Below are 144,179 nucleotides of genomic sequence, written 5' to 3'. Positions count from 1 at the left end.
ATTGATACTGTTATTGGAGGGATTCTGTACAGAGTTATTCATATGGTACCTAAGGAAACACGCCATTACCTCCCTGCACCTATTTCCTATCTGGGAAAGCTCTTTCTATTATACACAAAATCAACCAACTTGTCTAGATAGAAGCAGCTTGAATCCTTCATTTGCATAATTAATCCAAACCACAATCACCAGCTGAAACTTTCCCTGACTCAGAAGTTCAGTCTGGATGTAGGCTGATCACTGTTTGTCAAATATGGAACTGAAATTTAGTCATAGTCCGGCTTAGAAAAGCTAATTGTTTATTTAAGCTGTTGTTACACTTTGCACACAGGCATATAAGTGATATAAAGTGTCAGGTATACATAGTACCTACTCAAAAAGTCTGGGTTTTGGGGAGGAAAGATGTTTTTTTTATGTTCTGTTTCCTTTTATGTTGTATGTCAGAGGCATTCTGAGAATTTCTGGGCTGGCTACTCCCATCAGCTAATCTCTGTAATCAGTGACTAACAACTAGCACCTTTATCAGCACTGCAAACACCAGTTTGGTGTTCACTCTCCAGGTGAAAACCCAGAAGCTGTGACAGGAGGACAATTCTGCTAAGGCTTGCTCCTTATGTTATTAAAAAGATCCCCTCTTCCTGGTATATTTCCAAGATTAAAAGAGCTCTGGAGCAGGCTGCAAGGTATGATTAGATGAGAGAAAGGGACATTGCTGAGACTGAGTTGGTGCTTTCCATCGAAGTCGTCACAAAACACAGGGTGTGTTGGTGAGTGCTAGCTGCACAAGAGGGCACATGACAGGGCAGGGCACTCCAGGATCCTGGCTGAGGTGGTGCAATGCACTGACCAGCAGCACCCCCAGGGAGCCTGTGAGAATTGCACGTAAGAGCTTAAAACCACTGGTGTCTGCTTATCTCTGATGTAATATTGTGGATGGTGATCCACAAGATTGGTATGAGAAGCAGCTGAAGTAGGGAGTCTTGTAGCAGCAAGGCGGCCTTGTTTTGTCTAGAGAATGAAAAATAAAGAGATAGACGGTTTCTACAAAGACTCTTGAAGGCCACGGTGCCCGGAGCATGACCTATTGCTTCATTATCTGTGAAATTAATATTAAAGTTGACACCCCTAATTATGGTAATGAGCTGAAAGAAGTCCATGCTAAACATATATGACTGTAGTGCCCAACTCTCCACCTAAATCATGCTAAACGTCATCCTGGGGAGGGGAACAGCTAAGACTGGGGTATAAAGGGTACTGAAGAAGTCACCCCTGGAGTTAGGGAAGAGATTGAAGAAGAAGAGGCAGTCGATGCGCTGTGCTCCTTCTCCTCCACCCAAGATAGCGACACGTCCTTGGTAAGTATTGCATCTTCACCTTTCATTGAACAATGCCTGGGACAGCATTTTGCAGGCATAATAATCATGTATTAGCACTACTGCAGTAAACATATTTATCAACAGCAAACCTGAACTTGTTATACCTGTTGCTTTAATCAAAACTTCCTCATTGAAAGTCCTTAAGGGGGCTGTGACAGGCAAATGGTGACTCTGATATGTGGCTACATATAATCCTTCAGACATAAACCATTGACCAAGTCTGGGACTAAGACTGGACCTGGCTTCACCTAGGCTCTTCTCTGTGAAGGAGTTTAGAAAGCAAGGGGGTCCTTTGTGAACCTTGTTACTCAAGAGGAGGGCCGAATCAGACTCTTACCCTTCATGTGACAGAGCCCCTGCTGCTCCTAGCCCTGCTCCATCCTGCATTGAGCCCCGACATTACTGCTCAGTGTCATCCAGATTTCATTTTGCTGAAGCACACATCGAAAAGTGCACTAGTGTAATTGCAAGAACAAATTAAACTACTCTGGCCAAACATCAGGAAGTGTATAATCCCAAGCAGAACTAACATGTGGCCAAGCAATGCTTATAAATATGATTCTAAACTTGTAAAAAATTCAATAAAGTAGAAATTGGTATTGCCTATTTATTGCCAGGATTTTGTCTCCTACTCTCATTGAAAGACACTTTAATAACAAAACCAGGAGACCCTGGTAACATTTTATATCGTTTATACTTTTTAACATTTAAACAGGAACAGGTGAGATTGCAAAATCTGACAGTAATCTGAAATGAGAAAAGTTTCCAACAAGCCCCTCTTCTCATTCTTGCCCTCTGCCACTGAATCCACTTTTCTGTGCTTTGTGATTAATTTGTAAGTATCTGTAATCTTAAAGTCCAAGCAGAATCTGGAACTTCCAAAAATTTATAGACAGTAACCTTTTCTTGTTATTTAATTTTTTTACAAATCAAAGTCCAAAGAACAGCAGCAGGTTTTTTCACTGGCTATTGCAGAAGTCAAGACTGCTGCATCACTTGCATGTTCTTTCAAAACCATTAATTTTTCATGCATATACCAGACAAAATGTCAGCCTTGGAATGCATAGACATACTTGAAAAGTGCAGTAAGGAAGACAGGATCTTTTGGACATGCCATAGCAATAAGAATCTATTTTTAGAGTCTTGTGTGCATCAGCATTTCAGAAACCATTTCCATGATGCATTATCACATTCTACAAATCATCTGTTATCACTGATAATCTTTTATTAGGCAATTTCCATTTCAAAGACTCAGTGTTAATTTTTCAGCTTCCTCTTATCCCACCCATATATCCTTCACAGAGAAAAGTTAGAGGACATTCATTCTTAAAGAAAAGATGAAGTGACTCAGTGCTGCTTTTCATAACGCACTTCCATATACAAGAAGTCAGATGGACAAAAATTTAATCAGCATAATTTGTAAAAGTCATAGATTCATTTCTCATAAAGATAGCTTTATTTTTGTTACAGTTCAGTTCTGGAATCAACTGAATGTTTTGCTGCAATGTGTTACATAATGCATCAAAGAACATCCAGTCTTTACAGATATTTCTGATTGTGGGACAGATTTTGGTGTCATATACCACTTTTTACACTAGTGCATTCTGCTTTTCTCTGTGCTGCTTTTTCTAGCTTACATTGTGTTCCACAGACTAGAAACTTCACAGAACCTTATGACATCTTACAGTGATGCCTTTTTTTCACAAGGAGAGCTATGTTTGAAAAAGGATTATACGCTTAGTTTTCTTTAGAAATGTCTAAGCCCCAAATTTAGATATCCAGGACCTCTCTGCTTAGTTTCCTCTTAGCCTGCAGACACTGCAGCTTTTAGCATTCTCCAGTCACCAAACCTCTGTGCAGACAGTGTTCAGCTGTGTAGGTGCCTCCTTTACTTAAGCCCCTTTGGGTGCTTCTTGCATCAGTGTCTTCGAAAACAAGGAAAAAGCTGGTGGCCTGCTATCATTAAGCACCTCTCCCTGGAAAGTCTTAATTTTCCCCATGAAATGATTTCACCCCAGATCTCTTACCATGTTGCTTTGCCTCCTACATGACAATATATTCTGGTGCAACAGTTCTTGTTCACTCCTATTGAAGCTGATCCTTTCAATGCCCAGCCTGCAGCAGGATCTCTATTCGCTCTAGAGCATCTCTAGAAGAGCTGTTGTGATAACAGTGCTCTGTATATGAGTGACAGATTCATTGGGCTTGGACAGGCCTCTGAGGTCCTTCTCAAGGGTATGTTCAAATTTCATCTAATAGTTGGTATTCCTGCTTGTACCCTAGTTGATATTCCTTCTGTTTAGCTTACTGTCATTTCAGCTTATAATGCCTGAAGTAGCATTAGTGGCTTATTCTATTTAATCTTCACTAGCTTTCACCTAACAGAGTTATTTAGCGATAAAGATTTTTGTTACTTTTCTTGTTGAGGTTAGAAATGTCTGTGAGCAACTGAGAGTGAGACTTTGTTATGCTGGATCTGAAAAATAACCGATCTAAATACTTTAGTCCTCCCAAAAACGGGGAGAGACAACTCATAGGCAGAGTTTGTCTGTAGTCTGGAGATGGTTTGGGTAGCTTTCTCACTGGTTTTTCTCTTTTGGATTTTCCATCTGGCCTCTCCCTCCATTTCCTTCCTCCTGAGGCACTGTGGGTGCTTGTGAATTTGAGTCAGAAGGTACCATCAAGCCTCAGGCAGGAGACCCATGCACACTTGTGCTCTGGCTTACAACAGTGACCCTTTTGTTTTTCCTCCCAGGGCAGCTGTTGCTGCTATAGTTGCTTCTATAATTTCTTATCCACCAGACTGTTGCAACACCCTCCATCCCACTTCACAACATGATGCACATTTCTCCTTGAAGTTCTTTGTTCCTTGTAAAAGGGCAATGTAACATCACATGGTTAGGATGGATGTGTGGACAGGACAATCTACAGGCTGTAGTGCCAGAGTACTTCATAGTCCATTCATGAACTGGTGATGCCACAGAAAGTACCGAGGCTGACACAGGACAAATCCACTTACATGTTCAGCTCACTTGATCCAACAGTTTACAAACAACTTAGAATTTCATTAACTACTTGGAAGTTTTCTTTTTCTTTATTTAAAATGTACAAATGAAAGAGCTGATCCCTACAACAGTGATGGATGGTGATTTTGTGATGTAGTTGCATACACAAACTCTACAGCAGAAAATGAGGATGTACAGATTTAAGCATCCAGTGGGAGCATATAGCACAAATACTGATCAAAGCTGATGTGTTGGGTTTGTTTTTTGTTTGTTTGCTTGCTTTTTAAGCAAATGAATTCCAGAACGATTAATCAAAAGGAAGCAAGTGTTCTTCATCAGTGTATCAATTCTGAAAAGGTACTCAAAACTAAAGTAAAAGAAAGCTGAATAATAAACCATAGACATTTTGAAAAGTCATGGCTTGGTTTTTCAGGAATAATTTGCTTAGGGAAAAACTGTTTAAAACAGAAACAATGTTCTTGTTTCTACTGGTTGGAAACTGAACTGTGGTGTTATTACCCCTTGTTTTCTGTCAGTGAGCCACTTCAAGTCAAAATAGTCTGTGCAGGCAAAGGTTTGGGTTGCCTACAGTTCAGTAACTCGGATGAGTTCCTCTGTTCATTTAAGTCTTCTTTCATTTTAACTAGAACAATGGAGATGAGGATTAGCAGACTTCTATTATCTGTTGGTTTACAGAGAATCAAGTACTGAAGTGCATGCACCTGGTTCCTCAGCTTCACTACTTTTTCCACACTCCATGTGGGACTGACAGGACTGCTAACAGTTTTCCTTGCTTTGCCCAAGTCCTTTCACATTTTTTGTTTCCTGAGGAAGGCTGAGTAGACCATTGTATTTCTGTTGTTTCTTAGTCAGCTTCACTTTCCTGAAATCCGTCAAGTGAAACATGCTTTTCTATCTACAGGGGTCTCTTAATTGGGCAAAAATTACATTGATGAAAAACCTGAAGTTCCACCTCAAGCGACCCAAGATAGCACATGGCATTCAAAGAATCCTTAGTGTCTATCTGTCTCCAGAGACCTGCACTAGGGGCAGAGCCATCCCATGTTCAGCACCATCCACACACAGAAATGTCCCTTGTCCAGAATTACTTAGGTATGGTCTGAAGAAATGAGTAGATAAAATAAGCAAGAGAAAGGATATGCAACAACAGTGGAATAAAATTGGTTGGTAAAATTAAACAATGGTCAAAGCACACCATCTGCTTTTCTGCAGAGCCTACAAATCACTGAACAATGGCTGAAGTGAGTTTAAAAGTGTTTGAGGAAAAATAATTACTACTGCTATGGTTTCTGAGCATTTGGGAAAGAATGGGTTCCAATTGTATCTGCATCTTTTTCAGTAACTCACAGGGTATTGCAGTCCAAGGCTATTTTATCCAAAAGTGTTTATATTTTTGAACCAAATTTCTGATGGCCAAAGCAGCAGCTATGTTTACAATTCAGAGGCACAGCTCTGTTGTCAAAGCTCCAGGAAAAGCAGCTGTGTTGGAAAACTTTCTATGAGCCAATGGCAATTTCTTTCTTGTCTGAAGAAGCATGACTCAGAGCTGCTGTGACTTGTGATTTTGCTATTCTTTCCCAAAACACAAGGAAAAATTGCTACCTTCAAGCAGGTGGTCATATATTAAATCAAGGAATGTTCAGTGAGAGGCTCACTGAGAAATTTACCTGCATGAGAATAATGTGCCTCTCTGCTGCTTCTGGCAGGTTCAGTGGGAGTAGGATTTGGATCAGATAAAGAATCAGTTCTGCCATTTGCTAATGGAAAAATATTTTTTTTAATAGTAAGAGGTATGATAATATGACAGGTACTATAAGGTACTTCCTTTGTTCCCAAATGTTTTAACGGCTCTGAACTTGAATGCAAAATAATGTTCTTTAATTCTGTGTCAGATACTTCAATGAAATTGTCACTGTGGTTGGTTACCAAGATCTGCCACAATATTATCACGATGATGCCAAAATCTACAGTGTCTTGTATGTATTTGATGTAATCAGCTCGCTCTGATCCCTGAGCCTAGCGGCACATATGTTTTCCCCCGCTGGGTTTTCATGCTATGAACACTAGGAAATGGCAGTCCTGCCAACTTGTTATTGTCACTAAGGGCAAGGCACTTGTACTGATCCTATATTCTTATATGGGAGGGATTTTGATCACTAGTAAACCACTTTTGTCACATGTATGATTCTAAGTTACGAATGCACGTATGTCACGTATAACTCAAAGTTACAAGTGAACTCAAGAGTGTGATTTTCTGCTGTTTCCTTCCTGATGCTCCATGTTTGGGTACCACTGAGCTTAAGTGATTGTGTTCTTTATCTCCATCCATCCCCTCTAGCCCTATTGTAAGTGCATTTCTTCAGTCATCTGGAAAAAAACCTCTCTTGTTTATTTTCTAGGCTTCTTAAAATGAAAGATTGTCATAATCAAAATACTTGAAAGCTACTATATATCCCACGGACAGAATTGTAACAGAGGAAAGCAGGAGTATGCAGAAATGCTGAGGATTTAGGGCATTCAGCCCAGGAAGCCAAGTTTTGTTCTCTAACCTTTGTCAAACTGTAAATCTTCAGACTGGATTATAGTAGATATTGCAGCTAATAATCATCAAGGGACCAGTTTAAATTTTGCCTACCTGCTTTTGCAGTGTATCAGCAAATATTTGGTTATTCAGTAATCTTTTGTGGGTTTTCTTGTCATTAGTTTGGTAGGTTTTACTGCCAAATTAGATCCCAAGGGATCATCTGCTTATCAGTTTTCCCAGTAGTTAGCAGGTGTAGTCCATGGATGATGTGCTGTTACGCCATTAGCTCTGTAAGAATCTCCTATTTTGTCACTTCTGATGTAGTTTAATGAGTTGCAAGGCTCTTACTTTTCTGTAACAATTTATCACTCTACAGAGAGCGTACTATTAAAACAAATACAGTTTTCTTGCACAAACACAGTTCACAAGGGCCACATTCCCACCCTTTACTAGCATCTTTTATTGCAGTATACCTCAGATGATGACTTGAGACTTGCAGGAGATGTTAAAAAAGGTAATTTATATGGAACTTGTTACAGTTATTATGTTTTATAAAAATTTTGATGCAATAAGAGGTGAATAAAATTTCCAGTGTGATTGTTCTCTTCTAGGGTGCCTAAAATTTATGACATCAGTAAAGTGTTAACATGGTAAAGTTTGCTTTTGCTTTTCATAAGTCTGAAACACTGATTTTTATATATACATATATATAAACATATATATATACATACATGTAATAGATATGTTTACTTATTCTAATTAGGAGGATGAGAAGAAAATCATTGTGGAGAGGGAAAGATGGCTTCTGCAAAAATATTGAATACTGGCATATAAGCTAGTTATGAAAGAAGAATAAAATTGTGTTCTGAGGTTCTTTTTTTCTCTGAAACAATGGTCACAGTTTACTCTCCAAGCTCTTTGGAGAAAAAGAAAATGGTTTTGTACATAACAGTTCACTTGGGCTGGGGAGAAGTCCAAGACTTTTCGACACTCCCCGCCCTGCTTCTACCCCCATTGTGTGGCATAACTCAATAGGGTAGATAAAAGGCGAGGAGAACTCTAAGAAAAATTCTTAACACTTAAATTTAACCTGGATTCAAGTGCAGTTCCTACCAATTACTCTTAAGTCCTTGACCTTATTTTTCCTACGCTGCAGACATATGCAAGAACTTCTTCAGTTGAACGTGTATGTGTTTTGTATAGCATTCATCCTGGATTTACAGGAATTTTCACGGCTGTTGTCTGATGTCCTTTGTGAACTTATTTTAATTTATCTTACTGTGGAAAGGAAATTGTGAGAGTTCTTAGTCAGCAAGAAGAGAAAAACTGTAATTTCTATTGGAAATAACAGCCATTAAGAATTTTTCACACAGGAAGGCTAGTTAAGCACTAGTCCATGCACTACAGTTTCTGCAGCCTTGCAGGGGCTGTCATGATTTGGAAGCTTAATTGCTCTGCCACTCCTTAAGGCTGTTGGAATTAAAAGTGCATCCAACTTTCATCAGAAAACCCTGTAGCCTGGTTTAATTTAATGTGTTACTTTAGGAAAAAAACCCTCTAATAAACTGAACAGTTCTTTCCATGCAACTCTAGCAGCCCTGGAACAAAAATCACTGAACAGTTTTCTCAAAAGTGCAGAGTGAGATAAATACATTGAATGTGTGAGTAATGAAGAAATTAGTTCCCATAGTAACGCTAACTGCTTGACAGTCCTTAAACTTAGCGTCCTACAGGATCTGTAAAAATTATCAGCATTATTTCTATTGTTATTTTTTGTATTTTTGTATTGCTACTGCACTATCCTAGCCCAAGATAAGAGCTCCACTCTGCTGATAATGTAGAAACATATAGCTGTAGCTCTTTGGGACACATACAGTTTTCTGAATTGAGGAAAAGCTAAAATGAATATGATGAGCAATAGGAGGGCTTCATAGATAGCAACGCACACAGTGGGATGAGCATTTATCATAACTCTTGTGGGTATTTTCCTCTCTGTCAAATCATAATACTGGTGCTCTCTTAGCATTTCTTTCAGCTCCCACTGTGGCTGCAAGTACCTGCAAATTTTGACTCTGTTTTTTCCTGTCATCCGTTTTGCTACTTCAGTTTGGTGGCATTTAAAAGACAAACAAAAATCCAGCAACTTGTCTTGCAATTCTATTGCATAAAAGGTTTCTACTTTCCACAGGGTGCCTTCAGGCACCTTTGTGTTCATGGTAGCTGATGTGCTGCCTGGCTAGCTGTGTCCAGATTTGGGCTACACGACATCTTTACCATCCATGAAATAAAGGACTAGGTAATGAAAACAACCTATACAAAATGAACAAACCAACCGACAAAGAAACAAATACTGAAACCGACCAGGCTTTTTGTATAGACAAGACTTGTGTGTATTTGTTGATAAAATTCCCATATACATCTCCTGTATATTATTATCTTTGCTGGAGATGTGCAGGACTTTTTCAGACACATCCCTTGATCTTGCAGACTGCTTCCCAACTCAAAATAAAAATAGATTTTTTTAAAAAAATCTATATATTTATTTATGTATGTATCTATCTAATAACCTATATATTTATTTATGTTTGTATCTATCTTTCGAGAGCACACTTTACACAAGTTAGGCCCAGTCTCCAATCAGATCAATCCAGAAGTTAAATCAACTTGGGCTCTTTCCTATTTAAAGAGAAAAATCAAATTAATTTCAGCAGAATTCCTCAAACTAGTGCATATATATTTTACCATTATTTTTAATTGACTAGTAACTATTAGAAGGATTTTTATGAATCACTTAACTCACAGATTAAAAATGTCTGTGTTTTGGGACCCTCTTTGAACTACAACCATAGTTAAAAAAAAAAAAGTCCAAAATAAAGCATGTTAACCTACTACATGAGAACAGTAACATGATTAAAAGCTGCTCAAAATCCACGCAGTTTTCCTCTTGCCTTTGATAACTGTCTCTTATTTGGGACTTTCAAAATATGTTCTTGGATTTTTTTGACTTTGGCTAGCCAGTTGATTTTGCTGCAATAACTTCATAAAAACATTTTAAATATATTTTTAATAGACATATTTACTTCCATTGATCTAACTCTGACTCTTAATAAACCACAAACTAATCTTGAAGATTCAACTTTTTCATTTTTGTGGCCAGTCAAGCTTTTTCCCTGTGGTGTTTTGGCCCTGGCCAGAGGGCAGATGCCCACCAAAGTCACTCCATCGCTCCCCTCTTCAGCTGGACAAGGGAGAATATATACATATATTGAGAGACTTAGGAGTCGAGATCAGGACAGGGAGAGATCATTCCACAATCAGCATCATGGGCAAAACAGATTCAACACAGAATAAAGGAAAGAAACCTCTCCCATTTATTGCACTGCACTGCACACTCAGTGACACCTGAGTCAGGTAACGAGAAGTGGGACCAGATCTTAAAGCACCTCCCCCCACCCCTCCCTTCTTAGCAGATTTTATTCATTATTTCTGTCCCTTCTTGCCCCCACTGTATTGTGGCACAGGGAAGGGCAGGAAATGGGGAATTGGGTTTCAGTCAGTTCCTCACAAGCTGTTTTCCATCTCCAGATCTTAAAACACCTCTATTTCTCCAGTCCTCTCTTCTTAACAGACTTGACTTTAGTCATAATTTCGCTTCCGTCTTCCCCTATCGTTGTGGCACGGGGAGGGGGAGGGAATGTGGGAATGGGTGTTTCCATTAACTCCTCCCAAGTTGACTTCCTCCTTAGCTGGGTGGGGCCCTTCCCCTGCTGCACTGTGGGGTCCCACCCACAGGAGACAGTACTCCATGAACGTCTCCGTGAGTCCTTTCTGTCAGGGCATCATCTTACTGGCTGCCTCAGCATGGCTCCCTTCCATGGGGGTGCTGACCTTCAGGCCCAGACTGTTCTAGCCTGGTACCCCACAGAGTCATAAGTTCCCCAGCAAACCTGCTCTGGCGTGGGTTGGTATCTCCACAGGCTGCAGGTTTCACTGCCAGGAGCTTGCTCCAATGTAGGCTTCCTACAGGGTCACAGTGTCCTTCAGCTGTTTCCACCCATTTTGGTCTGGGGTCGTCCACAGGCTGCAGATGGGATCTCTGTGCCCCCATCATCATCCATAGGCTGCAGGGGGACAGACTGCTTCAGTCTTCTCCATGGGCTGCAAAGGAATCTCTTTCTCTGGCACCTGGAGTGCCTCATCTCCACCCCCGCTCAACCTTCTTCATTGACCTTGGTGTCTGCACGGTTTCTTGCATCTTCTCACTGCCTTCTCTGGTGGCAAAAAGTGGCTGCTTGAGGGGTATTTTTCTCCTAAATGTGATTTCCAGAGGTGCTGTGACTGTCACTGATGAGCTCGGCCTTGGTCAGCAATGTCTTGGGCCTTGAATCGGCTGTTATTTACTCCCTTGGGCCTGCAGAGAGCTTCTAGCTTCTTCTTGCAGAAGACAACCCTGCAGCCCTCCTTCTTCACCAGGACCCAGCAACGCAAAACTGTGACATTCTCCCTAACTTTTTAAAAACTTATTTCTCCCATCATTAAGATTAACTCATGTTTTTCCAGGCTCTTTTTGCAATAAAACACTATTATATCTCCATTTCCATTAGTACTGTTGTGAAACAAACTGGTTCGGTAGCCATAATTGAAGTTTAATTTGCCCACAGTTCAGAGTTGAGATGTAACAATGTGGGAGCAGTCAGATTCTTTCGGTTCCAACTGGACATTTACCTGTAGGACCTGCCCAAAAGTCCTACAGTTTCAGCAGGTGGCCACATCCTTAGAAGGTTATCAACAAATACTTCCTGTACAGGGCCTGTGTACAGCTAGCCACTGCACCGCTGTGGTATGTGTGCCCAGTAATATCAGTGCCTTTTTTTGTGGCTTTTGCCATGTCACAGAATCACAGAATCACAAGGTTGGAAAAGACCTTTGAAGATCATCAAGTCCAACCATTCCCATTCTATGCTAAACCATATCCCTAAGTACCTCATCTACCCTTTTTTTGAACACAGCCAGGGAAGGTGACTCAACCACATCCCTGGGCAGCCTGTTCCAGGCCCTGACAACTCTTTCTGTAAAAATTTTTTTTCTAATATCCAATCTAAACCTGCCCTGGTGCAGCTTCATGCCATTTCTTCTTGTCCTGTCTCCTGTCACCTGGATGAAGAGACCATCGCCCACCTCTCTACAACCTCCCTTTAGGTAGTTGTAGGTGGTGATAAGGTCTCCCCTCAGCCTCCTCTTCTCCAAGCTAAACAGCCCAGGCTCCCTCAGCCACTCCTCATAGGATTTGCCCTCCAGCCCTTTCACCATCCTGGTTGCCCTTCTCTGCACTTGCTCGAGGATCTCAATGTTCTTCTTATGGTGAGGAGCCCAGAAATGGACACAGCACTCGAGGTGTGGCCTCACCAATGCTGAGTACAGGGGCACAATTACTTCCCCAGACCTACTGGCCACACTGGTTTTGATACAAACCAAGATGTCATTGGCCTTCTTGGCCACCTGGGCACACTGCTGGCTCATATTCAGCCTGCAGTGAACCAACACCCCCAGGTCCTTCTCTGCCTGACAGCTCTCCAGCCAGTCTCCCCCAAGCCTGTAGCGCTGCATGGGGTTGTTATGTCCCATGTGCAGCACTCTACACTTGGCCATGTTAAACTTCCTCCCGTTGGTCTCAGCCCATCGGTCCAGTCTGTTCAGATCCCTCTGAAGAGCCTTCCTATCCTCAGGCAGATCAACATTTCCTCCTAGTTTAGCATCATCTGCAAACTTACTGAGGGAGCATTCAATCCCTTCATCGAGGTCATTGATAAAGATGTTGAACAAGACTGGACCCAGACTGCCAGTGTCTACCCTTTTAAAAAGTCGATTCCCCTGCTGTTTATGAACTACCTTCAGGTACTGGAAGGCTGCAGTGAGGTCCCCCCATGGCCTTCTCTTCTCTAGGCTGAACAATCCCATCTCCTTAATTTGGTAAAAAAAAAAAAAGAATAAAAAAAGAAGAGAGGCATTATGATCCAAAAGGAAACAGCGCTTTCTGCTCATTACAAAGAGGAAGTATTTTCAAAGCACCTAACATCTCACTCAGGGGGGTTGAAAATAAATAAAGAAAATTTTTGGCAGAGATATTTCAGTTCTGTCTTGAAACTTCTCAAGTATGACATCCACATACAGAAACCCCAAATTTAAAAAGAATTCATGCTTTGCAGATATGCAAATTTTAAGCATGCGTATAAGTATAATAATATAGCTTAAAGTAGCTACCATGCATTGTAATATTGCCAGTGACTGTTGGATCAAAGACAATGTAAAAATTTCATGATGTGTATCACGTTGTGATAATGAATCTATTAATTAGCACTCGCTTTTGTGTGCCAACACGTTCATAGATTATGCAGCTCGCAGGAGAGTCACAAGAGGTCTGGAACACTGGTGTATGTTCAGGATTTGGTTTTGAATTACTGAATAAGCAGTTGCCCAGAGTGTTAATCTGCATTAGGAAATTTCTAAAACAACTGGCACCTAGGCAATAGCCTAGCAAACTGGATTTACAGGTCAAGAATGTCTGGTGGATTGTAAGAAGCTTTCATCTTTTCTTCTGTGCTTGATACAGAAGAATCTTTCTGAGTGAGATTGTATAGTGTATGTCTTTTTCTTTTCCCCTTCCATGGTTATGGTCAGGAAAACTTCTACAGAGAAAATGCTTCAGTGTGGCAAGAGTGAACTGACCTCTTCTAGAAATTCAACCCATGAGGGCCTCAAAGAGAAGTATTTTTCTCTCAGCTTCTGGCTTGTTTCAGCTGTGGGTTTTGTTGTGCTTCAGAAGAATGCAGTGGTCTTGAAGGACTCCTGGCGAGGGATGTGCCTCTGGAGTAAGCATGGCTTTGAAAATGAAAATAAACTAGAGCACTGCGTGGACAAACTGAGACAGATTTTTGGCATGTCACAAGACAACCAAAATATTTGTATGTTTTTATTTGTTCTTAGATGTGCATGCTTTTCACATATAAGTTTTACCACAGTCCTGGGTGGACAAGGTATGTAGCAAGATTGCTGCAACCAGGTTCTGCTCTTTCTGGTGAGCTAGAGATATAAAGGTGCAGTTGTGTCATTAGTATCACTCCATCATTTTGATTTAGTCATCTGTTAATTTTCATTCCACTTTAGTAAATTAAGACAATTTGGGATGTGTATGTAAGATTGTGTTCCAGTCAGATTTTTGAGGTGAACTGACCTCTGATACCTCTTACTCCAGACTTGCATGGCACAGAGATTGTGCCTCAAGCTCTTTTCAGATGCCTGAATTTAGTCTTGGTTACTTTTTAAATGTTTTTCTGAAGAAGTGAGGTTGACAATTCGGAGTAACTGGAGAAATTTCTGTATCTGGCATTGCTATGAATATCAGAGAGCATGGCAAGTATGAGACTTGGGACAAGTTTGCCAGTGGTGGATGCTCTCATTACCTCAGAGTATGAACCATTCTTGTAAACCAAGACCAGAACTTGTACACATAAATGTTACACAATTTCCTATGGATGATAAAAATGAAATTAAATTTAGAAAAAAATAATTGAAGATAATTCTGTGATGATAGCAGGGAGAGAGGAAAATTTAGGTGTTTTTTTAATCAGATAGATTACCTACACCATATTTAAAGCATTTGTGTCTTAAAGCTGATTTTTGTAGTAATAAGAAAAGAAAGGGCGAACATGCAGCTTTGTTTTCTGTGGGTATCAGTCCAACTCAATTACCAGAACTAACTATAGTTGAAATAAGTAAAAACCATTTGTTACTCTAAATTAGAAACAGAAAAAAAAATCTATTGTTCTGATACACTGATGCATTTGGCTCAAGGACTTATGGCCATCATCAGACAAAAGCTGACACATGGCATTGTTTTGCACTGCATATTGTGCTCCAATATGCATACGAACACAGTCTTGCCCACATTTGCATCACATGGTGCTGGCATAACACCAGAGTCCTGAAATGTTAAGTAAGGAGAACTGTCTGGTTTTGTGCACTAGTAGATGGAAAATGAAATTGTGTCACCACTGCAGAGCTGCTGAGGGAAAAAAAATCCTATGGCTAGAGCATCACTGGAAGTTTTTAAATATAAATCTTAATTAAAAGGATTTGGAAAAGGAATCTGCCATCCAGTAATGTGTCAGGGAGACAAACACAAGGTAGTTCAGGAAATAGAGTCTTTTGATGGCAGTGCTGGAGAGGTCAGTGAGAGACTGCCGTATTGACTATGGTGAGAATGGCGTGAATTGTGTAGATGAGGTCTCCAGAAGGAAATTAATGATCTAAGCTGGTGAGCCATGGTATACATTGGGCCAAGAATATGTCATGAGCTTTTCTAAAACTAGCTGTCAGCAGGAGCTGAATGCTCAGCTCTTATAGATAGAACAACAAAGAATATGGCTAGAAGGGATCTTTTAAGATTATATAGCTCATTTCCAATGTCAGCCTGAAAGTTTCCTAACAAATGTGGGTTTTTTTCTAGGAGATGCTATAATCTTTCTTAGATAATCCATTCTTGTCCTTAACCATCCACACCACAAAAGACGTCTTAGTCTATAAGCAATTCAGGAGTATTGCATCTCCTCCCTGCTCCAGGATACACAGGGAAATATTAATTTCATCACTGCAGTGTAGACAAAATAAATATTCTTGTCATCTCTGACTCTCCCACTCCCCTTGCCCCTTATGTTTCCAGCTGTTGTTACTCTTCTCCAGAGCTTTCCACTAACACAGTAGTTTCTAAACTGTGGTACTCTGAGTATTTCCATTAGTAAGGCTTTTACTCATGTGTGCTCCTTAGTCACTCTTGACTACTGATAGTCCTATTAATACCTCAGATGATGCTATATTGCAAAAGTATGAGTTGGTAAAGCCTCTTTGTTCTGTGAGTCATTCCATCCCCAGTTCCTTTCCCCCAAAGCTGCTGCATAGATGTTCTTCAGGTTGAACTTCTGTAGCTGATTATTCCCACAGAAACATCATATGGTACACAGATTATTTCCTTGATGTGTCAACCCCATGTTTAAATGCTATCTGCCAAAGTGAGTGCAATCTTTTCCACTTCATACACATGCTGACTTATTCAGTGCACCATCTCCTCAAGGTTTTGGGTCATTAGTGTGAAAACCCAATTGATATATTTTTAGTTTGATGGTGAAACATTAAGAACTACACTGACTGTAATTTTTCTAATCACTTCTATATTTGTTTCATGGTACCTCCCACCTGGACTGTATTTCTGCAATACACTTACAGAAAGGTTGTAAGAAACGGTCAACACCCTCCCCAAAGTAACAGATACTGCATCTACTGTCTTTTTGTCTATCTAAAAAGCTTGCTAAGATTTTTGTAGCGTTTGAGAAGATTGTCTTGGAGAGTGATGTATTTTCCTTACTTGAGGCTTTTAGGTTAGACAAGCTGGTGTCAGGAATGCCAGAAGAGGATTGGCTATGGGAATTGACTGGATGACATCTTGAGGTCTATTTCATCTCAGTTTTCTGTGATAGAAAGCCAGTGCTGGCTAGATTGTTATTTGGCATTCTGCTAGCTTTATATAAGCCTGGTGAATCCAGCCTACAGAGACTTATCACATAAACCTCAACTATATGTGTTTCAGGAAAGAGCGGGAAATAGGAAATATACTGTGTTATTAATAAAAAAATATTTTGAGGAATGGAAGGAGGTTATTTAGGAATACATCTCATTCTTAGGAATTGATCCTGTAGTGAAATCTTCATGGAGCCTCTGCTTTTGTATCTTCTTGGTAGCTGTATATTTTATGCTCTGCCAATATAAATAACTTGTCAGTTTGCACTGGACTCCCTTAGTTCCCATCTGCTCTGCTGTCATTTTTCTACTTGCAAAGCCACCAACAAGTTTCAAGGGACTTTAACACTGGAGTTTTGAAACCAATAGAGCTTAAAGCAGCCTACATGGAGTTACAGGAGTTGCTTGCACATCCTAGGCTCAGGCCCAAGATTGTGTCCACCTCCCTCTGCAGAGCTGAGGTGTGATACAATTCTGTGCATCATTTCATAAGGAACAATGTGCTGAGAGGGAGAGCTGTGAGCCATGTTTTAAAGCCAAGTCCTTTGCGATGCATTGAAAAGAGTTGTATTAGCTGTTTCTGTTCACAGCTGTCAGGGTGCTGGGAAAGAAGTACAGAGGGGATAAACAGGTTTTCTTTTACTTTTTACCTGTGTATGATAACTTGCTGTTGATGTCAGATTGGTCTCCAGCTTCAGTCATGGTTTGTATCCATCTAGACCTTGTTGTGATTAATATCCTGGTATTACAAGAGCTTAGTCCTACAGTGGCTTAGTACTACTTAATACATGCAGTTTAGAAGATGGACTTTTGTTTTGACCAAAGTCCAGGTTTTCATCAAGTTATATAACTGCACTTTTTAAATCTGACCCTTCCACAGTACTGATGGTGATGCCTAACCCCTTATTTCTATGTTTCCCGTTACACAAACACATTGAATGTGTATGCAAAAACTACTGGACAGTTATCTTAATATTTCCATGAGACCTAGACAGTAAGGCTGGATTGCACAGAAGATGGGCAGAGGCAGAAACTGCTGTCCTGAAAGCTTAGTGTATTCTTAACCATGTATTGTCAACCCTAGTTTCTTAATTTATATCTCTTTTTAATGGGGAAATGACAATTCTTACATTTCAGTAAATGTAAATTATAGATTCTTTTATGCTATTTCCTGATGTAATCAACAAACAAAATAATAAGCCAGATTGTTTTGACTTAATGGATGTTCTGGAATAATCTTAAGAAGATGACTTTTTTGTTCTTTGCAATGTTGCTTTGTTGCCCAAACGGTCTGTTATGTTTGTCCAGTTTCCTCAAAAACTTTGGTCTTATGAGAAAGGCATTCTGGGTTCTGTCAGGAATATTACAATAAATTGAGCTTTGGTTTGGAAAACAAATTGTAATCTCTTATCCCTTACTCTGTAGATGCGAATACAAGTACTAAAAACATCTGGGATATAGATGTGAGCATTCAAATGCTTGTGATTAACAGCACAAGTATTGGCAAGTGAGTAAACTCACTGTGGACAACTGTCAAGCTTTACCTCAGACAGTAACTGAGCACTATGCAGCTCCTTGCTCACCCCTCAGGAGGACAGTATGAAACAAACCCAAACCTTGTAAGATGAGGCTAAGTTTAATTGAATAACGAAGAAAATTATAAGCAGCAGCAGCATCAGTAGTAAGAGCAATAGCAATAATAATAAAAACAAGTGATGCGCAAATGCAATTACTCACCATGTGCAGAAAAAACCCCAACAACCTGATGCCCATTGTGTTTCCAAGCAGCGATCCCATCTCCCACCTAGCTTCCTCAGTTGCATTTGGAGCATGATGTTCTATAGGCAGGAACATCCCTTTGGCCAGCCTCTGTCTTTTGATATAATACACATAGATATCATTCCTTCAGTCAACAGGGTATCCCTCTCAACCATCCGTTGAGTTAATTTAATCCATGACATTTGGGCTCCTCTGGCATGACAGTCACTCAGAGCAGGAGAGGTGGTATGTGACTGTTGCATGCTGCATCAGTGCTCACAGCCTGCAGGTTAATGATGTCAATCTTGATGAAGTTGCTGGGCGCTTGTTGTTGACGCCAGTTTTGGTTTCATGAGCTTTGCACCTTGACTGGTTTCAACATAGTTCATTCTTCATTAGTCTGGAAGATTCTTACTCTAATACCATTGTTATGGTATATAGTAATCATAGTAGTAATGACATGCAGTATTATGTAGCAATCAATATCATAAAATCTAAACAATGTGCTCCTGACCAAACTCAAATCCTCTTTATGGGAATCAAGTGTAGTAACTACAGGTTGCATCACTGCTATAGGGTACACCTACTTGAGAAATTTCTCAGAATATCATTTGAAAGGCAGTGCATGTGTAATGGTAATGGTTAGAGTCTTGCTACTATGATGGCTATGTAGTCAACCATGTTGTCATGTAAGGTGGCTATACTTCCATTCTATGTTAGCACTTATGTCACTTATTTATCAACAGATAATATGCAGATTTCCCTAGCTTCTTGTGTGCTTGCATTTAATGCTTCATATGGCTGAATGGAGAGTGACAGGGCAAATGACAGTAGAGTAATAAATAATGAAATCTGAGCCACATGCTATATAAATGCAGGAGCCATAGATATCTGAGAAAGCAGGATGCTGCCCCTTAAAAATTAGATCTTTAATTGTACAAAGTGCATCCGTCAGCTCAGGGTGCACTTCTGGAAGCTTGCTATGGTGCTACCTGCTCGGAGAAGAGAACTTGATATGCAAAGAAGTTTTGACTTTTTGCTTCTGATCAGGCATAACCTAATTATGTTGAGTATCAAACGAATTATAGCTGTTGAGCCCCATGTTTGTCTATTTGGAGAGATTTATTCTTTTCACTGTGATGTAAATTAAATTCCAAACCATGATAGTTTCATTTTAGAAGGATGCCAGAAATTAACTAAGGGGCAAAAATGTTTCATTTTTATCACTTCACAATGATTTAGGGGAATGGTAGACCGCAATTACAAATCCCATCTTTAAATATTTATCTATCTTGGGGTGTACAGCTTGGACGATACCGAATTTAATCTATTTACAATTGATTCTATTTTTAGAGGCAAATATTTAGGGTCAAATCCACCCTTATTCATTAAAGGTACAGAATTCAATAGCTTAAATCAATGAGAACTATGAATACTGATTATATCAAGAAGTAATTAATTATTCCTTCAAGTGTTTAGCCCTTCTAGAGGTTTAGTTTATAATGTGATTAATCACATAGGTATGACAAGCAGGATTTCAAACATAATACTCTCACTAACATCTCTTAGCACGCGCAAATAGTGATGAAAAAGAAACAGGCTCTTTTCAGGCTGAAAAGCATCTTCTTGACCTTCAATAACTTTGTCACTCTGGAGTTTACTGGAGTGTAAGAAGAGGTGTAGACAAGTTCTGCTTTCTGATGTGCTAAGGTTCTGTGTTGCATGAGGAACAAGCCACCCAAGTCTTGAGAGATGAGCAGTGTTAACTGTGGTGCTTTCATGGCTTGCAGACTAAACCATCCTGATACTGGGAGGTGGGGTGGGACTGGCCCACATACAGAAAGAGGCTTGGCTGTGCTAATGTAGCTAAAGGGAAAATGGACACTGCAACTCTCTTACAGCAGGGTGTAGAAACACCTCCATCTTCATGAATCGAGGGGGACAGTGGCTGAGAAGAAATGAGTGTTTCCGTAGAACAGCAGGGGAAGGTCCGTGGCCTGGTGACACACAGCACACATCTCTCTTTCTCACTGTGTGGTGGGGGCAGAGGTTCTTTCTTTAGGAGATCTGGCACAGAGAGAAGCACTGGGAAATTGCAGGATAAGGATGCACAGGAAAGCGTAATTCTGAATACATGTAAATCTTCCCTTTAAGCTTGCCTAGGGCATGCCAGAAAACGCAGAAGATACAAGCAGAAATAACAAAATCACCCTTGCTCAAAGATATATAGAGATGAGAAATGTCACCTCAGCAGCTTCTGTCTTACTGTCCAGCAAAATTTCTCTTGCTAGATCACATCACTGACATGCAAGTCTCTGTTGTAACAACTGCTACACTACCATCTCCTATGCATTGTAAGTGTCTGCATTTCTAGACTTTGTTCAGCAGCTCTATTGCTCGCTGGTGTTTCATGCAAAGAACTACACAAACAAAATAGCCAGTTGATGCTCCAACTTCTTACATACTTCTGCTTGTCTCTACTGCTTTAAGTAAACATTTGCTTTGACTTCCACATATTTATAGTTAGACATATCTGCCTGTGGTAGTGGCACCCCTGTCAAAAACTTTTCAGAAGTCAGGAAAACTATAAAGAAAACAGGAAATATCACTCTGGCAATGATGACAGGAAAAAATGTGATTTCTACAGCTGAAAATATATGGTATTTGTACAGTAAATTGCATTAATCACTAATACCTGTATTCAATCTGGTACTCATTTACTGAAAAATTTAAATGCATTTGCTGTAATTGCCTATAAAGGAAAAAAACCTTGAGGCAATCTTAATTCATTTTGGCCCAGGGAATTATGCTTTCTTTATAATCTATGGCTTAGTTTCAGCAGGAAAGCCTGAGGGTGCTGTTTCCCCAAGCTCAAACTGAAGCAGGGTGACCTGGGCTCTCCCAAGAAAAAAAAGTTCCAAGCTGCATTTCTATCTATTCTTGTCAGCTTCTTTTTTTTTTTTTTTTTTTTTTTTTTTTTTTTTTTTTTTTCACAAAAGGAGAAAGGATTCTACCTCAGAAAGACAACTCCAGACCATGAACCATGAATCAAGTGACTGGAAAAGGGTACTCTATTAAGAAAGAAGCCTTGGAGAACATCGAGACAGGGCATTTTTTTACACTAATGGGGTCAGACAGACTTGGGCTTGCTTTCTTCTACTGCCTAACACAAGCACAGGCAACAAGGCTGTGAGACATACCTGACCTGGCTGGACAAGCAATTTGTGCTTTCTAGCTCAAGGTGATGTGCTCTCAATAACTGTGCTTATTCAATTTTTATCTGTTGCTTGAACAGATTTACAGCCCTCATGGGGGGAAAAAAAGCAGCTAGAAGGATTAATACAATCAAATACATATAAATACTTAAAATTCAACCTTGGGAATATTACAGCAACAAAGACAGAATCATTGTTGCTGTTAGCCATCTCGCTTGAGTTCAATAAGCATATTTTTACAAAACCCTAAAGTTTTTGTTAATGAATCACAAATGAGAGACCTCAAATGAACCATGGGTATTTTGTCTTTTATTTCTTACTAGAGACCAGTCACATGGGAAATGTAGGCAAGCTCTGAAGCACTGGAGCAATGTGGGCATGCCAAGAAATGGAAACACAAGGGAGCTCAAGATAGCAGCTGTGCTTTGCTGTCATGTTGATACACGCGATGAGAGGGCTTTTTATATTCTCCCTTCTCCTTGTCCACCTGAAAGCAACCAGAAAAATATGTTAAGTATTCCCTAAAACTAGCTTTCATCTAGGAAGCCTTCAGCACTAATCCACAGGACCTAATCCACAATCACTTTGGCATCTGCCTCTAAAGGCTTCCTACATCAGGATGTGTTGTCTTATCTCTGCAGAACAGCTAATACATAATCTCAATTGGACACAGAAATTTTATGTTACTACATCAGTCTCTTTGAGGCAGTGGTCTGGTAGGCTTTCATACAGCACACGTACTGCAAAATCTAGGGTACTGCACTTTTTATGAGATATAACCAGAGACATTGCTTTCTTCAAAGCACAGCTGCAAGAGAAGATGTAGGTGATGCTCTGGATTGATATAGAACAAATATCAGCGTTTTGGACATTAGGAATCCCTGCCTTACTGGATTCTGGAGACCATAAGATGTACAGTCATGATCCCTCTCTATTCGTTTTCTTCCTCAAAGACTTTACTCAATGCTTTGGCAGGAGAGAGATACAGACAGTAAAATATTATTCTGGGATGGTTTCCAAAAGGTAGGAGGTGAGTTTCTAATCCCAAGACTATGATGTAGGAGGGAAGACACTGTTCCTCTTTCTGGCTTGCTTTTACACTGACTTGTCTTCAGGAGAGGCTTCAGGCTCTGAATTCAAAATGGAGACAGGTACTGATCTCCAATGCTTACTAACCTGAAGAACAGGCTGCATACAAAGTACATTTTTAAAACCTGGGTTTACTTATTAGGTCGCTCTTGTGTATTCTGATTGGAAACCCCTCTTTCTGCTGCACAGGGCCCCTAGGTGCTTAACAGTGGGCTCCATTACCTTAAAGTCACAGTTTTGCTATGCTCAGCACTTTTACCACTGGTTTCACAATGTTCTGTGCTAAATGTGAAAGATTGTAGCTGATATTACTGCACACAGAGGTTTGATCCAGCACCTATTGAAAACATCTTCCCACTCTCATAGGCATTTGATCCTACTGAATATTTGATTCCGAGTTCAGGAATTTGGCTTACATACTTCAGGAAACAAGAGGACTAAAAAGTAGGCTCAAACACAATTCTGATAGAGGTTAATACTCCTCCTTGCATCAGCCACAGCTACATAGGGCAGGTAGACCAAGACTCACACAGGCCTAAAACAAAGTTGGAACCACTGCTTTCAGTGTTCAACCTCATGCATTTACAAGGCCTGGTAGTTGAGGTTGGATACTCAGCACCTTCAGAAGCTCAGACCTTTTAAAAATGGCAAATATATCTGTTGAGAAATAAGACAGTCAAATTTTAAAAAAATTTTTGAAAAAAATGGTTTAAAAGACAGCAAACTATTAGGTTCTTTAGCAAAGCACTTATCAGGAAGCAGACCAATGAATTAAACAAAAGACAAAGGGTATGGTTATGCATGTTACAGGATAAAAAAACATACTATCTCTCAATTTATTAAGAAAATTTCCACTATCCATTTCACTGATGCGTCAGTAATTGTCAATTCCTCTCCCCCAAATTAAAACCAAAGCTTTTGTAACTCATCTGCAATGTACAAATAACATGGGTAGCAGTTCTAAAGTAGAAAGCTGTCTTTTTCTCAGTACTGAGCACCACAAAAGCTGTAACTAAATCTAAAATAGATCATTTTTTTGTCTTTGGCTTAGCCATGTGAGGGAGTACAATGAAACAAAGGGAGTACCAAACAATGCCCTATATATTTATAGACTGGATATAAATAGTCCAGCTGCAAATGTTGAAGTTCAATTTCTTAATTTCTCCTTTATTTTTCTTACAATTACAAGGTTCCAGGATAAGCACGATTATTTTTCTGTAGACTGCTAATGCTACTCCTGTTAGATGAAAGACAGAGAATTCAAAGGAGAAATTAATGTATAAAGAGGATTTGGTTTATCTTTCATTAACTGAGTATCTCCACTACAGCAGTGCTTCTGTTTTGTTAAGATTGGCATTTCTCAACACTGTTCCTCTTTTACTTTTTCTCTTTCCCTTCTCCTTCTCTATTTTCCCATTTCATACAATTGAAATCAATATTGTCAGCTAAACCGCCTTCCCAAATCCGTTTTACTGCAGGAGATAGAGTACAATGGTAAAAGAATAAAATCCTAAAATGTGAAACTTCTTTCTTCTCCCCATGACAAATGTTAAGTATGATTCCTTTTTGGGAAGATAAAGAAAATGTTGCATAGAAAGTATTGACCATCTGTCAGTTAAAAAGTGACTCAGGGATCCTATCCTCCTCTTGTTTGGGCTTTTTTGTTGTTGGTGGTGGTGGTCAGTTGGTTTTGGTTTGTGTTCTTTTGGGTTTTTTTTTATACATCATTCTGCAATTGCATATAGTTAGATATAAAACTCATCTGTTACTACTACAGGCATACAGGGTGGCATGAAAAGGGAAGAAGAAGTACACCATACAAAAGAGGAGGAGAAACCTTTCTGTGTATCATCTTTGATGAAACAATCATTTTTGATAAAAGGCTACTTATGCTTCCCTTTAAAATATAATTGCTCCAATTGTTCAGCTGATTGAGTCATGAGAACAGTCTTCCTCTAAAATCAAAGAAAAAAACTTCTTCAGGATTTAGTCCCCTGAAGAGTTTGCTGTAGGAGTCTCTCTCTATTTGCCCACTGACCAGTCACCTAGCCACATTCTGCCACGACTCACACCCTCATGTCAGGCAAAATAGATGTATGCTGCATTTTAACGCAAAATTGGTTCATATTTAGCATCCATTTTCCTTTTTTTAAATTTATTTGCAGTAGAGCCTCGTTGGAAGAGCAGTAAGATAATCAGGGCTGCCATGCATCCTCTTAATAGTGACAAATAACATCTTAAACTGTATATGCAGAGAGAAGAAACCAGTTAGAATTAATGGTTTTGAAATGTTTTGATGAAGTGACTTGGCTATTCTGCCTCAGTAAATTAAATAATTTGGTACATTTTAGTGGTGTAGCCTTACCATATAACAGTCTATTTTAATGCTTAAGAAAAAATTACACAGTGTAGAAAAACAAAAGTAATTATTATTTACTGCAAATATTATTTGATTTTAGGGTTCTACTAAACTGCCTTTTGAATATCTGAATTTATTAAATGTTTATCCCTCGTTAACACAATTGTGTCAGCTTACTCAAGAAAATCCAATGAATTTTAAGATAGGGCCCCTCCTGATGGGGAATAAAAAATACTTGTTTCTTTCCCAAAATCATACTCATCAACTTTTATTATAGTTCTTACTCAGTCTTGCAGTCCTGATATCAGTTTTTCTGGTTTGTAGTATCACTCACCTACCCAAGAACCTTGGTGTCACATTGGACATTCTCCAGCTGTCTGGTGTTGATGTAGTCTTAAACTAGAGGTTATATATTCTGCAGTTAGTAATTCAGCTATTTAATCTTGAATCACCAAATGCATTGGTACATACTGGCTAATGTTCCCTCCTTTGTTTTTCCCATGTCCTCTTTTACTGAGAAATCAATATGGGATAGGTAATTTGAACTGCCTGTCTGGATCTCCTTTTTGGAGAACTTGTTACCTTCTATTGGTGGAATTTTTGAGACACTTGGTTTGAGGACGCCTGGAGCTTAAACGCTTACGTGGACTGACCAGCTAAGGCCCCAGCTCATGCCTATATCTGCCGTGAACAACCTGATCTTGAGTATTTCTACTACCTCTCTCACCATCACAGCAAACTCCAGTATGCAGTTTTATAACTTGCCATCTAGTTTCTCTCCTTCCCTCACTGTCCTTTCAAAACAGAGGTGCTGCTACCCATTCCTACAAATTCACTTACTAAATAATCCTAGAAGCTAGGACTGTCCCCTAGCATGTGAGAGACCATGCTGTAGATCTCTCCAGTGTGATAAAATCTTAAATCCCTCTGAGCTGGATTCCCTAATTGCCTGAATATAGGGTAAGGTTTTCTCAATTACTCTTGCTGTTGAACAGAATAATTAAATAGCCATTGCAAAGCTCTACAGACTAATGGCTGAGGAAGTCATTTGGGACTTGGAAGTCTGGATTCCAGTCTCCGTACTAATGAGTGTTTAAAGTGTATTCTATTAAGAGTCCCATTTCAAAAACCCTCTTAAGTTAGTGGCTAAGCATTGAGCTAAGAGATATGCATTAAAGCTTATCAGGCAGAGGAAGATACCGACCATATTTTTTCTGTGTCTTGGATGTGTGCTGAGTGAGCAAGCAAAATGTGGTGCAGGCACCGCTGCATCCTCTTCTTCCTTTTCCCACCTCCCCTCCATTCTTCAGGGAGCAGCAGTGGGTACTGTAAACAGTTTGGATCTGGGAATCCATCTTGTGGACTGTTTGGTAGCACCTTCTTTTTGTGAAATGTCGTTGTCCCTCAGATAGCAGCTGTTTGTCTCTTGGAAGGTTCTCATATTGCTTCTCAGTTGCACAGTTAGATGACTAACTCTTCCAGCCTACTGCATAAAGTTTGAAGCTGTAATCAGCAAGTAAATGTTCTGGATTATGTTAGTGGCTAGATACCCAAGAACTGTGATAGTGCTGAGAAATAACTATTTATTACTACTGCTGATGTGGGGTACAGCTTTCCAAACTCTAGTTCTTGTCCCAAATGTTAAGTAATGCTCTGTGGAGTCAAGTGGGTATTCAGTAGTGAGTAGTTTCACTGCTTAAATGCTTCAGAGTTATATTATTTATGCTCTAGTGTCATAGGGTTCAACTTTATACACAATTATTGTAAAGAAAGACTCAGGTGAGAGATAATGAATGTAAACATAATTAAGAAATCCATCTACTAGAAAATTTTTTAGAACCAGAAACATAATATGGAAGCTACTGACCAGCAGTGTTTTAGGATACATAATATTTGTCTAACTTGCATGAGCATTTTTCCAAATTAATGTCTAAAATTAAGAGAATACAGTTTCAAAGATGAGGTTATGACCTACTGTCAGCCTACTAATCTGGATTCTCTTTTCTTTTTTTGCCATTGTCTTCTGTGGTTCACTGATCCTTTACCATTTCTTAAGTATCAGGATTATAGCACATCTTCATCTCAGTTTGGTCATGTACTTAGTGCTCAACTGGATCCCTGGAAAAAGCTGACTGGAGATGGGTAATTTAGTGGCCAAAAATTACCCACTTAAAAGTTCACTTGAGACAGTCAGGCAATGCAGGTATTCAGAGAAAAGTAAGACAGTGCAAAAGGATTTTTTAGCACAAGTTATGAAAATGCTGGTATTCCACTTTGCAAAGAAGAATAACTTTACTTAGTTTATTGTAAAAAGTGGGCATTGACATCCACAATGAACTGGAAATGGTATTGCAATAAATGTTATTCCTACATGCAGGAATTGTGGGGGAAATTTGCTAGCATTCAATTAATGTTTATTCACTATTATTAACTACTTTTTCAGTATTGAATGCCTATTGTTGTTAAACTTCTTAAAATTCATCAGTGACCTTTTTTGTACACTTCCCTTCAGTTAGTCAAAATGAGACTGACTCTCTAGTAAAATAGATGTAAAGAGATGACTGCTTACAATAGGAAATTTCTAGACTTATTATCAGGTAATTCTATTTCTAGAGATTCCTTAGAGGCTATATTGTGCCAGGCAACTGCATAAACCTAAATTACAGATTTGCTTTCTCTAAGGAAGAATCTTCTGCTTTGATTCTCCCTTCCTGTTTCATTCATTCATGTATAAATCAAGAACATATACAAGAACATGTTCATGCGATAAACATATTTATGCAATCCATTTACACTGAAGTACAAAAGTGCTACAGCAGCTGGAGAAACCAAATTGTATTGTGCATGGTTCTTCAAGTTTCATATACAATTTTCTCGGGCTTCCCCTTAAAAGTTCTTCTCATTTAACATGTCTTATTTGTGTCCACTGCCATAGTTACCACAAAAGTACTTTCCAGTCTTCCAGTAGGTCTGATTTCAGTACTTAATGCCTCTTTTCATATATTTCCCTTAACTTTGAATTAACATAATTGCATTAATCTACTTTTTCTACGGTATTTGTATTTAATACTCTTACAGTAATGCTACAAGAGAATGAATGCCACCACGAAAAATAGCCATCCCAAGTCAAAACTAGTGATTAGTCTATTACTTTTTTCTCAGATAGTTCTCTATGCATGTATTCAGTACCCATTTTCTCCATAAGCTTATGAAAGACACTGTCTTGTTTACATTATTACAGAAAACAGCCTTTACATCCAGGGAAATCACCTGTGTTTGCTTGCACTGGAAATGTGCTGCTATTTTCTTTAGGCCTAGAATACTTGCCCTCTTCCTCTGCCTAGAATTGAAAAACTAAGCTTGTACTAGAATTAAGAAAGAGTACTGTCTGTTAGTATCATAGTATGTGCCTTAATTTTCAGAACTGCTAAGCAACTGAACCAGTTATCAACAGAATACATTGGCTAAGAAGCTCCAAAAGATCTGGCACCAAGAGTTGGACTTGCTGGGTTCCTGAGCCATATTCTGCATAGGTATAGCAGAAACAAATCTGTCCTTGACTGCAGTGCTCTGCTATACAAACACATTTAGAAAAACCTGAACAGTCCTAAGTTCCCTGAAAAGTAAACTGGGTTAATCTTTGCATACGCCTTAACAGGATAAAGGATGTTAGGGTAGGCTGGTCATTATTAATTAAGAGTTCTTTGCTTGGACTTTGTAGATAAGCTTGGCTTCAACAAATGACATAAAGCTGGGAACCTGAGGAAACTACTGCTTTATTGTGGCAATAAATGAACAATTTTTTAACCTTCTTTTACAAAATTACTTGAGGTAGGAATATTACCCATCACTGCAGGTATCTCAGTAAACTGCTTCAGTATGCAGTCATAGCCAAAGTTGCATGTATACAGATAGGATGAAGAGTAACACAAGTTTAGTAACTTTGAAGACAACACAGTTGCCACCTTCTCTGCAGTGCTCACTTTCAAGAAGGCCACTTCAGTGCTACAGGAGGCTGAGTAAGGAGTAATTTCTGTGGACCAGCCATAGAAGACACTTGGAAGAAAAACCCACACTACCTGCCCTCCTTACTTTTTAGCTTTTTTAAGCAGTATTCTAAATATCTGTGCTCCACATTGTTATAAGAACAGTATTTCAGATAAAAGGGCCTAAAATACATTCTACAGAAAAAGAGAACAGGATCTGTGTCTTCTCTCTTTTATCACAGAAGTTACAGCAAGTAAATGCAATATTAGAAATAAGACTATTCAAAATTTAGACTGGGATTATTTTTTCATAAAATGTGAAAGTTTGCAAATTACTGTGTTATTAAACTGGAGCTTTAAGCTAAGAAAGATCGGAAGGTGGCTGGAGTATCTATTTAGACTTATATCTAGCATTTCAAATAGGACATCTGGGAAGATCTAGCCAACCTATAGTCCATTTCCTCATGCCTATTACTGCCAAAACACCACGGGGCAGAGCTGAGACGACACTGTCGTACCACTCTGATGGCCTGCTGCACAGTGGAGACACTCTGGAAAGGGGCTCCTACCAACAACAGAACTATGCTTGTCCTTCCCCCAACAAGGACCAATCTTTCCACACCAGTCATCATGCTTCTGCCACCCAGGTCATTCAAAGTCAACCTGAACATATCCCCTAGTCTCCTGCCTTTGTAAGAACTAGAAGGGGGATAGATTATCCCTGTGTCTACTGCCAAGTCCTTAGCACTCTTTATCTGGTGAGTTCCTGTCAGGGTAGTTGCCTAAACTTGGAGCCTTGATGCTACCTTCTGCCCTCAGATTAAAAAGAGGGGCACTGCTGGTGTTCATGGGGCTTATTTGCCTTCTAAAGCTGGGCATGAGAGTAGGGAGTGATCTACATCTGCTGAGGTCCTAGATCAAGACCGTAAAGATGACAAGATCTACTCACTGGTAGAACTGCTCTTAAAAGACCATGCATCATACATCAGCAAGCCAATTTTTGTTGTTTAGGATTTAGGCCAAAATTATATTTGTATTCTACACGGATAAAATCTGTTCCCAGATTGATCATTGGCATTTAATTACTGACATTCTTGCATTTTAAGAAATTCAGTGGTAGTGACACATTAAATTTAGACAATTTCTTTTGTATGTATATTGTATTTCTGGCCAAAACATCACCTCTCATTTCTGTAATTACACTTTTCAATCCCCATGTCTCAGATATTTTTTTGAAACATCTGCTGTCACATCTCTTTTGGAACTGCAGCTTTTTGTATCCATCATTACCATTCTTTCCACCTCACATAGTTCAACTCTATAGTTCAAGAATTTCTTCATGGTGACTGCTGTCTTATTTTCATTTCTAGCTCTGCTGTCATGACTTAATTTTATATTACAGATCAAAGACCAATAAGCAATACTGATCCACTTGAACGGCTTTTAGCAGAAATTGTTTATGAGCGTGTTAGGGGGCATCATTATGCAAGTTGACACTTTGCCTTCTAACAGGCAGAATGGACACTTTTCCTTCCAGTAGCAGAACTTTGCATCTGTTTCCACTGCTTTAGCACTCACCTTCCCAGCCTGCTTGCAGCCCTGAAGTTACACAGGTACATCCATAGATACAAACTTACAGGCAGCTTGTGCCCATCCACCATACAGCAGCAACCTTTCTGCAAACGTAAGCCTCTGCATGCAAACGACACCTGCAATTGCTTGGCTTTTCATTTCTGCTTCCTGTGTTTCACTTGCTGTAGATTTATCATTCTGACCTCAATTCTGCAATTACATCTGCTACTGTCTTCCAGGACAGTTTTCAAAAGCAAACATTCAGGCTGTGTCTACAAAATATACATTTACATCCGCAAAGAGATACTTTTGTAGAAAGACATGAGCAAACATTCACTGGCACACACAATTGGCCTGTGCAAATACTTGCCTGCAGAAACGAAAGCATTACACTTGAAACAGAGTTGAACAAAGTTAGAACTAGTAAAAATGTGAATAATTTATTTTTCAGCAGGGTAATTACAAAGTTTAGGTTCACATCAAACCAGATTTAAATCTTTTTCATTCATGATAAAAACAGAAACTTTCAACATGCAGTATAATTTTTTATACATTTTTATTCCTCATAATTACTTCTAGCCTTTAGGAAATTGCCACAGCACATACTTCTGCAATCTTACCTAATTTTGTTGATATTGCTTTTGTTTGCATGGTAGTACTGACTAATTTAACAGGCAAATACAACCTGGAGTGCACTTTCTGCAAAGTCATGCCATTTAATTATAAATTAGCTGGCTTGTCCGTGTTCAAGGCAGTCAAAACAAAGTAGAAAAAAATTTTCTACATTCTTTAAAACTAACTACAAGGTCTAGAAGACAGGAACATTTCAGAAGGAAAATTGTGGTATTTCATTTTAGCTACAATTTAATACTGATTTGGTAATTTATCTTAAGGAGTTTAAAGAGTAAATTTCTAGTGCATCAGAGTAAAAATAACCTAGGTAGTTTTTGCAAATAAATATAGTCATACCTTTTGTAATGTAGCTATTTTCATAAGTGCCATATTTCATGTTATAAAAAAGACTGTGGCCATTTTACACCAAATGTAAAGTCTTTTTTCCTTTTCTTGTTATGCAAAACGTTAGTGAAGAGCACACGCAGGCACTTAAAATTGCTTTAAACTAGTGGTGACGTAGCAGCTTCACCTCTCAGAATGGCAGTCCTGTCAGTTATATAGCATGTGAGTGAGAAGGACAGCAGGACACAAAAGTATCCACACTGACAACTGCATGTTAACTGAATGACAAATGAGTAGGATGACATCAGCTTGCACTGAATCCTCCTTGTCCTACGTATTTAACAGAAGAGATGAAGTGCTGAATTTCACACGCAAGAGCAACAGCAACCATGGCTTGGAGTATTGCAAAGTATAAGTGATTCTTGAATGTCAGAATAAACACTCCAAGTTTATTAGAAACTTCTAGCAAATCCCATCTGATCCTCAGGCCAATTCTGAAAGTACCGTTTAAGTGGAAAGTGCTGCATGCTCCCCTGAGTACTCCAATGCTGTCACTGTGCAGCAGCCGTTTGTAAAACCTGAATGTGAGAAAGTCTGGAGATGGCCAACCAGCTCCTGTGACTGCTCCAAAGAGACCAGTGGCAGATGTAGTAGGGATTCAGTGGATCTTTGAGTACTGCTCTTGAATAGGGGTCTGTGAAAGGGTCTTCATCTCACAGGGGTGTATTCCTTTGTTCCTTTTCATACTCTGAAGACAGTGACTGCTTTTTGGCTAGATCCATGTATCCTGTGTACTCTCATTCTGTCTGACCCAATGAATCATCTCATACTTCAGAGGTAGACAACTGTTAAGGGCAGGGATTGGCTGTTCCTTCTCCAGCTACACCTTCTCCAGCTACATCTTCTCCTTCTACTGCTTGATTTTTAGGACCTGGCCTCTGAGATGGAGTATGTGTGTGAGTCAATCCAGACAGGCAAAAAGGAAAATAACTTTTTCTTCCCTACGGTGTTTATGTGGAGAAGAACCACTGTGACCCACCTAGCTTACATTTAGTAGAATACAGCAGCTGATGATGATTGAAAAAACACTTAGGGTCCTATGCCATCTGCGGAGAATTCTTGCGAATAGGAGATATAATTAAGTGTGCATTGAATAGAAAGTAGGGCTACAGATAACTTAAACTTGAACATTGCCTTTCATCTTTTCCCTACTTCCATTTGTTCTACAAGTGTATACCAAACTTGTTAGAAAGGTAATTTCCACAAACAGGACTGTATGTGTTAGGAATTTATCCAAAAGGTTTTAGGTATGGTGATTACAACAAAGAGCAGATGGGCTGTTGGGACATGAGAATGTGCTGTGAAAGTTGTAGAGTCCTTCAGGGAATCAGGACTGAGTAAATAAAAAAGCCCCCAATAAACACAATGTTTATGATTTAGAATCATAGAATCATAAAATGGTTAGGGTTGGAAGGCCCCTCAAAGATTGTCAACTTCCAACCCCCGCCTGCCATGGGCAAAGACATGTCTCAGTAGACCAAGCTGTACAAGGCCAAATCCAACCTGGCCTTGAACACTACCAAGAAGGGGGCAGCCACCACTCCCTGGGCAACCTGTGTCAAGAACTTACCACCCTCATAGTGAAGATTTTCTTTCTAATATCCAATCTAAATCTACCCTCTTCCAATTTAAAACCATCCCCCCTCCTCCTATCACTACACGTCCTGACACGCCACTTTTCTGTAGGCCCCTTCAGGTACTGGAAGGCTGCTGATCTCCCTGGAGCCGCCTCTTCTCCAGGCTGAAAACATTTTCTACATGAATTGTGAGGGCTACTGACTGGAACAACTCATGGTGCCTTTAAGACTTTAAAGTAATTATACACACCACACATTTGTTACCAGATAAAAACAAAGTCCATCTAACATTTCGCAGCCGAATAAGGGATTGTGCTAAGTAACCTAGAATGAATTTTCCAAATACAACAATGACAGCACAAATCCATAGTAACTATGTTCTGATGGCAAAATGGAAGCAGTGATGGTAAAATAACAGTGGAAAAAAAGTCTATTTTTCAAATATGGCAAATGAAATGTAATTATTTAGAATCAGTTGCTACATGAATGGGAAATAACATATTTTGTGGAGAGGAAAAGTGCTACTAACACATTCAATTTGCAGAGTACCAACTTTGCAACGTATGATCTTGTATTAAGATGTAAACATTGTCTCACTGGACTGAATGGGTCAAAATTCTTCCAATACTGGATTCTACAAAGTTAAAAGTAAGCTCACACACAATGTTACTTTTGCATAGGATGAAAAAGAAATGCTGCATGATGCTGTCATTTCAGTAATTGCACTGAGTTACAAAACTGGACCACTTTGTGAGAATCATAGAAGGTAGTCACATTAAACATAACTTAATAGTCACCTGCTGAGCACCTGTAACAGCTCTGCAAAACAGTACTAATGCTGATACAATTAGCGAGCTAAGAAATTACTTGTGTGTGGTAGCGTCCCTTCATAATGCGAAAAAAATAGGGGAAAGAAAGGAAGTCATTAGGTTTGTGTAATCTCCAAGTGCTATAAAAATATCCAGAAAGGATGGAAGATTGAATTAAAGGAATAAATAATTTTCCCACCTGTTTTGAGAATCCCATGCATTATTTCCAGCTCAATATTAATAAACAATTTTTTTAGCAAAAAAATATTGAAAATACTCCATCTCTCGAGGAAGGCCCCTTGATGGGAAGAAAGGTGTGCAGCAATTCTAGCCAGTTCTTAAGCTGCACCCCTATCAATGAAGGTATCCCCATGTTTGAAAAATGTGGTTAGCATTTTAGATCTGTCAACCAAGTGTCCTTATCATTTGTCTCCTCTATGATCCAGATAAAGGATGAATGTTTTGAACTGGAGTGAATCTGCATTTTCATTGTTGATATGCTGAAGAAGCCGAAGAAAATGTAGGTTAGTGTAGCAGTATGAAATCAAGAAGTAGAAACAGTATAGCATGCCTCCTTCTTTCATGCTGCTGTATTATCTGCATAGAGTAACTGGTATTTCTTCTCCTTCCCCTGCTAATGTGGAACATTAACAAAAGGTCTTTGAAATCAGCACAGATCGAGCAGGGGTGGGATTCCAGTTAGGGACTATACCTGACACCAGAAGTTGCTGGGGTGAATGTTGGAGATGTTTGGTAAGTAAAAGCCCTGCCTGATGATACACAAAAGGTAATTCCCTCATGTAGCTCATACGGTTATTTCCATGCCATCATCTCGGCAGCTGTACTGCTGTCATTGCGGTGCCACCTCACACAGCGGTTTTACTGCTGCATGGATACCCTTGAATGATCTCATGATACCCTGCTGCTGTTGGTTCTACCTCTGTTTTTATTAATGTGACTGCTCTCACTGAATGGCACCTTCTGTCTTCACAGAGCTATGTACCTGCTTGCTTTTTTTTTTTGAACTGGACAAGGCTGCTTCCTTTAGTGCCTTCTTGAAACTCCTAGGTCTTGGGCAGAATAAGCTTGAAGTTCAAAGTACTGTTACAGAATGGAATTGCCTAGCCTGTTTTGGTTTGGTTTTGGCATTTGTTTTTTTTTTCATTCTTTTAGATAGCTACATCTTCCCATATTTTTTGACATTTTTATGAGTGCACAATCCTCAGTGATTTTAACAGGATGAGTAGGGGCAATAGAATAACAGCCAAAATAGCTTTCTAATACATTTTATTGTAGCCTGTAGGTGTTGCATCTCCGCTGGATGTTGTTATGTGAGCTTTTCAAATGACTAGCCATTAGCTGTCACTTCAAATATTTCACAGTGTTTTTTCCTCTCAGTATCTAATTTTTCCTGTGTCTTTTGAGCTTCCTGTGCTGCTTTTGATGTGGTTTTCTCAATAGTATTTACCTTGTTCTTGCAGGTAGTGGGTTTAGAAAAAAAACCCACCCGTTTTTCAAACATCTCCAATAATCATTATTACCTGCAGTAATTGTCTTTTACTTCATGTAACTTTGACCACGCACATGAGTGTAGACACATACACACACATATGCATATGTGTGTGTAAAAACTGTCTTTTTGGCAAATCAGCCACAGGACTTACTATAATGAATAAGAGCAGTTCCATCTGGTATACATAAAGTAGGAAGAAAACCAGGTCACCAACCCCAAACAGATAATGTCTGTTTCACAGGGGTTTACTGTTACTTGTTTGGTATGATTTAGCAGTTCTGAGCTGCCCATGCTAAATTCATTTGTGATACAAAAGAATAGCACAATTCAGTTCATGCAAAGAATGTGCTTTATTTCTGAAAATAAATACACTAATTTTTACAAGTAAACTTTAAAATTATTTAACAGTGGAAGATGTTAATTAAATAGCATCTTTCTATTCCAGCTCATTAATTGGTGTTGTAGGAAGGATGGTTTACCTCCTTAGCTATAAATATGCAGACTCTCAATGAATTTTATTTTAGATCTTGAAACTGTAATGAGACATGCCAGGTTTCACAATGGAACTGAAATAAACCCCCTAGTTGATTAGTTTTATAACATGCTGTGTGATTAGTATGACCTCTTGTGTTAAACATGGGAATATTCATTTGTTTATTCACATAATGAAACAATCAAGCAAATAGAGGAATGCTTCTGAAAGAACTGTCCTTGACATTTCTACACATAATTAGGATAGCATCAGTAGATGCAGTAAAATTCAGACTTGTGACTTTTATATATGAATTAGAAAATCAGATGCAATCATTTCCCCATATAGAACACAGCTATCATGAATTTTACTCTACCAAGACATTAAAAAGATCCGTTTTTCCTTCGCAATTCTAACAAAACCTTGAATGACCAGAGTAGATGAAATTACAGGACAGAGCCTTGGTGGCTTCTAAATAAAACATGAAGATTTACCAATTTCTTAAAAAGCCTCTCATGGTAAACTAGGTCCTGAAGACTTTGCCTACTGCTAAGGAGAACAGAAGCATCTTTAAGAAAACATTAAGGACACGCCATGCACAGAAAAGGAAAGATGAAACCTAGGCCTATCTAAATCTTTAACTAGTTCACAAAACATATATCCTGACAGCACATTTGTGCAAGACTTTTATGTGTGGCCAGATAAAAAACCAACTTCCCTAAGATTTCCATTTTCTAAGGTACCTGCAATTCATGTGTGTGTGTTGAGAACACAGGCAAAATGGGACCAGTGAGATTGAAATACAGCACCATGCTTTTTAGACAATGGAAAATTTTGAAGCTGACTCAAACAGACTCTTCATTCTTAAAAATAAAAGCTTTTTGTTTGTTTGTTTTTGGTGGTCAGAACTGAATGCAGTGGAGAGCATGGAAATTCACTTTAGTATGATTTAAAACCACAGAGTGATATATTTGCAAAGTCCTTTATCACTCATGCATGAATATGTGTGTGGATTTTTATTCAACTATTTGGTTGTTAAACAAACTGTTAATTATCACACGGCGTTATGATGCTGTATATGACACATACTCCTATTGATGGGTACTTTTTCCAGCATAATCTACGGTCTGTAAACACACTTGGAGATTTTTAATTTTTTGGTCACTCTGTGAGTAATCTACCTATGCTTTACACCCCTGACGCTTACAACACTATTAAGGAATGTTTGATTGTGTGTGTGCGGTATGTGCTTGCTTTAGAAGATACATCTTGTCTAGGAAATGTCATTGCAATTTTTTAGCAAATAACGTTTTAAAACTTGGTTAACGATGGTGCCTCACTCAAATTTCTGGAATGCAAGCCTTTCAAGGGTGTAGAGTTTCAAAGGAAACTGACTGACACAGAGAAATTACAAGGACATAGGCTTTTGTCCTAAAAAGGCTTACTGAATATTGCCTTTGGTAAGAAGTTAAAAATGTCAGGAAACCTTCCACACAATCAAGTTTTGCAGTTGATTTTTCAAGCCTCAAAGATAGTGCTGCCCGCCTGGAAAATTTTAAAAAAAAAGGAAAGAAAGAAATCCCTCTCGTAATCTCACCTAGGTGACAAGAATGGCCCTGCTGTGACAAGGTAAACCGCTTAACCGTTTTCTCCATTCTCCCCTCTGAGAATCTTCCCTTAAGTAAATGCAGAAACGAGCTTTTGCCTGGTGCAGGCAGTATTCTGCCAGGAGGAATGCCTTACTCAGAGGCTGGGAGGGAAAGCAAGGGGAAGAGACAAAATGGTAGCAGGCGACCACCTTAAGGGCTGCACTGGCGCCGCACGCCAGGAGACCAGAGCCGGAGGGGGAGGCAGCCAGCTTCTCGGCGGCACCGATCCCGCCTCACGGTACAGCTCCAGCCGGCCCGCCCGAGCAGCCTCTGAGCCGGGCCCGCCGGTGCACCGGGTAGTGGCCTCGCACGGCGGCGGCCGGCTCTCCTTTCTCCAGCTGAGGGAAGGAGCCGCCGAGAGACGACGCCCCTCCACCCCCGCCCGTTGGTGACGGCCCCGCGATGTGCCGGGGAGGGCTGCCTGCAACCCGGCCCGGCTGCAGCCCGCCAGGGCCGCGGCCGCTCGCGGCTCCCTCCGGCGGCCCGCGGCGGGCACGGCCCACGGCCTCGGCGCGGGCCGCCGGGGCCCCGCAGGAGAGCCAGCGCGGCGTTGTGTTTTGCAGGGCGGCGGCGGCGGGCAGGAGGCGCCGCTGGACAGCTCCGGAGCGCAGCGCGGCGCCCATGTTCCGGAGACGGCGCAGATGTGAGCGGTAGCGCGCAGCGGGGCAGCCCCGCCGCGGAGGCCTCTTCCCGAAGGGGAGATCCCGGGAGCGCGCGCGCTCCCCGCCCCCGGGAACCCCCGGGTTTCCGCGGCGCGGGGCTCCCCGCGGCGGGCGGGGCGGGCGCAGGGGAGGGAGCTGGGGGCGAGGGGCAGCCCTTACCTGCTGGCGCGGCGAGGGCGGGAGGCGGGATCCCCGCGCGGGGCGGGGCGGGGTGGCGGGGGGACCCTGCGCCGCCCCCGCCGCCTCACGCCGCGGCCGGTCCCCCCCCCTTCAGGTGACGTGATGCCCGTTGTTTTGGTCCGCCCGACCAATCGGACGCGGCGGCTGGATTCTACGGGAGCCGGGATGGGCCCTTCGTGGAGGCAGCAGGACTCTCCCCTGCCGACCATAACGCATTGCGCAGGGTGCACCACCGCCCGGTCCTCCTGCGGCTTTAACGGCCCCGGCATGGACGCGCCGCGGCAGTTCCCGGCGGGCTTCGGCCCCGAGCAGCAGCAGCAGCAGCAACAACAGCAACAACAGCAGCAGCAGCAGCGCCCGCCGCCGCACTGTCAGCAGCAGCACGGCCAGGACAAGCAGAGCCTCCTCCAGCAGCAGCAGAGCCCATGCCTCCAGTGCAATAACTGCGCCTACTACGGGGCTGCTGCGGCAGCCGCGGGGGATAACCTGCCCCTGCTGCTCCGCGCCTCTTCGCCCCTCTCGGGAGCCTTCCGGACTCACTCCTCGCCGCTCTCTTCCGCCGCCTCCTCCCGACAGGGCAGCCAGCTGAACGTCAGTGAGCTCACCCCTTCCAGCCATGCCGGAGCGTCCAGGCAGCCTCACCAGTACCACCAGTACCACCAGTGCCATAGCCTGCAGCAGCAGCAGGCAGCCAGCCCCAGCAGCAGTGTCAGCAGCGGCAGCACCCACCACCACCACCACCACCATCACCACCACCACCACCATCAGCAGCAACAGCAGCAGCAGCGCCGGGAGAGCAACCCCTTCACCGAAATAGCCATGAGCAGCTGCAGGTACAACGGCGGCGTCATGCGGCCGCTCAGCAACCTGAGCTCGTCCCGCCGGAACCTACACGAGCTGGACTCCGAGTCGCAGCCGCTCCAGCCGCCGCTCGCCAGCCCCGCCGCCGCCGCTACCGCCGGCACCCCCGCCGCGCCGGAGATCGTGGTCTCCAAGCCCGAGCACAACAACTCCAACAACCTGGCGCTCTACGGCCCCGCCGGCCCCGGCCCGGGCAGCTCCAACAACGGAGGGGGCAAGTCCAGCAAGAAGAAGAACCAGAACATTGGCTACAAGCTGGGGCACCGCCGGGCGCTCTTCGAGAAGCGCAAGCGCCTCAGCGACTACGCGCTCATCTTCGGCATGTTCGGCATCGTCGTCATGGTCATCGAGACCGAGCTCTCCTGGGGCGCCTACACCAAGGTACCCGCCGCCTCACACCCGTCCCGTCCCGTTCCGGCAGCCGGGCCGACCGCCTCGCGGGGGGGCGGCCCCGGCCCCTCAGAGAGCCCAGCGCGGCAGGGCTGCTCGCTCGTCCCGTCCCCGTCCCGAAGCGCTCCCCTCGGCTTTTGTCGGGGTGCCCGCCGGTCCCCGTGCTGTCCCCGGCATCCTGAGGCGAGGCGGCCCTCCCCGGGGCCGGGGGTGGTGACAGGGCGGGAGCGGCCCCTGTGCGAGGGTCTCTGAGCGACGGCGGTGTCTTTCTCTTGCAGGAGTCGCTCTATTCCCTCGCTCTGAAATGCCTTATTAGCCTCTCCACGATTATCCTGCTCGGGCTGATCATCGTGTACCACGCGAGAGAGATCCAGGTAACGTTCCCTTCCGTGGGTCAGTGGTCGTTGCGGGCGCAGCGGGGTGCGAGGCGGGCTGTTTCAGGGCGCGCTGGTGGTAGGTACCGGGCACTTCCCGCTGGCTCGGAAAGCGAACGTGATCTGTGCGCCCGCCGAAGTTGGTGAGGGGAAGAGGCACGGCAGGTGTATAACTCTGCCTGCCAGGAAGTGCTGCCTGCGGTTATGCTGTAGCATCGCTTAGCCCTTAGGTTATAACACGCTTTCTTGCTGACATGACTGCCGTCTTCTGCAGCGGATGTGCAGCAAGTCTTTAATTTCCCAATGACTGAATTTCATGCTGTGCATTTTATCTTGGTGGCAAGGTTAATTGCCTTCGCTGTGCAAGGTATGTAAACTTCACCGTGCTGCCTCAGATATGAGCATACTCTAAGAGAATGTTTAGGAGGGGGAGGGACACTTATGTTCAACTTGTTTTATTTAATGCCACACAGCCACTAGGAATGTGACAGAGGAAAACTGTCTAGAAAGACGGGGCTAGAGGTAGAAGGAACGTAATGATCAAAGCTGTAGAATAAGTCTCACAAATACTGTCCCAGCTTCTGTTTGAGGAACTCAGTTCTTTTTTTTTTCATCAAGAAATTAAACTTGGCATTTCAGCTCAAGTGAAATGTACAACAGAGAGATTTCCGAGTTTCAAAGGGAAGATACCTTACTTGTAGATACATCAGTGCTTTTGCTTTTTCACAGTAGTTAGGGATACCTTGAGCTAAAAGCTGAAATGACAGCTTTCAAAGACAAAGACGACTGTTCCACTGGTACCAAATAGTTCCAAAAAAAAAAAAAAGTTGTTAAAAAAAATAAATTAGGAGTTGTAATATACTCTGCTTCTGTGCAAATGAGTGCTGTAGTTTCAATGTGAAATGGTACCATAGTCGTCCACTTAGGGTAATGTTAGAGAAGTATTATGTTACTGAAGACTCTTTGCCAAATTGGATCCTGTTGTGCAGTCGTTGCACATGCAAAGCTTCCATTCCTGGCTCAGAACCCAGTTTCTCTGCATTAACATCAAAGTTATTGAGAACTGTTTAATGATATTGTACTCAGTAAACAAGTGTTCTGGTGAAAGAACATCTCTATAAACTACTGGAGTACTGATTAAGAGGTTTCTTTATCTGTATAAAAATAAGCGGCGCTGCTGCAATGTGGGAGCCTTCTTCTCTGGTGGTGCTTGAGGCATGAAGAACAGATCTGAAAAAAAATTTTAGTAAACATTTGAATTACTCTATGCATTTTACAGAAACTTTAAATGGAAAATTTTGTGCAAGATAACCAAATAGTTGTAGATCCCTGTATGCATCAGTTTACATGAAGTAGTTACTCCAAGATTTGGCTGGAGGTTTTTTCAGGTAAATAAGTTGCAAATTTTAATTCCCTTAAAAGTGTGCTACAGATCAGAAAAACAATCTTAAACCCCCAAAGTTTTAATTCAGTTTTGGTTAATTTTATTTTAATCAATCATTTTAAAGAACTTCCTCATGTATGCAACTGCATGAAAGGAGTTATGCAATCATGTGACTTCATCAAGGTTAATGTAGTTTTCAGTGCTGCCTGACAGTACAGAACATAAATATACCTGCCTGTAAAACAGCAATACCCTATGTTTTTGTCGTAGAGGCAAAATTGTCTTAGAGAGAAAATTGCAGTAGTCATGGCAGGGCCTGGAGTGAGGTGCAGCTTCAGGGGGCTCTGTCATTCATGTTAAAAATGAAAAAGGACTTTTATTGTTCAAGGACCTTGTTAGAAGGAAAGGGCATATTTCCACCCTTAGCCATTAGGCATCTGATAGCTTTTTAATTTAGGCATACTCTGGTTTTGTACACATACTAGACTTTTAAAAGATAAGATGAGGAACAGCAGAATTCATCTATGGCTATAAATTTATGTTACACGTGACATCAGAAAACAAGAAGTACCTTTAAAATACTTTGGCATAGGAACGTGCAGGAATCTTCTCCGGGTGAAGGAAAACGCTGTGTAACCCTGGTAATGCAATGTGTGTTTTTTAATGATCTTTAAAGATGGCTGTTTTCTGAAGGCACACGTGCCTTTCATTCAAGCAAATATTGATATTGTGCTACGTGCATTAGAATGAATCACGTCTGTAGAATCATGCCCACAGATGGTTGATTGTGTCCTGGAGGACTGTTTGCACCAGCTATTTGTCAATCCTGTTCAAGTTTGAACATTCCTTTTTAATTCTTGTCGGAAGAGTACTTAGACTTGACCAGTGGGTATAGTGCAAAAAAACAGGAATTAATTGAGAGAAGAAAAATTGTTCCATGGAACAGAAGGTCAATGTGTTCTGCTTGCCGTGTGGCATCTTTTGTACTCTGGTAGAAGCAAATCAACCTAAGCATAGATTTTTCTACAAAGCACGTGACAAAACCTTTGGAAATAAGAAGCTGTCAGTTTAGTGATTATTACTGACAGCAGATGTAGTATTTAGAAACTCAGGGTGACCAGAAATGCCAGCAAACAGAAGTCAGTTTCTTCGTTCTTTCCAGTAGCCTGTGACCTTGAAGTGCTGGTAGGAAGTCCAGAGAGCCGAGCTGCAAGCATCTGGGGTCACAGAAGGTGACTCCGTTCATTCCATTGGAATGACCGTACCTGTGTGTTTTGCTTCGAAAACAGGAGTTTGCCTGTCCCAGACCTGCCGTGCGTTTTCTGGAGGCTGGAAGTTCATGCAGACTAGCAGGGTGTCTTCCCAGGAGCCAGGAGAATACATGCATCGACGCGAGGCAAACGAGTGTTCGTTTCCCTCTTCCCCCCCGTGCCCCCGCCCCACTTTCCCCGCCGCGCGGAGCCTGTGGTCGCTGCGCGGCGGCGGAGCCGGAGCGCCTCCCGGCCCCGGGGTGGGGCGGCGGGGCGTTTTCCGCCGCCGCCTTTTCAGCACCGCAGACAGCTCCGCGCCCTGCGGACGGTCCGGCGGGGCCCTGCCCGGCGCCGCGGCAGCGGCGGGGGGCGGCCGCCCGCGCCCGCTGGAGCTCCCGGCGGCACCTGCATCCCCCCGGACGTGTTTTTTAAGCGGCGCGTTCAAAGCCTGTTGGCTGCACGGCTTTGTTTCTGAGTCTCCAGGAACTTGCCCGGAGCTCTGCCGTCTCCGGACGGGTGTGGTGTCGAGACAAGATCTGCTGTTTGGGTTCTGAGGAGTCTTGTAAAATACTGGAAGTGTTACAATATTTTCGTCAGGTCGTTTTCAGTGATCACGCGGTGTCAGATCTTCTGTATAACTTCAAGATTAAAGCAGGAGCTGTTATTAAGTTCAATAAATCTGAGTTAGTGTTAAGACACTAATAAAAGTCAATTGAAAGCAGGTGGATTTAAATAACAGTTCGTAGCTTGCATTATCATTCCCAGGAAAAGATAGAAATTATAAGCAAATCTCCTCCACATCTCTCTTGCTGCTAGAAAAAAATCCCAATTGAACAACAGTAATGCTACAATCAGAGAATCATTTTGGTAGGAAAAGACCTTTAAAATCATCAAGTCCAACCATTAAGGTAGTATCACCAGGTCTAACCACTAAACCATGTTGGAGCTGAGAATAATGAGAACCCCAAATCTGTATATTCCCCTTTTGTTCCACTGTTGTCATGCCTGTAATGCTGTTAAAAACATTGCGCTTGGGGGATTATGAAATATGCCTTGCTCTCTCTACAACCATATGGGCCTGTCGATTCAGTTCTTCAGAGCAAGGGCCCTGTGTTTGGAAGATCAATGGGAAAAATGTAATTCATTGTTATCCCAGCCTAGAACAGGTATTTCTCTTGACTATTACTCCACTTGAGAATTTGAAGATGTGGAGGAGGGAAGAACTAAGAAAATAGCATGATCCAATTATCATAATAATTTTTTATGTATAAATTATCCACTTTATGCATAAACAGTTTGTTACTTAATACTATTTTACATAATTAAAGCAGCAGCCTGGAACATGGTTAAAATTGTAGCTCCTAGACAAGCTGTTGTTCTGTTCCACATTTGTCTAACAGAATTTGCTGTTGGATCAATAAATAATGTGGAATTTAAGAAAATTTTGGGTGGCAGTTCACATGGTACAGCTGCAGTTTTTGTACTTTTATTGAAAAATAGACCTCTCTGTCTCTCTCAAGTATTGCTGGAAATAGAAATGTGTTTTAAGTATGCACTCCTGAAGTTCTACTGTCATTTTCTTGTGTTACTCAGAGCAAAGGATTAAAATAGTATTTCTCTGAAGAAGTCAGTATGAGGTCTTTAATGTCTTTTGTCAGGCATTGCACCTGGTGTTTCTTGAGAGACGGTGGTCACTGAAGGAATATATCCATGGCAGCCTCCCCAGTACAGAAGCTCTAATTCATGTTGAAACGTGAAAGTTGTTGGCATTCGGTAGATGTTAATAGAAATTTGCCAATTGAGATTTCTAACCACTCCTAGAATGTATTGCTAGTTCACACTTAGGTAGAACCCCTGTGGAAAGTCTTGCAAATTCCAAGGTTAAGGGTAAGCCATTGCTTTCACATCTGAGCCTCTGAGGGCTGCAGGGAGAAAGCACCTTCAGTGCCTAGGTAGTTCTGAAGTGGTAGGAAAATAATGTGCTACTGATGAATTTGGAGTGAGACTTTCTGTCTTCATTAACTTTATGGAACGTTATCACAGCCGAGAACCCAAATACCTCGCCGAAGAACCAAGAGTCTTTTCTTCTATTCTCTCTTCCTGAATACTCCAAGAAGTAGAACAGTGTTAGGAGACAACAAAGGATGTTAATAGATACCTATCTTGACCTGTTTATTGTGCAAATAAATTGCATAATGCATTATAGTAACAGTGTTGACAGGAGTTTCATTATCTTACTGGTGTCAGTAGAAAGTTCTGCAGTAAAAAAATTTCACTCATGAACAAATACAAAGTTAAACTCCCCTATAGTTTCGTAAGAACTAGTGGGTATTTTGCAGGCCAAATAATTTATTTGTTTTTATCTATCTTACTGTTTTGCCTTCACTAGCACGGTACATGTACACTTCATTAGCTGTCTTGGCAATCTCTTGACTCTGTGCTGGATCTAACTTGCTTTTGCTCAGGTATATTGAAATATCAAGGCTTCCTCATGCAGACTGTAAAACGTCTGCTGTGGCACAGAGAGACAGCCTCTTGAATAACAGGGAAAAATCAAGAAATAAAGCTTGAGTGATAATTTTATTCTGATCTGAAGTCTAATGAGAATTAGTGATTTTTTTTTCCCGATTTATTGTAGTAGGCTTTGAATGAGGCAGCAACAGAACTCCTTGCGTAGCAGTTTTGATCCAGAATTCAGTAACTTGATGTACAGACTTGAAAATTCCATCTTACCAATCAAGTTTAATGCGCATTCCGTACGTGTATTAAACAGAACATTCCTTATGTGTGTTGGACAGCAGAAGATCATGTAGGAACCCAAGGACACTGTATCTGTCAAATTAATACTTCGGAGTACTTTTGTGTAAATACTTAGTTCTATTCAGTACATTTTTGATATATTATATCCACAGAACCTGTTGACCTTGGAAAAGTTACGGGTGCCCAGTGTCTACAAAATGCAGCACTGCAATACATTCAGCACAGAAGGCAGGCTAAATAATCCTTTGACCTTGGTCAGCATTATAAAGGACCTTGAGACCGTTTGCATTGAAGTTACTGTAGAAGATGCCTCTGTTTCCTGTAGGCTTCATTAGAATATAGGAGGAGGTTATGCGTGGTCATCAGGGCACCGAATGGTTGGCCTGGCTGTACATAGCATTATCTATTTAAATGCAAGGTTGGTCTGAGCATTTTTTAGTGAGATTATTTGAAGTTTATCAATAAATAGTAGTGGATAACAAAGCATGAGAAGTTATGTTATTGCCTCTGTTGAGGAAGACCATTTGTAATCAGATTCTGAATTTGTATAAATCATGTAGCTTAGCAGAAACGATCAGAGATACTGTTGCCTGTGATCTTATAGAAGCATTCTGCATGCACATCTTGATGAGAAGGCATTGTGCATGCCAGATTCAACTGCGGGGACTTCGGAAAATTCTGTTAGGTACTTGACTGAGCTCTGGTTTGCCTGGCTTTATGTGAAAGTAGCCAAGACTGACAAGTGTAGAGTACTGCTCTTGTGACTCTGGTTTGTATCTGATCTACTAAATTCAGTATTCTGGGCTTTGAATTCGATTTGACATGTATTTATTGTCTGTTTCAAGCAAGAGCAGACCAGGAATGGCTGCTGCTTTGGGCTTGGGAGTACCAGAAAGCTGTGTGGAAGCACCTATGCAACGTCAGTCAGCTGTTTTCACCCTTGATTTTGATAATGAAAGTTGTCATACTCCCTTACTAGAGGATGAATTATTGCACTGAGCCTTTGAAGCTCCTTTTTAGGACATAAATTAACCCTAAGAAAAGAGGCTGTAATTGATCTTGTAATTAGCTTTCATCTGAGCTGCATACATTGGTCATTGCACAAAGTTCCTTTTATTAACTGAAAATAAATTGTAAAATACACAGAAAACCAAGTAATTTTATGAGGAAGTTTCCACAGCTCTGTTTTTGGAAAAGAAAAATTGTACATAATGAAAATACAAGAGATGTTAGAAATTAACATAAATTTTTCATTATTCTTTTAAATAAAATAAACTATATTACATTGAAAAATATGAATGGAAACTTCCACTCAAGGAGTGTGAAATACCAATGTATCTTAGAGTATTTGTAATGAAGCTGTGTAAATAGACTTTGTCCCAGTACATTAAGTAATTTCTTCGTATGGAAGTCAGAAGATAAAAACAGATTGTCACAAGAATGTTTTACAGCTTAGAAAGAATTGCTGTGTAAAGGAAATGGCAAAATATGAACATTTTATACTTTAAACTGGTATATCTGAACCCAGGCCTTTGCAGCCAAAAAATTTCAGTTAATACCATACATAAATATTTTACATAATACTGTTGTAGTTTGGTTGGAATCATGCATGTGTAACTCAGATTCATTCAGCTTTTCCCCCTTGAGCAGTCCCTGTGATTGCGCTCCTTCATCTGTGTGAAAACAGTCCTCAATAAACATAGTTTTATGTTGATATTTTATAAACAATGTGAATGTTAGACGATCCATGAAGGAGTGAAGAGGGATGCATTCTGAAGAGGGATGTGTAGATCTTCTGAGAGGGATGTGTGGATCTCCTTACCTCATTATTTTTGGTGGAGACCAGCAGATCTACCAGAATTAAATAACTTCTGAGGAAATGTTAAAGCTTTTCATGACAGATGGAAATACCCCTGTGAATTCCATATGAAGTAAAACCAAAAGGTAGGCCTTAATATCTTTGTATTTTAAAATCACTACACTTAGTTTTTTTAAGAGTAATTTGCTCTGGGTTGTTTTTTTCTGTGAAGAAACATTTATTAAAAGAAAAAACCCACTCTGTCCAAGTGGCACCTTCTAAACCTTTACACATATTTACACTGTAGAGCTATCGTGTATAAGGGAGAGCTGAGTTCTGTTGACCAATATAATTGTCTATTGATTTCTCATTGAATATGTATCAGGGTAAAGTATAGATATTGAAGACTGCAGGAGTGAGAGTTAAAAGGCTGTTCAGGTATAACTGAACATAATTTGTCTTGCAAAACCACTGCTGCTGGTAAGGATGTATCTGTGGGAAGGAATCTAGCTTGATACTGAGTGTGAGCATTCAGAAGAAAATACCAGATGCAAAGGAAGAGGTTTTGCTTGTAAAAGAGCACATTTGAAATAAAAAAATAGTTGAGAAATAAATCTATATGGGTTCTTATATATAAATAAGAGCTTCCTGAGTTCTCTTACCTGCAGTCTGCAATAAATAGTGGGTTTTTTAGCATTTTAGTGTGTGTCTTTCATAAACAGTTACATGTCAGTTCTGTGGTTTGATGGGTAGATGTAAGTCTGTAAAGAAGGAAACATATATGATAAGCATTTCCATTTCAGTTTTCATCATCTAAGGGAATTACTTGGACAAATCCCCACATTTTTTTCTGCCACGTAAAAGATGTTTTTACAAAAGGGGATGTTGGGACCAGTTCAACTGCCATGGAAGTAGTCTGGGGGATGCTTCATAACTGCATTTGAATCTCAGGATTGCCTGTCTTGTGATCTTATCCTCAGATGAGTCATTTGTCATGTAAGACACTATTGTTTCCATCCAGCTATGCCTGTAACTTTCAAGAACAGCTTGCTTTAGCGGATGTCCCAAACTCTGCAATGTAAAATGAGTGCAGTGCTCCACAAGCTGTCCTAATGGGATGCTGTTACGTACTCCCTTGATAGCACCTAGGTTTAATGAAGTTTTTATCGACAGTATTCTGGCTGCATTTCTAATAAACATTAGTTAACATTTTTACACTGGCCATGCACATTTAGGGTGTCTTTTGACTTCAGAGGAGAATCTGTATCTAAATTGATGGGATCTTTAGAGCTCTTCAATTCAGAGTATCCGCATTGTATGCCAAGGGTTTGGTCCTTAACACTTAAATCATTATTTAAAAATATTTTAAAGATTTAGAAACTCCTGAACAGACATTGATGTATGAATAAAGTAAGGATGCTTTTTGCCCACTTTTTCATTGCCCACAGAGCTGCTCTCTGCTCTTAAATTCAGTTTTGGCCATGCAGCTACTAGATAAAGATTGTAGTGGGTTCCTTTGACCGTAGATTTCTTTGTAGGATACTGCCCAAGAGCTACTCTTGGGCTCTGCATGAGGAATGTACTTATGTAGGAGACATTATTATCTATCCAAACTCCAGTATAGCTGAAAGGGTTCTCTGTGACAGCTGCTCCTGAACATGATCTTCACCTGAAGGGTGTCATGGGCAAAGTGGCTTCATACTAAGCCCATGCTCTCCTTTCCATAGACTCACAGAATAGTTACATTTGGAAGGGGCCTCAAAGATCATCTAGTTCCAACTTCCCTGCCAGGGGCAGAGACACCCTCACAAGACCAATTTGCCCAAAGCCCCATCTAACCTGGCCTTAAATACCTACAGGAATGGGGCTTCCACAACCTCTATTGTTCTCAGTCAAGTTTGGACTTCATAGCAAAAGCATTGTGTTGTAATTTCTGCAGTGGTTGCCAGATAGGAACATGTATGGTTGTCCATCTTTATGGAGAATGTGTCTACCTTCCAACAACAGAATGGGATGCAGCAGAGGCAGATGAGAAATTTAGCAATATGGCTGTGAGCTGTCAGACTGTTCTTTTCCCCTGCTATTTGACACTTGGAAGGAAAATAAAAAAGATGAACAGGGTTTTTATATCCAGCCTGTGATCAGAGATGTCAGATCATCCAAAATTAATAATTAATTCTTGGATTTCACCGGTAACTTCTGTGTGTATGTTGTGGCTGGCATTACCTTGCATTAACTGCTGGTCATCAGACTTTTTGCTGCCATGGACTACCCAGTTAGACATGATGGTTGTGAAAATAAAGCTTTCTAAACCATTTTGAACAGCGAATTTGTGTTTAAGCCATGGAAGATAATGGGGTTGGTAATACTCAGGGCAAACTTGTTTCATGCATTTGGTTTGAAGACTTCTTTAAAAAAGCAACTCAATACCTTTGAGGACAGAACATCTCTTACCTAAGAGAGCTGTTGTGAAGTGGATGGATTTGATGAGGCTGTAATATTCAAATAATTAATGGAGCAGCGACAAGAACTGTAAGAACTGTGCATGTTGAGGTGTTTGACAGAGTATGCTGGGATTTGTTTCTTTTGGGGTGTTGTTTTTTATGGTGGTTGTTTTCACTTTTTTTTTTCTGAGAAAGCTGCTGCACTCATAATTAGTAGTGATGAAGCAAAACAGTATTTTACCTATAAGAAACACTAATAAAAACCTGTAAAAAAACTTGTGCCTCTATTCAAACTGATGTTGAAAGTTGCCCTTCTTAAAGGTGTTTCAGTTTAATCTTTGAAGCAGTTTGAAGGCTTTATTTACTGTATGGTTTAGCCAGAAGCCTAGTTTAGGCATTCAGGAGGAACAGCTACTAGCTAAATAGCTGCTTTATTGCTACACCCTCCCAGTTTTACTTGCCAGGGTGAAGCACAGGGGAAGTTCTTGCAGAAATGTCTCTATACACTTCGAATTAGTGCATAACTATATTTATTAGGATTTTTAAATACACAAGTACATCTAGCTGCACTCTGCTTTTCCTACTTTTCTACTTTGCAATTCTTAGTTTATCTTACATAAGTGGTCATGCTTTAGAACATTTTACATTTCTCTGTTTGGAATTATTTTAAACATATCCATAAATGAAGTTCCCAGTTTAGCTGTGTTTCTAAAACAGTAAATCACTACAAGGGCTTTCTAAGTCCCCTGGTGCTGTGTATTCACCCATTGTCAGTTAAATAATAAATTACCCAGTTTAAAAACAAAACACACAAACTTTCACAAATACCTGAAGTATTTGTGGCATAAGTAGCCTCTAAAAGAAGTACCAGCCATTCCTTAAAGAAAGTTCCTAAGTTTAGAGTCACTGGTGTACTCCTTTGGCAGAATGAATGGATGAGCTTATTTTAGCTAGCCTCAGATTTGGTGTTTCTTTCTTTAACTTCTGTTTCCCCTGTTCACTTGCAAAAATATTTTATTGCCAATTTCTTCAGAAAATACATCCTTTTTAAAATTGGTTCCAGTTTTCCTAAGAGTAATGAAGCTGATCGTTCCTGAATAGAGTGAGTCTTCTCTCTCGCTGGGAACAGTGGCAGATGGCAGCCGTTTTGGGAGATGGCATTTCTTCATGCAGTGATCTGTAGAACAAATTATTTTTAGTACTGAATGGAGAAAAACTAATCCTAAATGAAGAATTGTAAAATAATAATTTAAAATTAACATCATATAAATATTGGAATATAGATAATTCTCCCCAGTGATTTTTGCTTCTGGAAGATCGTAGATTGTAGTTGCTCTGAGGTACTCAAAATGGGGGAAAATGTAACACAGACCACTAGGTTTCTTAAAAAATGCATTCTAAAAAACTAGTTCTGTAAAATATCACTGTTATTTTGTGGGAATATTGCTCTGTTCTTCAAAGATGAAGCTTTGGAACTGCAGGTTCAGTGCAAAACTAAATTAATCCCTAACCTTGAAATTAGTGTTTCCATCCCTGTACTGCTGAGATCAGTGTAGTAGTTGCATCAGGTCTAGAAGACGGGAAAAAGTTTTTAAAGATATGTCTTTATTGTTTTGGGGTTATTTTATTTACAAAGCAGTTTGTTTAATGTGTTCATTTGTGCAAAGGGAACCTGAGCAATTCATTCACTATTTCTTTGCAACTTTCCCTTTTAGATGCCATAAAGCTGGCATAGCTCATGGCCTCCTGCACTCTCTTAGCGAGGAGAGTGAACCAGAGGAGGACAGCACAAGTGGTGGGTAGTGTGGAGGGTTAGCTGATGGAAGCTGGACTCTCTGCAGGTTATAGTGTGGTTAGTTTATGTGCAGAAATGTTTGCTAAGGGATTGCTACATCCAGATAAGTTTGCTCAGTTCTTAGTTTCTTGGAGAAAAAAAAGCTGTGGTTGAAAACTATGTATGTTTTTCATACCATCTGTGGTAATTGTTTGAAGCCCCTGTTCTGGATTTCTCTGGGTCACGCAGTAAATGATCTCTTCTATAGTAATGTATGTATTATTTTTATTTGCTTTGTTATTTCCTCCTACTCTTCAAATAACAGAGTAATAAGTAGTATAAAAGAAGATTAATGCTGTTTTAAGTGAATTTGTCCCATTGTCACATTTTGCATGTTTATGCAGGAGACCCATCTCAACTGTTCCTTCTGTTATTCTTCTAGCATTTAAGCATTACTTAGAGCTTTATTAAGTCGTGCTCCTTCTGTATCTGCTTGGAGAACATTTTTGACTGTCGACCCTAGTCACAAAACCTTTTGGGAGCTGTTCATGTTGGAAGCTTTTGGCTTAGGAAGCTGATTCTCATTATGTTTTAAGCAGCTGGAGAGGGTGAGATCTGTAACTTTGATATAATTAAATAGTTATTAAGAATATTTTTGAGATTAAGACATAATCTGTCATAGCCACTGACTTTGTACAAACTTCTGCTTCGGTCAGTTTAATTCAGTCACTTACTAGTGGGTCTACTGAGTATCTCAAATTAATATAGTAAGCCTGACTTTTATTTCTGGACCTCTGATTTGGTTCAAAGGTTAAAAAAATTTCATATAACTAAATATCTCCCTGTTGATTACAGATCTGAGGGAGTTCAGCTGTGATTGTTCCTGCAAGATTCCAAACTAAATTAAATTACGAGATTGTCTTATGAAATCTCTTTAATAATGAAAGTGAAAAAAATGTTTTGATATTAATCTCCCTGTTAAAATCAGCCTTTTTTTGTTAATAAATTCATTATCTAATTCTTAATTTTGTTATATACTTATAAACTTGTGATGACTCCTTACTTCGATGCATAATTACATGCTTCTCACGGGATTCTCCATGGTATTGGGGAGGTAACCATGAAAGCTTCAAATGTCCCTTTTTTTTCCCTTTTTATTCCTTGGATTTCAATTCGTAACACTGCTACCTTCATAGAAAGGTATACTACTGAGTAGAATGAATGATATTTTTAGGAGCAACTCACTGTCTTTGGCTTCTTAGAGCACACATACATGGAGAGACCTAGATGAAAAGAAGTGAGAGAAGGGTCTGGGGAGACCTTATAGCAGCCTTCCATTACCTGAAGTGGCCTATGGAAAAGCTGAGGAAGGACTAGTTCAAAGGGCATGGAGTGACAGGACAGGTAATGGCCCTAAACTGAAAGAGAGTGCTTTGGATTAGATGTTGGCAAGAAATTGGAGAGACAAAGCTAAAAATAATAAAAATAAATAAATGTGATTTAAAACAGAAGGGAAGTGTGGGTAGGTGGAATTTAACTTTGAGCGCTTAGTCAGAATTTAACCCTCTGTTAGTTTATGTGATTATAAATACCCTTTCTTTGTAAAAAATCTCATAGGGTATTTGGGGTAGGTTTTTTATAATGATCTGAGGGACAGAGGTTAAAAAAAGATGTAGGCAAACGTAATAAAAGTTTTGTTTAACACATATTTCTTTAAATGGTTGTGATTACGTGTGTATTATTCAGATGTACTTTATTGTGAAGTTTTTGATACTGCATTTCTCAAAATATGGTTGGCAATGACTGTAAATGGGCTGAGCCTCTCTTGTGGATCCCTTCCTGAGGTGGCAAGGTTTAAACATAATATTGGAGAGAAGGGTTTTGAACCTGCTTAGCCACCAGCACACACAGTGTTTGTAGCAAAATAGCAGTAACTTTGAAAAAGTATTCTTGCATAGAGATGCCAAATCATCATTTTTGTCCTGAAGCTAAGCACCAGACTTTTACAATCCACTGTTTAAATGGGTAGTTGTTGCAATTGGGGGTGTGGAGATGTGGTGTGCATCTATACATGTGTGAGTGATAGAGCAGTCTAGCTTCCCCATTTGAACGGACTAAGCGTGTTTCATTTGGTAGATAGCTGTATCCATAAGACTCTGTGGATCGATTTCTAGTGACCTACTGGAAATTTTGGTTTTACCTCTGGATGTGGGAACAGTTATGGAAAATATAAGGTAGCCAAGCTCTCACACAATTTTTGTGAGAAAATGTATTATTTGACAGCTTTGCGAGCGTAAGTTACTTGATGCCCCATGACTTTACATATGACTGAAACCCAGAAATATCTCTGTTCTGTGGCATTGTGTTTAGGATGAGTACAGCAGCCCTCAGGATCTCCTGCAGGCTCTTCAAAGTCAAGGACAGGCCTTTAGATAACTTCCAGACCATTTGTGCCTTTTGACAATGGGAAAAGATCTTTTTAACCCTCTCGTTAGGGGGAACTGTGTTGAAGGCTGGAGATGTCTGTCTCCACCACCATACGGTTTCAAATATTTTGTATTTAATAGGCTGCTGTGAGGCACTAATTTGCCCTTTGGAGCAGTGAGGCAGAAGCAGTGTCTTCTTCCTCTCTGTGTAAATTGTATTTTGGGGACTACAAACTCTAGAAAAAGAGTTTGACTCTGGTCAAAAATGTTGGTAACCCAAGAGGCTGTGTTTTGTACTCTGAATTATTTATCAGGTTCAACCGACACCGGTATTTAACCATTTTTAATTTTGATTTTTAAATTAAACAATTGCAACAATAGTTGATTCCCCCTCTGCAAGGAATGCTTCCAGGAATACAACTGATTCTACTTTATTCCTGTTTATTGCTTTCCTTTTACTCCTGTATCAATATATCCCCTCAGTATTACAGCAGGTTAGTGATAACATTTTTCAGATTTGCCTTACTACCTGGATTTTAAAGGCATTTTTAGAAAATTGCTAGTTCCTTGTTCTTTGCATTTTACAACATCATCTGATAGACTTCTATGAATCTGTTTTGATATACTAACGATTTACAAAAATTTGTTATCTTTTTTTGTTTTAAGTAGCTTCAGGGAGTCTCTGATCTAAGTTGTCATTGTGTGGAATCTGTCCTCTTTGAATGTGTTTCTCATTTTCTTATCGGGTGTTAGGTGATTTTAACAGAGTGGTATGTAAATACATACATACCTATATAAATACCGATGTGTGGCTTTAAAAATACCAAGATCCGTTGAAGCTGAGGATTGATTTATGTCTTACATTTGCATACATGCTGGAAATACATTATGTAATTTCCAGTGAAAATAACTTTTAAATTTTTCTTGTACAGTGCAGGCCTAGTACAGGTATTCTGAGAGTACTGTACCTGAAGAACCTTGCAGAACACTGATGAAGTATCTGCATTAGATTTCAGCACTGAATAATTATAAGAAATTTGAAAGCTATGAACAGCCATAACATCTTTGACCTTGACTGGAGTTCGTCCTTCTCTGTAGGCTGAAGGACACAATTCTATAGAAGACTTTCTTCACTCTCTTACTGTGTTTTCTTTTTATTGCTTGCATCGTTCTCCATTCAAATGGGGAGTAATATTTTGAAAATAATGCATGATACCATAACAGGATAAAATGAGAGCAAGCAAAAAACCATCTGTATCTTCCAAATTAAAAGTTCAGTTTGCATTTGGTTAGTTGCATAATTGCAAGTATAGAAAAGTTATGTGAAATCCTGCACTACTTTCTGTGCATTTCAGTATGTCACAATTTAATTATTACTCGGAGACTGTTTTAGAGGCCTATATTTGTTCCAGAATGTTTAATATCCATCGTAGTTGAATTTAGAGACAGAGAATTGTAAGGAAATCTTTCTCATAAATATGATTTTGAAATGTTAATATTTTTATGAAATAGAAGTGTTTGTACGGGACCTGTGGTCCTTTGTGGCTTCTGTTTTTTTTCTGCTTACCATGTTTTCACGTCTTAAATCTCTTTATATGACAGGTTAAGATATTATAATTTAAAAATATTATTTTCCTTAGGAGAAATTGGCACTGCAGAGGTCAAGAGAAGTTTATAGGGTTCTTCTGTATCTGCAAATACAATCCATTCCACTGAGAACTACAGAGAAATTTCTTTCTTTGTAGTATGTTAGGATTTCTTCTGCTGGCAGGTGACTATGTTATCAAGTATGTATTCCATAAAAACATCTTAAAGATTTTTTAAATCTCAGTGATTAAATAAATTATTCTTCTATGAAAATTGTAAGATAAAATTTTAATGCCTAAGTTTAACTCAATATTCTTCTGTTCTCATCTTTCAAATTGATTCAGTACTTAAGGTATAATTCTTCTTGAATTGCCTTTCTGCATATAGAATTCTTTTTGAAATCTGTGAAGATGGTAGGTAAAAAGGGAGGGCAAAAGACCGTTGCTTTTTCCAGCAGATTTTGAAACTTCAAAAGAGATTTTTAAACACTGACAGTTTGATCTGTATTTGATATGTATCTGAGAGCTGAAATATTTAACTCTGCTGTTAATTTATTCCTTTCTTCAGAAACCCACACAGCATTTGTGAGATTTGGTATTTTCTCTCTTTTTCAGTCAATCTGGTTATATTCAGCTGTATTCTGGGTGTTCTAAATACCTGGAGCTCTTCATAGCTGATGTAGCACTTCAGTGATCTGACTGACAGCATTTACAGGCCAATCACAAAAGCAAATGAATTTGAACCTTACTGTGCTTTCAAAGTTTGTCCCTTCTTACCAACTGTTACTCCTGCTAAGTGCAAGCCAACACTCTTTAGTAAGACATACATACGTAGATACATGCATTGCCTTTTCAGTATCAATTCACATTTCTAATATGAAAAGTTTGCTGAATGACTGCAGGTAAAAGAGTGTGTGTATTTAGGTCAACTTATGTCACATACATGGAATTTACTGAGTGTTTTGTGTTTCTTTGTCTTCAACAGTACTGCAGTAGGGGTAAGAATTATATGAAAGTGTGGTGGCTTGATCTTGCACATCCAGCTGCTCTCTCACTTTCCTTCCTCAACAGGAGAAGGCGAGAAGATCATGAAAAAGTTTGAGAGTTGTGAGATAAACATGGGGAGATTCCTTACCAATTACTGGCATTGACAAAAAAGGGTCAACTTGGGGAAAATTCATTTAATTTATTGCCAGATAAAAGTAGGGCAGGATGGTGAGAAACAAAAATTAAATCACCTCGCCCCACTACCCCTCTTCCCAGGCTGAGCATCCCTCCTTCATTCCCAAGTCCTCTATCTTATTCTCCATGACTGGTGGAGGTGATGTGGGGAATGGGAGTCTGTTCATGACAGTCCCTCTCTGACAGTCCTTCCTCCTTATGCTTTTCCACTGCTTCAGTGTGGATCCTTACCGCATTCTCCAGTCGTTCAGGCTAAACCTGCACCCAGCATGGGGCCTCTATGAACATTATTTCTTGTAAGGAGAATCTGCACCAACATGAGCTCTCTGCAGGTGGCAGATCCTTCAGGAAATATTCACCTTGGTCTGGCACAGGGTCCTTCATGGGCTGCAGTCTAGGTATGTGGTCCAATGTGCTCCTCTCCATTGGTTTCAGGGAAATACCTCCTTCACCATGGTCCTCTTCATGGGCTGAAGGGAATCTTGGTTCCAGTGCCTAGAGCACCTCTTCTCCCTTCTTCTCTGACCTTGGCAACCTCTGCAGGGTTGTTTTTCAACACTTTTCCTGTTACTTCTCACTACCTGGTCAGTGCTTTGCCCTTTCTTAAGTATGCAGTCACAGAAGCATCACCAGCTTCAGTGATGAGATCAGGTATGTCCCGCAATGGGTCCATTGCAGAGCAGCACCTGACCACTTCTTGCAAACACTGCTCCTGCAGCCCCCTCAGTACCAAAACCTTGTCACTGACACTCAATACAGTAAGACAGAAGGGAAGAATACAAAGGGATGAAAAACAGGTCCATGAATAGAGAAATTTCTTGGTTTGTTTTTTATTATTGTTAACTTCTTTTTTTTCTTTTAGAATCAGTTCCACTACAATAAAGTTAATGTGTGGTTATCCCTTTCCTAAACGAATGGAACAATTTTCTGAAAGTCAAACTGAATGCATTGAGGGAAAGAGATAGAGTATGTTTTGAGAATCAAAAATATATACAGAATGACCAGGCTCATTTTTCTAAACTCTTGAAAGATGAAAAAATGGCAAAGAGCAGTACAGATGAGTAATTGTTTTGTGTCTGTGTAGTGTGCTGAAAATATTCTTTTCACATTAAGGAGGACATTCTTTCTGTGCTTTTCCTTCTCACCTATTGAATTACTTAGACATTTTTGAATAATCTATTTTTAAAAATCCTGCAAAAGTATTTTTATTTCCTCTTACCTATTTACTGAACATCCCAGTTTAGATATGGACTATAGTTGAAGTGATGAGATGATCTTTTGTCATTGACATTATATCTTCTTTGTTATTATGGATTATATTCCTTTTTGAAAAGTTGCTTATTTGCCACTTTTTTGCACACTGCTATTTGCTGCTGGTGACAAATACTGTTTGATTAAGTATTTATTTAATCATCAGGAACAACACTTACTAAACAGTGTGAATTGTTTCAGTACCTTTGTTCATGGGTGGTAAAGTGGAAGGCCATGATTATGCAAGAACCAACATGTGCTAATAGTAGACATCACCTAACTGATGGCTCTTGTTTTTCAGATTTTCAGCACGAGATATCTTTTTGAGCCATTCCTCATGTAGTTTTGCATCCTAGTTTGATCTGTATTGGTACATAAAGCTTGAAGGAAGCTTGGATAGTTCTACAGAAGCTATAATATCACCTTGGCTTAAGCATACACTTTCGAACACTTTCTCTCAATTTTATGAACTTAGAGTATGCAATTGATTTTGATGGGACAAGGCTTAATTGGTCTAGAGTTTTATTTTTCAGAAATGTCAATTAAAGAAACAATGAGGAATTCATAGTGAATAGTACGTGAAAAACTAGTTTCATGTACAGTTTTAAAAATAGTGCATGAAAAAATTATTTTTGTCTTAGCCAGTGTTATGTTTCACTTCATAGTGATGCAGTAATGTCATTTTCTGAAATGGCATCTTTGTTTTCTTTTTAGTGGTCATTGGCAGTTCTGAAAATTATAATATTTTAAAATGGAATTATAACAAGGTTTGTTAATGACATACTAAAGTTAATCTTATATTTTATTATTTCAGTTGTTCATGGTGGACAATGGAGCAGATGACTGGAGAATAGCCATGACTTATGAGCGTATTTTCTTTATCTGCTTGGAAATACTGGTGTGTGCTATACATCCCATACCTGGGAACTATACATTCACATGGACAGCCCGGCTCGCCTTTTCTTACGCTCCATCCACAACAACAGCTGATGTGGATATTATTTTATCTATACCAATGTTCTTAAGACTATATCTTATTGCCAGAGTTATGCTTTTGCATAGCAAACTTTTCACAGATGCCTCATCTAGAAGCATTGGAGCATTAAATAAGATAAACTTCAATACCCGTTTTGTTATGAAGACCCTAATGACAATATGTCCAGGAACTGTACTGTTGGTTTTTAGTATCTCATTATGGATAATTGCTGCATGGACTGTCCGAGCTTGTGAAAGGTAAGGTTGTTCTGTTTGTTTGGTTCTTTCTGCCTGTTTTTCTATGTTTCTCTCTTGTTTTGCCTCTTCACTTTTGGATTTGGGGGGCCTAAATATTGAATGGACTGGAGCTTCCAGGTTCTTGATATTTTGAGTGTTGGTGGGGTTGTAATCCATGTCATAAATTGTCAGAAATGCTTTGCCTTTTAATTTGAAGGACTCTTGCAGAGAGGTTTGTGCTACACTCTTTACCATAGGATTGCAATTTGATTTTAGTGTTTTGAAACAACTTTAGGTATGTTTGCTAAAATACAGGGGACAGATACCATGAAATGTCTTTAAGAATAGAGGTTGATTTTCTGCATTAATATCAGCTTGGGGTGTTGTTTTTTGTTTGGTTGGTTTTGGTGGGGTTTTTTTCGATAAAGTAAATTTATTAACGGTGTGATAGATACAGTGTTGGTGTAAAAATCTAGTGGAAAATGTTTGAAGGTTTCTTAGTTTGAGTTTTGTTGTCCTGTAAGAGAGGTGCAAAATTTTGTGGATAGTTAGAAGATCAAAAAAGGGGAAAATGAAGAAATATTAAAGTGATAATTCTTTTTTCTTTCTCTAAAATCAGAAAAAGTGCATTTGAGAGGCAGATTTTAATTCATTTCAGCTAGTTTTCCAGTCTTCCCCTCCCACAGACTTCGGTGTAGGTGCAGAATAAATGGCTATCAGTGCTGACAGCTTGCAATTGAATTTCTCAAACATAGCTTTAACAAAAAAGAAATTACCTTCTAATTGTGTGGGATTGCTTAGGAATATAAGGTAGGTTAACTCAAAGGAGACAATTAGGGTAAGATTTAATGCCTGGCACAGCTTTTAGATCCTGAACTGAATTTTTCCTTACTTAACCTGGAAGATATTCAACATATTTAAGGCATTTCTGGTGGTGGTTGTTGACCATTTTGTGTCTCTTCCTGTCCATGTTTGCCCATTTTAGAAGCAGTTTAAGGGAGGTATTTGTGACAGCTAGCTGATTTAAATCCGCAGTTCAATTGCATGCCAACTGTTATGGTTATGTTACTTTTGGAAGTTACTGCTTGCATTACTTCTCAATTAGTTACACAGAAAAATATTGTATCTTATAAACTAAGTGTAGAGATCATGCTAATATTCTAGTTTTTATTGTTAAAATTGCCAGAATTGTGGAATGTAGTTTATTACAGTAGATGTTTTGTGTCAATGTTGTTTACTCATGTTATGGCATTTAAGAATGTTCTGAAAATGCCATGTTAACAGTGACATATTATAGTTTCAAAATATTCCCCGTAGTGTGAGCAGATGGAGCACTCTAGATATCGACTCAATCTGTAATAGTTGTATTTTAGTAAGCATCTTCTCATTTCAGATGCAACTGACTTCTGCAAAGGCTCTCCTCTTCATCTCACATTCTTCACCTCTTTTCCCACCAGTTTTTCTCTCAACAGTATTACTGCTCTGGAATTTCCGAGTGTCTGCTCAGGCATTCCCAAATTGTCACTTGTGAAGTGCCCCCGAATAACTTAAGCATCCATTACTCTCACTGTTTTACATATAACTGGTAGTTGTTGATGTTGTTTGTGGTGGTGTTATTATTGTTATTACATCATCATCGTTATCTTCATAATTGTTTGTCGTTATTATTACTCATTAAATAGTCATAGTGTTACTAACTTTTTAACAGATACACATTTAAAATAAGTTTCTAAAACTTGTGCCTCTCACAATGAAAATTACTGAAGAAGAGCTGAGGCACTTCTGCATCACAGTTATCCTGGGAGGAAATTTACTCATTTGGTTAGGTAGACTGAACTCAGGGTTCCAACCAAGGCTGAATTTTCTTCATCTCCCTTCTAAACTAGTAATAGATTTTCCACTGGCTCTTGATTCCAGCTACTAATTAGTCCACCAATAGCTCTTAAGACGTACAGTTAGAAAAAAAACCCCAAAACCAAAAAAGTCCCAAAGCCCCAGATTAGAATGCTCTTAACATGTTGTCATCTGAAACTGAACATCACGTTTGGTATAGTTGGATGCAGATATAATATCCCTTTGTCATTGGAAATATACAAATATGCTTGCTGAAGCTGTTCTGTACTGTATAGACATCATAGTCTTCAGATGTCTCCTGAGACATTAATGGCTTTGATTTGCTTACTAGATAACAGTCTAGTATACTCACATATATTTATTTCATCTGCTTTGATGTTGATTTTTTTTTTCCTCAGTTTTAACTAGAGGATATCTTCATTTGTTGGAATAGACTATTTTATATATACAAAACTGTCCTGAAAATAAATGTTATCATTGGAAGGAGTATTTTCTGTTCCATTTGGTAGTATACATGGAACCTTAATGAGTCTTTATATGGTTAACAGCAGAAATTAGGAATTAGGCAGAAGTCTGGTGGATTGTTTGTTTTTATGAGGGGGGATTTACATGTAATAAATTTTATAGTGTTAAATGATTCTCAGCATCACTCTAGGACCAAGCTCTTCATGTTATATAGTAGTTTTACATAAAGCTTTGCGATGACATGTTTAGTATTTCTTCAGTGTATTAGACGTTTTAGCTGGCCACCCAAATTGGGTTGAGATGATGGGTACAAGATTTAATAGATTAAATATTTGAATGAAGGTGAAACATTTTCGTGCTATCCCATGTCCTCAGTAAGGGGGGATGTTGCAGTTGGCAGTGTCCTTACTGTGAAGTTATGTGTGCTCAGCAAAAGCTTTTGCTGCTGATTGCCAGCCTAATTTTGAGAGTGTTCTATAAGAAGTTAGATTTTTCTCATTGCAGAGTATCCTGGGAACAGGAAGGGAGATCTGGAAGCACTGCATTTCATAGTGAGGAAGATACCATGGAAGCACATCACTATCCATTTCCCTTAAGCAAAACCCTGTAGAGCCAGGTTATGGGTTGAGGCAGATGAGTTGACCATCTGAATAAAGACTTCTCTGCTTTAATGGTTGTCTGACTGATCTCTTGGTATACACTGAAGTAAGTCAGGACATATGTCTTTCTCAGTGCCTTAATGGCTGTACTGTTAGCTCCCAGAATGCTAATTATAGCAAGTGACACTTTGGGTTGGTGAGCAAGGTATTTTCCAGGATTGCAGTTTAAGGTCATCCGTGAGGGCAGAATGTGGTGCAGATAATGGTGGTGGACAGCCAGCTGACTATCAACAGTTTGCTAGGGCTGCAGAGTAATACGAGTGAGGGAGTTTGGGAGGAAAAGATGGGAAAAGCACAGAAGTGTTGTTATATACACAATGCCAGAAACTCTTGCTTTTTTATTGCTCAGGTTTTTGTATTTGTTTTGAGGGCAAGATTACATTACATAGGTTTTAATATCTGCCTTTACTTGCCAGCATCAATATATTTCTGTCTGTCATATGTGACCTTTATATTGAAAATCTAATTTTTTTATTAAGTCTAACTCAGTAGATGTTTGTGCATATAACATCTCTATGACACATGGTCTAGAACACTTAGGGATATGTTACTTTCATCTATGTATTATGAACTCCATAAGCAGATTACCTTTTGCAGTGTCCCATACGGATCTTGTTACTGAAATATCTCTGTTCATGGTTGTCAGTTGTTTACAGCAATTAAAACAGAAATATTTGTTTTCTAAAAAGAAAAAGTTAATACACTTAACACTGAAAAGCCTGACAAATTAGCTAAGTTCTTCTGGAGAAAACTTGTCTTCTGTGATCTAGGATATGTGGAAGGTAGTCACTCTTGTTGATCTTTTATTTTTATTGTGCAAATGAAGAAAGATCCTTGCTCTCTGAATGTACACAGGGTTATAATGCGCCCATGTATCATGAGGCACATGTGTCCACATTACACTGTTGTACATCCAGAGCAGCTCCCATCACATGCCTGGAGTTACTGTGGATTTACAGCAGCAGAACACAGAACAGAAGTGGATTTTCTGTTTCCCAAAAGAGCACATTTTTGGCACCATATTTAGTTCTGTTTGTACTTCTCTAACTTCTGGCAATTAAGTCAGTTCAGATTGAGTGGTTTGTTTAGTCAGCATTTCTTGCTCCCATCAGCTTCTGCTCTGTAATCTTTCCTTGATTTAACAAAAGCAAAAGTAACTGAACGAAAACCATTAAAACAAAAAAATCCCTCTCTCTGTGAAGGTGAAATCCTTTTCTGCTGTCTTCTCATTCTTGTTTTCTACAAATAAATAAATATCTGTCTTAATTCTTGGAAATACGATGCCATCACAAAGCTTCCAGTAAGCAGCTCACACATGACAACTGCTAGGCAAATGTTAAGTGTTCATATGATACAAGCAGGTGGATGCACTGAGACTTTCAGTTGTAATTCATGCGGGAAAATTGTTTCTTAGCTATCTAATTTCCTCAGAGTATGTGTTTGACTTCTTTGGTTGGCTTGAGGACCTTATCTCAGGTTGAACACTGCACATATAATTCCAAGGCCACAGTCCACTTGAAGTTGCTATTACCAGTCTCTGCAGTGCCAATGTGAAGATTCTTCCTAGTAGTTAAAAAAAACCCCGCAAACAAGCCAGCCCAGCTTGGGTATTTAGTTTGAAACCTGGTTTTAGCCCCAAAAGCTCAAAGGCAATGATGCATCATTTCTATTTTTTTGAGCTAGTACATCTAGTTACTGTTGACAGTTCATATAACATTTGTGCATTGACAGTGCAGACTATTTATCATGTTTTTTTTACCTTCTCTTGGCTCACTGAAATTAAATGTGGTACTTGCAGTCAGGTGTATCCGGTGGTAGAAAAAGTTAACTGTCAAATATTCCACACAACAGTGATCAAAGATGATCTGTGCTATGAATGAATGATCCTTTGCCTTCTAGGCTTAATCCCCAGTTTTGCAGACTGAGTGTAGGCTAACTCTAAATGTTAGGTTATTCTTTTATAGTATTTACATCTCAAAGCAACTTGTAACTAAACTCAGATGTAACTGATTGCATTTTCAACTCCTACCAAAAGATATATTATTTTGTCAAACAGTGAAGGCAGCAAGTGAGTCTGTCAAAGAAGTACATCAGTGGATGTTGAATATGCATAACCCAGATCCGAAAAAAAGTCAGTTGACTCAAATGAAGAACTGGGTTGCTAGGTTTATAAATACAGACTAAGAAGTAAATAATGTGTTCTTTAGCTCCTTGAAGACAAAACAGTTTATAGACATTTAAGGTGGGGGAAACAGAGGCTTATATTCTAATGCCTGTAGAGTTTGATCAGTTTTCTTCTAAATTCATGTTTTACTTCCCTTTGGAATAATGCTGTTTGTATATTGTCAGCAAAAGAATATTGGGAATCCAAGTAAGAACACTTTCTTCAGTTTGGATTTATGGAATTAGCTTTATAGTAATGGAAACTAACTATAACTGGTACAGCAATTCAGTGGATATAGTCATCCCTTCACAAAAATGTATCAAGCCAAGATAGATTGGTGTTTCTCTAGTCCAAAAGTAGCAGACTCAACTTGGGGTAAGGGACTGCAAAAGACAAAAAGTTTAAAAAACAAACACAAAAAAATCTCATTGCTTACTTAAGAAAAGATTTTATATCTTTTTTTCAGGGTCATCTAACTAGAGCAGAAAAACTTTTTTAGGTTAAATTCCCTTTTCTCCACAAAGGTTTTATATGTACAGAAGTTGCATGAGAAAAGAATGAAGTGGAAAAGCTCATGTATAGTTCCAAGGTCTCATAAGAATAGTGAGCAAAATGAAAACTATTTCTCTAAATGCAAAAGTCTGAAGAGAATGAGAATATCTACAAAGGAGTACTTACCTGCTTTCAAGGACAACTTTTTTTCCCTTTTTCATTAATTTTGAATCTGTAAAACACAAATCTTTCTTCTATTCTGCAATAATGTACCCACTCCAAACTCTTTCAGATAAGAGAGCAATTGATGGAATTTTTTAAAATCATGATTTCATTAGTGGATACAAAGATACATTCTATGGTCCTTGCATTTAAAAAATGTGGTAGTTAATTTTTTTCCTCCTCATTTTAACCAACATCTCAATCTATTTTCTTTCAAAAGGAGTGAAAACTATTTGCCATAATACCTTAAAAACAGTCCTTAGAAAATATGATCATACTGAAGCAGAAATCAATTTCTCATCACTTCAAAATACAATTTGTTGCTCCAGTAGCTTAATGTATTTGAAAAATGCACTCTGAAATGGGGATTCAGGTTTTACTACTGGTTTTCTTTTGCTTCTTGATATTGATATCAGGGCAAAGAAAGGAGCTTGTATCATGGTTGTCACTTCAGTGCTAATAAATGGGCAATATGCTGATTCAACTCAGATTAAGATATTAAGTAATTTTTTAATTGGGAATTTACAATTCAGTCTTAAACATTTAAATCTACAAGCTCAGTTGCAGGAGATAGTGCATGGGGAATTGTACAATTTAAAGAAATCAGTAGTTGTATGAAGGGAAACATCACAAGGTGCTTTTTAAATAGTTTTAAATACTTTTAAAATCTTTTAAATATTTTTATGTTCTTTATTTTCCTGTTCTGTGCACATCCCCCTTTTAATTTATTTTTGTCATCTTTTTTTTTCTTGGATAGCTTTTTGCCTTGAAAGGTTCAAAATCACTATAGTTTTTGCTACAGCTATTCTTGGGATGGTAAGCAATTTACAGCACATCATCAGTAAGTACTGCACAGACATCACACTGGTGGCCAGCCTTTGCTTAGATCTAGCTGTGCTACATCCCTGTATATTAAAGGCTGAGAGAGTTGGGGTTGTTCAGCCTGGAGAAGAGAAGGCCCCAGGGAGATCTTACAGCATCCCTCCATTACCTGAAGGGGCCTACAGAAAAGCTGGGGAGGGACTTTTTACAGGACAAGGGGGAGAGGTCTTAAATTGGAAGGGGGTAGATTTAGATTGGGTGTTAGGAAGAAAATCTTCACTGTGAGGATGGGGAGGCACTGGAACAGGTTGTCTGGAGAAGCTGTGGCTGCCCCCTTCCTAGCAAAGTTCAAGGCCAGTTTGGATGAGGCTTTGTGCAATGTAGTCTAGTTGGAGGGTGTCCCTGCCCATGGCGGGGGGGTTGGAATTGTGTTATCTTTAAGGTCCCTTCCAACCCTAACCATCTTGTGATTCTGTGATTCTTATATACAGGGAGTACAGCTCACCAGACAAATCTTTACTACCAGAAGATCCTATAGCTTTATATATTTAAAGGTTACTTTACCTTTTACCAGGCAATTGGGTACTGGTTTGTTTATGCAGAGCTGAAAAAGCCTTGTATTAAAATTCCTTATTCAAAGGAGTCCCAATAGATACACAAGCCATGGAAACGTTTGATATTTAAACCTGCAACAAAGTTTAACAGCAGTTTCAGAGAGCCTTAAGTGTTGTGTCCTGATGCAGACCGGTGCCCAGTGAGAGGCAAGGTCCTGTCACCAGCCCGTGCAGAATGTTATTAAGATATTACACCAGCACTGAGTTTAGAAATGGCAGCTTCCTACTCTTAGTGGGGGTGGAAAAGGGCACAGCTCTGCCTGCACAACTTCATCTGTGCTGTTGAGTCTAAGAAACTAACACTGCAGGAAGTAACCCTCCACTACAGAACTGGGGTGATGTGGGAGACTTACCTTGACATGACACCCTTTGTGTCAGCCTGTGACATGTGCGTGCTTGTCGCAAGCAGCTCTCCCTGCAGACTCAGCTGAAGCTATATTCACTTGTCTTCTGGTCCAAGGAACTCAGTATTTCTTTCTTGAATTATTTCATTTTAAAAAATGATAATTAAAAGTTTTGCTAGTCAAAGGAAGAGTGACAAAGTGGTAGAGGGAAGGATGTCTGACCTCCTATGTTCATTGCAAGTGACAAGGCTCTTCTTCATTGTGGCCCAAAACACGGGAATTCTCATATCCTGATGCTACTATTTCTGTAAAGCTTCAGTGGTGTTTTTGGACTGAAATCCAGGTATCTTTTTCACTTTTATTTATACTGATTTAAGTGGTTTTATAAAAACACCCTACATTCTAACCTTTGTAGATTGTTTTACATGTTTGCATTTGGGTAACTTCATCAGGAGGAATACATGATTACTTGTTTTTTAAAATAAGCTTGTTCTCCTTTTTCCTCCATTATTATCGGTGGGATGTGTATGTGTTCCTGGGATCTCAGTATTCTCAGATGTGCAGTGCTCACCAACAAGGACTTTGGAGTTAGAGCTGCGATACGTGACTTTATTTCTTAATCTTTTAATTGTGTGAGTGTTGGTGTGTCAGCCACACACATGCCTCCAACAAGTGATGCTATACTAGCTCAGAGCTTGTAGGCTGATCAATCAAGAACATTCCTGAATTAGAAAATCTACTCACAGTTATTTTTCTCTAAAACAGCGTGATATCCATTATTTCTTTTTAAGCTGTTTTCTGTGTTAAGTGAAATACATTGGTAAAATTCCTCTGGGTTTCCACAAGAGAGGTTCGCTGAATTGAAGTATGTTAATCAAAATCTGCAGCTATCAGTGCCATGTGAATTGGACAAATATCTCAGATTTTGTGGGTTGCAAGCTTTCTGGGTCAGGGGCTGGCTACCTCCCCACATACACACACTCCCATCCCCCACCCTTCAGCCCTACATTGTGTTGTACTACTAATGAATGTCATAATTTCTAGTGAGGAAAAAAGAGATCTAAACAGTTCTGAAAACTGGTGGTTTCAGATGAAGATGAGCACTTTCATGTGCTGATACAGCAGTTTAAGGCTAACTGTTTTGGATGATGCTGACCAGGCTGACGGCTTGTGCTGGGAAGACTGCCCAGGCAAGAGTAACACCCTGCTAGCTGGCTAGTTTTCCCTGCAGAGACTTGCTGCCCAAAGTGGAGAAGGCTGATGTGAGAGGCTCTGTAGTCTTACTTGCAGAGGGGAAGCTATGTTCATGTCAGTCTGATGGTGGGACCTGAAATCTGCTATCTCGTAAGGTCAGTCAGCTGTACTCATGTTAAGTGTGTGCAAGCACTGTGCACAGCACTATACTGCAAACACACATCAGGTGGGGGCCTGGCACTAAACTGGGGTGTCTATGCAATACCATAATTTATGGGCTCTGTGGTGCAATGCTGAAGTGTATCGTCTGATGCTGAGCTCGACAGCAAGAGGCCATTCCCTGATAGGTGGGAAGGTGCTGTGAAGGTAGAAAAATTTCCACATGTTGCAGAGTAGCAGCCACCTCAATAGGATGGGAACAGAAACAGTAGTAGATGCTGTCACTGCCTTGGGGCTACAGCCTTGATGATGGAGTTAGATGATTACATCCTGATTGTGTAATCATGCAAAGCATTCAAAAGTTGTTGGAATGAGCCAGGTGCAAGGTTCAGTAGAAGTTGTAAGGAAATTTGTACAGGTTTTGCAGTAGTAGGAAATAAGGATGCATGGCAGAAAAAAGTCTGCCACCACTGTTAGGGGCATCAGTGTGTATAAAAAGCAATGTTACCATCAGCTCAGAACTGTCTATCTCAGGATGTATCTGTGTGAAAGTGAAAACAGAAATGAAGAAGGATGTCTATCAATAACAACAAATAAAACAGCTGGTTTGGAGTGGGACTTTTGGGGGGGTTAGGGGTGATTTTTAAAGAAGATTTATTTATTCCATCAATTCACTGATTATTTACAAATAACTGACTTGCAAAGGACTACTTGCAAGGTGAAAATAGCAGTAAAAAGCATATGCTACCTTTGAAACAACCTGTTTTGTAATACTTATAAAGGAAATGACAGAATGATTAAAGATGTAATTATAGGACAGAATATTTTTATTAATATTAATGTTACTGTAGACTTCTGTGATAATCATGATTACCTAGAAGGGTAAACAAAAGATCCACTTAATATCAGCTGAATGGGATTCATATTGTGAGTATGCCAGGACTGCAAGATTGTATCTAAGTCTTAGGATTGCAGTCATGTATTGTTCACTATGATGACATAATAAAGCAGGCCACGATTATGTTAAGAGTATTCTTAATAATCCTAAATGCAAGTATATGCAAATGTACTTATATAACATTTGTTTTCATTGGACAGGCTGCATTAAAAATATTTTGTATTGTAGGACACTCAAGAGTGTAAAGCAGAAAGGTTTTAAAAACCTAGGAACTGAGAGATGTGTCAGCTGAACAAGTCATCATATTCTTTCAAAGATCAGAATTTTATGTGAGAAGATCAGGATATTAGGGGGTTTTGCTTTGTGTAGATATGTTTTAATTTCCTTGCTTATACTGCTGTCACCCCTCTTTGGGCCAGATCATTTGGGCAGATTCAGTAGGTGCAAAAGGCTTTTCAAGCAGGGTATGGAAAGCATGAAAGTGTGAACCCATTATTACTCACTAATGCATATGGAAGCTGTCTGGCATTTAGTGAAATGCTAGATTAAACATTAGGACACTCACAACCCCAGCAACACATCCAATGAGCCTTTTCTGGCCAGGCAGTGGAGGTCTGGGCTCCACAGCTCCCAGGGACAGCCCGTTGTGTAGCTGTGTTGCTACCTCTTCCCGTGGATGGATGGATGGGTGGGTGGGTGTGTGGGTGGATGGATAATACTCCCTGGCTCTAGCTCGACTAGCCTTCTATTTTTCTCCTGTAGGGCTTCATACCATCCCACCTTGGGGATTTACCTTTTGAGCTACTAACTGTCCCTTTCATGCAGAGGAGGTGTAGTCCTACTTGCAAGAGTAAAATTTAGTGATTATGACCGAAGGCACTGCTAGTCGATGCATATCCATTTTGTAATATGTTCTTCATTTGTAGAAAATTAAACATTTGATCCTTCCTGACTGAGAAGAGTAGCTGAACTTCCATTTTATGGCATCATTGTATTGCTTGTTGAGTTTTTCTTTCTTAGGTTTAAGAGCAGACAAAGAAAGATAAAAAGGACACAGTTTCAAAGTAAAACACTTCTGGTCATAGAGCAAACAGTTAAGTAGAGATGTGACTAAAAAGATTTAAAAATTTGGGGCTCAGCTGTCAGAACATATGCAGGTTCAAGTTGGGAGATGAAGCTCATGCCCTAGTAAGGCAAATCAACTTGAGCCTTGATTAATCTATGATCAGGAATGAGTACTGATAGGATACTGGTGCTAAACGATCTAGAACTTAACAGTTCGGTGATACAGAACTGTAATTTTTTGTAAGACTTAAAGCAGTGGCTTATTGTTATCTTTAAAATGTATGGTTTTTTTCATGAACATGAGAGATGTTAATATAAAAAACCTCAACCTTAGCAAAAGTACCTTGTCTTTGTTTTCAAAAAGGACTATGAGCCAGTAATGCCTTTCTGCCCTTAGTTTGCTGAATATTATCTATCTCACACTGCCCGGATGTTTTTGAAATGAAACAAAACAACAAGGAATCAAAATAAATTCTTGGCCTAGCTGACCATGTGTTAAAGAGAATTTGATGTAAAAGGAAGAAAAACTATTTTAGTCCCATTGCAGCTTGATGCTGATTGAAAAGAGGGGAGGATTTTGTTTGAATGCATTTTCCTGCTTTACTGGCTTGTTTTCTACGCCTCTAGTAGGTATAGGATGGATATAAGACATGAAATCTAAAGGGAAGAAGCTGCTACCTTGGTTCAGTTCTGAAGAAGAGTGTGGAAGAGCATGGAAGGTGTTTTATAATCAGTCATGTCAGAAGGTTCAATGTTTTGAATTAAGAATTTAGCTATGGTGCATCTGAGGTGGAAATGTAAACATGGGGGTTATAAAACGTTGCACACCGACTGCTAGATTTGCAGTAGGGTGGTGGTAGGAGAATGTAGAGTTTACTTTGGTGCACGTGCTGTGTGATGAGTGCACCATCAATTTGCTGCTCCAGGCTTGCTTTTGTTAGTTAAAGAGAGATGACATTAATCTTTGTCCTGTATCCTTTTAGCCACTGCTTTTTTTGTTGTTACTGAGTAACCTAAATTTATCAGTTGTGTAGACACTTAGTTTAATTGGCTTGATGTGAGAACTGCCCAGAATGTTTTTTTTTCTGACCTAAGTGTCAGTCCAGGGGCTGGACTGCCTGTTTCTGGGCATGCAATAGCATATGCAGGGAAAAAACCTTGCAAATTACTTACATCAAGTAACAGTCTTCTAATAAAAAAGAATACTTTATGTTCCGATTCATTGTGTTAAGAGTGAACTCTTATGTTATTTTGTACTTTAAAGAATGCAGTAGATGTAACCTGCAAAGCTTCCTATGATCTGAAATCGTAGAGATACAACATTTTCTGAAATTGAACAGAGGGATTTCAGATCAAGTATTCATGCCCAAATGTCTTTTCCTTTTGGCTTTGTTTTTAATCATTCATCTTTTCAGAAAATCATCATACACCTTCAGACTAATGAGCTTCTAAAATTGTAACCTTGACTATTTAAACTTTGGTGTTAAAATTGCAGTCTTCCACAGTAGATTCTTTCCAAGGTATTCAAAAGCAAATTATATGTTACATTTAGTTAATTTAACACCAGAGATGCTTGTCAGCTCTCAGTAATACTTCTCTACCATTTACAAGCCTACCAGCGTTTAACAGAAAGTTGTGCATGATAATTCTTCATAATGCTGCTTTTAGGGTGCTATTTGCTCACACAGTTGAATATCCTCACCAGCAGATTGGTTGCCTTCCTTGATCATTGTGTGCTGGGAGGCAGAAGACCTGCTGACGCAATCAGTGTACCACAGCAGGACACTGTTGCCCTTCAGTGAGTGTATTTCTAATGGCAAGGAGTATGATTTCTGTTGATTTTTGGAAAATGAGATCTAGCACAGATAATTGGCTAAAAAGCAGATGCCATGACCTTATATTCTAGTGCCTGCTGGAGATGCAAGTAGCTGTACCAGGAACTACACATTCTATCAGTTCATTTTCACTTTTTTTTCAAAGAAAAAATTGAAACTAAAGAATGTTAACATGGGTTTAACCCTAATGCTTTGCTGTTATTCAGATAGCCAGCAGTAGCCTTGTTGGCAGTATGGAACATTGAAGTGAAGTTTTTGGTACACCAACAAAAGTATGCTAAATGTATTAATTTTTTAATGTCAAATACCATTGTTTAATGATATAGAGGATACTCTATTTGTTAAAATATGAAATAGAGAACCTATCCTACAGTTATGTTGTGACCTTGAAGAAAGTCACTGAGGCTCTTTGTATCTATTCCATGCAGAGAATTGCATTTGCTGTTATTGTTTTGTGTGGTGTCCTTACACTGGATCACAAAATGGTTTGAATTTACCCAGAAAAAAAGTCCTATCGTATAATGATCACAACACTACTGCTTTTATGTTGTTTAAAATTATTGTGCAGGTAGAAATACAATCTAGTTATGCCCATTTTGAGGAGCAGGAGAAGGGATGTGAAAAAGGAGGAAATGCTGCTAATTCTGTGTGCTTATGTTTTGCTTTCTCCGGCTTTGGGGAAAAATATTCAGAAAATACAAGCCATCCCCTGTGGAAGGCTGTGTGGCTGTACTGCAGCCCCACACATACACTCTTCAGTTACAACTGCTAAACCTAAAGGAGAAATTGACTGAAATTGAGTGGCATGGAAAAGTGACATTATAGATCTCATGTATTTTCCAGGGATTTTTGATCCATGTAGTTGAAACTCTGTCCTTTTCCTCTGGCAGATGTCATGACTGAATTTCTTGTACTCAAAAGTTGCAATTTAAAGCAATCCAAATTTTTTTTCTTTTAAAGATGAAAGATAATTTTACTTTTAGAAACATCTGTTCTTGAGTTCTAGAAAAGGTAGTTGAAATACAGGAAAAATTTTAGTCTATGTTAAATATGCCTTGTTTAAATGAATATTTTATAGCTGCAGAAACTCTACTAGAATGAGACACGCATCTTCAGAGTGTAGTCCTCTCCTTCCTCTCACAAATCAAAGTTTTTCTCCTAAGGATCTCTGACTTGCTTATTCTTTAATGCCATGGAGTTTTGCTAATGTAACAAGCATGTCTTTGATCTGTAAGATAGTGGTCATTATTCATTTAAAATTACGTGCAACCCTCACACACACACCCCCCAGGAAAAAAAACAGTCTCTTTTGTAACGTGTAATGCTTCCAAATTACAAGCTCAGATACTTTTTATGAAGCTGGACAGCTGAAACAGTTAATAGACCCAAAAAATTTTAGCTTTGCAGTCACATTTGGAGCTGTATGAATGCCTATGGGGTTTTGGGTTTGGGGTTTTTTTTTGGCTGGATTCAGTTTCTTTTGTATATGTAAAGTCTGGTTCTGCCAGGCAAGTAAAGGCAGCATTCTTCTCACTAGAACTAGGCCTACCATGCATATACATTTTCCTGTGTTTCTCCCACCAGTGAACTTGCCTTGTTTTTAGGGCCAAGAGTTCAACATTTAATTTTCCTGCTCATTGATAGCTTTTGTGACCCATTATGTGTCCAAAGAAGGAAAATTTTGTAACAGTGGAAATTAAATGTAGTTTTCTTATCAAGCCCAAATTCACTTGTTCTCATCCTGTACATTCTTAGCTAAGCATGACCCATTCATGTGTCCTAGTGCCTAAATCATGACCAAAGAGTTAAGTATGGAAGTCATGTAGATAGCTCATGTCTACTGTAAGAAGTGTACAGAAATTACCAAGAAAACAATTAATAGGCATTAGATAATTTCTGTTTTATTAAATTATTTTTTCAACATGTTCAATATGTAGGCTGCAAGACAGATGCTGTATAAGTGTAGACAGTGGAAAAGGTAAGATCAGCAGCTACTCCATCCAAGCTTCTCCCCTCCAGTACTGCACAGTGATTGTGTTTAACTGCGCTTCCTTGCCAAAAGTGTCACCTTCTTGAGCTCCTTCAGAACATAGACTTTCATTTTTTCAATGCTTCACTGAAATCAATAGAGATGAAAAGTCAGAAAACCTTGAATGAAAGCTGAGGTTTCAGGCCACTAAATGGTCTTGGTAAAAAGAACTCTGTCATGTGCATGATCTTTAGAGAAAACATTGCAAGATGGTTTTGCTTAGGGTGTTGGGTTTTGGGTTTTTTATTCTCTTCTGGTAAATGACTGCTATCAAGATGAGCATGATCCCTAAAGGGTAAATGAATTTAAAAGTTATTCTGTTCTAAGAGCAAGCAACAGAATAACTTGAAAATGCAAAATCAGCAAAGCCACAAAGCCTAGTTTTAATCTTTTTTTGTGACAAAGTGGAGAAGAAAGCAAAGAGTCAGACTTCATACAGTCTCACACCCCCAGTAGTACAGAATTTGACAGCAACATGCCAAGGCTGAAAACAGCACAAAGAAAACCCTAACTGCATCTGGCATTTAAAAAATACTATGGTGAAGGTCTCTTGAGCGTTTTCTTTTTGGGTGCATTTAGTTGGGCAATATTTCTGTCTTGACATATTATTTACTTATGCCTGCGTATGTAAATAAGTTAGGCAGTAAGTACAGCTGTATTACATTTCTGATAGCCAGGCTGAATCTATGGTACTCTCCCAGCTTGAATTTGCCTTGAGACTCTTGTGACAGAAGCCTGCCCTATACTTGATCCGTGTACGTACTCATTCCACTCTAAGGCATACAGTACCAGAGAAACACAAAAAATTGTCCTTTATGTGAATGACTTTTCCTGATCCCTAGTAAATGAACATCTCTAGATTAATCACGAAATCCACCATGAAGTATGTGCTTGGCTTTCTGATTGGTTTGATGAAAAGAACAGAATTGAAAAAGGGGAACATTTTTTTTTTCATGTTGTCAGCCTCACATAAAAATGCAAGGAAAATATTTATGTTACAAGTCCTTTCCTTGTTTCATTTGCTATGTAGCAACATAAAGTTATGGTTTTTATGCTTCTTTATGTTTCCTAACATTAAATATTATATACTGATATTCCAGTACATCAGTAACGAACTGTTAGTGAAATCTGGCACAACTTTCAGATGACTCTCAGAAGTACAGACTTTGGGTTTGGAGTCATCTTTATAAAAATTCATCAAAATCTGTTTAGATGCATGCTGTGTGACTTACAGAAGCCAAACGCAATACAGCCTTTCCTTTTCATAACTGAAACTGAAATGTTTATTCAAGTAATAAGTACATTTAAGCTAGATTTAAGTTAAGCATGTGGCTCCAGAAGTGTCCATGATACGAGGTGTAAGCCTAGTCTCCTAAATCTGAGGCTTTCACTCTGATCTCAAGCTTTCACGCTGATCCAAAAAATTATTTAAAAAAAAAAATCTTCCTAGAATTTATAAGGAAAATGAAAATGGCTGGGGCTTTTTATTTTTTTCCTTCCTCTATCTCTCTTTATTTTTTTTTTTGTCATCTATTTCAGTGTTCATTAGAGAACATGTGTATTTCATTATTTTTTTTTATATTCTCATGAAGTTTGGACAAAAAAAAAAAAGAGTAGGCTTTATGGCTCTGAGCTTCTACTTCATTCCTCTTTATGGAGGGCAATACATCAACTTCTGCTGTGGAAAACCAATGTATTAAAAACCAGTAATTTGCATGATGATAAATGCAATTAGTTCCATAAGATAAAAATATATTTAGAATGATCAGTTTGTCAGAAAGTCTTCTCTGAGAATTCAGCATCATCTTTACTGTATAATTTCCCCTCCTCCTCTTTCTCTCCTCTTTTCCCACATAAAGCAGAAAAGGAAGGATAACTTTTACTTAATTCTGACACTTTATGTTACAAAAAAAGGGTGGGCTTAACTTTAAGTGCATAATGATTAATTTTGTTTCTAATTTATGAAACTTCTATTTCTGAAAGATTTTTTTTAAGCAAATTACTTCAGATTCTTTAGATATTAATTTGATGATCTTGAAAAAAGAACAAAATACAAACCTTTCCCCCTTCTGAGAGGAGGCTTCTATATCAATGAGTAATAGTATCTACAGAGAAAATGCAAAATTCAAGACATGGGAAAAATTTAGAAAGGAGTTAGTTTCTAGTGAATATAATGAGTGATTCACAGTAGAGCTCATTAAAAAACTCTGATTTGGAATGATGCATATTTTTATCACAATACAGCTGTAACCTATCCTGTTACATGCTTTGAAAAATTAAAGAAAACCTAAAAATAAGAGTCATTCTTATTGTAGTGAGAAATTTTGAAGATTATACTATAAAAAACCCCCATGGCCACAGAAAGGAAATATGCATGCACATATATATACACACACATGCATTGCATGTATATATATAGGTATCTTTTCTATTCATGCATTATAATATTCTTTTAACTGTATATTCTTAGTAGCTTCTCCTACTGAACCTCATTTGGTAAAGATGATATACAGAACTACAGAAAGAGCAGTTCTCAGATATTCTGGGTTCTACTTGTATAGTCAACGTGTTTGCAGTCTCAGTATTTTCTGGATTACTTGTCAAATTTTGCTTTGAATGTAGCATTATTATTCTGGTTTGTTACTCAAAAGGGAGCTTGTCAGAGATTGGAATGAACATGTTTCCTTCCTTTCTGAATCCTTTTAGGTAATAGATGAGAGAGTCATGCTGTCTCCACTTTGAATTCAGTTTAAAGTTGGAGTAACATTGGTCTGTGATAGTTTCACAATCCGTATACTAACAGATAGGGTACTGAGATGAAGATATTAATGTGAATCAGCTCTGTGCCTGAGAAGCAAATTTGCCCCATGTGGTGAATGCCCTTGTCATTAAGCTGCTAAAGTGAAAAAGAGGCATCAACAGTTCTTTTTCCTGTGAATTGTAGGAAAGTCTGATTGGTTACTTGTTTCATAAGATTTTTCCATCCATGTTGCTTCATGTATGGATCCTGGAGCATTTAAAGGGCTATTTTGCTGCTTCAGGACATTCTGCTATTTTTGGCAAAGTGAGGAATTTTGGTGTTATGCAACTTTTGGATGTCTAATTTGAGAGATTTATTTTTAAACATATCTGTCATTATTGAGGTCTTAGAGTTCATTGGTTTTGAGTCGGAACTTTCAGTGTGCAAGCTAATCAAACTGTGAAGTACGGGTCCGAAAGAGAAGGTGTAGATCACCAAAATAATGATAAGCTGTAACAAAGATGGTTTACTTTATGCAGGAAGTCTGCACAGTCTGGACAGGTATATAGGAGCTGGGAAAGGCTAAAGAGTCGAAGTTTTAAAATCTGAAGGCAACACTGTGAAACGTAAAAACTGTTTTTGTTGGAGTAACATCGAATGTAAACACATTTCAGTAGAGCTGGGAAAAGCTGAATCCCTGAGCCTGCTCCATAGCATAAAGAAGTGAGATGTATTTGGAAGAAGACTGTCTGAATGTGATAGAATGTAGTAGTCCAAATATGTTGAGCAGAATTTTGCACAGATATAATTAATATGCTTTCTGAAATGGAAAAAATCAGTCATACAACATTCATGAGAGCTGCTATCGGTAGTCCCAGAAAGGTGTTCTTGCTGGCCTTACTGTATTTTCTATTTCTCTTGTGCATAGTTCATTAAAATAAGCCATACTAAGACACAGGTAACCTAATTGTTTCTCAAAGCAGTCAGGATGTATGTTCTAAAAAAGCTGCTCCAGGCAGAGCTCATTCAGTACTCTGAATTAAGAGTTGGTTTAAGACTGGTTACAACTTTACAAGGTCTGTGTTACTCAGTATCTATTGGGTCATAATAAGCATTTTCACAGAATCACAGAATCACAAGGTTGGAAGAGACCTTTGAAGATCATCAAGTCCAACCATTCCCATCCTATGCCAAACCATACCCCTGAGTACCTCATCTACCCTTTTTTTGAACACATCCAGGGATGGTGACTCAACCCCCTCCCTAGGCAGCCTGTTCCAGGCCCTGACAACTCTTTCAGTAAAAAAATTTTTCTCTAATATCCAATCTAAACCTGCCCTGGCACAGCTTCATGCCATTTCCCCTTGTTCTGTCTCCTGTCACCTGGCTGAAGAGACCATCGCCCACCTCTCTACAACCTCCCTTCAGGTAGCTGTAGGTGGTGATAAGGTCTCCCCTCAGCCTCCTCTTCTCCAAGCTAAACAGCCCCAGCTCCCTCAGCCGCTCCTCATATGATTTGCACTTCAGGAAGGAAGGAAGTGTATGTTACAGGTAAGTTTAAATCCCCAAACAAGCATTTCTTTTCAATATTATGCTTCTGAATGTGGAAGAGGAGAAGCATAGGTTTTTTACCTATTTTTTTTGTTTGTTTGTTTAATTAGCTTAGCAATTTAATTAAAATATACTGACATAATGATGCTTATAACAGCAAAGCTTGGTTGGCATCCAAAATGTGAGATGAAGACAGGCAAAGTAAGAACTCTGAAATGGGTAAGCATGGAAACACTAAATGGAAACATGTTAGAGGGTGATCAGTAGAAACTGATCAAAAATAAAAGAAATCTTGGTCCCACTGAAGTCAGTAGTATCTTTGCTGCAGACCACAATGGAGAAAAGATTGTGCTTCAGTTATATCACTTTAGGAACAAAATCGCTTGAAATTTCAAAAAAGAACGGTGGGAGGAGGAATATGTTTATATTGGGGAATAAGCCCCAAAGGTGGGGTTTGAGGGATATATTTCTTAATCAAGGCAATAAAAAATTGTCCTTGAACATACTCTCTAAAATCTTTCATAATCCACTGTAGTGTTTTTGTGTAGTCTGAAACGGTAGTTATCACTTTATTCTCAGCAGTACTTTTTTATATCCTGATACTGAACATTCCTATCTTTGCGGTTGGTCATGACAGTAGGTTGTGGTCTGACACAAATGTAAAGTTTTCTCAGTTTTACAATCCTTATGAAATTGAGTCAACAGATTATGCTTAACACTTACATATATATTGAATGCATGTTAAAAAAAAAAGCAGGTAATACTTTCAAGAAGCTTCAGTAACTTTGGTATCTTCAGATTATGCTTGTAGCTGAGTGGCTTCTCTTGGAAGGATGGAAAGTATTTCTCTCTAGCATGGCTGCAGACAGGTATATAAATTTAGCAGAACACCAGCTCTTTACAGCACCAGGAAAACAAGGCAAGACCTTCACCAGTGGAGGTCAGATAAAACAGTACCATTTGGAAAAATGGCATTTAGCCCTTATTTCTCCACTGGCAGGTTACCCATTTCCCAGGCATTGAGAGGTAGGTATCTTGACAGCAGCTAGGGGGTTGAATAATTTTATGTCTTCACACTTAAGTATAAATGGCAATTTATATTTAATATACCCTTCTATTTTTGTGTTGATTTCTCTCACTCCTCTGTCCTCTAGTTTTCTTTTAGATTACTTTTTCTATCCACCTTAGATAACATTGTAACATATGCAACTTATGTAATGATATTTAACATTTCTCTTTTGGATTTATTAGTTTCCCCAAAATAATCCACAAATACTCTTAATGCTCTTAATAGAAAAGCCATGAACATTTTGACCCCTGTAGAACTAATCCAGACATCTTACTTGCACCCATTAGTTTTGTCTGGGTTCAGAACTGCTACTGATGTGAGTCTGTCTTTATGAAAACCAGATATTTGCCATGGTGTTTTGCACTTTTTTTTGCATTTTTACAACTGTTCATATAATATTGGGGAGGGTGTCAAAAGGCACATTAGAAAAAAGACAAGGAGTGACTTGAACTTTTCAAAGGGCCTGTCTGATCATAAACTCATCAAGGGAGGCAAAATCTCTTCTGTTGACTTCATTAGACTCGGAGTCAGCCCTGTTCTTCCTTCCAAGTGCTGTTGTAGTTTTCTCTTTTTTCTTTCTTTAAAAGGGAGGAAGTGAGAAGGAATAAAAAGACCTGTCTGTTATCACTGTATTAACAGATAAAAAGCTGCCAGTATCTACCATCTAAGATTACAAAGGCACTTAGTAACAGAATGGCCTGATACTGTGGGAGAGCTCTAATAGCTGGTTAGATCAATCAGTGTCTCAACAGAGTCTTGACAAGTTTCTCATTTAATAGGCTGAACCTGTTTCCAGCTGTTATTAGTCTAAAAGTTTTTAAGATTTGACAAGACTAAACTCAGTCTGGATTGCCATTGTTGTGCAGGCCAGGAATTTTGTCATGATTACTGTAAAAGCAGTCCATTTTCTTCCTTGCAAAAGGGCTGTTTTTCCAATCTTTTTTTTCTTTTCTTTTTTTTTTTTTTTGGTTGTTTACTATTGTGCAAGAAAGCAAAACCAAAGACGGCAAAGTTATCAGATGATGTCCATGAAGGCAAGATAGACTGAAATGAAGCTGATAAGTGTGAATAAATGCACCACTGGTCAAGCTTAATGCACACTCGATTTCTTCTTGTTCATCTCTTTTTAAGATAAATGTGTCTTAGATATCATGATATCAATCACAGAATGGTTTGGGCTGGAAGGGACCTTAAAGTTCACCAAGATCCAACCCCCTGCCATGGGCAGGGACACCTCTCACTAGCCCAGGTTGCCCAAAGCCCCATCTAGCCTGCCCTTGAACACTTCCAGGGAGTGGGCTTCTACCACCTCCCTGGGCAACCTGTGCCAGAGCCTCACCACCCTCATAGTGAATAATTTCTTCCTAACATCCAAGCAAAATCTACCCCCTTCCAATTTAAAACCATTCCCCCTCATCCTGTCGCTACAACGTGTGATAACTGTGCAGCTAAAAAATAGATGTTTTACCAGTTAAATCAAGTGTGATCAAATATGAACACAGGAAAGCAGTACGGAAAATCATGATACTGACAGTGAAACCAGAAGGAAAAGACTGCTGTTTGATAAAGAATCTGAAATATTGCTTTGACAACCCAAGCCACTGCAGTCTTGTCAGCTGAGGAATATATTTATGTCTTCCTGAGATGAATGGTAAAACTCCCACTCATTTTGGCTTGGGAAAGAATTGAGCCATGCTGTTTCTGCAGAAATCTAATCATTCAGCTATTTTTGGTTTAAATTAGAGTAGTCTCAGAATTTATACATGCTGTTTGGTGAGAACTGGATAATGATATTTCTCACAGGATGAGGATTGCCTGGTGAGCAGAGTGTTCCAGCTGCAGCACTGCCTGCCTGCTAGCACATTCCTTATTAAAGGAGGAGAGAAAAAGTTATAAATAATACTTATGCCTGTGTGACTTCAGCCAAGGATTTTCCTACCTCAGGGGAATACACAGCTTTTCTAAATGACCCTTTATTCTGCTGCCGAGTGAGGCTGGACATGATCCAGAAAATCAGTCTGTTTATAGCTGCAGTTTTAACACAATTAAATAATAGCTCTTATCTTCAAGTGGCTCACTGTTTTCTAGTGCAAGTTTTCATTGACTAGGAATAGTGGGCTTTAAATATTAAACATTTTTTAAAAATATTTTTCTAGTGATTCAAATTATAAAACTCAAAATCTTTCTAAAATCTTTCTAAAAATTAAAAAACCTTTATCAATGTGAAATTTAATGGAAAAAAGTTTATGCTTTGGTATTTGGTTGGCATTAACTGGATTTTGCTTTGTGTGGAACTTGTTGAAAGGAAGCATTTGTTTCTTTACTTCCTGAAGGTTTGGTTTTCCAAGCTGTTCATGATACAGTGTTTTACCATCAGCTTTCAGAGCTCTCAGATATACAGTGAATGGATACTTTAGGAAGACGGTGGTTGAATTCTGGAGTGTGTTACATACAAGCTGTCTTTCACAGTCCAGCTGGAAGGAGGAGATGTTTGTAGTGGCTGATGACGACTGACAGTGAACAAGGCAGCCCTGGTCCAGCTGCTCATGTGAATGGCTTTTCTCCTTGCAGCAATTGGCTCTGCTGGGGATGGTCTCAGTAGCAAAGTGAAAAATACAGTGACAGGAATTACTTCTGCTGATTTGAGTGCAGCACAGCAGAGGTATGCTGGTAGAAAAACATGGGAAATTTCAACTTCTGATGTGTTCATTTTACTGTTCCCTGCATAAATGGCAAAGTTCAATCTTTAGGGCTGTAATAACTTTGAAAGCCAGTCAAAAAGACACTAAGTAGGTTTCCTTGCTCCTCCTCAAAACAAAGCAGTTTATGTGCCTCCAGTGCTCATTTTCAGCCATTCCCATGGCTGTACAAATATGCTGCAATTCCTCTTTTTTTTTTAGGAATTGCTTTTCTCCTTCTGATAAAGATGTAATAGTTTGCGGCATGATGGTGGACACAGGGTAGGCAAAAACTCCACTGGCTTTGCTTGTTCATGCTTGAATCCCAAACAATGGTGATGCCTAATGACATAGCAGAGCACCTGGAAATATATACCGGCACATTTCAGGAAAATCAGAAGGATGTAGTAGGCATTTACCAGAATTAATAACCACAGTGATTCAAAAATCATTAGTGAGGTTGCAAAGAAAACCAGGACAAAACCATCCCACCTTACTATAAATCTGTCATAGAAATGATGGTATTATCTTGAGATTGACAGGATTATCAGGAGATTGTCTTTATTTTACTTACAGATTTTAACTCAAGCAGTCAGCCCTTGAACTTTCCCTTTACAGTTGTGAGAGTAGAGGTTTCGATTTTGTTGAAAGATGAAATTGGGTCGCAACTTGCGAGCTTTGCTTGATGAGTTGAGCCCGCGAAGAGGACACAATGTATCCTTTCTTAGTCACAGTAAAGTCATAGGTATTGATGATGATTTTTAAATGAAGTATGGACCACTTAACTGCTGGACAATAACCTTAAAATCACAACCAGATGAAATATTCAGAGTAGGAAACTCAACAGCACTCAACTAACAAGATAAAAAACATTGAACAAGTCCTTGAAGTGTGAATGGAAATATGGATGCAGATGGCTTTAATGAATAATACTAATTAAGATCCATGTCTTCAATGACACATGGAAAACTACTGTCCTTTTTTAAATTTAACCCCATGTCACCTTTGTTAAATGGTCTGTGTGTAGACTTGCTTCTGTTTTCTAGCATGGGTAAAAGAGGATACATTGATAGACTCCAATATTTTTTCTCTGTACTGTGTAAGGCTTAAGAGAGATGGTTTTGGCATTATTTATGTGAAACTTGTTTTTATTTCAGGAACTTACCGAGTTGGATATGAGTGTTCTGTTTTCAGTCACATCACGACTTCTAAAATTACAACCATGTAGGGATGAAATTTTGTCAGGATATAACTATTTGGACAAATGTTGAAAAAATCAAATGCATTGCACTGCATTTTCATCTTACAGAAAAACTGTTTCCTGTCTGAAATACAGAAATGTCCAGGTTCAAAACCCAAAGTGATACATTAAAGAAATGATTTATAAGTATTTATGCAAGCATTTATTGGAATTTAACGATGTTGGTATCATTAGAATATGTGTTGTGGCTTTCGCACTCTCTGTGACACTCATCCAAAGCCTCTGAGTCGTATCACTTCTGTGATACTCTGTAGGAACTTGCATGAAACATAGGCTTTCTTCCTGCCCCATGGATAGGATGGTCTCTGTGCATGCATATATTTGCTAAGTTGGTTAAGTGGGGACTGAAATCCATGACACTAACTGCAGACTGCAGGAAAGCAATGTCAGATCTCTTTTGTTTTGGTGCAGAGCTCTGTGGCAATGAGCTAAATCAAGATTGCTTTCATTTTTCTTACTACTCCTGTTGCTGTTGTGGTTATCATTATTTTTGTGTCACTGTCATCCTTAGGACCTCCCGATATGGGCTGTTACTGCATTTTCTAGCTGCAGAACAAAAAAAGTCTTTGCAAATGTGTGTAACGGTTATGAGAGAGACAGCACTGACTGACACCAGGAGAGAGAAGAGTGTAGGCAAAATGTGGAACAGGCATGTTTTGGGGGATTGCTATAGTCTCAGACAGTCAAAGCGTTCTTAGGTTCCTGCATCTATCTGGGCATAGTCAGGACTTCAAGTAAGGCACTTTGCAGATATTTACAGTGAGTTTCTTGCAAGTGAGAGAACAGGGTATTTCCTGGGAAGAGAACAGGGTATTTCCTGGGAATGTCTTTGTGCTCACATGGCATTCCTGCTCTGTCGTGGAGACTGGGGTCCAGAAAGGAAGAAAACTGAATCAATTGTTTCAGTTGTGGAAAGCAGGTTGCTCTGGATTTGTGAACTAATTCCTTAACGGTCCTCTGTGACCCACTGTGAGACATGGATTTAGGAACTGGTGAAAATAATACCCTTGAGTGTCCAACAGCATGGATAGCTCATCTGAGGCTTCACAGCAGCTGCAGGGGTTATTACAGCCTTGAGGCTGCAGTGGCTGCCACAGATAGCCTTAGTTGCAGGCCTACTCTGTCCAGGAAGCACAATTCCACCTATATTAAGCTATTTTTCCTCAACAGGATGAGTGGTGACAATGTGTTTTAGCCCTAAAATGCATCCTTATGGCTTCCCAGTTGATTAGGTGTATACGTCATGTGAATTATTCAACCGAACTTGTTTTCTTTGAGGGAGAAAATGAACATATTCTACCAGAATGTTAAAACTAAGGCAATAAATGGCACATCAGGAAATTACACTTAATAGCTGACAAAGCAAAATGGAGGTTTTGCTATAGTTAAGGTAAAGATCTCCCAGCTAGTGGATAAAGGGAAAGTGGCAGATGTAGTTTTTCTGGATTTTAGTAAGGCCTCTGGTGCTGTCCCTTACAGCATCCATCTGGAAAAGTTGTTCAGCTGTGGGGTGAACAAGTTCACAGTGCAGTGGATGAAAAATTGGTTTAAGGGTAGAGCTCAATGGGTGTAGTGAACAGGGCTACGCCTGGCTGCTGACCAGTCACCAGTGGTGTTCGTCAGGGCCAGTTCTGTTTGATATCTTTATCAATGACCTGGATGCAGGAGTTGAATGTCCTATTAGCAAGTTTGCTCACCGCACCAAATTGGAATACTTTTCTCTATAGCTTGAACATGTTAAAGGAGAAGGAAGATCTGAGGTTGTCTATGTCAGCATTTACGTGATAGTTCATGATTAGATTTATCATCAGAGACTTTAGGCCAAGTAGATGGAGAGGTACTCTGCTCTCTGCTTGCCAACACATCCTTTTCTGATTTTCATATTTATCTCAGAATGCAACACCTATAGTAGACTCATGTTTTATGCCACTGCAGAGAGTTAGCAGGACTTGCACCCCTGATAATGAGATTTTATTTAATTTTTTTTTCTGCTATTTTAATAATGCTAACAGTTCACTGAATTATAGACCATCCTAAGTATCTATACTACTGGTACTGTTGTTGTACTTTCTGTTTCTTTGCTACTGATGTCATTGTATTTGAACTGTATTTAATTCCTTATAGCTGCTTGTAAAAAGAAAATAGTTACAAAATACAAGAATGGTTTAATAACCAGTTAATGAGATTTCTTTCTGACAACACAAAAGTTTATCAGAAATTTTCATGATAAAGTAATTATTTTCTTTTCAGGTACCATGATCAACAGGATGTTACTAGCAACTTCCTTGGAGCAATGTGGTTGATTTCAATAACTTTTTTATCCATTGGATATGGTGACATGGTACCTAATACATACTGTGGGAAAGGAGTCTGTTTACTCACTGGAATCATGGTAAGTGTTTCTGAGTTTAGTAATTGGATATGAGATTAAGTTTGCTGCAATTAATCCCAAAACTTTTGGTAGTCATAAATATTTATTAGTTGACTTGTAGAATACATGCACTTAGTCCGTTCCCATGGTCTTTCATTCTTGGTAATGGAATGGAGGGGTTTCTTCATCTCTAGGTAAAATTTAGCAGCTGTGTAATGGAATACAGAGAAACAAATTCCACCCTGGCTTAATTTGCAGCTTCAAAATCTCAATAGACCGTTTTATTAAATGTTAAAGGCTCATGTAATCGCCACTATCTTTGGACATATGTAATTTGACCAGTAGTAATAATCAGTGTACAGTACAGACTTTTGTTTCTTAAAATTAATTTAATAACAAATGTGATGGTGGCTAATCTCCTATAGCATTTTATATGAGCATAGTTTTCTACGTTATTTAAGTCTAATAAAATGCAATCCATAGCATTCCATTGCTTTTAAGTGGATTTATGTAGTGCAGTTTTCACTGTGAGTTTTTCTTATCTTGATATAATGCAACAGTTGTTAGTCTTTTCATATTCAGTATATATTTATTCACTGTACTTAATGTCTGATTTTAATTTTTCTGTATTGCACTATTTGGTCAAAGTTAGGGAGTAAGTTGGTGTATTATAATGTCTGGGTAATTTATGCATATCTACAGTAAATTAGAGGCAAAAAAATCTCTGGACCCTGCCACTTTTATTTGTATCAATAAGTGTAAGTACTTGTGAGGTACCTGTGAGTGAGAAAGGCAGAACAAGCATCATATATACAGTATATGACAGTAAGATAAATGCTTGTTTCTGAATTTTTACCATTGATCAAAAGTAATGCAGCTCCAATATCTGCCTTCTGTTAAAACGGGTGTATAGGGATTTTGTGTGAAAACAAATTATATGACATAGTTGCCCCTTCTGAACAGGTGTTTTGGGAAAATTTTAATTTTTAAGGTGTATTTTGTGTCCAAAGAGTAAAGTATACCAATGCATTTTTGTAATGTTTAAAATTTTTTTCCAGTTGTTTTTCTTTTTTAAATATCAGACAGGTTTCAGGTCATTGACTTCTATTGAGAAAACCTTCCAGTACATTTTTCCAGTATTGGCAACAGCATATCTCCTTAAATACAAAGCTTGCGATGTAGTTGGAAGGTATGGCTGGTAAACAGAAGAATGACTCAGAAGGCTTTTTAAAAAGCCGTTGGCTAAGCTCAAATCTGCCATCTTCTGGGGTATTTGCCTTTGCTCCTCTTTCTGAGATGGATTTTGATGCCAGAGGGAATAAAACATGGTCATAAGTTCATTAGAAAAAAAGGAGGACAAGCAGTAGGTATTACCACGGGGATGTGGCGAATGGGGGCAGGACTCTGCTATAGAGCTTTCCTTCTTCCCAGGCACTTTTCAGAAATCAGAATGATGATGCAGGTGTCAGATCTTTTTGTTCACTCAAATTGTTCACCACTTTTCAACATTTCCATATGAAAAAAACTTACAATAACACAAACCTATGACTTTCAAAGCCCTGAAGAAGTGCAGTGGGAATAGTAGTATTGATACTAATCATCTGCGGGTTTCAGACTGCTATTACATTTATGCTAGTGCAAATGATAACAGCATCTGGACTGTTATTTTGAGTAGCTCTGAGTAGGCTTCTGGTTTTATTGTGATGAAAACAAGGAAAAAATAAAATCAGAAAAACATATGCCAGATTATTGCAACTGTTATTCTGTACTCCTCTGAATGAACCACACCGAAGCTGAAATTATGTATTTGTCATTTTGCTTGTGACAGTACCATTTGAATTCAGATATAAAAATACTTATGGTGGTTGCTTCCACTGCTTTGGTGAAAAACTGAAGTACTTGTTAATCTTACCATTTGCACACATGGCATTTCTTTCTCACAACTGAAATAGATTCTGTTGACAATTAGACTTGTAAAATGTATGGATGATACACATCTTCATGTCTTTGACTGGTTTTTATAATTAAAAATTCTGCAGATGCTTTGGAAGCATGAAGGCTTCAATCAGTATCTCGTAGTATTGAGGTCAGAATAAATATCTCCAGAGACAAAAAGCATTCTTAACCAAAAAACGAGACAGGTAGCCAGTGTGTAGTAACAGGTAAAACAATTCTGAACGCTGGATCCCTATTTGCGTTTTTAAGGACATCCACAATACGTCCCTGGCAAACACAATTTTTGAGAAAGAAATTATTGACCAATAAGAGAAAGTTAGGTGCTGAAATGACTCTTTTATTTTTTTTTTTTAATAATAAAGTATCTGAAAGATACAAAGTATGCAACAACGAATATCATAATGATAATCTTCCATTCTAACCTGAAATACCAAAAAGCTTATAGGTCTTGAATATAGTTTTTTAAAACCCGATACCCTTCTGATACTTGTACAGTAACTAATTTAATGTTTGTTGTGAAAAACATATGATCCTAAAAGAAGAGACTTTGTAATTTTTGTTTCAATAGAAGTGGTAGATGGGCTACTTAAAAGACACCAAACCAGGTATGTGATCTTAAGAGGGAAAATGTGATTCACTGACATCTGTAGTAGCAAATACAGTGTTGGATTAGCGTGATCAATACTAAATACCACTGGGATTTTGCTTTTGAATAAGGTGCTTGTTAAAAAAGACGGAAAGGAGAGTAAATAGAAATGCATGTGAATGCAAGAGTAGTTACACAAACCAGTAAAGAGACTTTGAGTAAATACTGGCTTTACATAACTGGTGGCCCATGGAAGACTACTTTGGTGTCCTGATGTCAGTGTCCCAGCTATCCTCCTGCTTCTACCTGAGGAATTCTTTATGTGTGATGGAAATTAGACTGCTTGGGCTGAGCTAGCATTGCTCTCCAGCCTGGGAAGTAGATTTTATGCAATCTGCTGATGGCATGAAGTTGTGCTGGGTATTGAAACTGCAGCTACTGCTATCTTCAGGCACTGGTTCAAGTGACATCTTTTAAATTCTGCCAGTGCACACTGCTGGGACATAGGGAAATCTTTATACAGATTCAGATTATACAAAAAGGTAAAAAGCCTAGAGAGTTATTAAGAGTAAGACAGCAAAGAAGTCTGGTTAATGTATTAGAAAAAATTAGGAAAGCACTTAAGTATGTGAAACCTTAGTGAAAATACTGATACAGTGCAATACAGAGTTGGTGGAGTTGGTGGCATGGGCTGATGCAGAGGCATTTTGCAGACAGGCAAGTGGAACTGAACTGGGTATCTCAACTCCATTACCTGTCAGTGTTTTGGCAATGAGATTTCACTGGGCAGCAGTAGTAGACGATGAGTCAGGTAGACTATAAATCAGATAGCAAATGTGTCCTTTGCCCTCTGTATATGTTAGGTAGGTCTGCAAGAGTATAATGGATAGACATGTGAGTGCTGACACATATCAGAGCAGGGTATAGAGAAGATGGGGAGGCCTATGATGTCTTCACCATGTCATGCAGCTTGTTGGAGTTTTGTCTGCCCACTGAAGACGCCATGCATGGTTGTCAGTGCATATCCAAGCAGATCTCTCAGACCCTGCAGATGGAGCACTGTGTTGGTGCTGGCGCAAAATGGAACTGCCTATACAAGCAGCAATTCTACCTCCTTAGTGTTTTTTTGGAGTTAGGACCTTGGAGTGATTTGCCACATTTTCCTTGCTTTAGGAGTATAATAATGAAAAAAAAATAAAGAAGGGAAGTAGAAATTAGTAGAAGTGAAAGGAGGGGCCAAGTGTGGGAAGATACGTAATTATCGACTGAGAGATGGATAATTTTTACAGATGTTTGTAGGGTTTTGTACCTATACAAGATAAAATAATGGCAATCCATTCATCTGACTCCGAATACAAGGATTTGTTGCAAGGTCTCAAAAGGACTCTATTCCTTTTACATTGGGCATTATGTGATGACCTAGTGCATTTATGGTGTGATGCAAAGCCAAGGATGCAGAATCTTCCTGCAGAGCCAACCACCAATGGAGCAGTTAGAAAGCTTAAATGCTTCTGTTATAAAAATTAATTCAAAAGAGATTTTTAAGCCTGTGAAAGAGCCAAATAAATTAGGAAAGTTCTCTAAAATTTACATCACAGAGGTGGGCAAGATCAGATATTTCCTTTGGAAAATTTAAATTAGCATCTTTTAACTACAATATTTGAACATCACTCCTGTAGGTGAAGAATTCTTAGTAGAGCTGTCACCATGCAGTCATCATGTACAATCTGGCCTTAGGGATAGTAGTTTTTCTTAGTTCTAAATTGTGAACCAAAAATGTATCAGATCTGATTTTAAAGTTTCTTATGCTGTAGCTTTCACTGTGATGAGGCTGAGTTGTTTCTGAGAAGAGAGGACTCTATTTAAGGTTAAACTGGGGTGTTTGTGCATGCAGTTTTATCTTAGACTCAGGCTGGTCTTACCAACAGATGTGAAGAAGTGTACAAGAGGAATGAGGAACCTACAATATTACAGTTTTTAACCATCTGATTTTGTTGGTAACAAAATTTTAGCTGTAATTTCTTTGGAATTTAATAGTTACTAGATTGCAAGTAAAAGAGAAAACAGATCCTAATTCTATAGTTAACATTGGCGGCAGGTCTTCTGGGATGATTCGTGAAAAAGAAGTTACACTTCAAAACTTCACATTGGAGTGATGAAACATGAAAGTCATGTTCTAGAAACTTCCATGGGTAATTTACAAGAAGGTCACAGATTATTTTGCATAATAGCGCCTAAAGTACTGTGGGATCTTTTTTGAAAACTTCTGTTTACATTACTTAGTTCTGTAATGAGTTGCAGAAACACAGGAATATTTGTGAAACACAGAAATGTATTTTAAATTTTACTCAAGGAGCTGGAAAGGTATGATTAGGACTCATACTGGTTTGTGGGTGGATAGATAAGGTTCACAGAATAATCGTAGAATCACAGAATAATTTGGGTTGTAAGGGATCTTAGAGATCATCTAGTTCCAACCCACTGCCGTGGGCAGGGACACCCTCCACTAGACCAGGTTGCCCAAAGCCCCATCCAACCTGGCGTTGAACATCCCAAGGGAGGAGGCATACACAACTTCTCCAGGCAGCCTGGTCCAGAGCCTGACCACCCTCATAGTGAAGAATTTCTTCTGGATATCTAATCTAAAACTACCGTTCTTCAGCTTAGAAGCCATTCCACCTTGTCATATCACTATCAGCCCTTGTAAACAGTTCCTCTCCACCTGTCTTATAGGTTGCCTTCAGATGTTGGAAAGCTGTAGTAAGGTCTCCCTGGAGCCCTTCTACCAGGCTAAACAAGGCTAACTCTCTCAGCTTGTCTTCATAGGAGAGGTGCTCTAGCCCTCTGGTATCTTTATGGCCCTCCTCTGGAGTCACTCCAACAGGTCCTTCTTTTCCTTGCAATAGGGACCCCAGAGCTGGATGCAGTATTCCAGGTGAAGCCTCACTATAGCGGCGGGGAGAATAACCTCCCACAACCAGCTGGTCACACTTCTGATGCAGCCCAGGATATGGTCAGCTTTCTAGGCTGCAAGCACACATTCCTGGGTCACATGAGACTTCTCATCCACCAACATGCCCAAGTCCTTCTCCTTTAGGTAGCTTTCAACCCATTCTCTGCCCAGCCTATAGTTGTTCTTGGGATTGTCCCAACCCATGTGCAAGACCTTGCACTTGTACTTGTTGAACTTCATACATTTCATGCAGGCCCCCATCTCCAGCTCTCTGGATGGCAGCCCTTCCTTTTTACCCTTTTCACAAATGGGGATTATGTTTCCCTTTTCCAGTCAGTGGGAACTTCACTGGACTGCTGTGACTTCTCAAATATGATGGGTAGTTGCTTGGCAGTTTCATGTACAGGTTCCCAGAGGAGTCATGGATCCATTTCATGAGGTCCCATGGACTTGTGCCCCTTTGGATTCCTTAAATTGTCTTTTACTAGATCGCCTCTTACAGTGGGTGGTTCTTCATTCTTCTAGTTCCTGGCTTAGGCTTCTGCCACTTGGGCAGTGTGGCTAGGGCTGGTGAATACTGAGGTTGAACTGATAGAAGCAACTCAATTTTCTGTAATAACAGTAAAAAATAATAGATTATATTGCTATTTAAAGGTTTACCTAGAACATTTTCACATTTATAAAAAAATCTATAATAATTTTTATCATTTCTAGTATCTGGTAGTAAAAGGTCAGAGCAATGTAGGTGAACAGTTTTGTGGAGAAACCTACTAGAGGAATTTAAAAAGTCTATACACGGGTCAGTTTTTACTCTCCTGAGAGTACAGGAAAATAGGAAAAGCCTTTCATGCAGATCAGTAGCTTTTCATGTCCATACCTCAGATATATAGTAGAATCTAATCCAGCTGGTTCTGGGAATTCAATAACAAATATAAGTGATGTCAGCATTCAGAACAGATTGTGTTTATTCCTTTTAACATTATACAGCCTAACTGTACAGTGCATCAACCAGAAATGTAATATGAAGAAGACAGTTAATGATGCTTGAATTATTAGGGTTGAAGCTATTAAAAGTTGGGCTGCTCTGAAACTCTTCAGCTCCTCTACTGCAGTTGTTCCAGCACACCAGATTGCCAAAACGGAGACTTTTTTAAGGAGAAGATCATAGTTTGGGGTTGTTTTATGGCTACAGATTTTTGGGATGAAATTTCTCACTGAAATAAAGGAAGAGAAATTCAGTATTCATAGATATTGTCATGAAACTTTTGTATTTAAAACACAGGTGTTGGATGAGAACATCATTGATCGCCATCGTCTTGAAGTAATGCTTCTCACCAGCATTGGAGGCTCTTGAGTCTGCTAGTTTAGTGAAATCACATTTCACTTCTTTTCTCAGCCAGAAGTTATTTTACACACTGGCAGAAACTGCCAGGGGGGGTTCAGCTGTTAGGACCATGGAAGGTTTCCCAGGAGCCCAGCCACTCAATTCTTGGGCTTCTCTGGAGTAATACAACTATCATTTGAGGTTCCCCTGTCAAAGAGAGATTGCATTCATTTTATACATCATCACTTTCTGTACTGTCCCAGAAGCCTTTCCCAGTTCCCAGCTTGTATTACTCAAGAAAAGTTTACTTCATCTCCACTACTCATTACTTTGAGGTTACTTAATCTATTTGTATATGACATTTAATGCTCTTTGTAATTTTTTTTTGTTGCAACATTGCTAAAAACCCTGTAGACCCGTTAGAAGTAACAGAATCTGCTCATCTGCAAAGTTGAACATCGTAGTAAAATTCTATCTGTGGTGCAGACAAACTCTATTGATGACAGCAGAAGCCAGAAAAGTATTAAATCTATGAAAGTATAAATAATACCAACCTATTTTAGTTCACCTTTTTGGCTGAGATGGCATAGTTGTTCTTGTCTTATTCATTATTCATCCTATTTTGTTTCAGTGTTGCAAGGTTACATATCTCTCCCAGTAAACAATGACAAATGCAAAGGCACGTTTATACAACACCATTTCTCTAGCTTCTGTCTAGTGGATGGATTCCTCCCTCAACTTCTGCATTGCTTGTTTTGGAGAGGGTTTCTTTAATGATGTTTTGTTCCTCTTCTCTGGTGGTCCTGTATGCCCAACTTCTAGATACCCAAATGGAGACAGTTTCTGTTTAAATTCTTACAGGATTTTAGTTTTATGCATAGCAGCAAGATGAATGTTGGACCTTTTCTGGTGCAGTGCTAAATTTCCCACCAGAACCATATGTCTGCAAAACAGACCTTCTGTCTCACTCAGTGGATCCCAAGGGAAATGAGCAAGAAGTTTGGCAACGAACTTTCAGCCAAAAGCAAGCACAGCAGGACAATTCTGTGACAACTACAGCACTTAAGACTGCATTTCCCTTCCCATCCAGTAAACGAATGCTGACAGTGACTTTCAGCTAAAATGTTTGTTCATACCTCACCCTCATCAGATCCTTTGTGCACCTTTTTCCCTCTACCTGCTGTGGCTATGTCTGCTGTGGTTTACCGTAAAGTAAACTTCTCTGTTGCAACTTTCAGTCATCTTTGGTCTGGTGGTTCTGGTGATAACAGCAGAAAGGTCAGGGTTGGCTGCGTCAGTGAAGAGGAAGACAGGGGACTGTGATTAGTCTGCTAATGACATCTCAGCTGATAGAGCATGCAATAAGTGTATTGACAAATAGTTTTTGGTGAACTGCACCAGGAGCTGAATAAAAAAACAGGCAGTCAGGTTTAGTATCATGATGTGCTATAATTTGCTAATGGAGACCTACCTTCTTTTTTTATTGTTGCTTACATTGCTGCAGTTAAGGACTCTTAACACCTGATACTATTGATTATCAAAACTTTTTAAAGGCAGTTTAAATATGTAGTCCAAATTCCTGAACAGTTTACAATCTCTGTGTAGCAAAGAGAGTGGAGAACAATGAGGCATCATGTAGGATCAAACATGTGGTCTTGGCACACCAGAATCTTAAGCATCTTTCACTGGTTTTGCTAGGCTCTTTGGTAATATCCTAAAAAAGAAGGGGAGGAATTTGAAAGAATACTACCATTAGATTTGTATGTGTTTCCAGGGACATCTTCAAAAGTCAAGAGATTTTGTCTGGAAGGGCTTATTAGAGCTCAAATCCATTGCTTCCATACTGATGAGATGGAAGAGCCTCGAGTCATAAAACACTGCAACTGAGAGGAAATGTTTATATGTGATGCCATAGAGAAGGAACACAAAGCAGAGTAACAGTAAAAAGCATAAACAAAGAAAAAAAATCGCAGCAATCTCTGATATGGCTAAGAAAGAAATAATCTGCTTTTTATAGCAGATGAAAAGAAGATTGTAATAATTTGGAACTAAGTACCAAGAAGAGAGACTATGGATGGACAGGGAAAGTTGCAGTTTATGATGCTTAAGAATAAAGTGGAATATATACCAAGTAATAGTTATTTTGCTCTCAAGGATGTGTTTAAACGTTTCGTTCAGTTGCTAAATCTAAAGTATAACCTCAAATACAATTAATTTAAACTTTCTTCTCTTGCTGTTTTCAAATAGCATGAGCTTGATGTCAAAAAGACAATGCCTCTTGACATTTTATTTTTTCCCTCAACTCAGTCTGTTCTTCCATTAATTTTTCTGAGGAATATCAGTCATCATTCAGTCTTCTGTAACTGAGAAAATAATTAGCCAACTAGTGTTAAACAAGTATCTAAGACATATGTGAGTCTAACATCCTTATTTCTATAAGGACAACTTTGGATGCTAGGCATAAAAGACAGTATTGAATGAGGACTTCCCCAGACTGTTGTGTACCTGCAAGAGCATTTGAACTTAAGGTATCTTTCTTTGTCCTGAACAGGAGCAGCATGTTTAAAATTAAAGAAATGAAGAATGTACTAAAGTTGTTTGCAGAGGCGTCAAAATGTTTTTGTAGTGGAAAACAGCTAAACAGTCAAGGTGAATTCTGTCCAATGTAAATGGCTGTAAATCTTACATTTCAGGATTGTACTGCTCACAAATGCAAATTTTACATCACCATCAGAAAACTGATGTCACTGTGCAGTCCAATGCTTGTTGCTTTGCCCAACTGAAAGACGGAGGATGTCATGTGTTTCTTTTTAGACTTCTTTCTTTTACTGAAGACTAGTAGACACCATTTCATATCAAGCAAGAAAAACTCTACTTTCAGGATTAGGTTCATGTGCTTCACCTGCAGATCCTTGCAAACAGATAATAGGATTGCTCACTCATCATGGACTTCTGATGTTGTAATTTTAGAGAAGTCCATTTTTAAATCTGGTCTTTCAGGGTTTCTCCTGGTTTGGTAGATAAGTTTGTTCAGACTGTTCATACTTTCTGGAAAACAGAACAAATCAGGCATATCAGCTTTTAAAATGGTTGGTTGTTAGCAAACCATTGGTCATAGAGTAGTTGAAAGAAATCAAATTAATGGATATAATTGTGATATAATCACACTTTTAACTTTGGTTTGCCCAAGTTCCTTACGCTCTGTGTGTTGTAATAATTTGTGTTCAGGTCTATTAATAGCTGTGTCTAAATTGTCAACACAGCTTGTAATTGTTTAATGATTCATTATATGTGGTCACATACAAAACTTTTATGCACAGAAAAAGAATTCTCTAACTTTGAGAAAGCTGAGTTGCCTCTTTTTCAAATTTGTCTAAAATCACTGAAGATCTTAATAGTCAGAATGAATTAATGAAAATCTTTAGCAATTTTCCCCTTTTTTTGAAATAGTCTTGTCAGACCTTTTAGATCTGGTTTATATAGTTATGAATATTTACTAACTAACACAAACTGATGCCTTTTAATTCTTTTGAATCCAGCACTTATTTTCTTATATTTCACTTTAGCCATACATTGAATAGAGTGTTCACTGGGGTACTAGATAGTGTCTTTCAGATGTATATATGTATGTATATCTAAAACTCAAATTGGCTGACGAGGAAAATTATGAATATTAACTCTTACATTTTCTTTTTCCTCAAATTATGGCATCCTGGAAGTCATAAATGCCCTTAAAATCAGGCTGCTTACCAAACCAAAATGCATTATAAAAAAATCTGTCATGCAAGGGACAGAGAGGGAGCTGACTGAGGAGTGCAAATTCCAAACAGATACTTGAAAATATATACATCCCTGTCTTTTTTCATTTCCATTTATATGATATATAAAAGTTAAGCAAGAGCTTGGAGCAGTGATTCTGTTTATATAGTTTACTCCTGTAAACTGTATAAAAGTGATCTTATTGGAAATTATAAAATGAAGTAATATAAGACTTGTTAGAATTTTACTCTCAAAGGAGTCTTTGCAGTTGAAATAATTATTGTGGTACTTTTACTTAGCCTAAGTAACTTGAATAGAAATGTAGCTACTACATTATGTAGTATTGATGCAAGAAAAAACCCTGTGTATATGAGCATGAATTTATTGGATTCTTGTTACTGATTTTTACATGAATCAGGATATTCAAAAGCATGGCAAGTATGATGCTTACAATGCTACCATTTTAAATTAATTCTTCTTTCCTTTAAATAATTTCTGTAATTTGGAATAATTCTCACTTTTAGTGTTTTTAAGGATCTTTAGGGGAGCCATATAGTGGTGCAGAGCAATGTAACATAAAATATTAATTAACATGACATACTTTAGGTGTAATTTCAATCTTATTTCTATAAGTTGTTTAAAGAATGATTGTAACTTGTTTTCCTTCAAAATACTGAGAAACGTAAACTTGCAGATAATGAAATACTTCCATCTTTTGCAGAAATGCAAAAGGAGCTCATTTTGATATGCTGATTTACCATCATACCACAAAGCCAAGGGGGTAACCTGAATCTAGACTACACTGCAGTTTCAGTAGGCTGTTGGGAGATAAGGAAGATAGTAGTGTGTACATACCATAGAGGTGGTTGTCATAACTTGCTGGTGATGGTATGCTGTTGCTGCAGGCAGTGTCTTTCATGTGAGATACAGAGATACTGTTCTAAACAGCGTTTGGCCCTTATAACTTCTGTGCCTCTCTGGACAAAACACAAGAGTTAATTACAACAGTGGGAATAACTTCAGATAAAACTAAATTCATTTTGCCCTTTACTGTTCCTCTTAGCTTTTGCTTTTTGCCTTTTTTTTTTTTTGGGGGGGGGGGGGCGTGGGGAGAGGTCTGGGAATGGGGGATCTAATATTTACCTCCCCTGTCAATCTGGTATAACAGTTCTTTTGTGCCACTTTGTTAGTGGTGTCTGTATTTATAAGCTCATTCTGTTTTAGCGTTCTTGCTCTAAGCAGGCAGAACTCAAATTATGTCATTAAATCAACATCTGGTCTCAGTTATCCTGAACAGACTGGGCCAAAATACGTCTACTTTTCTCTTTCTGTTCTTGCTATTGTATGGGGTAATTCAGTTATTTGCCCACAGAGAGGTGTTCTGCGTATTAGCGCTTCCCTGCTGCCCTCCATCATATGCAGGATGTTTTCTGGGCAGATAGACAGCATCTCCTGACTAGTCCTCTTCTCAGAAGGCTTGGTGCATTTCTGAAGTGCTCAGCCTTAAGCTGCATTGGCTGTCTTCTTTCTTTTTAAGTCTTAGGGGAATCTGGAGAAGCCAAGGAGAGAGCAAGACTTCAGATGAATTTCCATAACTTCTGTTGGTGCAGGGCAGGAAGGCAGAGGAAGTGGGAACAGCAAAGATGGAAAGGTTAATGCTGAGGACAGGATAAAAGCAGGAGATGCAGCAAAATTTCAAGGGACTCATTCAAGGGAATGCTAAGAGCTGCTGGGGATAGAAGCTTTGATAGGTGAGAACTGGGTGTTTGTGAGGGAGCAGATGGATTTCCTGGAACAATCTACCAAGGGATTGGAGAATTAAATTTTTGGAGACTTTGGCCAAATTCATTGGATACCTTGGTAAGTAAGCAGAGATCAGAGATGTTTTTTTATTTTATTGTATTTTTTTAAGGACACTGTGAATAAGAGTTTCCAGTGAGTTAATTTATTTTATGGTCTCTATGTGTTCATTAATGGGAGTTGTATTTTGGAAGCTAAAGTCAGAGAATTCTTCTGGATCTTTTTGAGAATGAAGCAGTTACAGGGGTGAGGAATGGAAAAAGAATAAATTAGGAGAGATAGGAAAACTGTAATTTAATAGGGTAAATAGAGAAAAAGTAGAAGAAAGCTCAGCAGATGAAAATGTAGTAAGCTCCAATGTGCATGAGAGATTGCTTTATATTGGAGAGTAACTGATATGGGTGCAATAACAACTAGATTGAGGTGAACCTGCAAGTTAAACCCAGCCTCACATATTTAATGTGTTTTTTGTACTTAAAAAAAACCCACAACACCACTCAATATCTGTTAAAAACCCTCGTAACTAACGCAGCAGAATTTATTAATAGCATAAAGTAAATGACATCTCTAGATGCATTTAATAGATGTTGCTTCTCACTACCTGGCTCATTTTAGTCTCTTTTCCTTCTCCCAAGAAAAAACTAGCTTTGTGATGCTGATAAAGGCACAGTTATGCCAAAGGGCAGTTACATACTCGCTTTGTCCTGTTGTGAACATGCATGTCTGTGTATATGCATGCATACACATACATATATGCAGTACAAAATTAGAGAATTGATGTTTTCTTCATTCAGGTTTTGAAGAAGTAGTCTTGTGCATGTGTGCTGTTTTAAATGGTAATAAGATAAACAAGTACCATACAAAAAGATCTTGAAGAACAACAGGGAAGTGTACTAAAGTGATTACATATTAAATTAATAATTATTTTTAAGACCTACAGAAAATCCAAATTTCTTTTTATATGCTAAATACTAATCTAATCTTACTTCCACTTCAGCAGTTACTATAACCTGGAGATAATTGTTAAGAACAGGGTATTTTGTATTTATTTACTAATATTCTGGGTTGTGTAAGTTGTTTTGATCACCCCCTTTGTTCGTGGACTAGAAATGGGATGTGTTCAAGTTTTCAACCTCTGCAGAAAAAAAAAGCAGTACTTCCAAATGATGCTGCTTACTGATTATTTTGATGCCTTGACAGTTCACCAGCCTGTAATTACCGACTTTTCCTCTTATTCTGAAGTGAAATAGCTGTAGATTGTTCACTATATTTACCGGGATGAATCTCCTGATACCTGCCATACTTCTACAACAAAGGAGAAACCTCCACTAAAAAACTGTGCAAAATGCAGTAGTAACATCTTGGGGGGTCTGTTTTATTGTTTTCAGGGTGCTGGGTGCACTGCACTGGTGGTAGCTGTGGTGGCAAGGAAGTTAGAACTTACCAAAGCTGAAAAACATGTGCATAATTTCATGATGGACACCCAGCTAACTAAAAGAGTAAGTCACACTTTATATTTACAAGTGAAAAGGAAATGTGTGTTAATTTGTTTCTGTGTTTGCTTTAAATAGCTTCCTGCTCCATTGTCCTACCGAACCTTTTCATGGGTGTGATTTGGCAAGGAGGATGAATTGAGTGCCTTATACTTTTCTCTGAATTGAGGCCAACTGCGAGTTCTGAGTAGAATTTGGAGATTTGAATACTCTTCTTTAGAGGGTCCTTGCAGCTGTAAAATAATTGGTCTAACCAAGAGTTAAATGCTGTGAAACTAGTGTTACGTTAAATTTAAAAAAAATTCATGCAGCATATGAGAGGAATAGATAAAGGCTTTGTAGCTAAAATACATGAAATGCCTGATACATACAATGATTCCAAGCTAGGGAGGGTGTTCTTAAGAAAAAGACATATTTGTAGTTGGTGAATGAGATAGCCTTTCCAATTGCTTTGTATACTTAACACAGGGTTTACTTAGCGGCACACAGTACTGAAGTGCCTTGAAAGATTGTAAATAATAATATTTTTAGAAGAGATTATTTTTAAAAGCTCTCTAGAATTCAATAAACTTTGAATGAAAATTCAGCAAGCAAGGCAATAGAATTAAAACAGGTCAGTGTTGAGAAAACCAGAAAATGAGTAGGAGCTTTGCTCGCCGCAACTTGTTTAATCTTCATTACTGAGAACAGCCATTAGAGAGTGGAAGGCCTTTCCAGTCACAACAGGAACTCAGCAGATCTTGTCCTTAGTGATGAGTGGAGAAGGATGTCAATGCCTGAGCTGAAACCATGTTTCTGCTCCAGGCTGAAAGGAAGTTGTCTGCCTCAGCCCACCTCTTTGCAGCAGTGCAGTGCTGCTCTGCCACAGGTCCTGTGCTGCAGAGAGATGTGTCATGTCTCTGCACACCATGTTTCCAGGACACATTGGCAGACCACTGTGCTTGTGCTGGCCTCCTTGTTTCTGTTCTGGTCACCACTAATAGCCTGTAACTCCCCTAAGCAGTCACAGTGGGGAAAGACTAAGGATGGGTGGAAAGGCAGTTCTTATACAGGTATTTTAAAGGGTGTCTGTCTTGAAGTGTTGATATGAACTTGTTGATTTACACCCTTATTGTAGCCAGTTAAGGTCTTGTTGATAGTAGACCACAGATAATTTGTCCCTTCCTAATGCAGGCACTTTTCTAGTGTGATCTGACAACTCAGCTCAAAATGGCTGTTAGGAGGGAAAAAGGTTTCATGAAGATTGGCCAGATTTTGAATCTGGTGTTCATTTGTGCCTTTTGAAGTTATTTTATTCAGCTATCCTTCATATAGGTCTACATATTAGTCTAATACTGTATCCAAGTGGTGCTTTGTAGCTTCAAATTGATGAAACTCAAAGCACATGAAAAGCAAACTAAGCAAACAAATCTGAGATTCACATCAGAGCATCTGGTATCAGTTACCCAGATACCAGAAAGATTTCCTCACAGCCTGAAGAGAGCCATATCGTGTGGAATTGCAATGACTAGGAAAAAACTGTGAGGAGGTCTCTAAAATGTGATTGTGCTTCCACTGAAGTCAGGCCCAAAATTCTCCAACACTTCTCCAGGTATAAGGTGAGGACCTCTTGCTGGGAAGAGCTACTGCATGGCATTCCTTTACTGAGACATTGACTTAGCTTAGCTATAGTGACTGGAATGGTATGAAGTTGCAGGGAGAGAAAACAGTACAGTGAGGATAGTGTTCTTTTGCAAGTAACCTGTCATCACTCAATATTGTATTGAAATTTTTTGTCTGCTCTATTAAAGCATTCTTGAAAATTTTGGAGGGACTAAGAAGGAACTGTACATACTCTAACATTTTAATGAAAGCTTCATTAACATAAACAAAACAAAGCAAAGCAAAAAAAATCAAAGCACTTACGAAATAGAAGACTGACCACATAAATTGACTAGGTTTGTTTTTTCATCTCCATGGAGAATGGTAAAAAAGAGACAAGAATAAAAATGTAAACAACATAAAAATGGTGAAACAGTGTTGGAAATTTAAAAGAATGTTAAATTGTGAAGAGGATTAAGAGGTAGTAACCCCAGAACAAGACATATTTTATGACCCTGTTAGATACATTTATTTAATTACCATAGAGATAATGCATTAGTATTTTCTCACTGTAATTTATATTGCCATAAACAGCAAACAGTGGGATAAAGTATTCACAGACACAAAGAGAGCTGGTGCCAATATTTAACTTTTAATTCAATTTCCCAACAGTCCCGTTGGTCCATTTATTGCTTTCTGCCCTCATTGCTGCAGCTCCTTGATTTCCCACTTCCCACAGTTAGGCAGGGTATTAAGTGCTTTAGGAGGAACTTATACCAGAAAAGCAAAAACATGATATAATGCCACTTTTATGTTTTTCTTTTATTAAACAGGTGAAAAATGCAGCAGCCAATGTACTCAGGGAAACATGGTTAATTTATAAAAACACAAAGCTGGTTAAAAAGATAGACCATGCAAAAGTAAGGAAACATCAACGCAAATTCTTGCAAGCTATTCATCAGTAAGTACTATTTTGTTTTGATTTTCCTCTCCAGATGTTTTCACTCTTAAGTTCCCTCTCCCTCACATCTAAGTCTCTATGTCCCATCCTGCCCCCTCCCTTCTCTCCACCCCCACTCTCTTCCTAGAACATTGCTCTTGAGGTTGAGTTTTCTCTAAGAGTAAGTCAAAAATCAGGTTTTACTATATGACCTGTTTAAAAAAAAAAAAACTGGCTGTGTGTGTCCAATATAGGGTAATTTGATCTTGTTTATGATTTTACAAGTTTCTCATGCTTCTTGAATTATCTAAGACTTTTTTTTGTGTTTGGTCACTGAGACTATTCTTTGTTAGTATTTGCTGTTATATAGGTATTAAGGTACAAGCTGCAATAGACAAAGAAAATTTAAAACTTTTCATTTGTAGTAGAAGTTTTTATAATTTAAAGTCAGAATGATGTGAAAGAAAAGAGTTTCTGAGCATGTATGTAGTGTTCAATTAAAGGAATATGCATCAAGCGTCATTGTGGAGCCCAACGGCAATTAGGAACTTCTTCTCACAGATAAGTAGCGATAGGACAAGAGTGAATGTCTGCAAGTTGCACTAGGGGAGCTTCGGGCTAGAAATTAGGAGAAATTTCTTCTCAGAAAGGGTGGTTAGGCGTTGGAAGTTGTTACCCAGGGAGGTGGTGGCATCACCATCCCTCAGGGTCTTTAATGAAAGATCGGATGAGGTACTTAGGGGCATGGTTTATTAAGTAATATAGGCGGTAGGGGGACAGTTGGACTAGATAATCTTGGAGGTCTTTTCCAACCTTAATAATACTATAATTCTATGATGTCTCCACCACATGTTCTCAGTGCATAAAATCAAGCCTTTGTTTGTCAGTCATGACCCCTGAAGTCTAGAAAATGGGAGTATATGCCAACAGTTGCATGACCTTTGAGCACATGAACCCTTGAATTCTTCCCCTCTACTGAAAACTTAAAGGGTTGAAAACAAACCTGAGAACTGTAACCAGTAGCAAGATTAAGCTGAATTGTGGTATTGACAGACCATCAGCATTTATATAAAATTCATAATACATATTTGTCACAAAGCACATCAAAACCAGCAGAATTGCACAGTGATTCAGCTAGTCTTCCTTGCACTACATGGGGAAAAGAAAAGATATTTTGTCACCAGAAACCATCGACTCTTCTTGGGGAATGATCAATACCCATGCTACTATTTGTTCTGTTTGATGTCCTCATCCAGCCTGAGGCAGCCATTTGTACAGTCTACAAAATTAGTTTTCATGAGATACTGGGAAGATGTAGGTAAATTAAGTAAGTTTAATTTTGGATTGATCCTTTGTTGACTTTTGAGTGTGGGTCTGTGTCTGAACCAACCTGTGAGGAGATGTGAGGAAAGAATCCATCATGAAAAGAGCACCTAAGTGTTGTCTTACAGGAAAGACAGGAAGGGAAGGCTAGTTTATCGTATTTCCTATTAGTAAATAAGTGTAACAGTCTTTGTTTTTCTGTTTCAAATCAATGTTTTAAAGCAATGGTTAGGTAAGGAGTTAATGAATTATTCTATAAACCATGATTACTATCTTCAGCAAACTTTCAGGATTAAATGTTACTGTGCTATTGCAGAAATACTTGGAGGAATAAAAAGATGCCAAAAGTCAAGGCATTTTTATATGGATATAAAAAGTGTGTATTTTCCCAGTTTGGTCATCCTCCTTAGCTTAAAGAATTGGGAAGCGGGAAGGAGTGGTAGAGGTTCTGAGATAGAGGATGGCTTGTCCTGTGAATCCTTTGCTGGACTTGAATCCTTGATTGCAAAGGTTGTTTCTTAACATTTTGAATTTTCTATTTATTCTGTGTGTGTGTGTGCTCGCGCGTGCACTTGAGCATGTTCAGAGAAGAATCTCAAAAGCACAGCAGGCTCGATCTGTAGCTTTATATATCATTTAAGCCCAGAAGAGCTTCACAGAGTGTAAAATGTTCTATACCTGCCTTAAAAATTCATTAATCACGTAGAGTGAAGAAGGTGGCAGCAGTGCTAGCCAAACCTGGAACAGGTCTGTTAATAATGCATTTCCCTCTGTCCTTTAGCACTTTGCATCGCATTCCGAGAACTTTTGTATTTTAAAAAAAGGATAATTTTCTCAACATGCTGAAGAATGTTTCATGGATTAAAACACTACTCTAGCAGTTTTCTTTCTTCCACCTGTAGCAGAGTAGATGATTTCACCCTTTGCACCTTTGAACTTTTCTCAAGTGATTTGTGGCTCTTTTCCATCTTCTGAATTCTTAAGTTTTAATTGGTCCCCTCCTTCACCTTTCCAACCATTTCACTGGAGACAGAAACAAAAGGAGTGAAATTTCAAGGCCAGTTTTATACAGGAAACCAGAGTAGATCATGATAAAGAGTCTCTAAAACTGCCTTCAGCTGGTCTCAGTCTTTTTTGTTTCTCTTGCACACTAAGTAAGGTGAAGGTGAGATCATTACTCTAAATGATACTATCAAAAGGCATTTTTTGTATTGTATGAATAAGAAAATCTACAGATAATAGTGAATGGGAAGGTTTGAAGCTCTTACGGGTTCCTTCATCATGAATGCAAGTGTTAGACTCCACCTCAGGCAGTTACTTATTGGAAGAAGTAGCAACTCCCTAGGACTTCCCACCTGCTGAATCGAGCCCACTGTGCTCATTTGGTTGTTTTAGTATATTTTACAGTTTGTTTTCTTTTGTTTTGTCTTTTTATTTCAACAAAATGAAAATAGAGCTCGGAAGTAAGTTGTATAAGCTGTTCCTTTCTAAATTTGCAGAATTTACCACTGTCTGCATGCAAGAAATAGAGTCTTTATTTGTGAACTTCAGTGGTCTGATTGCTGCCATGGAAACGCGATCCAGAATCATGATCTTTTGCTGTGATAAGTGAAGTTCATAAAATCAAGATGTCACATATTTTCTCTTAATGAATTTAGGAATGAAAGTCTGACAGTTTTGGTTAAATCCGGCTGCTGCAGCTAAAGACTTGCCATTACCTAGAGACACATTTTTACAATCTGTGATAGGTATTGGCTTGGTTACCATGAGGAATTATCATTTTGGTGTTAGCTAGTTACTTGTATTATTACAATAATAATGCATTTCCTGGAATTTTAAGATTAAAATACTAACTGGCAAGCGCATGTGTCAATGAATCTTTCAAAAAGTAGAAAACACATACTCTTCAAATTATTTGAGAGATGTTGATAAAAACACTACGGTTATCATCCTCCAGTCAAGTCATTACATGCTTACCTTGGAGTAATTGCTCTGTAATGATATAACTCCATACCTTGGAGGCTTCTCCATATTTTTTGATTTAGAATAACTCCAGCTTCCAGCCTCTGAAAGAACCATTCCTACAGTCTGCCTTTGTGTTGTGCTCTGAAGGAAGCCTGCAGGGGGAGAAGAGCCTACAACATTCCAGTAACAAGCCACTGGAATGTCAATTTTGTGTGAATAATTGATGTCTACCTTAACAAAGTTATTTCCATGTGTTTTAAAAGATACTTCCGTTTTCACAACTTATTTTCTCGTGGCAGTTTAGCCTGGTTATGAAAAGAAATGCTTGGTAACTAAAGATACAAACAGAAACTTCCTGATTTTGGACTATCTCCAAGAAGACTTTCTTCAAATTAGCCTTCTAAGTAACACTGTCACTTAAAAATAGGCAAAGTATGCATTAGAAAATCACCTGCCACAAAATGCTGCCATTACTTCATTTGACAGTTAACCACATGGTTAATTTGTTTGATCCTTGACACGCTAGTAGACTGCATGGTATCTTACCACATTGTTTATAATTTGATACACTGTCTTTGAAAAATGCTATTTCCTGCTTAGAACAGCCACCAGAAAAGTCATTGAAAATCCTAGTTATTTTTCTGTTGGGAAATATTGAACAAATGACTCCTACTTATGGGAGAAATTGCTTATTTGTGAAAACAGCATCTGTAAAACACTCCTCTAGGAATTATTCTGAAAGACATGGACTTTGTTTCGGGGAACGCATAAGAAAGGTCATTTATATATCTCTCAAAGAACATGCATAACCTAATAATAATGCAGAGAGGTAGGCATCAAAGAGAGAAATATACCCTTGCTGCTTCTTTCATAGTTTTTTATGCTGTAATTTAAATAGTGCATCGAAAAGGAATGTCTATTGTAAGTTTCAAATTTAATCATATTTAGATTCACAAATTATGAAAGAACATCAAATGTGTTGGCAAGTACGTTGGTTATTTAGCTGCTGGTCAGATGGAAGTTCTCTTTAAAGAAATGAGAAACTCACTTATCACTGTATTTCCATCAGGTTCAAACACCTGCTAACCCAATCCATTTCCGACAGAACAGGGCTAAAACCTGTATCTAGTCATGTAGGCATGGGAAGATTCTTGATTGCTGCAACATTAATGGCAAAAACCAGTTGTTCTATGTTTCTTCCTATATCTACTTGTCACGATACTGAGGCTTTGAGGAATGTTTTGGCTTTCTTTCATATAGTCTGAATAAATTGTTATCTCCCTTTTCGAATTCAAGTTTGATCATGGCAAGTGATATTCTCAAGGACATCACATTTCCTTGCTCTTTCCCTTTTGCGGTGTTGAAGAAGCATGCTTCTCATTGTAGCAGGCACATGACCAATTCTGACTTTACACAAAGTATTCAAGGCATTGTCCATGCAGTTACTTGCTCTTGTAAGTTTTATGCATGCCTTTTTAGAAATCCTAATATGACCATGTACACAAAAAATCTGACTTAAAATTCCACTTTTTAGATTAAGAAGTGTAAAAATGGAACAAAGGAAACTGAACGATCAAGCCAACACTTTGGTGGACCTGGCAAAGGTTAGTGGGAAATTACTGCTGTTTTAACATTCATCCTTTCAGAATGAAGTGTTTGTAAGTGAAATTAAGTGTTTGTAAGTGAAAATATTACACATTATGCATACAAATAGCGTTAGAAAGGTGATAGTTGTAGAAAATGAAAATAAGCGTGTGTTTTGTGGTAACACCTACTGAGTGAAAGATCTTGTTTATGGCTCTGACCAAAGTTTGAATGTGCCATAATTATTTTTTTTTGTACATTCTAAAAAAGATTTCACAGTTGGGAGGCTGATCCTGAAGGTCCCGAAGTGACTACAGTGGTCATGGTAAATGCTGAACTGTGAGTGGGCCATAGTAGTTTAGTGCTGTGTAGTACAGAGATTTCCTGTCTGGTAATAGCAACTATGCCATGAGGGACTGTAGTCCCTACAGTCACAGCCTGACATGCAGACTGGAATCAGAGGTTCTGGTTTTCTATCCCTGTTGACTTATGCAGTGGTGACTTTGCTCAAGTAAATGTAGGTCTGCATTTGTTAAAGTTTTTATAACAAATGTTAGGTGCCTAACGTGATGATATATGATAAGATTTTATTAATCTTTTTCTAAGTCTTTTGATATAAGGTAAAAGATTCAGTTGCAAACTGTTTCTCTTTTGTTGATGGGATTTTTCATTAATTTAATTGATTTTAATTAATTTTTCATTAATATAAGTGAAAACTAGAGAGAGGGCTTAGCTGGTATTATTCCAGGTTTCACATTAGACCTCAGTATTTAACAGTTACTTTGATCTTAACTTGAGGCTATATTAGAAGCATTAGTGGGTGTTTTCTAAGTGTTTCTTGTGCAGCTCTTCAGGATCCTCCTCAATTTGAATTGTGTCAAAGCAAAGGTTAAACTCTTAAGTGTTTACTCCCCTTTTGCTTCAGAGAACCACCTGACAACTTCAGTTGCTGAAAGTACATTTCAATCTAATGCTTCTGGCAACTGATAAGGACATTTCAGATACTATTTCATGTAGACTACTTAGATTTCAAGTAGTCATGTAGACTACTTTGCTTTAAAACAGGGGTTAGAGAAACAGGTTGTCAACTTTCATCTGATACTGAAGTACCTCACACTTAAGGCAAGCAGTCATTCAATTAATTTTCACTCCATTTGGATGGTTTATAAACCTCAACCAGTTTATCTACTGAATTACATCCATTTTGAATCTAGTTTAAAGTCTAATGTGAAGTCACAGTCTATGAGAAGGATAAATTATTTTTAACCAGTTCCAAGTCTGTGAAATCACACTATTTTAGATTTCAGGTCTCTGCTGACCACTACGACATTTTAAAGTCCACCATATATGCTTATTGTAACAAAACACTGTTTTGCAGAGGGCAGATAGGTTGGAGTACTCAGAGGTACAGAAACATAAATACATGAGTTTTAACTCCTTGCTCTGCATGTCAAAACCAATCCACCTTACTAGTCCTAAGTTGGAGGAAGTACAGAAGAGTCAAGGATGGATCAAGGCTTTGGAGCCTTGGGTCTACTGGTGGCTTACACAACTGACTGTTCACAAAACTTACCATGGTGCATTTCTAAGCAACTGAACTTTAAAAACAGCTCTGGTCTTTTGTCTAATTCATTTAGACCTTGACATCTAAAGTGCTACTCAAAATATATTATATTTGTGATCAGGAAATTTAGTAGAAAGTTTATACTGAATCGACAAGGAAAATTATTTTACAAGACTAGATACTGTTATAATACATCCTTTTTTTTTTGTCAAATGCAAAAGGATTTACAAACCTCAATAGAGCGGTGCTGCTCTTTGTAAGGGCTTTGTAAGGTCTCTCTAAGTCTTTGTTTACATCCTTCTGCTTTCAGACTCAAAACATCATGTATGACATGATTTCTGACTTAAATGAAAGAAGCGAAGATTTTGAGAAGAGAATTGTTACTCTGGAAACTAAACTGGAAACTTTAATTGGTAGCATTCAAGCTCTCCCTGGACTGATTAGCCAAACAATCAGCCAGCAACAGAGGGATTTCCTCGAGGCTCAGATACAAAATTTTGATAAGCATGTTGCCTACAGTGCTGAACGATCACGATCTTTGTCAAGAAGAAGGAGATCATCCTCCACAGCACCACCAACTTCATCAGAGAGTAGCTAGAAGAGAATAAGTTAACCACAAAATAAAGACTTTTTGCCATCATATGGTCAATATTTTAGCTTTTATTGTAAAGCCCTATGGTTCTAACCAGAGTTATCTGGGTTCTGATGTCAGAATCCTGGAAACCTGAACATGTTTTAGGCCAAAATAAATGAAAATTATTCTTTTTTCCCCCCTCCTCCTCTCAGATGCACAGTGAATGCACCTATTATTGCTATATTAGATTGTTCCTCCTCTTATTTCACTAACTTTTTATTCATGCACTTCAACAAACTTTACTACTGCAGTATATAATATAATAAAAAAGTTCATTTCTGCACATAGTTGCAAGCTCACAATCAAAAGACCTAATTTTAAAATTTTAAGAAAGAAATTCAAGCTTAAAAATTATGTCTCAGTATGAAAACTAATTCTCTAAACTTTGCTTGTAGTGGAGGGGGAAAAAAACCTATAGTAACCTAACAGTGTGCTGTATATATATAGTCATTTTAAAAGGTCACTGACAGCTTCGATTTCTGAAGTGATTAATTAAAAATATAGTTTATCCTAGAAAATAAGTTATGGAGTATGCTATGGGTCTTTTTAATCTTCTTAGGGCTTTTAACATGCATTTGTACACACATACATAGATAATATATATACATATATACTTATGTATATAAAATTATTTATGCAGTGCCCATGGCAAAGATCTTTTAAACTGACTATTTGTAAAACTACTGCCATGCAAAAAGCACAGGTAAATTCCTGTTCATGTATTCAGAGACTCATAATTATGCTGGGTAAGTGTGTCCAGACAGGAGCATGACTTTCAGGCTGGAAGTCTCCAATTAATGCTTTTTGGGTTTTGAACATGTTAGGTCACTGCTTTCTCTACTCTCTGTTTTGTGTTTAATGAATGACTGACCACAGAGTTACAGTATACACAAGCGTGTGATGGCAGCAGCACATTGTGTATACCTTAGGACTGGATAACACCCATAGTTTTTGCTGTGACACTTTTACCACTATTTCCAAAAACTGTTGTAAAATAACCTGTTGTAGACTGGAGTTAGGGCAGCGGGGTATCAGTGGTACTTTACCTTCATGCAGGAATAATAGGGTCTCTTGCTTTCAAAAAAACCCACCAAACACCAGACACACACACACACACACTCATCCCTCCATCCCCCCAAAGCATAGCATACATGTTTCTGAAAAAATTCTGGCTGACTTTTCTTCATATTCCAGAGTAGCAAAACTAGGTGAGCTTGAACGGCCAGGACATGCAACTTGCAGTCACACCTCCTCATTATAAACAGAAGCCTATTTGACTTTATAGTACTGATATTTATGAAGTTTGCTAGTGCCACCCCCTCCACTCACCCCCCCCAAAACACACACCCCACTCCCAAATTTACAGAGAAGGTTGGCACTGTAGCTGAGTATAACAAGGAGGCATGGCTGACTGACGAATACTGTGTCTTGCACAGAAGTGACATGCATGTTGAAGGAAACGCCAGTTGCTCCGTGAGACATTGTGAGTTCTGGTCAGTAGCAACAGGCAGGGAAGGAACACAGAAAGCCAGGGCAGAGCCATGCTGGGCAAGGCAGAAGAGCTGTAATCTCCAGCACCCGAAATTCCCCAAGAGGTTAGGAGAAGGTCAAGAGTTTCTCCATTATGCCCTTCAGAAAGTTGATGACTTTTCAATTTTTTCCCTCAAGAGATGGGCAGTCCAGTTGCATGCCTTTGGAGTCCCTTGTTTGCAGGCTGATGTTTTGTGAGGGGAAATACAGTAATTGCAGTTCTGGTTCTGTTTTTAGCTAAACAGTCTGAAGGAAGGATTTCCAAAGGAAAAGATAGATATTATGTAGTACTAATACTGTGTTAGCCCTAAACTTCATGAGATTTTGGGTGGCTATGAGGTGACCCACTTTACACTGTTGGCAGGACTAGTAGTGATTAATAATATTGAAATATAATAATCAACTTTTAGATTTTTTTAATTATTATTACTTTTTTTTGGCTATTCTCCCATCTTTTGCTTTTGATTTAGAATGTTTTTTCTTTTTATTGAATGTGAAATACACTTGCTGTAGCTTGATTCCATTCCTTCTTGACCTGTCAACTCAAACTAACTCTTTTGTTGCTTACATCATTTTTATATTTAAGACCTGTTTTGTTGGTTTGGGGTATTTTCTTTCTATGGATTGTATAACTGGATTTTTGCAGAACTGTAGCTCCACATTGAAAATTCTTGCCAATCTGCCAGAGATAAATTTTAATTAAGATCTAGCTTAAAAGTATTGAGCTGGTTTATTCTGATGTGAAAAAGCAACTGTCATCTTTGTCCTTCAGCAGCTTTAAGCAAGTAGGGCTGTGAGATGTACCAGGACTCTCCTCAACAATAGAGTTCTGTAACGATCATCTGACATGTTTTTCTTTCATTCCTGCCTTCATTTTTGAAGCAAACAACAAAGAATGACAGCATGGAATACTTCAGTTCAATATCTTAATTTACACTAAAACTCACTTAAAGTATTTTATCTGCTTTTTCGGTGCTGATCATTTTTTTTTCTACTATGTAGTTCTGAAAAGCACTGTGTGCATCCAGTCCAAGAAAAGACAGATATAAGGTTGTATTTAGGAGATCGTTGGTCCTGAAGCAAAAATCATTTGAATCTTGCCTTGTTTGAGTTTTACAGTACCACAAGTTCCATTCCTGATTTTTTATTTCCAAAATTTCAGTGCCTGCACTATGTTCAGTGTATGAACACTTTTCCAAAAGGAAGAAGCAGCATCATGACAGATCTCTGAACCTGCTTCTGTAGTTGAATCTAAATTTTCCTTTAAGTTTGTTTACAAACAACATGGAATCTGTCTCAAAGCATATGGCATGTTTATGATATTACAGTTGAAAAACACCATGCACCAGGAGTTGGACTCAATGATCCTTATGGGTCCCTTCCAGCTCAGTATGTTCTGTGGTTCTATGACCTTTTGCTTTAGTCTCACCAGTAGGAAGATTGAGCTTTGACTTGCTACTGACCTTCACTGCATGCCAGACACCGATTCCATTTATCCGTTACTTTGGAGCCTTGTTGCTAATCCCTGCATTTTCAGTGACACTTAGCAAAGATATCTTGCCTGTAAGGAGCCTGTTTACCCTTGTTAAAGCTAAGTACAGTATCATTTTTTAGTTACATTGGAGTTTTTGCAGGATCAGAATAATCCATGCACAGATACTGTACTTGCAGATGCTCTGCAGTTCTGAATCATAGAATCATTGAGGTTGGAAAGAACTTTTAAGATCACCAGGTTCCAACGGTTAACTTAGCACGGCCAAGTCCAACCACTAAAGTATGTCTTGAAGAACTGTTGTGGTTTTGCCCCAGCCAAGAGCTGAGTACCATGCAGGCATTCACTCTCTAAGAGGGTAGGAGGGCGAGGAGAGGGAAAGGGAGGAATAAGAAGCTAAAAAAAACAAACCTAAACCTCACAGGTTGGGAGAGGGACAGTTTACTGGGACAGCAGAGAGAGATATAACAATAACAGGGCTTTATAGCAAAATACACAAAACTGGTGATACACATGCAGTTTTCCACTGAACTGCACAGCTCAGGCTGTACAGCTCAGAGCCGAGTGCTCCTCCACCCACCAGAGCCCCTTTATGCTGAACATGATGTAATTGGCATGGAATACCTTCTCTGGCCAGTTTGGGTCACCTCCCCCAGCTTCCTGTCCTTCCCCCCCCACCCCACCCTCTTCTTGTTAGCAGGGCAATAGGAGCAACTGAAAAGTCCCTGACTGCTTGGCAACAACTAAAAACACCAGTGTGTTATCAGCACTGCTCTCATCCTAACTCACAAACACGGCACCACACCAGCTGCTAGAAAGAAATTTAACTCTATCCCAGTTGAAACCGTGACAAGAACCACATATGCGTGTGTTTTAAATACCTTCAGGGATGGTGACACTTCCCTGGGCATATTTTTCCAGTGCTTGACAACCCTTTTAGTGAAGAAATTTTTCCTAATCTAAATGTCTCTTGGTGCAACTTGAGGCCATTTCCTCTTGTCCCATCACTTGCAATTTGGCAGAAGAGACTGATACCCACCTGGCTACAGCCTCCTCCCAGGAAGTTGTAGAGAGGGATAAGGTGTCCCCTCAGCCTCCTTTTCCCCAAACTAAACAACTCCAGTTCATTCAGCTGTTTGTCATAAAACTTGTGCTCTAGACTCTTCACCAGCTTTGTTACATGTCTTTGGAAAAGCTCCAGCCCATCAATGTCTTTCTTGTAGTGAGGAGCACACAGTACAAAAGATGTACTCACCAGTGCTGAGTATAGAGAGATGATCAGTCCACTAGTCCTACTGGCCACAGTATTCGTGATACAAGCCAGGATGCTGTTGGCCTTCCTGACCACGTGATCACACTGCTGGCTCATGTTCCGCCAGCTATCAACCAACATCTGCAGGTCCTTTTCTGCTGGGCAACTTTCCAGCCTCTCTTCCAAGCCTTTCTTCAAATTCTTGATTCTTCAAATCATTATCTATTGTAAGTCTAAAGATCTTCCCAGGCAGACTTGTGTGACTCAGCCTTTCCTTGCTTCCTGCTGCTCTGTAAAGAGGCATCTATTATGGAAAGATAATCTAAATGCTAAGCTTTCCACTAACAAGCACTGAACACCTTCTGGAAAGTCCATACTTTTCCTTGTGAGTTATTTAAATACTGTGGTTCTCCAGACCAGGTCTGAATCACTGTTATCATTAGAGGACAAATACAGGTGATAGGCATACTGCTTTGCCCCAGTTGGCAGCTGAGCCCCATACAGCCACTCACCTACTCCTCCCTGGTGGAGTGGGGCAGAGAATCAGCACAAATCCAAACCATGGCCCCTGTACCTGCTACCATGAAGAAAATGAACACTATCCCAACCAAAATCAGAGTACCATATCAGATCATACATGGACATTCAGATGGGTGTACAGCACATTTAAAGCATATTGAAGTATGACAGAATAAATGCTTTAAATATGTGTCTAGTATTCAGAATAAGACCTATTGCCCACATCAGTACTACAAATGGAAACTAAAAGCTCTTTTTCCCTAAGTTAGGAAAAGTTCTTAGGTTTAGCTGTGGAGGGAAGATTTTCTGATTAGGAAGTCTGTTCTCTCCATCTGCCAATCTTTTTGTTGCTCATAGAGCTTCTTTTTTTAAAAGAGAGTCCTTAAAGTCCTTTTGCATTTTTAGTCTACCCCTCTCAAAATTATTATTAAGTGGTGAGAAGCAGGCACTTCTCACCACTTAAGGGAAGGGAGGGAAGAGCTGATGCTGCAGTGTCTCATTTTCGTGAACTTCCCAATCAGCATATCTATGTGCTCAGGAGGAGATGGTCACACATTTCCTCCAACAGCACTCCTGGCTGCGTAGATACCAGCCAGCTGTAGCCCAGGAAGATCACCACTGTATCAGTACTGTGCTGAGGTGGGGACTGCACACATTCAGAGCCAACCATTTATCTATGTGATACTTTATGTATGCATTATAAAATTAACCTACATTTGTCAACCAGGGCCTATGAATCTGATGCTATTCCTGTCAGCACAAGTGCGGAGAAGACCGACCTGTAATTTCTGTTAGACTTTTTTCTCCAAACCTTGTAAAGAGTATCTGTAAGGATCTTTGCCCTCTCCATGATTGAAAGAATAACGAAAAAGAGATGCTTAGGAGACACTTTGCAGTCAGATGTGCATAGGTATTGCTCTAACCCACCTGCATGCCTCACCACCTGCATACCCACTTTGGCCCAGAAACCACATGGTTTCTTTCCCTCCAGAAACCACAGGTTTCACTCACTAGGGAGCAAGTTAGCACAGCACTGAGCACTCTCCCGAACAGCCTGATGGTCAAGATGATTACAATAAACAGGAGAGGACATTTGTGCTAGTTTATACAGCCCTGCTCAAGACTTGGGGCTTAACATAGCACCAAGCCTAATGCGGACGCTTGACTCCCTGCCAAGAACTGCTTGTGGCTGGGCAGTATAGCAGCACATGGATGGAGCAGGTGCAGCATAGCCTGCTTTTGGGTGTGTACACATGCTGAGAGACAGCTAAAATGAAAGCAGTTGCCAGAATTAGTGTGATCATGCTGCTGTGTATCAGACTCTGAGTTGAAGCTCCATTAGGTCAATAATTTTCAAGCTTTTATATGAGGACTGCAAGCCTTTCTGCATAATGGAGGATAGACAGCACAGCTGCAGTGCAAGAAAAACCTTAAGCCACAGGCATGAACCTGTTGGAATCTAACATGGCAAGTAACCAATTCAGGTTACTGTTTTACGTTGACTGCCCTTGCATTCAGATTCACTTAAACCCATTAGTATCTTCAAATATTTAGGAGAATCTAGGCTGTTTTCAATTATACATGAAGGAAGCAACAAGCTTTTAGTTATACTTAAAAAGTACTACTTCAAAATAATGCCTGTTCAGAGCTCTTGTTGCCTTCCAAACCTTTGAGTCCAAAGTGGAGCTGCATGTTGTGCTATGTGGTTATAAGAAGGCAGGTCTCTGAGGGAAGAGTATCTCCAGTCTAGATGAATGATCAAACATCGTATGGCACGAGGAATAATAATGAAGTTAGAAGTAAATATTCAAGTAGTTGAATTGACCAGCTACAGAACTTAGAATAGGTTTAAGTCAACCCTCACTCCAGGTCTGAAAATCATAGGTATCAATGAGAAGCGAGACTGTATTTCCTGAAAATGAACAATAGGCACTCACTGTTTGTGTTCAGTACTATCCATCATCTTATATGAAGAAGTTACCAAACTATTACAGAAGTTTGAGGGCTGCTCATCACACAGAAATAAAGCAAGACTTTTTAAACAAAGAACTCTAAACTGAATAGAAATATAGAGAAAGCCTGAGAGAGCTTGTGCTAGGCTATTGTCTCAAGAGACAGGCACCTAACTTCCAGAAAAATTGCAAGAGATGAGGTTTCATGTGGTATGAAGCAAAAAAACAGAATACCTCAGGAGCAATTTTGCACTATCGTAATTACCCTTTTAAAAAAACCTAAACCCAACCCTATACAATGTGCTGGGTAGCACGGCTCTGCAAAATGAAGTGTGGCAGTGCTCTGCCTCTCAAAGTGACTTTGGAGAAGTTAGAAATGTCCACAGATTGGCATATGAACCTGATACGCATGCAGGAAAGCAAGAAATCTGTATTAACTCCTAAACTCAACCTGCAGCTTCAAATACTTATGTCACCCTGGGTAACATTGCAGTGACGGCCAGAGATCATTTTTTCAAGCATCACTTACGCATGCACATGAGCTTTGGTTAAAACATCTCTCACCACTGCATGCCACCCACACTCCCCCCCGCATCGCTTCTGCCCACCCTCAGCACTTTGGGCATTTTCCTCTCACAGCTGCTGAGCACGGGGAGCTGCAGTTACCTCTGTCAGCACCCCCGGCACAGAGCCACCAGAACTGATCTGAAAGGTGAGGTAGCCCCAAGGCACTTGAGAGGTCACTGGCCTGGTGCAAATAGCTGCAGAGCAGTTACCCCCACATCACTTTATCACTACGTTCTTGTATTTCTCAAATGGTATTATGGACTGTAAAATGCTTTTCCTATCACATCTCAAGCATGAAAAGACCTCAGTCATTTTGACAGGCTCTGCCACTGCTTTGAGGAAGGTTCGATGTCTGCTGCTCCACTGCAAGGACAGGGCATCACTGTTCCACTCAGCAGGACTCTTGCAGACAGCTGTCTGCTTTCAAGATCAAAACCAACAGCACTCCTCCAACATTTAGATTCAAGGGGAATGAACCTTAGTAAGGTGTCCTGGCTGAGCAGTGAGAGTTAGGAATTTAGCTTACATTAAAGTCTACTCACTTGTGCTCTGTGATAGTGAGACAAAATACCTTCAGATTCACTCCTGAGCACAGGAGTTCAGAAGACAATCCCAAGGCTGAAATGTGGTAGGAAGCCACCCAGCTTCACCCTCTTCGAGGCAGACCTTTCAGTCAGTTTGACTAGTATGGGTGACTCAAATACATTGCTTTATCATCTGCAGCATGCTCACGGTTTGAAAGAACCTCCTGCTGCTGGGCTGAAGACCCCCTTACGAGTGTGGGGACTGCGGGCAGCTCTGGCACCACTGCCTGGCCATTTCCACAGACATGACACAAAATGTCTGTGCCTGTTAAATTCACCTGGTCAGCAAGTGTTGTAACACCTTCCCCTGACTGCTCAGCACGTCATTCCCAACTAGGTCTTCAGCAGAGCAGCTTTCCCATGATTTCCCAAGCTACACTGGAAGACAGTGGAGGAGTAGCTGGAAGGGTTTCTGTTCCTTCAGACTGTTTAGTTACACACAGAGGAAGCTAATCAGGTAGCAAAAGTGCAGTGGTAGGAAATTAGGCTGTATTTATGTTGGTTATCAAGTGTATGGAAAGATACATTAAAATTGTGGGTAAGAAATAGACTGCTTTTCCAGAACTCCCACATTCAGAGTTATATTTCCTGCCCCGCTACCCTGTTTTCTCCAGCCTATAAAATGTATTTACTGATGCAGCTATATTTATTTTCAATTTGAAGCAATTGCTGTAATATAGGAGCATGAAATATGTGCATTTCCAGAATTGCAGATATTCTTTTCAGCAGAAAGGAAACAGAAAATAAATAGGCAAGTACTGGGAAGGCTTTCAGATAAGTTTAGCAACAAATTTCAGGAAGGTAGAAATAGGACAGAGAGAGAAAGGGTTTGGTCCTCAGCTGGCACAGCCTGCAGCCTCTCCATGAGTGGTCAGTGGATAGGTCTGAATTGTCCTTTAGAGGCTGTGTCCGCTTCTACCATGGAGAAAATGCAGGCTGTCTCTACACAGTGCTGTGGTGTCTGGTGGTGGCACAAGGGCGTTAGCCGGTAGCCCACATTCAACCTGAGTATCTACTTCTCCTGCCAGCTTTCTGCTCAAAAATGTCCAGATGTAGCGATAATCAAAGAGAACTAGACCAAAAAAAACCCCAAAATACAGACAACTAGACTGCTACGATAGAAAATATTTGCTTTTAAATGTTTAACATTTGCCTTCTTTTTTCTCTGCATTGAAAATATTAGGAAGAAAGAAATATGAAGAACAGTATTGGTTTTATTCAGTAGGAACAGCTTGTTTCCTTGACATTTATACATTAAGCTTTTTCTAAATGACAAGCAGATTGGCAAAGTCTTTCTCTTTTTTCTAAAGCTGTCTTCACCCCCTCTCCCTTTGATCTTTGCGTAGTGGATGTAAAAAAGACATTGTCAGAAGCAGAGGCCTTTTGTAACCTCCTAAGTTGGAGAAAATACCTCTTCTGTGTGCATGAATTGGCCAGATTCAAGCTGGTGGCATTTCGATGCACGATTCAGGATATGATGTTCCACCTGACTTGACTCACTCTATTTGTCCTGTAAGGAGCTGCAGACAGCAGCTCACACTGCTTGCCTCATACTGCTTCACAAGTTACTTCACAGTTGTTTGAACAGTTCTGGCTCAGTTTAGCTGAGTGCATGACAAATGGGCTGAGCACGAAGGCTAGGTACAAGGCAACTGCAAGAAGGAGCCTGGCAAAGGATGTGGAGATTTCAGTCTTGTGAGTGAAAACTTAATTCACTTAAAAAGAGGCAGAAGCTTCCCTGAAACTCCTTGTGTATTATTTCTCCAAGTAATTTTCAAGATTACTGTCAGAAAATCATGATGGCAAATAAATTAATTTCTGTTGCAAGCTCTGGCATTTCTGCCAGGTAGGTCTCCCATTGAAGGCTATGGAGATAGCCTTCTAGATAACTTCTTGGTGGGAGAAGTTATCTGGACAAACTAACCTTGCAAGTACCACTCTTTTCACTGAGATTTTATTTCTAACCCCTCAGGGATGGATGTACATGACCCACCATCAGTGCTGGTGCCAAAACCAAAGACATTTTTTTTAAGTAAAAACATTTGAATTATTCCAAAGGCAGGGTAGCAATGAGTCAGGGGAAAAGAGACATTTTTCATTTCTGCAAGGTGTTTTTGTTCAGCTGTCTGATTTTCAGTATGTGCTCAAATGATTCAAATGTAAAGATACTTAGAGCAAGAACTGGCACACAGATTCCTTCTCCTACTCCTTTCCAGGTGCCTGCTGTAACAACTACCCATCCATAAGCTTCATTCTCTCTGCAATAGGATGCTCTCCCTTAGAAAACAGGAAGGCTGGGCTCAGATCACTCTATAAAGTGCTAAATACATAACTCCCTATAGCCTCTTTATTGTCTTAATGGCTTGGAGGGAAGACCTGGTGACTTGGTGCTTTCCTTCTCCCTCCTTGGAGTCAGAAACAGTCTGAACTTTTGCATCAGGCAGCACCATGCAAGTGCAATATTAAAGAAGAATGAAGCTGTTTCTGGTGGGATTTGGAAGCAAATCAGACAGAGACTAGTTCAGTGATGCAAGTGCTAGAAACACTTTGAGAACTAATGGCAGTATAAAATGCCTCTTGTGAAGTTAGTCATAGGCTTTTTCTACCCCCGGCAGGTGCACAGTGAAAAAGCTTAACCAGCAGTGCTATTGTTGGTTACTGATCACTTAAAACACTGGAAGAATGTGATGAGATGTAAAATGCTGTAAATGATTTCTTTTACAAGAGGTTCAGCAATTTCAGTGGTAATGTGTAACATGCAACTTTTTGGGTGTTAACCAGTCACTTAAAATGAATCACATGGGGATTTGCTGCTGAAATATTTATGCAATATTACTCTTTTCAACTGTACTAAAAGAAGTACACAGCATAAGTTGATGTGTTATGCTTCTGCCTTCTTTCAGATTTGCATTATTTCAATATTTCTTGAATTACTGTCAATGTCGAGATGAGTGAAGAAAAAGTTCATGTGGTTTAAAGATTTATTTTAAAATATAGATACTCCTTTCAAACCTTATGCAAAAAATGGCTCTTGCTTCACTGTTGATGACCTTTTTTCTTTCAGACTTCCACACACTTGTTGTTTGTATTTTCTTTAAGTAGTGACAAACACATAGAATCCTATGGGTACCAGCGGCACACCAACACATCCGAAGTCATGTTTTTATTATTCAACACCTCACTCTTCCTCCCAGACATGAAAGTTCATAAATTCATTGGTTTATGGAAAATGTACATTCATCTAAGTCCAGCTATTTCCTATCAGTTCTGTAACAAAGACAACCAGAGGAAAAATATCAGGTATGTCCTTAACAGGGAACAGACAGGGGACAGGATTACAAGTGCTTGAAGGCTATTAATTAAAGCCAAATTCACCAAAAAAAAAAAAAAAACCAACCCCAAAAAAAACCCACAGAAATTTTTTTGAAAGAAAAGATAGTTTATATTAATGGTAGCCTTTTAGACAGTTTTCAACAGGCTTTAGAGAAAGCCATTAGTGGTCTAACAGGATCAGAATAGGTAAATAGTGCATCTCACCACTCAGACAGATGCTGAGACCCAGTGGAGGTTTACCTGTAGCAGCTACTGCCTTTCCACTCTGAAAGTATTTATAGGTTTCTCTGAAACAATCTGTTTGACTCTTAATGAACACAAATATCCATTCTCAGCTCTGCTCAGAATGCAGTTAACTACTATCAGTGCTCTACAACTGTACTCCTCCTTCACTCTTCTCTCAAAGGGACTTTCTTGTTCCCATGAGTTGGAAAGGGTTAATTTTAGGAGCATTTGCTAACTAGAAATCTTCCCAGTGGATTTTCAACCGTTTTTTACCAACTTCTGAGAAAGTCAGGTAATGCTGGGAGAAGAATATCAGAACATCAAAGTGCTGGCACCCTGTGTAAGCGTGGTTAATTGTGGGCCTTACCATTCTACAAGCAAGGAGAATCCAGCTGTTCCCTGACACTACTGAAGAGAAAGTAAGTAAAAATTAAAGTAAAAATTAATGGAGAACAGTACACCCAAACTTCAATTTTTACACACACACACAAATTAATCAAGAATTAGTACTTAAAGAACCAAATAATATTAATTAAATATTTAATTTCTTAAAATACCTGTCATAAAATTAACACACGTCCGATACTGTATGAATTCATCTTCTTGGCTACCATAACCAATCTTTTAAGTCCTGTAATTTTTATATTTGCACACTAGATCTTCATGACCTGTAACATCTTCCAAAGGAAATAAAGTACTCTGCTACATCTGTTCCCCAGGGGGACAAGAAGAGAAATTTACTGCTGTCACTGCTTCCAGCAAAGAACAGCCATCAAGGGAAAGCAAATGGAAGCAGTGTGTGTGGTGTAGCTCCGCAGCACAAGAGGAGGGCACAAGGTGCTGCCACCTTGCTGCTGCAGTCCCCAGGGGTTGTGAAGCCATCTAATTGCAGAGCTCTTGAGGATGGGGTAAAAAGTTCGGCACCACAGCTTATAGCACTTGATTTTGTTACGTATGAGCACAAAGACAACAAGAACAACAACAACAAAAAAGTAAGGACACAGGATTGGTATATTCCTGGAGATGCGGGCATGATCCATGCTTGGAAGCACACCTAAGACTAGCATTTTATAACAAATCATGTAATGTTAGTTTATACTTGCATTGGACACATTTCAGCCACATACTCATTGCCAATTCACAGAAGAATTCTTCCTCATTTTTCTGTCATGAAGAAGAACAACACTTCTTCATTAAGTAATCTGTCCTCAATGAAAAAAACCTAAGATCCCTGAAAACATCTTTGCCCAGCTTCCTTGTACGGAATGCGTGCTTCTCCCCACATCATGGTTTGGTCAACAAACCCCAATGTGGAGCAGTATTTACTTCTAGGTAGACTATGATAGAAAGGCAGGGTATGATAGACTTGAAGCATCTATAGATAAAGTCAGATCACAGAACCAACTTGCATTTATAATTTATTTGCTTTTACCTATAGGTCAGTTGCGACACCCATTAAACTCCTTCCTGGAGAAGGGAAGCACACAGCACTACTACTCACTAGCACATTAGTGAGATAGGAACATAGCTTACAGGGCACTAATATGCTCAGTATTATTTTCCTCACCCTCTAGAACTGTTACCATCTTATTCTGTCAGGTATGTCCCTTTTTAAGAGCCCAGAGCCTCTCAATCGTATAATATATCTTTTTTCAGTTGAATACAGTTTAGAGTATTTTTTCCCTTTATGTACAAATTTTTCACTTAATGGAGGTGCTTATACATTATTCATTAGTTTTCCTTCACTTCAGTATCCATGGAGTACTTCTCTGGGTTTTATTTGAGGTGCACAGAATCACATTTGTTTACATGAATCTGTTCATCCTTGCAGTTACCTTATTCACGCTGCTTCAAGCTATTGGACATCTACCACAGCACTAAACAGAAAGCAACATACCAAAGCGTGAATGAATTGGTGTGATCATCAGATACAGTCAACTTGCACATCACTGAAAGTATCAACTACTTTGTCTATTTTTTCTCATTTTCTCATCTGTATTTTGGATGGGGATAACGTAAGTCAGCAGCGATGAGGGTTGCCTTGTCTTTTGGCTGTCAGTGCACGCAGTGATACTATACCTATCATCTCCCAAAGGCATCTAGTCTCTACAGGTTAAAAAGCATGAGGGAAACTCATCCACCAAGTTAGGCACATGAAACTGTGGCAGAATTTGGAGGTCTCAATAAAGAGCGAACCCCTAAGCTCATGTGCCACTGGCTGCTTTGCCAGTATTTCTACCAGCAGGCTCTTGGCAGCTCTCTGCTAAGCACATGGAATTTGCATATCATATTTCAAAAAGACATAACCTTTCAGTTGCGTTGCTGCAAATCCTTGACACCTAACTTTGGTAGTCAGGGTCACAAAGAAATGTGCAACTCTCACATGACTAAAGCTTTTGTTTGCCTACATTTGCCAGATCGTCCTTTCATTTGTTTATTATCTTTTTTTTTTAGAACTAGTGTGTTTCACTATCAAGTAATAGTAAAAAAATATGTGCATCCTTTTACTAAGGCTTTGGATTTTTATGTTGTTGTTTATGGAATTTCCCTTTCACTTTTTATGTTGTTTTCAGGGTTTGAGGTCTGTCTACAAATCCACTGTAACTTCCATGGCCATGGCAACTAACTTGGAAAGGTACCAAACAACATAGGGATTTGAAGACTGCTATCTAAAATTAAGAAAGGTAAATAAAAAGCTGAGGTTGTAGACAAATTATTTTTCAAGAATTAAGATGAAAAATGTATTTCTAAACTTAATTTACCTGTATATTTAATCTTTGGTATTTTCTTTCTGTTCCTTAATTCCTGTAAATTTGTGGAATTTCTTTCTTTGCTTTGAAACCCTTACCCAAAAACTTCCCTTAGGAGACTTGCACAGTTGCTTCCCTTGAGGGAAAGCAATCAGAGACTGAACTAGCAAGTCCATGGGGAATTCAACAGAGCCCAAAGCAAAAATGCTTGTAGAAACAGACAAAGCTGGAAAAATAGTCATCCATTCTAATTAAAAGCAGTGTTGTCAGTCAGACAAAAATAGGATTGGGAAGCCCCTTCATGATCTCTGGACTTTCCTTACAAATATTTGCAAATTTTAATACAGCTGTTAGAGCAGGCAGAGGTTTCTTCTCTGCAGTTGATTCTTTCAAATGAACAGGCACAAACATATGACTGCTGAGTGTCAACTTAAAGTAGAAGGAGCTGTCATGGATGCTTGTAAACCTCAGCACCCTTTCTGCTTATGTGTAGCTGGATCTGTACAGCTATTAGTTTTGTTACCTGACTTCAGAGAGGTGGTTTTAGCTTCATTGTCACAAACTGGTCTAGAAGGGCTAACTGAAATATGTGTGCTGTTGCAAGAAAGACAGTGTGGGATTCCAGACCAGTCAGGCTCATATCATAAATTGCTTTTAATAAAACAAACAAAATCCTTCCACTTTTCTAAAACATGTATTACTCAACACACTCTGTCATTCACAAAGACTCGTGGATAAGCAGTGGACGGACCACAGAACTGTTTGCTCGGCAGACCCTAGTTAAGGATCCAGCTCTTGCATGGATGCTGCCATGCCACAGCCCTTCCACTGGAAGTGTAGTAGCAGATCCTCTCTTCCCCAGCTACTTAGGTCATAGAGTTTTGTAAAAATGTTTGGGTTTACTTTTGGCTGTTAACATTTTTCCGAAATTAGCCAACTCTTCAACAGTAAAGGAGGGACTGATTTATCGTGTAATCCTGCCTGGCTTGCTGCTTTAGAAAGACAGCTGAAAGCATTTAATGTACTCTCACAGAGGTACTAATCTCTACAAAAACTATCTACCTACTTAGCTGTTGCACAATTATTGGTAACACAGAACTAACTGGGAAGCACTGAGTCATAAAATCTGGTTCCCCAACAACTGCAGAGAATTCTAAAATGGAAATTGAGCTCAGACATCTCCACAAGGCTCCTTTTACAAATGGGTATTTGTTAATGAAACCTCCTGGCTGACCTGTGGCAATGATGCACGTGCCACCTTTTAGAGGCAGCTACGGAATGGAGGTGTAGAAGAAAAGGAATTTTTGCCTATAGGTTCCTAACACATGCTTCATGCATGAACTACAGGACAATTTGGAAAGCATTGGTAGTTCCTTAGGAGTTGGAGTCCCCAGCATCTAGAAGATCTCAGACTCTCACTAGCTTATAAGACAACTTTCAGGCCAGAACATTCTAGCCAAGTAAATATTAAAGCACACCAATGTGTGTTCATATATACATAAAGAACTCTACCTTCTACTCTCAGCCAACCTTTACCACTGATGTTTTTATTTCTCCTGAACAGAATGTGATATTTGCTATCGGTTCTGTTTTTCAATGCTTGTATGTTCGTTGTTACGGCATGACACCTCAGCCACCCCCTTAAAGATGTGAAGATGTGAAGGCTAGGCCGTGAAAGGGAAATAAGTTGTGCAGGTGTCTTTAGCCTGACCACAAAATTAAAGATTTTCATTCCCTCCTCCCTCATGTCTGCTGTAGCAGATACCCCAAACTTGTGTTTTCATGGGAGCAGAAAGCCCACCACACAGTAGTGTCCTCCTAAAAGCTTGCATCCAACATGTCTTCATGTTTAGGATGCGTTTCACTGCACTTTCAAAACTGGAAAATTTTATGTATATTCCTACTAATTATCAACTTTATATTCATATCTTGGCAGTCATGTCCAAGGCCAACCAAAGTTCTTGAAGTGTAAGTCCTGAAGACACTAATCATGTGTTACTGCAATGTGCAAGATATGTCTTGCATTGAAACATGCAAGAACTAAAAGAGACAAAAATTCTTCTCCCACAGCCAGTTAGCATTAGCTCTTTATTGGGAATAAAAGTCTTGCAAATATTATTTTGGCAAATCAGTTATGAACTTTCCTTTCTAAGACAAATTATTCTCAAGGGTTTTTTCTAAAGAGCCTAGTTCATTAAATCTGAACATCTGTCTAGCTTCTATTTGCCACATAGAGAAAAAAAAAACAAACTTGACAAGATGGTGCTATGTAAGAAATAATTGTAGAGACAACAGATGTCAATAAATAAACCAAATGTTTGGTGTAGTACAAGGTACACCTTGATTTCCCTAACTACAGTAAATAAACTTCCAAGTTTTAATGCTGTTAACAGGATATGAAATTAGCCTTTGTACATAGTTACATGGTCAAACATTTCTGGGTAAGCAAGTTTGTAATGAAATATCAATTTCTTCATGTTGGCCTTAAAAGTGTCCACATATAGCATCTAAATCCATATACCAGTACATAAATAACCAGCTTAATTTTAGAGCTTGGAGGGTGCATTAGCTTCTATCAAATTTCCTGATGCTTTACATATTGTAATACTTGGATAGTAGTTTGCATCCCTATACAACAGGATACCCTTCTAAATTTTGAAAATTCTGTCTGTTCAAGTAAGTGATTTTATGTGTTCTGTGGATGAGTGAAACTGCTGCTTGTAGAATTATCTAATTCAATAAGCCAACTGCAACCTCTTTGGCTGTACCCTCCAAACAACTACATTTGAACTGTATTTGAGTCATCTGCTGCTGTTGTGGAGATATTAAGCTCCCATTCTCTTAACTAAGTTGAATTTTAATTGAGAACCTGTACCCATCTCAAGGACTTTTTTGAGTCTTTCAAATTTCAGTGGAGATTGAGTAAAGAATACAAGTCTATAGTGCTTTTTTATTTTTTTCTCAGAAGCATATACAGGACAACCAGCAATGCAAGGGGAAGGGTTGCTTAGCACTAGAGCACATAAAGAAGACAGACATCCTCTAGCAAGATCTGTTCAAATGGAAGGTTTCTGTTGTCTGCTAACAAAATTAGTTGCAGAAAGAACAAAGATCATCTGTCCTTCCAGTCACTTCTGTGATTCCTGGAGATAAATGGCTGACAGGACACTAACAGAAAAGGGAATGAACACAAAAGGCATTAGCAAGGAGGTGAAATTGGACATGGAAATAAATTACTCATTGAAAATAAATTAATTACTGTATTCTCTAACAGAAATGGAGGCTCTCTCAAACATACATTTGAAGGCCTAGAAGGCCTTTCTGTGTTTGAAGGCCATGACATATTTGAGTTGCTGAGGTCAATTTTTCTGAAACAGGTCAATGCTAAAAGAAAATACGTAGTTCATATTAAAGTACATATTAAGTAAGAATGTTAAGTATCAAACTCTTGTGGCCTCTTGTCCCCTAATATGTTAATATCAAAGGGAGCCCCATCCAGCACCACATACATCAAAAGACACCCAGCCCAAGCTCTTTAATGTCTAACACCAATACTGAATATGGTATCCTACATGAGATTTTCCAAAATTTTAGTAGTTCAACCACAAGCTTCTTTTACATTTAGGGAAATCCCATTTAGGATGAAAAGAGGTAACTTTTGACTTGCTAAGCAGTCGGTTTGGAAGAGACGTGGATCAAATGTAGATCTGCTTTATGCAGATACTCCTTTTCCATTGTGCTTCCTATATGCATTTCTATATAAATTATTTAAGGCATGCAACCTTGTGAGGGGAGAGGGAGGGAAGAAGAAGAGGGCAAACCCAAAGCAGGTTCTTATTAGCACTGAGCTTCCAAAACTGCACGTCAAGATGCATAGGTCAGGGACACTACATTTCTCAAGAAGGTGCTAAAATCCTAGTTTTACATTAATTAGAACTGAATGCTGTTGTATCATCCAAATCAAGTATCTACCTAAGTCTAAACTTGTCTAAGCAATGACATTTCTGCCCATGATTTCACTGAAATAATAATTCATTCCTGTCTCTGCTAGCAGTACGTTCCTTGGTGGACTGTCTTCTAGCATAAAATTGAGTTGGGTTTTTTCACTAGAACCACCAAATGTAGGAGAATCCTTGTGCATAGGTAAGACTTACATACCTTCAGATTGTGCAACCAGAGTAGGAAACACACACAGTCCATCTGTCCTTAGCACAAAGCAATAATAAAGAAAAAGATATAATTTTACCTTGCTGCTTTCCAATTCTGATCAGAGGCTGATGCAGCAAGGGCTTTGTTTTAGGCTTATTGCAGTCACAAAAAAATGTTCATCACTCTGTAAGAATACTGTATGTATACCGTGTCTCCCCAACAACAACTGGATGTGTGGTTGGGACAAATGAGGTATGTAACTGGAGTTGATTAGTCTAGATGACAGAAGTGCTTCTGGCCTGAACTGCATCTTCACAGAAAGGCACGGGAGTTCTCCACAGATGCAGGACTTCAGTGGATGGATATCTCTGCTGAGCACCATGGCTCCTGGCTCAGAAGTTACCTAAAGAACACTGCTTCCGCATGGGTAAGCTTCCTTGCACTGATGTAAGCTGTAATGAAAAACAAGGAAAACATCTAAATGATTGAGCTCATGAAAAATAAATCTTCATCCTTTATCTCTGATCATGGTATGAAACATAGGCAAAACCGAAAAAGTTTCATTTAGACTACAGCACTCAGCATCATTTCTCTCAAAAGCCACATGACCAGCATTAAGAACCACTTGCTGGATAGTTAGAGGAAAATTTCAAATGAGTATAAAGAGTTTGGTGGCTACCATTAAACCATTGCAAACGGCCAATTCACTCTCCTTTGTGAATGTGGAAGCACTCAAGAAAATGGAAGAAAACAGCATGGCTGCTGGTTTAGGAAAGATAACACTGAAGAGTTGCAAAGATTTTAATTGTAAATAAAATGCCACCTCTCTGCACCATAAAATATGAACAATGTCAAATTAACTTTTTTCCCCACCTCAAAAGTTCTTTTTGTTTGTGGAGTCTGTGAAAATCTCCTAGTTCAGATCATCAAAAGTCAACAGGACTTATTTTTTTGAAACTACGGTTGCAGCTGGATGCAGGGCATGACATATGGGGAATGAAAAGGCTCGTTTACAAAATGCAGATGATGATGCTGTGGCCAGCTTCTGAACTGTCTTCAGTCTGTGACAGGGAGTCCTGTTGATCGAGTGTTTGACTTTTACCTGCTAGCAAGTGTTGGGTACATTGAAAAACATGAGAATACAAACCTGCTATCTCAAATCAGCACTTGTATCAAAGAAGCTTAACTAATTTTTAAAGAGGTTTGGGGAGGGAAGAGATGGAGATGGGTAGTGAGAGGATGCTCTTAATCATGGGGTGTAAAACGTTTCCCTGCTACTTGTAGAACACCCATGAGAAGAAACCTGTCATTTAAACATTGCAGCACCAAAAACTTGTTCTTTAACTTCACCAATGTGTAACGCTGTTGCACACTTTCATTTCTGCCAATAGACTGAAATTCCAGAGCAGTTTAACCTGAGCAAATTTATTAAGGAGGAAGAAAAGCAAACACGACTGCCAGTTCACCAACTGAACTGTTTTACAGCAGCTGGCTGAACACCACACACAGTAGCTTTCTAGACCAGAAAACTGAGCCTGCTGGGAGATCCAAGTATTCCTTTAAACTTAGTATTAACATCATATACATTTGGGGAAGCAAAAATTTAAACTAGGTTGCTATAAATACTGTCAACCCCAGAGTCACAATGGAAGTTCAATTAGCTCAGGCTGGTCCCAAATATTATATTCTGAAAATGAGATAATGATAAAAAAACACTTTGTTTGTTTGTTTGTTACTTAAAATTGGCCATTCTGGCAGTAGCTCGAGGGAAAGCTTGTCAGTATCAGAAACCAGGAGTCTTTTCTGTTAAAATGCAGCAGCTGTTTTTAAGGGCTTGTTGAAATCACCATGAAACTTGAACTGTACTGGAGGGAAGACTGTGAAACAAAATAGCCTGTAAAGAGCAGCTGTGCCTGAGGAGTTCAGCTTCGGAGCTGTTAAACTGCGAGCGTCTTGCAGAGAGCTTTTTTCCAGCCTCGGGAAAGAATTCTCTCAATACCAGAGTCAGAGGAATTTTTAAAACTTCCCTGGGTCAGAAAGCTCATTTATATGTTTTGATTTCTTGCTAAGACTAACCCACCAGCCTTTCAAGTACCCATAGCAGCCCTTTCACCAGTAAATGACTGAAGCAACCAACTCACTGACTACCAGGGAGACAATAGTTGACCTTGCACATTTAAAAATAAAAAAATAAATAATCTAGGATTACTTACAATGCAGGTTAAATCACTTTGTATTCCATTCCTCTCCACCTCTACATAAAACAGAGTGTAGTATTCTCCTAATTGGAGAATTCCCCCTGATGGGGTAAAAATAGACAACTGTAAGCATTGTAAAAGGATTGCCAAATTCTGAGCCATTTTTCTGGGTGTTGCCACCACATATTTATGTAGAAGCTCAGCACAGATTAAGTTACAGAAGTTTCCAGATGTGCAATTAGTACAAACAGAAGGCTTAGATATGTGCAGTCCATAGTAGTAGCTTTTAAGTACTCGTGAGAAATGTACTTCTATAAAAACTTGTGCACAAATCTATACCAGGGGAATGAGGAAAGCAGGGGAGAACTGCTTGGTGAGGCATCTGCAGAGGCATAAGTCACCCAGATCCTAACAATGTCCTAGAGCGGCAGTTGCACTCTGCACTGTCTCACTCATCTGCCTCAGCTTCTCTCTTCTGTAACTACTGGGACATACAGGACAAGAAGAGGTGTGTATCCAGTTAAAAAAGTCACCCAGAGAGTGTAAAGTCATTTAGAGTCCAAACAGCAGATCTTTGCACAAATATCAGAGAGCATGCAGGTATACAAGGGCTGCAGTATTTGCAGTAAGTCAGGGTAGCTATGCATAGCTAGGGTAAACTGACAGTCTGGGGTCCAGCCCTGATTTGGGGTATTCAAGAAGCATCACACTTGAAAGGGTTTTGAACAAACTCTAGGAGTTCTGCCCAGTGACAGCCTCCAGGACTCTATCATTAGTCCTCCCTCTACCATTTTTCTGCTCCGAACTCAAACCAGCAGCTTGTGGCTGGAGTAAGGGAGCAAAGAAACACAGTGAGGGTGCTCGGCTCCCTCTCTGCATTACTCCCAAGCTTCCTAGCACTCTTTTGTCCCATCAGCCAGACTGGGTCTGCAGCACTCCTCAGAGGAGGGGTTGGCTTGCTGTCTGCAGCCCTGTTTGCAGTCTCATGCCTGTTATTTGCCACAAGACGAGATGAGACAAGGGTCAGTTCACCTCCCAGGGCTGTGCCTGCTCATACGTGGATTTATAGGAAGATGACATTTAAGCAGGACTTTCAGAAACCTGCTTTGGCTTGTCATCACACTGAAAGACAAAAAAAAATCAGGAACAAATAATACCAGGTAGCACATTTATGAAGGAAAATAAGAGGAATATATTTGCTTGACCAATTTAAATCAAATAAGATTTCACCCTCACAAATGCAGAACTTCAGTGTAGTACGGTCCCAAAATCTGACCTTTTTACTTTATTGGTTATTTTGGTAGTACATCAGGTCAAAAGGGGAGAGGAGGAGAGAGGAAACTGAAAAATGTGAATTCATCCTTGAGAACTGTCAAGCTCATTTGACTGAAGAAGTCCTTGCCCCCACAACTTAAGTGATACTTTCTCCATTTATAACATGTTCCATTTGAATACTTCACAACATTTCACACTTGGTTCTCACAACATTGCACATATCTGCCAATGCAGATGTCTCAAGCTGACATGGTAACGGAGTTAACACGATAGCACAGCATTAGGGTCAAGGCTGAGCAAAGCCTTGCCTCTTTCACGTACCCGCACAAAGCACCCATCCCCATTATTTAAGCTTCTCTGTTGAAGTAGTGCCAGAAGGAGATTTGGAAGGGAAGGGTTCAGGGGAGGACTGTGCGTCTGCCACTTTCATTTTTGGAACTGGAGAGCAGACTCAGCAGGAATGGGTGCAGGGAATCACAGAACTCTGCTGGCAGCATGTTGTACTGGAGGCAAGGCAGTCAGCCAAGACAAGGCTAAGAGTTTTCCATTCCTAATACCTTTTGTGGCTGCAATGCCCTGTTGAGAGGAGCAAGTCAGAAGAATATAATTTCATAATACACATTCATTCTGCCTACTGGCAACTGGGCATTTGAAGCAAATCAACTTTATTAGCATGCCTGATACGTTGCTATTTGCAATATGTTATCCAGGTCCAAAATCTGTAATGCAGTGCGTTGAAAGATGAGTATAACAGAGAAACCATGAAATATCATATTACCATGAGGCTGGAGTTGTTTAAATTTAAAAATTAAGTGACAAGACTGTCTTAAAATTACTGGAGGATGACAGGGCCCAGGAGGGGAGGCTCTGCAGCCCTTCAGGGTCTAGCTGCCTGTATCCAAGGTTGGCTCTGCCATGGTGCAGCCCTGCAGCCTTGGGTGAAACTCCTGTGAAAATGGCTATGTTCAGAGAAAGAGTTGTGAGATGCCTCATGGAGCACATTTTTTTCTTTGGCTCAGAAGTTGCATTTAAGTTCAGGCTCTTGTTCCTCAATCCTTGCCTGAGTCATCTTGCAGATACATGCTTCCTGGCCTTGTACCTTGCTGATTCTGGTCCGTGAGGGCATGGCTATGCCTGTCTCTCTGTCACCCTTGGTTCCCAGCATTTGTGGAGCAGCTGGTCCCTGACAAAGGGTGTCCTAAAAACAAAACAACGTGTAAACCAGAGAGAGACGTATCAAGTATCAATATCACAAACTTATCTGAAGGATGCACCAGGCCACCACTTCTGCAGTTGCTTTTTGTGCTTTCTTTTAGGGATGTCCTCCCTGAAATCTTCTGAGCAGCTGCTACCCTGCCCTTCCCTGCCTACTTCTTTTTGCAAGGCTAACAAGCAGCCAGCCTGCCAGGGGCAGAAAGCAGGACTGCCTGGTGCATTCCTTCAGAATTTGTTCATGTTTAAGTGGGGGTGGCAGGTGGGAAAAACTGTGAAGAGGAGATATTTCTTCTCACCCTTCCCATAAAACTGCATGCCAATCAGCCTGCGCAGCCTGTGTGGGATCCCAGGAGTTCTCAAAAGCAGAAACCAGGACAAACTCTCAAATTATATCTGCTTCAGGGAAGGGATATTCCCTCTCACATATCTGTTCAGCTCTACTGCACACCAGCCCCTAGGCATCAAATCAACGAGTAATTTTGGTTCTGTTTTCAGAACGTGTCAGAAATCTCAGAAGACACTCACTGAGAACCGGTTGCAATCATTCCACAGAATTAAGTGCCCATTAGGGGACTTTCATTTCTTCAACTTGTGAGGATTGTCTAAGCATAAGAGTTTGTCTAATCTAGAGCACTTTCAAAGTGCTGTTGATTTTGATCAACTCCAGTAGATCAAGCACTTGCTACTTTGTTATTTACTTTCGTACAGTGCAAGAGAAAAACATGCTATCCAGGTCACCAAATCTTTGCATTTATTGTGATCCTAAGAAATAATTTTTTGGCAAACAGGATGAATATAAAACACTCCAATTCCTCTTCTTTCACCCTATAGTTCTATTTAGATTCTGGGAATTGTTTCTCTAAACAATCACCACAGTAGCTTTACAAACAGGTAATGTCACATTGCCAAAGCATGTGTGGGAGTCTCTTGATCAAGCTTCTGTGTATCTTTATAGCATGTGAACTGTGTAGCAAAATGTTGCCATGGTAAGCTTGCAGGTTTTTTTGCTTTTTAAAAATGCAGCACTGTATTCCATAACCACACAAACTTCTGCAAGTTGCTGGAATGTAAATGCTGCTACTCTGAGCTGTCTCATCTTTCAAATAAAATCTTTTTTTAAATTTTAATTTCCTTCAGGAGAAAAAAAATGAAACCATGTTACTCTACATTTTCAAACAATACAGCTGTTTATGTATAAGCATTGATGTGCCCACACACATGCTTTCCAAAATAAACCACTTCCAAGATATTTAGCCATGCAATTGGTAGGATTATACTAGTTTAACAGCACAAAAATTACAATCCTGTTCTGTCATATACATAAAATTTTTCACATATTTTGGGCAAGATTCATATCTCAACAACTGCTGTGTATTGATATGACTCAGCTAGCAGCAGCACAGGACTGCAAGGCCTATCACATCTGGTCCTTAACCTGAAGGCACTTAGTATTACACAAATTTCTTAGTTTCATACCCTCTCTATTCTCTACCCACCCCATTGCATCCATTTTCATTGAAAAATGATTTCATCTACTTTCATACTCTGTCCCAGATGACCTTTGTTTTCAGCAAATAACTTTAGAAAGCACTCACCACAATGCACAGAAGAGAGGGGAATATGTTTCCAGAGCTTTTCAGCATCTTCCAAATATACTTTTCTGTGCATGAGAACTGCTGTCCTTCCACAGAAGCCTCTGCCTTTTTGCAGTGACTCCATTGCATCTCTTGGTTTCCTTCATGTATGGCATCAACTACACTGCAAAGAAGCAATTGCAGTGTACTTATTAAAATCTTTCTGCACATGCCAAATACTGTGGCCTACAACTGGGAAATAAATATTCTCTGTGTTTGGAAAGAATCACAGTAAACCACAGAAGCACAAAGCATTTTGGCTTTTGTTTGGGTTTTTTTCTCCTCTTTTAAGAGAGATTTCCAACATTTTCCTTTTATTATTCCAGTAGATCATGAATTTTCTATTATCAGGACTTGTTCATTCTCATTTAGTGAAAGTCCATTACATTTGACACAGTACAACAAAAAATCTACTCATTACTGTAAGGCATCAAGGACTTCAGAGGTAATGCAACACTCATATGAAGTACTGTGAAGTGGCTTGTGCTTTCTATGTCTTGACATACCTGACCAGACATAGCTCCACATACACTTAGCTAGAAAGACTACTCCCTTGCTCTTGGAAGAGCAGACAGAGGACAACACTTCTCTCACATCCCACCAGGTGGGCAAACCAGAGAGATTCAGACTGGACCCCCTTGCTTTCTAAGACTCCTTCTCAGAGCAGAGTCTAGGTGCGGCTGGACCCAATCCTTCTCCCAGACCTGTCTGCCCTGCCCCAGGGGCTGTGTTAACTCTCTCTTAGTTAATTTCTTTTTACAACCCCACTTGAGAGATTATTTTCTGTAGTCCTCTGCACAGTCCTCAGGAGTAACAGCAGTTACCCAGAATGTCCAAGCAAAGCACAACTTTACTTAAAAGTGAGTAGGATTATAACACTGGCAAACAAAATCACACCACCCTGTGTATGCAAAACAATGGATTACAATTAGTAGAATTTAGCAAAATTGGAAACAATGTCACTATTAGGTGCCAGGAATAAGTTGAGAGAGAGAGAGAGATTAAGAAAGAGAGCAGAGGAAAAAAAGAGAAGATACCACCACCCAGGGATCCAAAGTAGATTGTCATAAAGCTGTGGTCCTTGAATGGCAGGCACATGCCAGATGTCCCAAATCTGCATCTTCCCTCTGGGAAGGACCAGTGTATCTTATGCAGACTCAGCAATGAGCTACAGAGTGTTCTGGAAATGAGTCAGTGGGGAATGGGGGTCCCAAGTGGTCATTTGACCCCACCAACGGGGCTGATGGAACAGTGACCTCATTCAGTGGCCTCACAGATTGATGACTCTACAAGACTTTACAGGCCCTTCCAGCCTTTGGAGGATGGAGCCCCCAGTACAATGTGCTGCAGTTGCTTGCAGGATCCAGCCCCTTGTGAGGTGAGAGCCAGTCCGCAGAACATTACCCTACTTCTGCAGGTTCTGTATCTTGCAAGACAGATTGCTTGAGACAAACCACTCAATCCAGTTGCCCTGAAATAGTACTTGGAGCAATACACCTTTTCAAGTTCATTTATGTACTTCATATTTATTCCTTAGCTGGTTCTATTTTCTGTGATCTTCATCGCATTAAGAGAGTTTCTGATAATGTTTTCAGTTTGGTGATCTGGAGAGCTCAAATCTATCTTTCTCATAGATGTAACCTCTAAGCATACATGAACAATTACAGCTTTGACAATGCCTGTGATAAATTAACCCTGGAGAACTTGCAAAAATTACCCAAAAGTACCTTTCCTCACCACTGCCATCAGCTCTTCCAGATGCTGTACTAGCCACAGACTGGATACAAGTTATAATTTTTCTTTGTCAGATTACCTAACAGGATGAGTAAGAGTTGCTTGCCAGGTATTTGAAATCATCACAGTGATGTGGAGAAAGTGGACTTTGGCATTGGTCCTGCCTCAAACCTTGCAGATAAAAAATACCTTTCTGAGTGAGTCTCCAAGTCATCAGGAGGACTTTGCAAGAACTGCATATTTCAGCCTTATAAAAATTCAGAGAGATAATGTCAGATTAAAAAAAAAAAAAAAAAATCCAAGACAGCAATGCCAGCAAATTCTCATACTGGTTAATATTGCTGAATACAGTTACTGCATAGTCTTCTCAAAATCTTTCTTGCAATCAAAGGTCAGCTGCAGAACAAAACCAAATCTTTTCCCTGTATTACATTGCAGTGTTGTCTTTTCTCAATTCAATTAGCCTGAAAGCTGTCATAGAAGGCCAGATAAATAACGTCAGTAGAATTTAAACTGCTGAGAAAGTTTATTCAACATGCAAATAAGGTAAAGTTGAATTTAGCAAGAAGGGTCTGAAAGAAACACGCATTAAAAAAGATTCTTCTCTCCGTTCCACAAATTTGTATTTCTTTTAAAAAGGAGATAAAGCAGAGCCAATGATTTTTATTTTTTTTTTTCCTGCAGAAAGAAAAATACTGCTTGGAGCAACAGTAGCAGTAGTTTGCTAATTTTTCCAAGTAGCAGCAACAGAAACTTCTTTTTCACCCAGTTTCCTGGTTGTACTACTTGCCTTCACTGTATCTCTAATTGCAACAGATACAAAATACAATTTTCCTGCCCTAAAAATTTATTGTGGGAGAGATGAACTTTTGATTACAAAAACTATGGATTGAAATGAGTGACAATAAGGCTGATGTGAAGGTGCCAGAATTCTGAGGTACATCAGTAGGACTCCCCATTCCCTTTCTGCTTAGGTCATGCCACTGCAGCATTTCATCTCCTTTCAGTATTACTAAAATAAAAAGAGAGACAGCTGTAAGAGGGAAGTCTTAGAGAGGCTCAGCCAATACAGGAAGCAAAACATTGATTAGCTGGTGATTTTCACCTGACACATTTTGTATCTGCAGTCCTCCACAAAAGTTAAAAGTGAGGGACCCAGCAGAGTGGGAAAGTAAAGGTAACCCTGTTTTTCACATTATACATGTGTGGTGGTTTAGGCCTGGCTAGAGGCCAGACGCCCACCAAAGTTATCCTATCACTCCCCTTTTAAGTTGGACAGGGAAGAAAATATCTATTGAGAGGCTTAGGAGTTGAGATAAGGACAGGGAGAGATCATTCTGCAATCAGCATCACAGGCAAAACAGACTCAACACAGAGTGAAGGAAAGAAAACTCTAATTTATTATACTATACTACAAACACAGTGAAACCACAGTTGGATAATAAGTGCGGCCACATCTTCAAGCACCATCCTCCTACCCCTCCCTTCTTAGCAGACCTCTCTTTAGTCATGATTTCACTCCCTTCTCCCCCCATTGTCACACAGGGAGGGGCAGGGAATGGGAAAATGGGGGCTTTGGTCAATTCCTTCCAAGTTGGTTTCCTTCTTGACTGGGGCAGGGGGAGCATTCATTCCACACACCTTCCCCCTGCTGCACCGTGGGGTTCCATCCATGAGACACAGTCCTCCACAAACTTCTCTAACGTGAGTCCTTTCCCACAGGGTTTCAACTCTTCACCAGCTGCCCCAGCGTGGGTCACTGCTATGGGGTGCAGTCATAAATCACAATGCCCCTCAGTCTTCCACTGGGTCACCAGCAAACCTGTTCCGCCACGAATCTCTCCCTTGCTCATCTCTGTGTCTCTGTCTCTCTCCATGGGCTGCAAGTGCTGGCAGGGGCTTGCTACAACATGGGTCACAGTGTCTCCTGTATGTCGCCAGCTGCTTCAGCATGGGGCCTCTCCATGGGCTACAGGTGGGGTCTTGGCCTTTTCCATGGGCTGTGGGGGGACAACCCACTCCACCATGGGTTTCTCCACAGGCTGCAGGGGCATCTTTCTCTCCTGCACCTGGGCCGCCTCCTCCTGCCTCCCCCAGCCTTGGTGTCTCCACAGCTCCTTATATCTTCTCACTCCCTTCTCCAGTGGCAAAATGCAGCTGCTTGTGGGATTTTTTTCTCCTATATGTGACTCCCAGAGGCGCTGTGACCATCGCCGATTGGCTCGGCCCTGGTCAGCAGCAACTCTGGCCTTGAATCTGCCCATGTTTACAGTCCGGGGCCTGCAGAGAGCTTCTAGCTGCTTCTCGCAGCAGCCATCTTTGCAGCTCCCCATTCTCTAGCAGTAATCAGCTATGCAAAACTGTGACAACAAGGAAAGCACACAATGTTTTGATATCATTTGAATAACTTCCATACTCAGGAGAAATTTCAGTCAAGGCAATTTACTTTGTAACTTTGAGTAAGGACCTACTCACTTTCTTGCTACTCAGTAGTACATAAGACTTTTAATTTCTGTTTGCCTTGCTGTACAAGTCTACCCCTGTACTTCAACACCTGGCACCAGTAAAAGACAGAAGTAGCATGTGTACACTGAATTTGATGCAACAGCAAATCAGAAAGCCAGTGCAGAAGCATAAGGACCCAAGTTTGTGCATGCATATAGAGTTCCACTCAGTTTTCTGCTTTTTGCAGACATGCACAGGCTTATGCCTCAAGAAGGAAGTTGTTCCTTAACACTCGCTAACAATAACTCCCATGCTGAGTTTTATCATCTCAGCAGGAAACACCCCCAAGTCCTGTGTTCTTACCATACACCTGTATACAAACAGCTTTCTCATAGACCCTGTCTTGTATGGATTCACCCTTTGCAGAGATCAACACTGATCTTTTCCCAGTTGTTTCTTGTCTGTGCTGAAAAATTGTTTAGAACTGTTTATAACCCTTCACAATGTTAAAACTGAGGTGCCTTGATATTGAAACCTTTATCTTTTCCTATACTAACCTGCATACCTCCAGAATTAGGGTTTAAAATACATAAGCCAATATAGAAGAACTCAACATTTCAGAGTAATTCCTGCTCCACACCTGCAGAGGTATGAATATTAAAAAGGTCTTTTCTGGGCCTATGCTGCTTCTGTGCTGGAGGGCCACTTAGTTTATGAACACAGCATTTCACCCCACTCTGGATGGTATCTTAGACTGCATTCCTTGCAGTCTACATAAAATATAAGATTAGCTCAAATAGAAGTTTTGGTTGTTTTTTTTTTTTCTGTGGAATACAGTTATCATTTTGGACCAGGATGCTCAGAGAGGTGGTTTAGTCACCATCCCTAGATCTGTTTAAAAGATGGGTAGATGAGGTACTTAGAAAAATGGTTTAGTAGAGGACAGGTATGGTTGGAGTCAATGATCTTAAAGGTCTTTTCCAACCTCGTCATTCTGTGATTCTGTGACCACACATGGTATGTTAGATTCATGGTTTCAACATGAAATCATTCTGCATCATCCTTTTAGATTGGGTGTTCACAAAGGTTTGAAATCTTACACTTAATTCAGAGATTTAAAAAAGCAAACAAACAAAACCAACAAACCCAAAGAAGATGCAAATGAAAGGAATGCATTATTTAAAAAACAAATTCATACTCATGAACAAGAGGAATGGGTTTCTTTCTAACACCATAAAAGAACAGAATTCTTTATCTGTTCTAAGTACATTTCACACTTATGCAAGAGTAACTGCATTATCTTTTTCAAGACAGGGTAAAATATGTGTGTAAAAATCAGAGTTGACTGAGATCTAAAGGTGATTCTTGTGCCATCAAATCCATGGTTAACAAAAAACCTAATGCTACGCAGCTATGAACATGATGCTTTTAGCTCTTGGATTCCCAGTGCTGGATCAGAAGATGAAGATGCTGCATACATGTAGTGCACAGCCCAGCTGTGGTGTAAACCAACTTCAGTGGATCATATTTTCACAGAAAAACAAAAGCAGGATTCAGATTAGTTTTCTGCTGGCTAATGAAAGAAAGGCAAGATTTTGTCTCATCTATTTTCTTTACCACATCCTTTGGCAAGTTCTACAGAAGTGCAACCACACGTCTTACCCAATTCAGGTCAGATATTTATCAGTGAGTGACTTTGTACTGTGCTGATATGGATTTATGATAGTGGAAGCTGCAGGCAAAACCAGCAACAAGGTTTATAAAACAACAAACCTTAACACTTCTGAATAAATTCTGTTACACATGTAGCATGTTAAAAGCTACTGGGACATAAACAATTCCATCATCTTCATTAAATATCTCTCTACAGGCTTTTGTTTTTCTAAGTATTCCAGTTCTTTCCTCTTGAGTTTTCTTGATAGTTAACACAAGACTGTATTATTTATACTTACAGGAAACTGGCAGCAGCACCATGTCCTGACATTTTTAAAGTCAGTATCTGTCAGGCACTCAGTGCACCAACAAAGTCAAATGCTTTCCACCTGCACCACAGGTGTTTAGCTGCCTTTATTCAAGGTCAGCTCAGCCAAGGTGCATCCTTGGGTGAAACTGCTGGGAGAACAGCAGTGCTGTGAGGAAGAGCCATGAGGTGACTCTCTGAGCACCTCTCCTTCCCCAGTGTGGGAGCTGCATGTCAGCTCAGACCCTTGCCCCTTGCTGTCTCCAATGTTCTGATGTGGCTTCCTGACTGACAATGGACCCCATCAGTGGGGCTATTGCAGTGACCACAGATACTTGGGCCACCCCTGGTCACTGCAGGTCCCAGCTCTGCACTGCTCTCCTTGTTGGGGTGTGGTGGGTCTGTAGCCCAGCTGAAGTGGGCATAGTCCTGCCAGCCTCCCCACTACTCTCAGCTCTTATTCCTTCTGCTGGCAAAGTGTTTGCTCCCTCACAATATCCTAGACTCATCAATCTCCCTTTCTACCCCAGAGTTACCCAGTGCTTCTGGTTTTATTTCAGCTATTTTCAGTTTTTAGACTGTGTCCTGTTGCCCTTTTTAATCTACATTCCAGAGGTCATAGGGGAAGTTGCCTTTTTTTTACTGGAAGTTCTAAGTAAATTACCATATATAGTAGTAGTAGAGTTAGTCATGTTAGATTTTTCTACTTAGGGACATAAAGTAACAGAATATATTTGTATGAAAATTTTTCCCCCTCTAATGGGGCAATGAAAGTCACTTACAGACAAGAAAACCCGCATGCTTCGAGCTAATTTTGTTCATTGTAGACACTGGGTTCCTGGATATCTTCTGCACCACACTGAATGATTTATGACAGTTTTTAATGTAACTTGTGACAATTTGTCATTGGATGCTATGACTCTCAGCATATCTAAAATTCTGAGACCATTAAGGCAAAAATTACTCTCAAGAACCTGAAATGTCTCTGTTTTTCCAATGCTACAGCCTGGCAATGAGCACTGTTCAAATCCCAGAGCATATATCAGTGTGAGGCAGGTCTCTTCAACTGTAAGTGTTTCTTTAGTGCTTTTAGTAATTTTCTCACAATGCTTAAATATTGTTTCACTGTTTTCTAATGTTTTATCATCATCTGTTACAGGATTCCATGGCAACGAAGTCACCACTGTCATTGATCTTGTCCTCCTGGGTACTCAGTAGCCTCAGGACTAGTCGGTACTTGAAGAAAGAGCCAAGGACTGCAGAGAGTGATACTAATCAGCTTTTCGGAAAGAGTTCAGCACAGAATTGATTGCAGATCTATGAATTCTATGCTATTTTACATCACAGTAAACAACTCAGTTATGTAAATTCTTCTCCTGAACACTTCTATGAGCCAGCTTTTACTTTTTGTTTATTCAGTAAGTTATTGAAATTGTTGTCTATCTATACAGAGCATTATTTTGTGAGAATTGTTTATAATACAGTACTATTTTGATACTGCAATCAACATGAAGAGAATTACCTTTCCTGACACTCTTTTGAGAAGAAGGTAGGCTAGATGGATGATGCAGGAGAACTCTTCAGAGCAAAAGACATTTCTTTTATTTGGCTTGTACCACAATATTATTTTATTCCATATGGGAGTTGAAGCTCTTTCAAGCTCAACATATAAAGAAACAGTAAAGAACAGTAGCATTGAAATTTAGGACCCAGCACTTAGGTGCTGCAATTGCACAGTTCTTTGTCACTGATCAACAGTTAGTGTAGGATTGTAGGAAGATCTAAGAAATGTCATCTTGACATTTGCCAGCAGCAATAAAACAAACTTATCAGAAATATGCCAGCATCTAAGATGAAAATGTAATCCTTTTTCCATTTACATCTTCAAAAGTGCAAGGGAAGCTGTTTTGGGTTTGTGTGGCAAGGTTTTGGTAGGGGACTGGTGTTCAAGAGTTGGCTTCTGCAGGAAGGAGCTAGAAGCCTCCCATCTGATAGAGCCAATGCCAGCCAGCTCCAAGACAGACCCTCAAAGGACCAAGGCCAAGCCAATCAGCAATGGTGGTAATGACACGAGTAGAATTATGAAGGAAAACCCCCAAACCCAGTGGCAGCTTTTTACTGCCAGAGAGAGAAAGGAGATGTGACACCAAGGTCAGTGAAGAAGGAAGGGAAGGAGATGCTCCAGGTGCCAGAGGAGAGATTCCCCTGCAACCCCTCGAGAAGACCATGGTGAAACAGGCTGTCCCCCTGCAGCCCATAGAGGTCCATGGTGGAGTAGGCTTCTGGAAGAACCTGTGGCCCTGTGGAGAGAGGACCCCATGCTGGAGGAGTTTAGCTGGCAGGACTTGTGACCCCCATGGGGGACCCACACTGGAGCAGTCTGGTCCTGAAGGTCTGTACCCCATGGAAGAGACCCATGCTAGAGCAGTTGATTAAAAACTGAAGTCTTGTGGGAATGACTCATGTTGGAGAAGTTGGTGGATTCATGTTTGAGAGTTGCCTCCCATGAGAGGGACCCCACACTGGAGGAGGCAAAGAGTGAGAGGAGTGCTTCCCCTGAGGAGGAAAGAACAGCTGAGACCATGTGTGATGAATTGACCAGAACTCTCATTCCCCATCTTCCCCTGTGCTGCTGAAGGGGATAAAGAGAGAAATTGGAAAGAAAGTTGAGCTCAGGAAGAAAGGAGGGCTGGTGGAAGGTGTTTTAAGGTTTGGTTTTATTTCTCATTACTATACTCTGGTTTGCTTGTGTAATAAATGAGATTATGTTGTTCTTGAGTCTGCTTTGCCCTTGACAGTAATTACAGAATCACAGAATCACAGAATCACACACAAGGTTGGAAGAGACCTTTGAAGATCATCGAGTCCAACCATTCCCATCCTAAACTAAACCATATCCCTAAGTACCTCATCTACCCTTTTTTTGAACACATCCAGGGATGGTGACTCAACCCCCTTCCTGGGCAGCCTGTTCCAGGCCCTGACAACTCTTTCTGTAAACATTTTTTTTCTAATATCCAATCTAACCCTGCCCTGGCACAGCTTCATGCCTTTCCCCTTGTTCTGTCTCCTGTCACCTGGCTGAGGAGACCATCGCCCACCTCTCTACAGCCTCCCTTCAGGTAGTTGTAGGTGGTGATAAGGTCTCTCCTCAGCCTCCTCTTCTCCAGGCTAAACATCCCCAGCTTCCTCAGCTGTTCCTCATTGGATTTGCCCTCCAGCCCCTTCACCAGCCTGGTTGCCCTTCTCTGCACTCGCTCGAGGATCTCAATGTCCTTTTTATGGTGGGCACCCCAGAACTGCACACAGTACTCAAGGTGTGGCCTCACCGGTGCTGAGTACAGGGGCACAATCACCTCCCTAGACCTACTGGCCACACTGTTTTTATACAACCCAAGATGCCATTGGCCTCTGCTATGATCTCTCCCTGTTCTTGTCTTGACCCAGGAACCTTTCATAATATTTTCTCTGCCTGAGCAGCCAAGGAGGGGAGTGATAGAGTAGATACGTTACACACATGTCCTGCATAGAAGTACAATACAAGCTAGATGGTCTTATAGGCCAGGTCATTTGATTAATAAGTATACTGGTGCCTTCTCAACACCTCCTCATGTAAGCTTCAGAATCTTCAACTCTCTTTCAGATTTTTCCTTGTGTACGCTTGCTCTCCATTCTTGAGTTAAGGTCTTGAGAACTATTTCCATTGTGTTCCCTCTGGGCCTTGGACATCCCTTAGTACTGGATTCTTACCTGATGGGACACTCACATTGGCCATAAACTGCAGCCAGCTGGAGATGACAGCTCGTCAAGTTGCAGCTGATTCCAAGCCACTTTCCTCTTTGCTGACCTTCGGTTCTGCTCCATAAACCAGTATGTTCCTAACCCTGAAATTGCCTACCTGATTAACAGACTACCTTAAATTTTATTTCACCTTACATTTGCTGTTTCAGAACAAAAGTGATTTTTCCCTGACACCATTTGGTTGAATTGATTAATTTAAGGCACACATCTGTATCTTCACCTGATTTTATTCATACATGATTCTTGCCATCCCATTCATGCCACCATTCTGTGTCATGGTTTTCACAAAACTAAGGAAAAAACTTGTCTTGCAATTCAAAGTGCTCACTTAGATTCCAGCAGAACTGGAGGATATCACATCTCTTACAGTCCTCTCCCTCAGGTGTAAAGATTTCAGTGCTTTCTCAGTGAGAAGATTCAAAATTTTACTTTGAGGGCTGTAGGTATGCCAAACTTAGTCATGGTGCAGAGTTCCCCTAGTAGGCCTATATTTCCTGTGGTCATTCATCTAGCCTTAAGCATGATTCCAGCCCACAAGACCATCACAAGGTGCCGTTGCAGAACTCTGTA

General features: G+C 39.5%; 1 protein-coding gene across 1 annotated transcript; it reads left to right on the top strand.

Moving 5' to 3' along the window:
* Positions 1 to 38,133: 38,133 nt before the first annotated feature.
* On the top strand, positions 38,134 to 108,958 carry KCNN2 (potassium calcium-activated channel subfamily N member 2; the record flags this gene model as incomplete). Its single annotated transcript, XM_084278303.1, has 9 exons — positions 38,134 to 38,155; positions 38,449 to 39,596; positions 39,884 to 39,979; positions 58,649 to 59,067; positions 85,412 to 85,553; positions 99,299 to 99,409; positions 101,818 to 101,945; positions 106,747 to 106,816; positions 108,671 to 108,958. 9 exons carry the CDS (start codon positions 38,134 to 38,136, stop codon positions 108,956 to 108,958), a joined length of 2,424 nt encoding a protein of 807 aa, XP_084134429.1.
* Positions 108,959 to 144,179: the final 35,221 nt, after the last annotated feature.

Source organism: Gallinula chloropus (genome assembly GCF_964237585.1).
Source record: "Gallinula chloropus genome assembly, chromosome: Z".
Taxonomy (NCBI): domain Eukaryota; kingdom Metazoa; phylum Chordata; class Aves; order Gruiformes; family Rallidae; genus Gallinula; species Gallinula chloropus.
This window is presented reverse-complemented; position numbering and strand designations above follow the sequence as displayed.